Raw genomic sequence first — 118,639 nt, forward strand, 5'->3', positions numbered from 1 at the left:
CAGGTTGCTGACCAAGTGGATGAAAAAAAGGTATCAAGGTGAGGTTTGCCGAAACCCTTGACATGTGTGTGAGACGGAACCAGCAGCTCTGACGTTGCGTAGAATTTTTCTTTACACGAAAAGTGCAAGCAAGAGTCACCTCCGTTATGCCGTTACCATGACGAATGGCTTGTGTTAGAAAAGTGTGATAATTATTGAACCACGTTTTAATTGGCAATTTTGTTAGAGTGGGGTCTTAATGTTACAAAACGAAGCAGGACCATATCAACCGATAGCAAAATGTAATAGCTTTATCACTGTGTTCTCTGGCCATGGCAAAGTAGTTCATAATGGGGGAAACGTGAATATATTTACCACCTCTTATTCTGATGGAGAAGAAAGTCTTATCTAATGCGGTACAGCCCTCGCCCTTTTTGTATTTACACTTTACGGTTTTCGGTAGAAGATCGTGCATTTTGCTGAAAATATATCTTAGGAAAATCATGTTTTCTTGGGCCGATACACATTTTTCTGTATAGAAACAATTGCAAAATTGTAAGGGTTAAATAAAAAAATCAGCTATGATGTCGTTCCACTGTTTAGTGACGTCGCACATAATATTATGGATCGATTTTTTGTTTGTTAACTGCTAACGATTTCAATCATGAAGGACGGATTACAGTGAATAAAACTGTCGGTTTTACTGTTTAAACATGGAATATAAAAAGTACAAACAATTATGCAGTTTTCTGGTGTCTCTTTCAGCATCAAAATTTCGGTTCGCGAAAAATAAGACACCATTGTCGACAGCTAACCCTATCCATTAACTCTATCCATGAAATGTCAACGTCTTTCCCCAATTCCATTCTTAACACTTTCCCTATTAAAGCGGTTTCTGTTGGTTGGTGGGTGATAGCGGTTCGTCGTGATAAGGCCCTCTTGCGACGGCGAGTTATCGCAGCGGTGGTTTATCGCGCATTTTCTACAACATAGGCGTAGCCAGCGGGGGGGGGGGGGTATTTTCCATTCAAATGCCCTTTTTCATCAGCGCTTACCCCCCCCCCCCCCCCCCCCCCACCCCCCAAAAAAATCGTGCCCTTTTTGTGCAAGCGGCCGTTACTGGGGTGCTGTGGTCCAATGGTTACGGTGTTCGACTCGTGTGCCGTGATACATGGGTTCGAATCCTGACCTTCGGAACATGGTGCTCTTGAGCAAGGCACTTTACCATTATTGCTCCGTCCTTTGGATGGGACGTAAAGCCGTAGGTTCCGTGTGTTGGGTATTGCACGTTAAAGAACCCAGTAACACTTATCGCTAAGAGAAGGGGTTTGCCCCGGTGTTTCTGGAAGTGGCTGCAATATGCGCCTCAGCACTTTGTAAACCCTTATCAAGGTGCTACATAATGGGTCTCATATTTCTCATCAACTGCATTTACCTGTCCTTAAAAATAGACATAATTACCAGCGCCTTGAGAGTAGCTAATTGTTAGTAGATACGTGCGCTATATTTATAAGACTCCGGTATTATTATTAATTATTATTGTTGTTACGAGTACGAGTGCCTTTTTGTTGAATTTCGCGCATGTACACCCTGAAAAGCGCCACATATTGTCCGTTATTGTGCATAATCGTCGGTTTTGAACAACGCCCCCATCGACAGATGGTACCAGCCGATTTGCCAATGGTACCGTTCATTCAGAAGTTGTGCAACCAATCATAGACTATAACTCACCTGCGTGGTGGATTCAACGAAGTAAACCTATAGCTTTGATGAAATCCATGCAGCGAATTGGATGATTCTGCGATTGTTTTGGAGCAATCTTATCAGGGCAGATTGAAAACATTGGGTCTTATGCAGATTGAAAACATTGGGTCTTATGTCCCTTTCGGACAGAAGAGCGTTTTTGAACATTAATCATGACATTAACAACCAATGTTGTACGACAGACCATATTAAACAACACCTGAATAAATCCCCATCATGTGATTGGTGGATCGTTGTTCACATGCCATTGAATTATTCGTACCAACGCACGGTGCGCGCGTGGCGCGCAGCGCACAGTGCAATGGAAGTTCTATTGCACGGTGAATAGAACTTCCATTGCACGGTGTCACTGCTGCTGGTGGTGGCGCTGTTTCAAATACATTGAATATGATTGTTCTCAACCTGTTGAACTGTTTGCATTAATAAAACATAATGAACATGTCGAACTTTTGTAACAGTTTTTAACCTTAATAAATTGGCCTTTAAAAGTCAACCAATCAGATGACAAGGATTTATTCAGGTGTTATATAAAACAAATAATAATTGTTTCACGTTCGTCGTTCGTGCAATGGAAAGAATAATTTCATTCGGTGACAGATGAAATATTCAATTTCACGAGGCGAACATTTCATCTGTCACCTCATGAAATTATTCTTATCATTGCACTCACAAACATTCATTATTCGTATATTGTTGTGCGAATCGATCCCCGAAGTGCAGTGCTAATACGCTCCCTCCAAGGAGGTTGAGAGCCAGGGCTGGGGCCGATTTTACGAAAGTCGTTTTTTCTTGCAACTCTTTTAAGGACTTAAAGATATAGTCCATCATTTGTAATTTGTGCATTTTGTTCGTTTGAAGCAATAAAAATGTTCAAAATCTAATGAATGATGCTGAACAACTAAGCTTCAGCTGTATATTCCGAGAAAAACAGCATTCTAGGATCTCAATTTCAAATCAAAAGTCGCTGAATCATGTTTTGAATTGGGCCTGAATTCAGCGTCCGAGATACGTTCTCACTGAACCGGTTGCAGCTATACGCGATGTCGCGCACTGATCCGACGAATTATAGCAAACTACACGCGCGTGTGCTTTGTGCCAATCAAAACGAACTACTAATTTAAATTTTCCTACAGTGAGTGCGTCTTAAGACGCACCGTTGGAAAGGCCTTCTTTCATTGATTACTACAAAATGACAGCTTGCCAGAAAGAATAATTTCACATGGAGTTTAGTCCCCTTACTATCTTTCAACCAAGTATGTTTTCAACAATAATCACGCCAGTTACTCTTCGGATGGCTGCAAATGGTTGACTCTGGCTTTAAGGCGAGTTAGTTATACCCTTCCTATTAGGCGAGTCTTAGCCTTTCGTAAAATCGGCCCCAGAAAAAAAAGTAATGCACTCACCAAGGGCGGATCTAGAATTGTTTTTTTTGGGGGGGGGCAAAAAAATGTTGGTACCCCAAACAAGTGGGTCCCAAAATTTGAAGAAAAAAAATGGGTTCTATAGGTGCTCTGTGGTGCGATCTGAGGCATTTTCTGACCACTTTAACCAAATCCTTTTGAGGAAAAGATGGTGGTGTATGCAGTGCCTGCCTTTATTGCGACGTCACTTAAAAACCATGCAGGTACTTACTAGTTTTAATCGTGCGGTGCGGTTTCAATTTACCGTTGAACGCCCTGCTACTTTTAGCCCGGACCTGCAGTGCGGTTGCCCGGCGTTCTAGCCCCGTCACCATAGCGGGCTGGGCCGTTACCGCGACGGCCCGCCTGGCTTTCGATCACCATTCCCCTGTATTGTTCAGCTGTTTTATAGCTCCATGGTATAACCACGGTCCTGTCGTTTAAACATGTATTCAATGTTACACAGTGCACGGTTGACCATGCACACCATGGCTCGAACTGTAGTGTGATCCGGTACACTCGCTGGCCCCGTCTAGCTGTTGCTTCCCCGTCACTGTAGCGGTCCGCTCCCGCTTCAGTCCGGCCGTCTCTGCGAAGCGATAGCTCGTACCGTGCCCACTCGGTTCAGCTAGAATCTTTGGCTTACTTGGTTCCCCCAGTTAGTGTTGTGAGACTCCGACACCAGTGTTGAAACCAAGGGAAAGCCTGACGTTGGAAGAATCCCCACAAAGTTAAATAAACCAGTAAAGTCACTGTGTGAAAGCTCTGTTTCCCGCCAAATTCGTTATCATAGATAATAATGTTGATTCTAATATAAAGTTAATGAACTAAATAAATCGGGAATGCAACAATAATTTCAGGAATGAATTGCAGGGCAGCTCCGTCGCACATCCTTTAACGTGTCACCACTTGAAACTTAGAGCTGATAGACACATGGATTACAAGATACGAGAACTGTTCGATTGCCTCATTGATGTTCTCCGAAGTCACCGTGTTAAAATTAGAAAAAGTTTTAACTATAGAAGGTTGTGAATCTTTTCTTTCAAAACTGAGGGAGGAATTATTGCAGTCATATTTATTTTATCGTCAATGTAAAATTGTGTCTTATTTCATTTTGTTCCCGGGTATTTTCTTGTTGTTTCTTTAGTGTGTGTATTTAGTGTAAGTGTAGACCTATGTATGTCAACTAGGTTGTTTGTTTTTATGGTTTGCATTTTTCTCTCTGGTGAATGGGATTGCGTTTGTTACTCGGTTTTGTTTTGTTTTGTTTGTAAAAATCTTTTTAGCCCGTTTGTCATTCATTCTCGTGAGTCTGGTTGTTTGTTTTGTTTGTTTGTTGGGGTGTTGGGGTGTTTGTTTGTTTGTTTGTTGGGTTGTAAGAGTATTTATTCATTAGTTCGTTTTTATATTTTTGTATTTGTCTGATTTGTCTAATGTTTCACTCCATGATTTTTTTGCTGAGTCTTGTCTCATCTCCCCGTCTTGTCTCGTCTCGTAATGTCTCGTCATGTCTCGTCTCGTGTGGTTTCGTATGATTTGTACAATTTACTTTTCAATAGTACTTTAATTTGTATGAATGGAATTTTAAATCTGTTTTATTGGCAGGGGTTTGGATAATCGTCTGATGACAATTGTTTTTTTTTTTACTTTTACATATCCGTGGCAGCCTGTCCAACTTTTAGCTTTTATTTTATGTTTTAAGATTTAAAATAAAATAATTGAATCAAATAAATCAAATAAAGTTTCTTCAAGTCTTTATTACGCTGGAGATTTCCCGATCGCAGTACATATGAGAGGCAGCCCAAATAGGCGCGACCTAAGCCGGCCAAATTACGAATTGTATACTAGTTTATCTGTAATAATAAAGAATTTTGGCCCCTGCACTTGAGGGTCTGTATTTTGTAGAAGTGAAGGGTCCATGTCCCTGAACTTGGGATTTCTGAACAAAACATTTGAAAGGAATTTATTTTGATATAGAGTGGAAGGAATCTGTTTGTTTTTGTTTTGTTTTTCAAAATGGCGATGGGGTGATTATCGTTGGAGGGAGGGATAAATCACCCAGAAGTCATAGGTCAACCCCCCCCCCCCCCCCCAAAAAAAAGATTTCCAAAAAGGTAGAGAGGATTAATTAAGCTTTCATTTGATGTATATTTTGATCACCTGTGAGGGTTGAGAGTATGTTCCCCGATTTGTTTAAATTGGGGTATTTATCTTTGGTGCCCATGGGAATAAACGGAGTGTTGTAAATTCAGGGATCGCATCAACAACTGCTGTTGAATCACACAGTCATGTTTGGTAACATACTTCCCCACACATAAACTTTTCATCTTGAAGGCTCATGTCACAGGAATGTCCTGTGATACCTCACCAACAAGTATCTTTTAACGAAATTCAATCACAATATTTATCAACATTATTTGAAAATTTAGTTGTTTTGTTACTTGTTGGTGTCCCTGCCACACTGTACGATGGCTATGGTAGAGGCCGTGCTTTGTGCACAAGTTTACTTTCGTTTTGACGGAGACTTTACTGAATAGAGTCTGGTGATTGTACATGGAAATTCCTTTGAATAAAAGTCGAATCGTTAATTCATATGCACTTGTTATGCAAAGCAGGGGCAGTGGTTCAAGGATATCTATGTCGACTTGCAGAAAGTGTGCAAGAACGCGACTTTAATGCTTTTATGTGTTCACAATACAACGACGCTGTTTAGTTATTTCACTGTGTGACACAGTGAACAATTTTGGAATCATAATGGCGTCAGCGATACTTGCTGGGGAGCTCTTGCGTACGATTTTCTGTACTTTGGTACTGTTGTCTCCAGGACAATTGTGTGTTCGGTAACCCGACGTACCCAGATTTTTAAAGACGAAATTGCCGACCTCAAACTTGTTAGTGCCATATTTGGCAACTATATGTGTGTTATTAGTTTAATTAAACAAATAAACAGGTTAATTAAACAGAGTACCATTGAAGGTACATGAAAGTAAAAATAGCAGCATGGAAGACCGACAGACGAACACAAAATGTTACAAAATAAACATATTTGTCTGGATATTTTTTTTAGGGCGTTACCGGCAAGCTAACACAAACTTGGTGTCAAATAGATCATGGGAGTAACTTTTCTTTGACTTTTCATACAAGTTTACATAAACTTTAACTGTATGACCTGTATATATAAATTAATAAACGATGGGAATAGATTTCTTATCCCTCGAGAGAATGGATCTAACAAGGAGTACAGCAAGGCAAGTTTGTTTGAAATTAATCTCTTTTGTGAGTTTGTGATGATGGTTCTGAGAAGAGCCGGTTTGGACTCAACGTTTCGGACAGCATACTGTGTCCGTGAAATTCCCTTTTTTTATGCCTGCGTTATTTTAATGTTTTCATACAACTACCTACATTGGGTCGCCAAAAATCAGTTTTTGCATAAAAAAGTGGAATTCTCGCTTCAGCTTGAAAATGTAAGGCTTCAAAATTTAAAGACATTTAGGTGAATCAGGAAATCACTGCTGAAGCAGTACAGAATGTGCGCGTCAGCCTATTCGGAAGTTTAACTTGAAAATGCGAAAATATAGCTCATCTTCCCCATTTAAGGGTCATTTATAAAAATCGGTGGTCAAATACACTCTAAAAAAAAATTAGTCAGATTTGACGAGAACCATTTAATTTGACTATAACTATTCAGGGTCAGCTGGGTGCAACTGAAAATTAGTCAATCTGACTAGATTTTTCCAGTCAGTATTTTTGACTTTGGAAAAATAGTTATGCAAATAAATGAAATTGGATTCGAATCCAACAACTTTTTTTTAGTCATAGTATGAAACTTCGTGTTTAACTAAATTCCCTAGTAAATTTTCAATAACAAGGAAAACCAGTCAATATTTTGACTTTGTTGTTCCTGTCCTTTCCGCCTTGAACACCGTCACATTTTGTCAGAAATCTTGTATTTTATACATACCGAAGTGTCTTGCAATGATGCTGAGAGATTAATTTTTAATGTAGTGTCTTGGGTACAAACTGAAGCAATTCATCGTGACATCTGATCGGGAACCAGATCGTCATAGATGTTTGGTAATCGATTAACGTGCATGTAGGCCTACGTTAAGCAAAATGGAAATGGTTTCTGAGGATATGGCATGCACAAGGAACATGTGATGCACATTGAAATTAAAGCCGCCGAATGCTACGAATCCATTATTATTTCTGTTGATCGAGCAGTGTACATTTGACTCTTTCAGGGTAAATTTGTTGTTTTTTTTTTCCACTTATGTTTCCCTTTTCAGAATAAATCTAGCAGAGTCAAGCCCCAGCGTTACGTTGCGCATAGGGCCTAACCCGCCATGACACTAAAACGCTGAGCAAACGCTGAATGCATCACTGAATGGAAAAAAACTTGCAGTGTCACTTTGTCCCATCAGTATATGAAAACACGTATTCAGTTCACCTTGCCCATTATGCGATTCTATTCATGGTTTTCATTGTATGCGTGTACTGTTAATCATATTCAATAATTTTTGCCACCCCCTGGTTAGTCAACTTTGTAAACAGAGTGTCCTTGGCATATTATTGTAACTGCTTTTCAATATTTTCACACAGGCTTAGTTTGGAAATCGTGTATTTGGTATTCAGTCTCAGCTCACTGATTTCTTTTAAAAAGGGAAAAATTTAAGGTCAAAAAGTGGCCTGGTATTATATTAGTTCAACTCTTGCTGCAGCGTCAGTACTATTTTGTAATTACAGGTCAAATTTATTTTGTGGGTCCAAACTTCATATTTTCCTGGTCCCTAATTCAAAAACAGCCAAATAAAGTGGTGAGAGCCCCTTTAACCCAAATTGAAGTATTAACAGCAAATGATTAGGCTAAGTGAAGTTTTACGCTTATTTCATTTGTATAATGCGCCTATCTATTGTTTCCCCCCTCCCCCCCCCTCGGGCTGCCCCACCCAAGACGTGGGGATTGTCACTTTTAAGTGACAAAATCCCCACCCTCAGGCAAAATTAAAGTGACAATCCCCGACCATGCCCCGACATAAATACGTGGGGCGCACTAGTGGTTGCCTTTCCATGTAGTTCGCCAATGTTAACAATGTAATTTGAGTGGCCAAAATCCCCACCCAGGGGCATGAAAAACGTGACCAAATCCCGACATCGGACCTGGGGCAGCGGGGGGGGGGGGAACATTTGATAGGCGCATAATGTGCACTACGATACAAGACAATTTTTTGTTGGTACATGAAGTCGCTTGACCTTTACTTCCGGGTATCCCGGAAGTCAAAGTTTAATGAATTTAAAATACAGACAAAAGCTTCAAAATCAAAACGAGCCTACTTTCTTCCACACGATTCACGGAATGATGATAAAACCTGGTAGAACTTGAACCCTGGTCCGAAAATGTGACAGAAATGGTTACGTCATCATTACGTCATCAGGTGTCAAATAACAAGAGATTGGAGGTCAAAATTTGAATAATTACTTTGAACCATAACTTGTTGAGTGAATGGAGTATCCCTACCGTGCTCTTTGATTGTGATCAGTTAGCAGAGTTGTAACCAAGTCATTTTTTCCAAGTCAAGTCAAGCCTCAAGTCAAAGTTCAGCAAGTCAAGACAAGTCTCGAGTCATTTTTTTTCACAAGTTAAGTCAAGTCCCAAGACAATTGTTTTTCAAGTCAAGTCCAGTCTCGAGTCTTTTTGAAATATTAGATGCACATACTATGTACAGGAACCAGTTTATGTGTACGACGACGGAGCCGGAGTAGAGATGGGAATGGGGTTTATCAAAACGTGCATCATGTAAGCAGATTTAAAAAAGAAAAAAATCACACTTTTCAAACATCCTTTCTCAAACACCTTATTCGTATCTAAAGAGTCTAGAAACACATTTTGATATAATATTTTCAAACTCAGGCCTATTCCATCATGTTAAATGTTTGAAGTATGTCTGACAAAATGCCCTTCCGAACATTTTCGTTTAATGCATGATGTGAATTATTTTTGCTTCATCGCGGATTGGGGTAGCAGCCGTTTTCCAGTCGTTTAAACCCTAGTTGCATTTAGCACGCTTATGGTAAACCACTATTTGTACGTGTAGCCTATAGTCTCTATGGAATGACCGCTCAATAACAACGGATGGTACTCCAGACTACGCACGGCACAAACTTCACCTCGCTTGCGCGAGGCAGGTCGAGTATGATACGTTGTCCCTAACACACGCATAGTGCTAGTCATGTACATGACGTGTGGCAGGATGGGAGGGGGGGGGGGGGGGGTAAAGGGGTATTTACCCCCCAATAATTTGTAAAGAGTGCCTTTTTGTTTTACGAAGTGCCCTTTTTTTCCGAAAAAGTGCCATTTTCCAAAAAGAAGTGGTGCCCTTTTTTTGTGGCAGCTGCCGTTTTGGGTGACTTTTTCAGAATTGCGCACATGTACCGCACTGTAAAGCACGATATATAAAACCTGTCTACATTTCACAACGGATGTGCAAGTGCCCTTTTCAAAAAAATTCCCCCCTCCCCTATAAAAACGACCGTGCTACTCCCCTGGATATAATGAATTATGGCAGTGTTCAGTGAGGAATGCCTTACACATAAATGGCATGATGACGTCATCACCCGAAAGGACGTCCTCTAGCGGCACATCAAATAAAATTGAACTTGCTTAAATCTCAGTAGAATTCACTCGTTAAACTATTTATTGTATCATTTGCTCCTACTTATTCTTTGGACAACCGCAAGTGATTTTGCAACGTTTCAGAATCATGACGTCATCATACCGGAAGCTATTCTCGGGAGAATTTGAAAAGGATCAGTTTTCTATTTGCTTTAAAATTTAAATCCGCCATTTGATCCGTGTCCAATGACTTTGTTCGTACCACAAAATAATGATAAAAACCAGTACAATGTTGACCTTGGGCCTCAAAATGTTTGCACATTTTAACTGCTGACGTCATCAAACTAGAAAAAATGTGGACAGTACGTGTACATAAAATGTACTGAAATTTATCGTACCCTAAAAAAATGATGTTTTTTTAAATTTAATACGAATGGTTTTACGGGAAAGGTTAAATTTTATGATACTTTCTTCTATTCCGACATAACAAAAACATTCACAACTAGGCAGTGTTCAATGAAATTGTTTTCGGCCCGATCACCCAGCGTTTGTAACTCAACAAAGGCTAATCTTCAGTTAATTTTGATTTTATTTGTAATGGATGTTTTTCTACGACAAAAATCCGATATTTATATTTTAAGGACAGCTCCTTATAAATATCAGTGACATTTCAAACAACTCCCCCCTTAACAGTGTTGGGCTATTGTCAGTCGACAAAATCGACGGTGTCCAATAAAGTAGCAGGACACAAGGTGAAGTATCTAAGCCGAAGGTTTATAACAAGCCTATGCAAAAGTCATGATGATTAAACCCTAAACAAAACTTTACTTTGATAACATGGGCTAGAATACCAACGTTATATGCAACAATATTCGAGGATGTCAAACCCACTGCGCAGCACGTCATCGTTATGACGTCACTTATGTTTTCCAGGCTGCGATGCAGACATTCCAGACCGTTCTGCAACCTTTGCAACTGCTTCCGTAAGTCACCGATATATGCCACTACTTACAATAAGCCAATTGAGTTTGTGCAAAGTTGTATTCTACCGATTATCTGCGACTACCTTCCGACATGTCACGCCCGTTGTCTGTTATCATTTACGATCTATATACCAACGTTTTATGCAACGATATTCGAGGATGTCAAACCCACTGCGCAGCACGTCATCGCTATGACGTCACTTAAGTTTTCCAGGTCGCGATGCGGATATTCAAGACTTCAGCAACCTTTGCTACTGCTTCCGTAAGTCGCCGATAATGCCACTGCCTACAGTACACCAATTGAGCTTGTACAAGGTTTGACTCTAGTACCGCTTGTCTGCGACTACATTCCGACATGTCACGCCCGTTGTCTGTAATCATTTACGATCTATCGTAACCGTGCACCAATCAAATACCGGCATCTGGCGGCACTGGGCGCGGCAGAGCACTCGCTTCATTTCCACCGACGCTGGCAGAGCGGACAAGTGGTGCCTTGGATCTTGGACTGGTCAGAATACCGTACAGGTGAGCTATCGTCCAGATTTATATCACTGATTTTAACAAGTTTGTCACACTAAAAAACGAAGGTGGAACCTACGACTTACGGAATACAAATACCGTTCCGGTGCTCTTCCAACTGAGCTATCTTTCTTTAGTGTCCAAGTTCAACGGCGCTAGTCAGAAGCCATACCCCACAAGCCATGTAGCCCTATAGTCACGATGCTGGAAACACTAGCAAACCTGCAAACCTGGGAAATGGCAGACAGTGATCACTAAAAGATGGGATAGGCTTATGGCTTTTTGTTTCAACAAATTCAAATCAGCATGGGCCACAGAGGGAAACTGATTAGGCACCTAACAAACTTGTTACGTTACCGAGATTGAAACGGTGTGTAACATACAATGGCAGGGGTTTGACTCGTCATCCCGACAGCATATTATCAGGATGACGAACTATTTGGTAAGGGTGATGAGTTCAATCCTACCATTTCAAACACTCTTCAACTTTATCAGCCTGCATGATAGCCCTACAAACAGGGTTGGTTCTCATTTATCGGTAGTATTACTGCCCCCATTTCAGCCCTGCTTCTATCGCCACTGTTTACGCTATTGGCCTATACTAAATGGTAAATTCGAAATGACGTTGTTTAAACGTCATTATAACATGTATAATTTTTTACTCTGTTATTCATCTAGGTCATCTGTTATTATTTAGGTCTGGTGCCCTACTCTCTAAATTCCAAAGAGTTAAATTAGGGACTAGACGTTTTAGAGTGAAAATCACTCTCATTTTCGATTGGAATAGTCTGAAAAAGAACCACTTCAGTCGAAGCTCGAGCAGGCGCGGTTCTAGGGGGGGGGGGGCTGGGGGGGGGGGCTTTAGCCCCCCAAACATTTTGTCTAGCCCCCAAAATAAATTCCGTAAAAAAAATTGCATTAGCAAAAAGAAGGATTGTGATGTACATGCGAACGGTCTCCCCCTAAAGAAGAAATAGCCGTGACAAGGGTGCATTAGTTAATAAAGTGTGAATGATTTTAGGATTTTATTGGCGCTCCCCATTGAAAATATGGCAGGGCCTTACAGCCGAAGGCAAGGATTATGATTGATAGATGAAATGAGTTAAACTTGACAAACATGTACAATGCCAGTTCTGTTTCTGTATTTAGTCTCATTGCTGTATGCTATATTTAGATAGCTTCCACGATTTGTGTTTTGACCATAGATATATGACTAGATCGGCAGCGCCACCATTCATTGTGCGATGAATGGGCACCATTTTTATAGTCTCTTGTGGACGCGCGAAAAAATTAACATAAAGTCATAAAGCTTAATGTACCTGACGTGCAGCACGTGGCCTAGCTCAAAGCGCGCGTAGTCTGGTTCCCAGACCTGACATTTATTCCCGACGCTCAAGTCTAACTTGTAGGTCAGGCAGCCTCCGTGGCTAAAAATAAACATGACGACATTGACGGCCCTTTTTAAAAACTCGGCTTCGTTTCCGAATTCGCTTTATCACTTATAGCTTTTAATGTTCCGATCAAATTTTTAAAATAAATCACTTGTTTCGTAATATAATACAGTTTGATATTTCTGTAAGAAAATATTGACTAATGTTGATCTGGAATCTTCGAAGTTAGGCACCCAAATAGCACTGTTAGCAGGCGGAGCCGAATGAAGACCACGCCGAGGTTTGGAAAATGCCCCTCACGGTCTTCAAACTCAAAACAGTACATGACGCAGAAAAAGGTTTGCCCCTCGCATACGATCCGAGTACGAAATCGTCGTTATATTTCAAATTTTTCTAATTGAAAGCAAGGAATATTAATAATCAACTCGTTTTTTAAAAAAATTTATAAGCAATTAGCATTTATTAATACTCGGAAATACTCGGGTGCTATCCGATTGTCGACGAAATAAATTCGGCAAACTACGGAAATATTCGGAAATATTCGGAAAAAGGAGAAATTCCTCCCGTTTTAGTCACGTGACGTTAATTGTAATACAATGTATTACTGGAGGCTACTGGACCTAAGATTCATCAGAAATAGTCAGAATCTTTTGGTCTGGGAACCACACTAAAAGCGCGCGAAGCTCATGGCGAAGCTATAGGAAAGGCGCACTGAGACTGTACGCGCTGCGCACACAATGTTGGCGTGCCGCTTTCCGTTTTGGTTACGATAAATGTCAATTTTGATAGCGTCACCGTTTTGACAAAGTGACGATTATATAACTGACATACAGATCCTAGTCACTTGAATGGTGGAACTCACATCACGTGACATTCGTTATTGCTCCCATTCACGCGGCGGCTCAAAAAGTACTATCCGCCCATGGGGAATGGAAAATACTTTTCAACAGTTAGGATCATGACGCGGTATTTGTGTGCAAATGCATGCTGGTGAGCGCGTTCAGCGTTGCGGGTAGCGCGTATTGTTCCAAAGAGCCAGCGCTACAGCGTTGGGTTCAAACATTTTCGTAAAGGGGTGGTTTGGAAGAGATAAATACATTTTCCTCCAGTTTTGTATTGAAAAAAAAAATTCAAATATAATATCAAATGACAAGGATCTATATGTCAGTTATATAAAACAAATATTGAGTGGCTTTAAATTGTGAAATGGGAGGACTATTATCGCTCGGTAAAATCTTGACTTTTCCAGTTCACTCGGCTTCGCCTCGTGAAATGGAAAAGTCCAGATTTTATCTTGCGATAATATTCCTCCCATTCCACGCTGAGCCACTCAATATTTGTATATGTGCACACAGCTATAGCTGCAAACCAAGTCTCGAGAAAATCACGTTTGAAGTTGGTCGATTTTTCAAATCGCATTTTCGCGTACTTTTCTCCACCAAAATTTAAAAAATATATAACTAATGCGATAGCCCAGTAGTTAAATAGCCAAAACAAAATCTCTGTTTTCATAAAATTATGTTTAGGCTAATTAGGAGACATTAATTACTACAGATATTTGACACTTCGTCAAAACGAAAAATAATCGTTTACTTTGTTTTGTATGAATAGAAAGGAGTAAATGCTTCAGATTTCAAATATGCACTTGTCATTTAAAGGCTGGGTTGGGGCAACCTTGAAATTATAAAGCAAGTAATTCTGCGCAAAAAAACTACTGCATTAATTAGTGTTAATCGCGAAAAAAATTATATTAAAAAAGTTCACACAAAGTATAAATTTTACCATGTTCGTATGAATAAAACATGGCATCTGCTTTTACTTCCAATTTTTAAGCATTTACTCGCATCTGTACGAATAAAAATTAGCAAACGCTTTTGCTGAAAACCATTTGCTAAAATCTAAAAATAATTACTGTTTACCGTTTAGACTTTGCTATACACTATGAGCGTTTAGTTTGTTTCATATGAATAAGAATTAGTAAATGCTTCAGATTTCAAATATTTACTTGTCATATTTCGAACCTTGAAATTATAAAGCAAGTAATTCTGCGCAAAAACACTACATGTATTAATGTTAATCGCGAAAAAGCATTTGCTTTTACTACAAATTCTAAGCATTTACTCGCATCTGTATGAATAAAAAAATTAGGCAAACGCTTTTACTGAAAACCATTTCCTCTTGAGTAATTGGCCTGCACAATGTAAAGGTTTACAGGTTTATAAGTTGGCAAAAATAAATTTTACTCACTCTGTACTGAACATGATAACTGTACGTACGCACCTGCCTTGCAGCATGTATCGCAAACACGTGAGAGTTTACACAAACAAACTTCATTTTCTTTCATAATATGCGAGAATAACATCTAAAGATACTCACTGTGCATTCTTGGGGAATTAGTGTTCTATCCCACAGTAAACATGGCAGTCACGGCGAAGCCATTCTGACGCACAAAATAACTCACAACTATTGACAGGAATATATTGGTGTGCTCAGTCGAAGGACGTCTTCCAAAAAGACCGAGAAAATATACAACTTCCAGGTGCTGCCGAGTCACTCGTCGGAATATATATACGCGAGAACAAATACCTCTATTTAACGTTCATCCAGACAATGAAAATTCAAGTCATAAGCTTGCAATTACACAAGATTTAATATTAATACAATATCAAGATGGACAAGTATAAAATTATATAATAATCCCGCATTAATTGCAATGGATTGACCTAAGAACTAACTTCTCGTGTTGACGAAGACAACTGTTAACCGTCCTCGTGCGGGAAGCACAAAGGTCATCAAAAATGCACTGTTTTACATAGGAATATGTAAATCACCCCGATTTATTGAAAAATGGGTACGTCACTTCTACATAATTATGCATACAGTTAGGAAAGGACAAATGAGGTCGCCCTTGCCCCGGCACGGTTCCTTACACCCAATAAAAAAAGTGATGTTTCCCAAAGTGGAAAAGTGTCCCGCTTGTAAACAGACCCCCCCCCCCCCCCCCCCCACATTCTGGAATTTGTATTCCTGTGGAGACATTTCTTTGTTCTCGTGTAGTAAAGTTTTCGTGTTTGAAATTAAAGTTTCAAAATGCTCTTATTTTAACCAGAATTAATTTCCTGGGCTGAAATTTGGACTACATATCCCTTTTCTAAAACTCTTCCATTTGCGACGGATCAACCTACCTTGGAAATTCCTAGTTTTTGAGTAAAATCCATATATCTTTTTCGTGAAATTCTTGTGGAGACGTATTCATCTATAGAAATGTTCTTGCGGAGACGTATACAATCTTTTGTTTCCTATTGTGTGCATGTCTCCTTAAGGTAGTAAATTCCAACACCCCCCCCCCCCCCACACACACAACATGGCTAAATAGCGCCCTCACTTCAGGAATTGGAAGCCCCAAGTCCGGGCCAGAGCTGAATTGCCATATCTCGTCAATTTCCCAATCATGTATGGCCCTCAGAACTACCTAATACTAAGAAGAGTTTGAGTGTATAACTCATTTATTCATGAGCTGGGCGGACGATTATTTGGTCTATATACTGGTGTGCACCCATTAGTTTCAGAGAAAGTCCCAAATTAGAGTAAACAAGTGAAATCTTTATGCTTATAGTAGTCCCGGCCCCAAATTCCTCATCAATCCAACTAATATCTGTCATCATTGTTTGGTATTTTGAAATAACGCCACCCATCCAAATTTAGACAAAGGATCTAGACCTGTCCTTTCCCCTGAACACCATCTTTTGTACACGGTACAGGTGCTTTTTAATCTAGTCGATCTGGTACCAGTAGCGGGTCGACAGATGGGGGTTGCCACCCTCTCCCCCCCCCCCCCCCCCGCCCCTCATTCAGCCGCTGACTATATTATGACATCGTTGATTTTAAAAGTTTACGGGGCATTCCCCAGGATCCCCTTGTATTAATAAAATTGTATCTAATTACCTGGTTTTGATCATGCAGGGTTCATTGCCGTGTGACAACAGTATAGCTACAATTACACCATGAAGCTGCTACAACTCACTCTTATGCTTGGCTTGATTGGTAGGCTTTCAGCATCTGCTCTTTTTCTCCCCTGTCTTTTTGAAACCGAAACGGGCGTATAAACAATCAAACTGACGTAGTCCTATAGTCCTTTTGATATCTTGGAAAATAGTCAATATCCCCTTCCACAGGAAAACAGATCCCAATCACGGTGGCTTGCCCCCCCCCCCCCCCAGCACTGCCCCCTCCCCCCCCCCCCCCCCTTTTATAGCTTGCACTTATCAACTCAAATCAGGTGAATACAGCCTGTTTCTCCAAAAGTCTGCTGTTTCATTAGAGACACACTCTTGGAAAAATGGTCCGGTTAACATTGTTAACTTATTTCTTATGATGGGACTGCGGTTTGGCCGAAGTCAATTGAGCGTGATCAGCTGACTGATAAGGTTTACGTACAAAACCCCGAGCCAACGAGGTTTTTGTATAGAAAGCTGCCGGACCACATTTTGCGAGAGTGTGTCCGTAATGTCCCTAGCTACCCTCACTGAAAAACTTGTTTTCATAAGGGGGGGGGGGGTAATGAGACAAGAGCACTGTAATAAGGCCACTTTAGGGCTATACAGACAATGGAGGAATAAGAACACAATGAAGCAGCTTAATTTCAATTTATCAATGTTGTTTTAAAGGCTTTAGCAAACATGTAAAGTACCGTTCCTGTCTGTTTTGGGGTACGGCATATACCCCAAAATGGTGTCGTAACGCTTCCGTAGTACGTCACCCCTTACCACATTATTGATTTGTGTTTTATGAGCTTGAGTCAATGAGTCCGTAAAACAATCATAATATAGTTGTCGATTTTGTATTACCATTATTTTTGCATTTGACGTTATGCAGGAAGTATCGTGGGTCTCCAGTGTTACCTCTGTGATGACGGATTAATTGGCACTTCCCCTGGCTGTCTGGATCCGTTCAATACATCCACCACTGATCCAACCGTTACAAAACAGACTTGCCCAGGTGGAGCTTACTCTTGCAGTGTAAGTTTTCAAATACCGTATTTCAGTAGCGTATTGGGGTGGGTGGGTGGAGCAGTAGCGTAATAGGGTTAAACTTCCGAGGCCTGAGGGGGCACTTAAGCCATATAAACAGTACAATCAACTTGTTCAATTCAAGATTTTAAAGGGGGCGGGGGAAGGTAGGGCTTCCCGATGGGTACGAACATCCCCTGGCCGCGGTTTGTGCATGGCCCTTGTGGGCTACTTCCGCACGTACGAAGTAATAGTGAGACATACATGTTTTGTTGTTTTGTTTTGCTTATAAATAGAAAACATACTTAGGTTCAACTGATTTGACCTTCACGGTGAGAGGCTGTCTCCCAACTGCTGGTTGTGCGAGCGCGGGTGGGTGCGCTTCGGCTCAGTATCAAGGCAACGAGGCCACTATCTGTTGCTGCACTGGTGAATTCTGCAACGGAGCTGAGTCGGTGTCGGTCAATCTCCTCACTACTGCGGCTGTAGGCTTGACTGCCCTTGTATTTACTCTGTAAAGTGAGTGAATCCATCAGGATGGCTTTGTGCTTGTTATTAGGGCGCATCCCATAGCATCCGTATATCTAGTCCTGATCTAGTCTTTGATTTTCTTAGCTTTTGTTGCATGCACAGTGCATTCTTCATGTAGAAAGCGCTGGGTGTGTTTTTTTTTTTCAAAATGATTGAGCTTGAGTTGATGTAGTAGAATGGAGCAGTGCGGTATTAACAGTGCAGAAAGAATTAAGAACTAAGATCGCTTATCATTTTGAACGATACATATTTTCTTTCAAACGGTTAGATTTTTTTTAAATCCATCAGTTGAATAGTTCTGTATTCCAAAATGCTCATGTGCACATAACGATTTGGCCTAATTATCAAGTCAAATAAAATAATTGGCCTAAATGGACCCAACTTAAAGATTCGACCTAACAATTTGGTCTCGGGAGTAGTTGTGTAGGCCTACACAAGTCTTATTATGCGGAACTCGATGTTTCTACAATCCACAATGTTTACATGCAATAAAAAAGCACATAGAAATGTTCGCAAATTGTTCGCACATGGATGAAACATTAAACAAAATACCGCAAAACATTGTTAAACCCTTATAGTTCAAAAATTCCAGTGAAATTGATTGGTAATAAGGAGTTTTCTTCAGTTCCTTGAGACGATATGCATGCTTAAGGCGAACATTTTTTTACTATCACGAATAGACATTTTGCATCTGATGCCACATTTGAGGGCTGGACTTTATTTCTCATTGTTTGTCAATGATGTCACTGTGCTGGCCAGATATTTATGTGCGCACGCGCAGTTGGAGTACCAAAAAGGCTTTCATTCAGTTTCAATCTTTTGATAAAGACAACACAAATCATCGCCAGATTATATACTCAGAGATTACGGGGGTTTTGTATTAAATGTTTTTTACGTGATGTATTACTTAGTTCATTAAGTCAAGATGGAGGTTATTCTATGAAGTCTTGAATGCTTGTAAAATAGCGCATACAGAGCGATTTGATATTCACAATGTATTTACAGCAATAATACAACATCCGAGAGCTTTCATGAGTTCTTTTAAAACAGTGGATATTTTTGGAAGAAAATAGTACAATAACCTGATAATAACGATTGATCAAAAGAAAAGACCACAAGACGGTACACTTTGTCCTGCTCGAGATGTAGGTCTGAAATAGTTATTAATTGACATTCACTTTATAGGAAAGCTAAACTCTCATGGTGGCTGCAGGCAGCTGGGGGGGGGGGGGGGCAGACTAAAACATCGAGTTCGTCTCTAAATTGGCCTCAAGATAATATTTTTGATCCCTGACGAACATCCACTCCTACAACTTGAAAAAAAAAACAGTTTAGAATATGTCCATTTGGTTTTGGAATAAAGGCCTCTAAACGATTCGGCATCTAGAGATGTAGCTGAGACTGAAAACAAAGAAGAAAGAAACGTTATATCCGCACGGTTCTGCGCAAACGCAGGGCTGATTCAACCTTATTGTCACGTGACTACTTGGCAGGATCGTCCGGCGTGCGTGTTTATGGTGTAAATCGAGGATACACACGTGCAACATCATCGATGAATTGAGGACACTTTCCTCAGGACAGGAACCAAATCGAGGACGACCTCGATTGGAAAACGTGTGCAAAAACCAATGAGTATAAACAAAGGAAAAGGGAAGAGGAACAGCAGAAAATCTTCGATTTACACCATAAACAAGCCTGGGTGGGTGGGTGTGTGTGTTTTTGTGTGTCATAGTTTCCGCATTGCAAACTTAAAATTGGGAGAGTAAAACTTTTGTTTGTGGGTCAGCATAATTTAGAACGTCGGTGGTATTCATATTACATTCCTATAATAAACACTACCATCTTTTCTGAGGATATCTCACTTAGGGAATATTTCTTCCATGTAAACCACTCACAGTTTCTATGCCTGGATGGGTCAGTAGAAAGTTCCAATGAGTAAATGCTCTCAAGCTGTGTGAGATTCTATACATAATGAATAAAATGATGATCTTTTGAAATAAATAAAAAAAGTTCTCCGTGCTTCTTCCTTTATTGACATGTGATTTGCACTGCTGATGGACACTGGTGCATAAATAAAAGATTATTTGATGTCTCTCACAATTGTGAATTCCAAATGGTGCGCTGGGAAATGTGATTGTCAAGACAAAAAAATGTTCTTGTCTCAGGTTATTAAAAAGCCCAAATTTACTGCATGGACATAACACATCAAACAGTGCAGTTGTAACTTCGTCTTGAGATCGCAAAAATTACTGTTTCATATTGCAAAGGGTCAGGGAATCAGACAATATTATTCACTGGTGGCGGTGGTCTATTGTCTTGTTCCCTGACTTTACGATCCCCTAACGTCTATTTCTATATCAGAGGTCAGGTACCTAGCTATCATGTGATCACAAAATGAGATTTAAAATTGTTGTTGAAACGTTTACTCATGCAGTGTAAAACCTTGCTTTCGTCCGAATGAAACTTGAAGCACAACGCTTTATTACATACACTGAGCATTAGGCCAAAAAAAAAGTCTCCGGTTTCTGGTATGGAGCTTGTCCAGAAAGTGGTGCGGCGACGCGGCTTTTTTTTTTTACCTGACTTTTTTGCTTCAAATGTCGACTGATGACTGCAAATGGTGCCCGACTAAACTTAGTGCAAATATATGGGAGTCCAGAGAGGCCACATAAAGCTTATTCTCGATCATAACCCCATCTAAAAACACGTTAAAATTGTGCAGCAGCAGGATTCCAGTCCAACCAGTGAGTTTGGCGGTTTTGAGACATCATCTTTCATTGAAAAAAAAAAACTTTTTCATTTTGCCGACGCGCATGGCTACGGCGACGCGCGCGCATACCAGAAACCGGAGACTTTTTTTTTTTGGCCTCACGCCTGATACTGGAATTAACCAATGCAAGGTTAATTAGGGTGAACGAACTTTAAATTTCTGGGACTGAGGAACACTACCATTTCATCCAGAAACAGTACCGCGAACATATCCGAGTGTTTATAAAAAATACACCCGGTCTCTGACAAGCGCAATGGGCTCCGTGCGCGAACGAGAGGGCGTTTTTTATAACCACTTTCCACCTCTAATGGGGACCACATTCAGTGGACTACGTCAGATGGGAACTTTGCTGCCGCGCGTGCGCTGAGAAAGCGTCCTCTTTCCCATGCGACATCCACAAAGACATGTCCGGTATACCCAGCACGATATGTGACAGAGCGGTACCCATACCCTAAACCCACATATCTCAAAAGAATTCCTGAGATTCTTTGAGATTTCTGAGGAAATGAAAAAATTAAGAAATTTTAAGGACATCCAAAACCTAAAGGAATTTCAAAGAAATATTATAAGAGAAAAAAAGTGTAGGACATCAGGAAATTCCAAAAAAAAAAACAATTTAAGGAAAGTTTAGAAAATCTCAGTTCTTTTTACAATGAACTTGTAAGGCTCCTAGCAATTCATTTCTAGCGATGTGTCAATCTTGTTGGTGCAGTTTGATGCCCAAATAATTCATTTTATGTTAAAAAGACCGCCCTTTCGCGACGCGTGACGACCTACATCGCACACTAGTCACGTGGCTTAGATCAAATTTTTGACAAGGGCAGGGGGGACACTAGCCCCCTCCCCCCCCCCCAGATTTACCTGAGTGCCCCGCTTGCAGACATTATGATGTGCCCCCCTCGAGCATAAGTGTGCCTCTCGAGGTGAACACAAAAGAAGCCTTAACAAGTTAACACTTCGAGAAATTTTGAAGAACGAGGAATATGACAGAACCAAGCCCCCAAACCCTTACAATGCACCCTGAAAAATTGCCACATAACATAATGCGTATAGTTGCATAATTGCCGGTTTAGAAGAGCGGCCCCTATTTTTGAAGATTCTACCAGCCCTCCCCCCCCCCCCCAACCACCACCACTATTTGATTTTACGGAGGCCAAGTGTCTGGTGAAACACGTGCCGACATTTAAGCCGGATGTGTCCCCCCCCCAAAAAAAAGATAAATTATTAAAATAAAATTAGCAAGTGGCCCTTTTCGGTGATCCCCCCCCCCCCATTTTGAAAACAGTTCCGTCGCCGCTGCAAGATCGTGATCGAAAGCACGAAACTTAACAGATAGATTCTTATAGCGCGCCCTTGAGACGATATTTAGAAGGGGTGACACCAAACATTATTTTGGGAAGGGTGCCTTATTTGCATAAATCGTTTTTACCAACAAAAAAAAAACAACCACGCAAATTCTTTTCAATTGTGTTGTATTTTGCAAAAGTGACCTCGAGCTTCCAACAGAAACTCAGTTTTCTTTTAAATCTGTATTTACGTTTGTGATTTTAGGAATTACGTCCAACTGTGCAAGACCCTTATAGCGCGTCGTTTAACCTACCGAGCATTTTCATTGCGTGACAAAAATGAGGAACGTACCACCAACAATTGTTTTATGGTAGAAAATATGATAGTACTCAAAATTAAAAAACAAAAATCCATCACATTTTGCTCTATACTCACTCATCCGCAATGACTGCATTGGTTCGTCGCGCTGAGCTCCAGTGCCAACGTCGAACTGCTCGGCTCCAAGCATTCTCTACCTGGTGGAAAAGGTAAGAATTGATTTTCAAAAAAGTCCATCTCATTTTGCTAAAACAACATTGTTTCATCTTTCCCTGCCTCCAGTGTTTTGTACATTGAATGTTTAATCGGTCATAAAGTGTTGCATTACGCAGGGATGGGAGAGATGAGCCTTAGGGTAAGCATCTGTTGAAAGAAATTAGGGATGTGCAGTTGATATCCCCTCTTTTTCTGTAATGGAATGGTCTGTTTAACGAGCTGGTCATATTACTGGGATAAAAGGCGTGTCAGAAAATTCTATTTGATCATTTTGGCTGTTTCTTTTCAAGCCCTGTGTCCAATATTGTCACAGTTGTCTCTCACACAACTTTATCGTCAAATTCCAACAAGCATCAAAGCGAGCAAAACAAAACTGTAAGTTATTTATCATTAGTTGTCATTTTTTTATCCTAGGAATATTTTATTATTTGTTTATGCTGTTAATTTTTAAAACAATTAAATTGAATAAAACAAATCGAGATTAACCACGAATAATTCTTATGTATGGAACGGTTTTCATTAAGAAACTGCTACATGCCTAAAAATGTCCATTATTGGTATGTTTCGGGGGGGGGGAACCGATTAAAATGAAGACGTAAAACGTCAAGTATTGCTGTTAATTGAGCAGTTAATTAAAAGCTCCATTCCTGAGCCCATGCAATGATTTTTTTTTTATATTATCCTTGAAATTGCACCTTTGTGTCCCATTCAACCTGATTTTCAAAACGTAAAACGTCAAGTATTGCTGTTAATTGAGCAGTTAATTAAAAGCTCCATTCCTGAGCCCATGCAATGATTTTTTTTTATATATTATCCTTGAAATTGCACCTTTGTGTCCCATTCAACCTGATTTTCAACTTTTGTTTCGCCATTTTAAAGAGTATTTTGGTGCCTTTTCGGTTTTCATGTTCATGTGAATTTCAACATTCATGAGTAAAACTGTGATGTCATTCCGGGCAGAAATCTCATTGATACATCAATTTCAGCACCAAAAAAACCTAAACCGAACAGTGTCTTCCTAAAAATGACATCAATGCAACAGCGCTCTCAGTTGTCCTGAAAAGCATGGAACATTTAAGTGTTTAAAGAAGTGCACTTTTCAATAAAATTAACCAAAAAAGGGGTGTCAAATAGTTTTCAATCCCATTCATTTAAGAGGAGTAGAAAGTTGCACAAAACGTGTTCCTAAGAAAAATTAATCGCATAGACTCGGAACCCGCTAGAAATTGACAATTGAATGAAAATTATATCCAAATTTTCCTGCATTTAAAAGTCTGTTCTCTGACTGTGTATGAAACAGTTTTCATTTAAAAAATGCCACATATAATATTAAATTGTCCATAAGTGGTAAGTTTTAGGGGGGGGGGGAAACAACGGTCAAATGAAGGCGTTAAACGTCAAGTACCGCAGTTGATTGAATAGTTAATTGGAATCTCTGTCGTACCCGCAGAAATCATTGACAATATTGAATAACGATTTCAGCCCATTTTCCCTGCAGTAACAGGATTGTGTGACGGCATTAGTGTCGCTTTGCATTGTATTGTTCCTGTTTGATCCCGCAGTTATTTTCAAAAATGAAGAACCTTCTGTGTTTCCTTGTTGTGTCCGTCCTCGTCAGCGGTTGCGAGAGGGAAGAAGGTATGTATTCGCCAGGCGTCAGCCCATTCGTGAAAAGGTTTTTCGATTAATTTTGATTTTCTTAATCAAGGGATGACTTATCTCTTAATGTTTATAATGCAATGCGTTGCTGTACATGCACATCAAATTGCTCGTTTTTATCTGATCAGGGCTGAGTTTTGGGGAGGTTTATGCTAGCTTTTACATTTAGATTAGTGTTCACGTTTGTTCAAGTTTTTTTTACTGTTCAAGTTTCTTGGAAGTTTGGGTTGATCTTTTTGTATCCAAGCATGAAAATGACGAATTGTTTTGAAGGTTCTGATTTCCAACTTTTTGGAGGTGTTGGACTGAATGGCAATTGGAACTCCACCAAGAATTTCTATCCCAATACCTTCTTAAACTAGAAGGAAACTAGAATTTTAAATACTTTCAAGAGACTATATTGAATTGATAACGAGTCAGTGATAAAATCAATGTCTACAACAGACACAAAACTGGGAGAACTGCTGCGTGAACTGAAGGACTTTCTGGACTCGGAGGTCAAGGAGTTTTACAACGACTTGACAGAAGGTAAGATTACCCCTCAACTTACAACATCTTCTCCATTCCTCCCCATGAACAATGGGCTTCATTCTCTTTAAAAAAAAAAAGGTACAAATATTACAGTTGACTAATTTGTATTATATAACACCCAAGTTAATCCTTGTCATTTGATTGGAGGATTGTAGGTCTCGCGGCATTCATTAATCGAACCATTGCACGGCCTACGTCATGCATAACCGTGCTTGTTTGGTTCCATTCACCGTGCATTTTCGTCTTATCCCTTTTGATCTATAATAGCACGCCGCGCGCACGCTAAGACGCGCATTCCAGTTGGCCCGGCGCTATACGATCTTTGCGCTATTTAGACACTAGCGTTATAGCAGTACAAAACTTGCCTTTGAAGTTGATGCAGTTGCCTTGATGATTTTTGTGCATTGTTTTGAAGAACTTACAATGTTAAGTTTCATTATTGTCAATGATTTGACTTTGAAACCTTTGTTAATACCTTGAACAAGGTGGAAAAAAAGTAGTGGACAATTTGGTGAGTTTTTGTTCTTAAAGTTTTATCCTCCAATCGAAAGACAAAGATCTACTTGGATGTTATATAAAACAAATAATGAATTCGTTGAAAGATTGAATGTTCCATTCTAACATTCAATCTTCAACTCATGAAAATAGTCTCACCATTGCACTCATAGTATAATAGTCAGGTGTCTTAGACCCAGTTGACAAGATCGTGACCGACTGGTCCAGATAGATTCTTATATAGCCCTAGAGAAGATATTTAGAAGGGGTGACACCTGAAATTCTTCTGGGAAGCCGGGTGCCTTATTTGCATAAATCGTTAATACCTAGCGTGTAATATTCATTTGTTTGTGCCCATAATTATTTGGGAATTTGTTTTTTGAAAAGTATATTGTGGTGATTCCTTACTCAGTCATAACATGTACATCATCAGCAACTAAATCGAGGACACATAGTAACGATCCATGTCTACCATTAATGACCTAAAGTTGCGTGCATTTCCCTTAATGTGCCTGTTAGTAACTTTGTGAATTTGAAGCTCATCACTGTACGTGGCACGGCTACTTGAAATCTGAGGGACTAATGCGCGCAACTTTAGGGTATAATGGTACTGGTAGCCGTCAGTTTGGGTCTTTATTATGTCCTTGTATAGTGAACGTTGTTTAAGTAAAGAAAGTATCATCCCCAAAATATACTTTTCAATTTTTATTTTTTTAATTATGTGATATACCCAATGGGAATACATGGCAGGTATTATAACGATTTATGCAAATCAGGCACCCTTCCCCAAAGAATAATAGTATACCAGGTGTCACCCCACAAGAAAATATTTCTGCCAAATTTGGACCGGTCGGTGACGATTCCGACCATATACTAGACTGTTTCCTGCCCCCCCCCCCCCCCCACCCCCCCCCCCCCAAAAAAAATTGAAGCCCAAAGGAGTCCAAAGGACAATGGGGACACGGGGAACCGGACAAACCACATGCCACCTGCAGCTGACTATATACTATCTGTCACCTGACTGTCAGATGTGCGTGTGTCACGTGATCGTACTAACAGCTCACATGATGTAGTTGCTTACGATCACATGTACACAGTACACATGATCACATCATCAGCGCTTCACTGCACTCCGAGGCGGGACTCAATGCGGAACGAATCACTGCAGAAATTCACGTAAAGATGCGTACTTTCGTGGTATGTGTGTCCCTCATTTGTATAGGGATTGCTCTAGGAAGTCGCTCTGTGTCTGGGGCTTCAACTTTTAGAGGTAAGTATCGGGAAAAAGTGGTCAAAGAAAGAACTTGCCAAGTGACTTCCTTATGCTCCATGAATGGGAAAAAAATCCATTCTGGGCCACCACTCAGAGCTACTGCACAAAGTCTATGTGCCATGACAGAACATTTTGAAGTATTATCAGAAAGAATTTGTGCACTCCTTAAACAGTGTTTCTTCATCAGATTTAATACTTTTGGTACTTTTCAGGTCATCATATTAACTAAATTAAGGAATATGAGTGGTGGCCCAGTGTGGAATTTTTTCCCGTGGGGAGTGTCACTTTTGAAGTGACAAAATCCCCAGCCCCCCGGCAATGCCCGGGGAAAATTTAAGTGACAATCCCGACATTCAGATTTAAGTACGCCAATGGTACTAGTAGCAATGTAATTTGAGTGACCAAAATCCCCACCCTGGGTAGCCCCATCAATGTGGCCAATTTACTGGACTGCCTCCGTAAATAAAGGCCACACGTTCATGTACAAAAACATGATGATGTAGAACTTTGTCAAATTTTGATTTTCACGTTAAGGCTTACTTTGTAGTTTATTTTTGCTTTAGAAGCTCACCCTCTTTAAAGGCTATTCAGAAAGTGCTGCCTTTTTTCAGATGTCTATTTTTCGTGAAATTTCCAGATTTGTTTGCACATGTTTGCGTATAAAAATTTCAACATGAAATTTCACGAAAAATAGACATCTGAAGAAGGCAGTACTTTCTGAAAAGCCTTTAAAAGAGGGTGAGTGTATTATGCTTCTAAAGCAAAAATTAACTACAATAAATGTGAAAATAAATATTTGACAAAGTTCTACATATTTTTGGACATGTTGCAAGTGTGGCCTTTATTTACGGAGGTAGTCAAATAAATTGGCCACATTTATGGGTCCCGCCCACCCTGGGGCATGAAAAACATGACCAAATCCCGACATCGGACCTGGGGCAGCGGGGTGGGGGGGGGGGGAGGTTCATTCCAAACCTGCCCTTGTTCTCGGGCTCTTTCCACAAAATTAAGCTAGCCCTGATATTCATCACGTTATCCTAGCGAACTATTTAGATGATTCCAAACACACACATTTTTTTCTTGTAAAGTGACAGTATCATTCATAGTTTTAGCCAACTGTTTATACAAAACATGAAAGTGTCTTTTGCTCTAATCCCACTAACTGGGTCACTAGAACTCCTTTTTTGACATTTGGGATGTTAGCCTGTCATGCCTGTCGTACTAGCGCCAGGCAAACATCTCAAATGTCAAAAAGGAGTTCTAAGGACCTAGTTAGTGGGACTACTTTTGCTCCCAAACTACACGACTACTTTTCACTTGTCTTGTGCATGGTGTGAGGTTTTTACACTTAACACTTTACAGGTTAATCTTCATTCCTCTCTCTGTCCATCCACACCAACAGGCAACAGTTCATGTTTTACCATCGGTCCCAACTTGGCCGGTCCATTTGGGCCGGCCCAAGTCCAACTATAGCTGTCCTTGAATTTGAAATATCATAGCCCAAAACAAATGGCTCAGCTATTGGTCTTCCTCTGTAGTGTCAGCTACAAATGCCCATGCTTGTGTAAAATTTTGAGAAAAGTTGTCTCTTAAAATCATGACTTTTTTTTTTTTGTCCACGTGATATTCACTATGGAAGTTTCGGAAAGATTTCCATATACGAAGTTCACTAATTTTCCTCTGTATTGACTAACAAGCCCCCAGATAGCAATTTCATGTCATCAAAGTCAATTTGAGCAGTGAGAAAATACAAGCATTTTCTTAGAAAACACTTAGAATTTTTCAGTCCAATCTCGTAGGGTTTGTACACAGGGTGTTGAGTGAACTTCGTATAGTATGGAAATCTTTCCGAAGTTTCTTACCTTGTTAAAAATCAGGGAAAATAAACAGACTGCTCTGCAACTTTATTTCTGTTGGGAAGCGTGACATGGTTGGCGTGATCTAGGGATCTGCCCGATCATTCGATCACGTTGTGCTATCAGTCGATCGTGCCGCCATCGGTCAATCACGCCAATGTTGGGCACGCGATCGGCCTGTGCGATTGGTCGATCGGGCTGCGCTATTGGTCGATTGTTCATCTCTGTGCAATCAAGTGATAGCACATCCACTGATTGCACCCAACATACATACCCCGATTGGTTAAATATGAACAAAAGTTGGGCATAGATGTCTAGTCTCTGCCTTATCCGAAAATTTGGGACTGTCAATACTGTGCATGGGCAAGTACAGATCTGGCAGATACGCCACTGCTCAACACATGCCACATTGTATCTCTCACAGGCAACTCTATCAAGGACACGGAGTACTGGAATTATGTCAATGTGCGTGAGAATGCCTACATGTTCTGGTGGCTGTATTTAGCACAGACAAACCCCGCAACTGCCCCGATTGTCATCTGGCTACAGGTACAGTATTGGCTACGTCGAAAACAATTCAGGCAAGATTAATTATTAGAAGTGTAAAGTTTGGAGCACTGTGGTCCAGTGGTTATGGTGTTTGACTCACGTGCCGTGCGTGGGTTCAAACCTTGATGGGAAACATGGTGCTTGTGTTCTTGGGCAAGACACTTTACCACAATTGCCTCTCTCCACCAAAGAGTACAAAAGGGTACCTGTGAAGGTAGAGACCAGAATGTGCTGATCTTGAGCTGCTGCAGAAACTGGTCTCATGGCCTGATGAACAGGGTAATAATTGTGAAGCGCTTTGAGACCTTTGGTATAAAGCCCTATACATGCAAGCACCGAATACATTTCTATGAGTTCCAGTACTTTGCCATGAGTACGAGTACAAGGTACTTTTTGTCAAGAATATGAAAACAAGTATGAGAACACAATTTCAGAAATAAGTACAAGTACTTTCCATGAGTGTGAGTACGCAAACAGCTGAAAAGTTTTATTTTCTGCCTGTACATATACCTCTTTAAGAACTTTTTCATGAGCATGAGTTTTGTACAACTAATTTGCCATGAGTATGAGAACAATTGAATGTTTTTCTTGCAAGCTATTTTTCTTGCGCGTATGAGTACGAGTATAAGTATATTCCATGAGTATAAAGTGCACTTAGGCTAAAAAAAAAAAGTCTCCGGTTTCTGGTATGCGCGCGCGTCGCCGTAGCCATGCGCGTCGGCAAAATGAAAAAGTTTTTTTTTCAATGGAAGATGATGTCTCAAAACCGCCAAACTCACTGGTTTGACTGGAATCATGCTGCTGCACAATTTTAACGTGTTTTTAGATTGGGTTATGGTCGAGAATAAGCTTTATGTAGCCTCTCTGGACTCCCATATTGCACTAAGTTTAATCGGGCACTATTTGCAGTCATCAGCCGACATTGGAAGCAAAAAAAATCAGGTAAAAAAAAAAAAAAGCCGCGTCGCCGCACCACTTTTTGGGCAAGCTCCATACCAGAAACCGGAGACTTTTTTTTTGGCCTTACGACCAAGAGTATGAAAAAATGAACTTGAGTGTGAGTACTACAACACCAGTTAAGTCATGTGTTTGTCACAAAGGTAATAAGATTTCAAGTAGTCGTTCCTCAGTTTTGAAAATGTTGTGTGTTATAACATGCAAAGTAATCTCCCTCCAAAAAGTGTTACAAATGCTGTATTTCAACATGATTTTATTTGTTAACCTTTATTTAGGGTGGTCCAGGTGGGTCCTCAACTGGCTTTGGCAACTTCCTGGAGATTGGTCCACTAGATGTCAACTTAAAGCCAAGGAACGTAACATGGGTAGGTTTAATTCCCCACTGCGGTCACAAACTTTCCTGACAACAGGCAGAGCGTACTGTTTTTTTTATTGAGGTCCCCACAAAACCATGAGTGGGACCCTAGCTGAGCAGGCAGGCCTTACAGGAACAGAGTGTATGTGAGGGTCCGATCTTCCCAGGCAATACATAATATATTCTGTAAATAGACCGGGGCAAAAGCCATGGTCTGTCACATATGAACAGATTTGCTGATTATTTAGGCAAGACAACCACAACTTGACCTCTAGATTTTGCCCAATCAGCAGGCCCTTTCTATGTCAGGTCTTCAGTCCTTCACCTTTGTCGTGTCTAGACATGTATAAAAATAAGCCCGCACTAGACACAGCAACAAAGGCTTCGGTCACGCTATTGTGTTACGAGGTACGTACATGCCCGGCTGTTGTTGTATTACAAAAACTGCATTCAAATTGACCAATCAAACCATTAGTCCTGATATGGGAATGTAAAGACGTCACGATTTAGGACCGATGTAGTAACATCAACTCCGATCGGCTGGCACACGGCTTGCACATATCTGCATGTTTACACATATCAGACGTTATACAGAAGATTTTGCTCCGTGGATAAGAGGTGATAATCAGACTACACATAATAGTAGATATTTGTGAATTTGAAAGCCATAGACAAATAATTCAGCTAGACAGAGCCTCTAATGTATTTTGGATAATCAAGCGGCCCTACCATCATTAACAGTTTTTCTTTTGTTTTTGTTTGAATTGCAGGTACAGACAGCCAACGTTCTGTTCATTGACAATCCTGTTGGGACTGGATATAGCTACACGACATCACCCGATGCATTTGCCACCAATAACTCCCAAATTGCTGACGATTTGGTGACAACTCTGACTGCATTCTACAAAGATCATCCAGAATTTCAGGTAGCTAAAACTCCCAAGCCTTTTAGAATAAGAGTACCAATTTGGTCTTAAGGGATCTAGGTATATAGGCGTGTGGGGTCTAATTCACAATTCATATATACCTAAGACGGTTTGCCCATTCCCATTGGTCGAGAGCCCGTCACGTGGCCGGTTTTAAACGGTTGATAAAGACCAGCGGGCTGGTCTGAAACACTTTTCCAGTGTCACATGAAATTGGGACTCCTTCTGAAATCCAGCGTGTTTTACCGTTTTTATTGGTTGAACTTTCACAATCCTCATGTAGGCATGCGCCACACTACCAGTGAGTCAGTATTTCATAGTCCTAAATTCACACTACACCGGCACAGCTGCATTTATTCTGCACTACATCGTGCAGTACGTGAGTCGCGCGCCAATCTCCATATAAGGAGTTGTTAAAGACTTTTCGCGAGATGGACATTCCATGATATATAACTAGTTCGAAAAAACATGAGGTAAAATTGTTGAATAAAATCGTTGGAAATATACAACTTTTTATTTGTTTCAACTTTTTGACTGAAAAAAGGTATTTATGAATGGGAAAAAAATGTGTGCTTGGCCGATATTAAACACTATGTTTAAGACCAGCTGGAGTCTTGATGCTGATAATTACCCTTGCCTGTAAATGTTCAGATGGTGTAATGGGTACCAACATTATTAGCTGCAGGAAGTAACCTGGCATCCCATCCAGGAGGAGTAGAAATAGTCTCGGTCATTTTATGCCAAAAGAACCAGAGATAAACCCCGATGTGATTGGCCTTGTTGGCTCGTGACAGACTTTTCTTTAATACATGTATATGGAAGGCAGATAAATTGTCTTGAATGTGAAAGCCAGTTGGTTTAATCCAGTCAAATTAGGGCAGCTAATTCTGTAAAGAAAGATTTGCATGGCTGTTAGTCTGTATTTGACTTTGTATGTGTTTCTTTTCAGGGAAATCCTCTCTACATTTTCTCTGAATCCTATGGGGGAAAGATGACAGTAGGCTTTGGCCAGGCTCTGTTGAAGGTGAGAAAAGTATTAGTGCTGTTATTTGGGGGAAAGAAGAAAATATCAAACTATAGTTCTGCTTAGGGCTGTGCCAAATATACCGAATATTTAAATATTCAATCATCCACTGAATATGTAAAAGCATTTTTGCAATTCAAAAGTCTTTTGGTTTTATTGCTTGTCAAATGCAACACTTTTGAAGAAAAACCACATTTCACAAACAATTTTTGAGCTTCCTAAGGAACATTGGTGCAATTTTCTTGTTAAAAATCTGTAAATATCAGCCATTCCACTACACTGAAAAATTTACATATATATGCATGATGTTCGTTATTTATTAATAAGCTCTTTATCAATTTTCGATAAGTGCAGGTGCCACGAAACCCAATCAGCGCCAATTAGGCTGATGCATGTTAAACTTGATCAGTGCATTTTTGAATATTTGTATATTCAATCATTAAGTCCAAGTTAGAAAAATCAATAATTGACAGCACGAGTTCTCGTTTGTTGCATAGCGGGTGATTTGAAATTCCTATGAGCAGTTTTTTATCCTTGTAGATGAAAGTTCAAAGGTAAAAAGCTTCGTTTTATGGTTAAAATTGCTTCAAAAATTTATTGTCACTGTGGAAAACAAAGTTTAATATATACTACTTTCCTGATATGCAACCGTATTCATTGAATTACAACATAAAACAGATGATGACAAAGTTTTTTTTTTTCATTTTTTAGGCGATAAAAGCTGGAAAAATCAACTGCAAGTTCCAAGGTGTGGCACTTGGAGATTCCTGGATTTCTCCTGTAGGTAAGTAACCGATTAAGTTTATCGGTCCTGATTGTCAACTTCTTTTCCTGCCCTCGATGTTATCACAGAGAAAGGCAGAGGAACTCATGATCGAAAGGACGTGTCAAAACAAACATTTTGTTATATTTTCTTTCAGATTCTGTGAATTCCTGGGGACCGTACCTTTATTCGATTGTAAGTACTTCAGCACTAGCTAGACCGATCCTTTAAATCCCGACTGCGGTAGTGGGCGATGACATATGTCCCTCTCTTCAAGTCCAAACTGCATGTTCTAGCTGTGTGCGTTAATAACACACATGACGCATGTCAGACTTATGTGCATGCATGACAGCTATTAACCACTACTCTAAGCAGTGAGCACAATATGAACCGGGCGATATTTTAGTTATTTTAGTTTATTTCTTGAATTCTTTCTGGTAATGAAACCAAGGATTCCTCAAAAGCGCCCAAGGCACTGTAGCTTGAAACCCTGAAGAAACCTGTAGAAAGAAAGCAATGAGAAGAAATTACAGTGTTAGAAGTGGGAGGAAAACCCCAGAAGAAAATTCCAGGGAAGACCCACAGAATCAAGTAGGGACTGAAACCCCAATCCACATGTGGTCCGGACAGGAATCGAACCCTGGCCACAGCGGTGGAAGGCGAGGGAAGTATTAACCGCTGCGCCAACGTGACTCCCCCATGTATAGGATAATATTACAACTGTTGTTGCCATGGACTGATCAATCAGATTTTAGAACATACTGTTACTAGATTTAATTTGATGATAACCACCATCGTAATTATCATCACTTTCTGCAGTCGTTGCTGGACAACAAGGGACTACAAGCCGTGAACACTGCGGCTAAAGCCGTCGAAGACGCAGTCAACCAAGGAAAATTTGCCGAGGCAACAGAAAAGTGGAATACATGCGAAGATGTCGTTGAAGATGTGAGTACAGATTTGTAAGGCCAACAAAAAATATTCGTTCTCTAGTCAGCGTGCACGGCCATTTTGATCATGCGTATCAATTTATTTTTTTTTCCAAATTTTCCTCGGCTTGTTTTTTTCATAACGTTTTGAAGGCAAAGTCATAAAAGTTGCCATGGATGATGGAAAATGTGAAGGAAAGCATTTAGGGTACCTGGGCAAACGAGGAGGGAACCTTCATGTAGGCAAATGCGGGGCACCAGTTACTCCATTATTGGTATAAAACCCCGAAATTATTATTATTATTAAACCAATTCCAGTTTAAGCAACCTTTGGGAAAAACTTATCAAGATATTGGCAGTTACTGTTTTGGACAACCGTTAGAGATTAATCTAGGGTTGAAGCAATATGGAGGACACAGGCAAATGATGGAGGGCACAAGGTATATGAAGACACAAAAAAGCAAAATAGCACCCACCTTGTCTGTACAATCCAAGCTTTAAAAAAAACCACATCGCCGCATCAATTCCAGAACTTTGGTCTGACCAGAAAGTGGCTATTTGCCTTTGGTTTGTTTTTGGCCTAACTGGCTAAAAAAGTACTCCTTGCTGAGGCAGCAAATCAGGCAGCTGGTATTTCAGGTTTGAGTCTGAATATAACTGTTTCCAGTTGCAAATCCAAGCCATCTACTGATGAGCCATTTAGTTGAGACCAACACACAAGAGTTCTGCACTAGCAAGACATCATGGGTCCAAGTCCCAATCGAGAAAGCGTGTGATTTTGTTCTCACGTCCTCTGACAGCATTGCACGGGGTATACAGTGATTATGAAATTAAGTTGATGCATGAGATTTTTCAGACTTTTGTCTGAAATCAGACTTTTTGAATCTGAGAGAAGGACATTATTTTTACTATAGAAAGGTATGCATCTTTCAGACATTTCATCAATTTTCAGACTTTTTTTATAAATTGACCATCTCTTCCCTGTTGACGGAGGCCATAACCAAATATTGAATTAAAATGCAAAATTCCGTCAAACCAAATAGTGATCAACTCACAAGTTGTGTGCCTTTTTAAAATGCTCATTGGTTCATCAACACCACCACCATTGCTTTCTTGGAACTGACTAAAATCGTAGCAGGGAAACATATGGAGAACTTTGCCACCCATATGTGCAGAAAATCAAAGCCCTGCATGCTCTGCGGTCACACACAACGGTGCATTGACCCGGCAACCTGCATAGCTCCACTGCGTAGACCGCACTATACATAAACAGCAGGTCGACCTCAGAACAAAAGCGATGTCTGATTTGACAAGAAAAGTGCCCCTTGTTCTTCTCAACCAATCTAAATAGTTGTTACATGAATGGAAAGCTTATTGTGTTATCTTTCAGAAACCGTGCGAGGTAATTGTATGCGACCGGGTTCACATGTGTGCTGTTCGAAGAAGTAAACCCGCACCCTCAAAAATGGAGGAAATGTGCCGTGACCTCCGTAGGAAACGCGAAATTTTCACTGAGTTGCCCGTTTTTCAATGAAAAAGTGCACATAATTATTCGCCTTTCATCATAAAGAAATTATATTCATGTGAAAGAGGAAAATCTGTATTTTGTGGTGCGATGCGAGGAAGTAAGTTTAACCAACACACTTTCCGCATATAAACGAAAGTTTGCCCAGAGCGCCTAGACATGAGCCAGTCTTCCCACGTAAACAGAGCTCCACTAGTGGCGAGTGAGCAAATGCTCCCTAGTTCTCCATATGGTGGATGGGCATTTTGACTGTAGCAGGAGGGTTGATTAATTACACTATTTGTTTGTTTTTTAACATTTCAGAAAACTGATGGCGTTAACTTTTACAACATTCTGTCAACTTATGGAGAGAGGTTGTATGAACGCCAAGACAACAAGCCACACCTCGCCCCATTAGGTAATACCACACCTCGCCCCATTAGGTAATACCACACCTCGCCCCATTAGGTAATACCACACCTCGCCCCATTAGGTATAATACCACACCTCACCCCATTAGGTAATACCACACCTCATCCCATGAGGTAATACCACACCTCATCCCATTAGGTAATATACCACACCTCTCCCATTAGGTAATACCACACCTCATCCCATTAGGTAATACCGCACCTCGCCCCATTAGGTAATACCACATCTCGCCCCATTAGGTAATACCACACCTCGCCCCATTAGGTATAAGCACAAGAGTTTACTTTGTTTGTTATATGCTGTTTTGCAATAGCCATTTAAAAAAGTAAGGCACAGCTTGTGTGTGGGAACCTGTTGTACCTCAAATGTGTATTCACTGATGATGAACATTTTGTTCAATGACTCGTTGAAGCAGCCCATGTGACAGATTCTCAACCAATAAAACAAAATTGCCAAAGTGTGATATTCACGAACTTTATTTTGATGTTGGATGCCTATGTGTGTTTCAATGCCTCATATAAAGATGTAAACGGAGGTCATGTGGCTATTTTGTTTTTTAGACCTTAACTTGTTTCTCTCCAATTTTTATTTCTTGCAGAAAAGTTGTACAGAAGGCATGTCCTGCCGTTTCAGCAGGGCGACTTGAATGCTTTGATGAATGGGCCGATTAAGAAGAAACTTGGAATTCCTGAGAACGTCACATGGGGCGGTACGACCAATAAATTTACTATTTATACTGCTTAGCAGGATCAGTATTTAGCAACAGAACCAGCGCTAATAATCTTCCCCCTATTAAAAGTGATTTCCCAGTTTTTGGAGCCAACTTTGGTGCCACTTCCGAAACCATTTGGGCCAGATGTGCCGTATGTCCATAACCATAATAACCTTAGATTTATACGGAAGCAATTGGGATTAAGCGTCTTGCTTAAGGACACAGACAGCAAGTAGTGTTTGGCTTGATAACCCTGTTATTATTATTAATCATAATGATACCAAGGATTCCTCAAAAGCGCCCCAGGCACTGTAGCTCGCAAGCCTTAAGAAACCTGTGGAGAGAAGACAGTGAGAAGAAGTTACAGTTTTAAGGTGACCATGAAGTAAAAAAGATGGACAGCATTATAACTGTAACTGTCGTCCATTGTCCATCAGATCACAATTGAACCCCCTATGAGCTCCGTGCGCTACCAAAAGAGGGTGCCCTTTTACCTAACAACGACGTCTCATGGGCGGGACATTTCGCTGGTTGACGCGCACCGTTCCTTGTGTGTGACGCACGTACACCAGGGGATTTGTTCTATTTAAACGCAGTGGCCACGCTTCGCGGCAAATGAATTGCAGTCAGGCAAGATGGCGTCGGTCAGTCACTCCCAACTGTATTTGCCGGTGAGGGGGTACTTGTGAACGGAGTGGATAGGTTGGGCCTTGATTCAGAAGGGATGCAGGACTCTACAGCCTAACAAATTGTGCTTTTTAATACATGAAACATTTGCCTTTGTGTTTTGATCTGCAGAGTTCTGGACATATTTTCAAAAATAACCACAAAAGGAAAAGAGTTCTGAACAAGTTTATATTCTTACCATGTTTCTTTGCACTTACTTCACTGTACTATAGGCATGTAAAAGGGTTACTGAATATCCAGATTAACATTTTCTGAAAGTTTCTTTTTCATTTCGTCTTTTGTTTGTCATGTACAGGCCAATCTGGTGAAGTCTTTCAAAAACTGAGTGTTGATTTTATGAAGCCAGTTTACAGCGTTGGTAAGTTAAGTCTGTATTCTTATGGCAGTCCTAATTTTACACCACAATGGTTCACAATCATAAATTTCATGCTCCATGTACATGTAGGTCCGTTATCTTATGTTCAAATTGTTTCCTTTATTTCAGTTGATAGCCTGCTGGATTCAGATCTTAATGTGACTGTGTACAGTGGTCAGCTTGATCTGATAGTCGACACAGTAGGTAAGACTCGCAAGTTATCAGTCTTTGTGCTTGAACTTTCAAAGCTAGGCATCAAACAGGGGCCGGTGAGATTTGTCAGGATTTTTCCTGATCTCAGGATTTTTTCCCCTGATTTCAGGATTTTTTGTCAGGACTTTTGCTGATTTCAGGATTTTTTGTCAGGACTTTTGCTGATTTCAGGATTTTTTTGTCAGGATTTTCCCTGATTTCAGGATTTTTTTGTCAGGATTTTCCTGATTTTAGGATTTTTTTTCCAGGACTTGTCCTGATTTCAGGATTTTTAACTTGGAATCCCTTTCGAAATCTGGAATTCCTTAGGTTTTACCAATACTTGGATATTTTACCTCTATAAACGTTTACATGGAACATATACCACAGACACTACGTTGCTCTTGGGTCCTCAGTGACCCCCAAACCATCTGCCGATTTTTGTTGTGGATTTTTCATTTCCCCACGATCTCAGCCCTGATCAAATCCCATGTGCATGTATTGGTGGCTGGTGCTGCCTTCCTCAATCAAATAGCCGGGAGCTACTTGATTGAGGTTGTGTTTTGTCCAATGGAACCTGTAAAGCATCGTGAGGTTTTAGACATAAGACAACCTAAACACTTGTACTCTACTTTTTTCCAGGCACGGAAGTGTGGGTGCAGAAACTGAAGTGGAATGGTCTGCCTGCATTCAATGACAAGACCTGGGCGCCCATCCAAGTCTATGCTGACAAGCCAGCAGCCTTTGTCAAGTCCTATCGCAATTTTGCTTTCTACTGGATCATGAAGGCTGGGCACATGGTAGGGATATATTTAATGTTGGGTTTTCCCCTTCCCCGATATAATTTCAGAACTCTGTATCCTTAGTGCTTACCCATAGGGACTCGCACCCATGAGCTCCTGCTTCATAGTGCAGTGGTCCTGGGTTCGAGTTCCTGCTGAGTTTTCTCACATACCCAATGTTCAGTGTTTATGGTAAAGGACAAAACTCAATATTAAAGGGAATGTACAACATTTGCTTTTGCTGCAATTTTCAGAAATAAACAGATTTGGAGGGATAGTATGTTATAGAAAATATTGTTAAACTGACTTGTTTCACGTTTTGGGCTTGTAGATAATGGAAAAACCAAGAAAACCAATCATGCTCTTGTAGTCTGGTTCCCTGACCCCACTTAAGATAAGAGAAGCAATTTATAGACATCAGGGAATTGTAAGGTCAGAGAATCAGTCTAGCTAGCTTGTGCCCCTTCATAGGTGTGAAATCAATTGCAAAGAAAATGCGGAATAACTAAATATGAATAATAAGTAGCAGTTTTTGAAATAAGCCACTTTTCTCCAACGCTGGTCAAGCATTATTTTCAGACTTATTATTCATATTTAGTTACATGTGCACATGTAGTTCATATACTTTTTGGTCTTAATTAGACCATTAATTTTCTATGGCTTTAGGTTTGAATTGAGTTGCATGACCCAATCTATTTGATATTCCCGGGAACTGCAAGTAATGTTTAAGTCATTTTATATCTTGCATCAAAACTGACCAACTCTGACACCTTGACAGCTACTTCTCATTATGAATGTATCTCATGGTTTTTTTTTTTTCATCTCTGTTTGATCCAGGTTCCTTCTGATGCTCCTGGGACAGCATACAAGATGATGCAGATGGTCACCAATTTGATCTAATCATACTACAGTACTCCAAGTAACTGTTGGCTATGGACCCCATTCCATAGAGCTATTAAAGGGAATGTACAACATTTGCTTTTGCTGCAATTTTCTGAAATAAATGGATTTGGAGGATTAGTATGTTATAGAAAATATTGCTTAAATGACTTGTTTCACATTTTGGGCTTGTAGATGCATGAAAAAAACAAGAAAACCAATCATGTTCTTGTAGTCTGGTTCCCTGACCAAAGATGAAACGGAGCAACTTTTAGACTTTGGGGTATTGGAAGGTCAGAGAATCAGTCAGGCTTGTGTCCCTTTACAGGTGTGTAATCAATTGCAAAGAAAACGCGGAATATGACTAATAATGAAAACTTAGGAGCATTTTTTTTTAAAAGCCAGTAATCTCCAATGCTGGTCATATCCGTCCAGCGTAGGAATAATACCATTTTTTTTTTTAAATGACAGCACACCAGGAGCCACGATTTTACAGGATGCTTTAGACTGTCATTCCCTAACAATCTAGTAAGGTATTTCGTGATAATTTGATCATTTCGTTTTGTCATGTTTGTGATGTTTGCAAATGTTGTATCGTCCCTTTAATTAGAAAATCTTTGCAAAGCAAACATAATTATGTGCCAAGCACAAATATCTGAGAATCAAGTGATATCTGAAGCCGGCCTCCAGAGCAGCAGCTATACATGTATATCTATTGTCAGCCTGTGTCCACGTGATTGTATTTTATATAAAAAAAAAAAATCAAGACATTAGCTCCAGACAAGTGATTCAGAAATTGTGTTAAGCTACATTTACTCAAAAGTACTGGTTCATAAATAAGGATCAACTGCAATATAGTAGGTTTTTGGTACTCACTACTAGTGTGTGTCCTTATAAATTTTGCATTATTAAAATGCTGTGTTGGGAATGAAATGTACTTATAATACCGAAGTGATTTGTAAAGTGGGGAAAAGTCGTGTGAGAAGATGATATTTTTTCACAACTTTTGAACATAACTCCATAATTTTTTTGGCTAACAGCCGTGAATTGTAATATAATATGATCAATATGTGTGCTATTATTAAAAGCACAGCGAAGTAAATTACGAAATTAAAAAACAAATCCATGGTGGCTTCAATATTTCGTTTACAGTTTGCAATGTGCAACTTCAACAGTAATGTATGGTATAAACCAATTGTTGATAACATATATGTTATATTTACTCCTTGCTTATACTATTGTTCATAAAGATAAATCATCAAATTAATGGCAGCTTTTGTACTTCGCAATATCAACTATTTTATTAGCTTTACCACCCTTAGTTCAGACTTGTGCCATTGATGCAATTTTCAGAGGTTTCATAAAAGTCAAAATTGATTGAGTTTTGAGTGATTGACTTTTGAGGACAGGTGATGACTACTGCAATTCTGGCAGGTTTTCCACAAGATTCTCCGCTGTTTTAACAATTTGTACAAGTGTATGCATGTTCTCTCAAATATTTTCTCCTAACTTAGCTTGTTCCTTTTTCGAAGGAAAGTAGTTTCTGAATGTACACTAGCGTAGATGGCTGTCCTCAGTCATGAAATCTTGTGAAACAAGAATTTCCGAATTTCTTTGACTTTAAAATTGCAATGTGTGTGGCAGGTCCGGATTGTTCAGTCTAAAGTAAAAGTACCGTAGCAAAAATATGTGATATTGGTGACGGTGCCTTGAGGACTGACCCTTGCATCTTACGTCACATAGGGGAAGGTCATTGTGCCTCTGTGATATACGCATGCGTAGCCACTACATTTAAATAACAAAACCTCTCAGTGAGGCGCACCGTACAAGGGCTTGCCCACCATATAATTCAAAATTGCTGAAAGCTTTACATCGTTGGACAATCACTAAGTTCGTAAATGTTACCAATCAATGCAACTGACTACTGGCTTAAATTAATAATAAATTAAACACTTTATAAATGAATTTAATTCTAGTACCAAATTATTAATTTTTTTTAAAGAGACGTTGATTAAATTATTAAAGAAAAATTGCAAATGTATTTTATATGGATGTGTTTTACAGCATATTAAAATTTCCATTCTGAAGAAATTTTGTGTGACATTCGTTCTCTTAGCTGCTTACCGTAATATTTCCTGTGAATGAATTGCACACGAAACCATGTTTATGTTGCAATATCGATATCTCGTTGAGCGGTATGCAAATTTTGGGCCGGGGGATCCAGGGGGGCGTGGGGCGCACGCCCCCTTTTTTCCTTCAGACAAACAGAAAGAGAGACTCAAAAAGAGGGAGAGACAAAATTAATAGGGCAGGTCACGTCAGACTGCGCCTGCTAGGATTAGTTGCACATAAGACATTTATTATTGGGTGACGAGACAAAAAATGCAGCGGCGAGCGAGAGGAGGGGAGGTCTATGCTATTGCACGCTATAACCAGATTCTAACAACATCAGTGTTACTGTTGGACAACGGAGGCATCGTAGTCATGAAGTCTCACTCTGTTACGAAAATCACTGATTTCTTCGCATTCAAGCGCCAATCGATGGGGGACGAGGGGACACGTCCCCCCCCCCACATTTTTTTTTCGGGGGTTGGAGATGTCATATTGTTTGTCCCCCCCCCCCCCCCCCCACTTTTTTCGTCCCCGAATAAATTGTAGCCTATATTTGATTCCATAGCTCAGAACTGATTCAAGGACTCCAAACACGAAGATGATGTTTAAATGATGATCTTTTGCTAAAAAAAAAACTGGTAAAGTTGTCAGAAATTGCCTTATATCGCACCACAGAGCATCTAGAATCCAACATTTTTCGGGGCCACGAACTCCACGCCGTAATTAGGGCTTCGCGGTGGCATAAGTTCTGATCAAAGTATGTCCCTTCCCCCTCCCCCTACTTTTGAGAAGCGATTGACGCCCTTGTTTACGCCCCCCCCCCTTGGAAAATCCCGGATCCGCCCATATTGGGGAACTTGGGGAATATTTTCAATTTTTGATGTGGAATTTGCGTATGGTTGATGTAAAATTCAAGATTATAATGGATTGTGCCCTACACTGGAGTATACTCGGTGTTGTGTGATTGTGAGAAGTCACTCGGGTCGGACTCGAACCTACGATCGCCCTCCTAGCTGCTTTAGTGAAGAGGTGTTTTTCACTCAGAATGTACAAAGTCATGTAGGCCCCTATGTTTCCTAATGTCTGTGTTGTCAATATTTGGAATTTAAACAATGAATAAACATATCTATTTGAGGCAACAGTGACGTGGGTTCGAGCCCGCCGGCGGACACTTGTGCCCTTAAGCAAGGTACTTTACCATTCTTGCTTCGTCCTTCGGATGGGACGTAAAGCCGTAGGTCCCGTGTGTTGTGTAATTCACGTTAAAGAACCCAGTAACACTTGTCGCTAAGAGAAGGGGTTCGCCCCGGTGTCCTGGCAGTGGCCGCAGCACCTTATAAACCCTTATAAGGTGCTACATAATGGGTCTCATAATTTCTCATGTACTTCATTCATCTAATAATATAGACATTAGTTCAGTCGGAAAAGGGGGGTATCGTGCACCCTCGGAAATCAATTTCTAATCAACGTGTCTAGGTCAGAAAAAATGCGTAGAAAACGATTTGCTATGTTAAAAAATTCAAAAAATGTCCCACGTATTGTTTTTATGCAAATTAGTGCCGCCATTACCGAAAAATCTATTTTTAATTATATCTCAGCCAATATTGCTGATAACTGAACGAACTAGGTGTCTAAACCCATGTTTTCAAGGTCAGAGATCACAATAAAACTATTCTGGAAGTGACCACATGTGTCTGTGGCATAGGAATATGCAAATTAGTGCCGCAAATACCGGAAAGTCATGTTTTTGGCATATCTCGGCCAATATAGCACATAACTACACCAGTAAGGTGTCTAAACCCATGTTTTGAGGGTCAAGTATAATTAGAAGACCATTCACGAAGTAACAATGTGTGTCTTTGGCATGAAAATATGTAAATTATAAAGTGTCGGTTTATCCGATATTTGATTTTTAGCCAATATATCGGCCAATATTTCACATAACTACACAAATAAGGTGTCTAAACCCATGTTTTGAGGGTCAGGTATCATTAGAAGACCATTCACGAAGTAACTATGCGTGTCCTTGGCAGGTAAATATGTAAATTCAAAAGTGTCGATTTATCGTAAATTTGATTTTTAGCCAATATCTCGGCCAATATTGCAGCTAATGTTGACAGAAGGGTTTTTGATAAGCAATAATGATCAAAGTTTATTTTAAGCCATTATATTTAAAATAAACTGTACTATTGGCTGAAATTGAATATAATATTGGCTAAAAATCAATTTTTTGATAAACCGGCAAATTAGAATTTACATATTTTCATGCCAAAGACACACATAGTTACTTCGTAAATGGTCTTCTAATGATACCTGACCCTCAAAACATGGGTTTAGACACCTTATTGGTGTAGTTATGTGCAATATTGGCCGAGATATTGGCTAAAAATCAAATATCTGATAAACCGACACTTAATATTTTACATATTTTCATGCCAAAGACACACATAGTTACTTCGTGAATGGTCTTCTAATGATACTTGACCATCAAAACATGGGTTTAGACACCTTACTGGTGTAGTTATGTTCTATATTGGCCGAGATATGCCAAAAACATGATGTTCCGGTATTAGCGGCACTAATTTGCATATTCCTATGCCACAGACACATGTGGTGACTTCCAAAATAGTTTTATTGTGATCTCTGACCTTGAAAACATGGGTTTAGACACCTAGTTCGTTCAGTTATCTGCAATATTGGCTGAGATATAATTAAAAATAGATTTTTCGGTAATGGCGGCACTAATTTGCATAAAAACAATACGTGGGACATTTTTTGAATTTTTTAACATAGCAAATCGTTTTCTACGCATTTTTTCTGACCTAGACACGTTGATTAGAAATTGATTTCCGAGGGTGCACGATACCCCCCTTTTCCGACTAAACTACATAACTTCCAGTGCTTTGAGTGCCTATACTCCGTTGCGATAATGCCTGAATAGGTTTCTGCAACGTAACCATACAGATACAGATACAGAAGCAGGACACTCATGCGGTCGGTCGGTCAGATTTTGTTGATGAACTTGGACGTGTTTGGCTCAATGGATCGTTTAATTGAATTGATTTCACAATTTAAGGTCCGCTCTTTTTCTTCTTCATTTTTATCCATTTGTTTGTTTCATTAAATATCCACATAAAGGTTTTGGCAGATCTTCTAAAGTTCAATTGACTGTGTGTGCAGGCTTCCATATTTGTGTACGCTCATAGCGTTTTTATAATCCCTTTCTATACACAGAAATATATAATAGGGCCTGAGGTTTATAAGATTTCCATGGACTCGTAGCTATAGCTGCATGAACGGCTTTTCATTGAAGCTTTGAAGGACTGTATGTCCCCGGGGTCCCTAACAGTGTACGCTGTACGGATCAATGGTTATCACTATTTACTTAACACCATGTAACCTATACAGTTTGTACCCTTCAACTGTGTCTGATAAAATGGCGGGTATTTTTCTAGTAAGTGGTTGTCGAAAGACCGCCACATGCATTACATATACACGGTAACTGTCCAACTTGTGAGCTGATGATACCATTCTACCTCCGTGATGATACCGCGTGACTCCATGCGTTGCCGGTCGAACATGTACGCCCAATTATTCTGCGTCCTACAATGTTGCAATGCTACAATGACTTTGCTGTCGGCGGAGTTGACCGGTACCAAGATAGACAGCAGAGAATCGGGCCCGGTGAATGTCCAGTTGTCAGAATGGCTCTGGAGGGGAAGCGAGAGTCGGGCTCTAGCCCAAAAGGCGCTGCATTCCGGGTTCATAAAGGGAATCAAGTCAGGTCTGCTGGATCCCAGACATTTTGGTAATTATGAGCTACACGTATGACTGAATGCATTCGTAAATGTATGGAAAATGTTGACGAGTAACTTTTGAAAACAGAGGGATAATTGAGGAGCTAGTTCTTGTATTGGTGAGGTTGGTTGGTCGGTCGGTCGGCTGGCCGGCCGGCCGAATTGCTAGTTTACTGGCTGCGTGGTTGGCTGCCAGGCTGGTTGGATTCTTTGTTGGCTTGATGAGTGGTCGGCCATAGTTTGCTGATTGGTTGGCTGGTTGACTGACTACTGCTAGGTGGCCTGCATGGCTCGCCAGCAGTAGTTACAGTTTATTAAGCTGGCTGAGTGACTGACTAGTTGCTTTAGTTGGCTGGCTATTGCTCGCTATGGCTAGCTGGTTGGGTTATACTTATAGTGGTCACCTGTTTGGCTGGCTGCAGGGTTGCTGGTTGGCTGTCTGGCGGTTTATTAAGCTGTTTGGGTGGCTGGTTTGCTGGCTGGTTATCCGCCTGGTTTGACGGTTGGCTGCAGACTGGTTCCCAGCTAACACATCACGTTGCCACAACGTTGTGCAAAGTTGTGAAAATGTTGTGATTTGGTAACGTGTCACTATGACATTCAAGCAACGTTGACACAACGTTTGACTGTATAATTGTTGGTTGTAAAAATGTTGTATATTGGTAATTTGTACAACGTTGTACGAAAGTCATCATATGACATTGTATTGACGTTGTATGGTGGTCGTTTCACAATCGTTGTAATAAAGTAATAAATATGACGTTGTGGTTACGTTAAATGTAGGTGTTTTCATGACGTTGTTTTTAAGTTGTCAATGTTACGTTGTCAGAACGTTGTAATTTAGAATGTTTACAACGTTGCTGTGAGGTTATAATCATGACGTTGAGTTAACGTTCCATCTACGTTATTTTATAACGTTTTTTCAGTTGTGAAAATCACATTGTCACGACGTTGTAGTTTAGTATTTCAAAACGTTGCTGTGATGTAAAAATCATGACGTTGTTGTAACATTGTACGTGGGTACGTTCACAACGTTGTTGGTATGTTGTTATTCTCACGTTGTCATGACGTTGTAGATAACAATGTACACCACGTTGCTGTGTTCATGACGTTATGATGATGTTGCATAAAAGTCTCATCATTTTTGTTAAGTTGTAAATATCATGTTGTCGTGACATTGCAGTTTGGTATTTTCACAGCGTGGCTGTTATGTTGAGAGCTCACGTTGCTGTAACGTTTTATAAAGGTGTTTTGACACTGAATTTAAGTTGCAATTATGCTGTGCGTTACGATCCATGCTGTTGTGGTATTGACAAAAACATGGTGATTACGATTTACTGAATGTGAAGTGAATATAATATGTTTTAATCAATGATGTTTTATTTGATAATAATTAACATTTGGGTGCCGCCTTGCATTAATAATGTAACTCATGAAATTTCGAACATCATCATGTTTGTTTTGTCGTAGTAGGAATATAATGTTTCCAGATATTTTTCTAATGGTCTAAGATGGATGAGATCGTGGTCAAAGCGCGACTGTTTCCTGCTCATATTCATTGTTGAATACTCAATGTATACTTGTACTTTATTGCACACACCAACGTAACTAGAAATATGATTCCCGTTCTCAAAGAAAATATTACCATGGCGCATGCGCATCAGCAGAAATTCCACGTCCAGACCGCGTGATAGCTCATTTGAATTGCTCTGCTCAGTCGAGTCAGCAATCGAGCAGCAGCAGCTCACTATAACGGTCGCCGACTCGCCGTCCAGTTGATGTGAAGTAGCCATGGTCGCCAAGCAAGTTATTTTTACTACAGCATTTCTTAGAAGGTAGGAATGAAATTGTCTGTATCTTGACTTCATTCTTGTGTCGAACACAATTGGCGGGTTGACTACCTGACTTGCAGACATGCCTGCTTAAATGGCTGGTTGGCTGGATTGGTGGTTGGCTGCTTGGCTGGCTGACAGGCTGGTCGGCGCTTGGCTATCGTGAGCTGACTGGCTGGCGGCTGGCTGGCTGGCTAGCTGACTGCCCGACTGACTCCCTCCCCGACATGCAGGCTTTTAGTAGGCTGGTTGGATGGATGGCTGGCTGGCTGGCTTGCTGGCTGGCTGGCCGGCTGATTGCTGGCTCGGACTGATCTTTGCAATGGCAAGGCTATAGCTAGCTGTCTGACTAGATGCATGTATTTGGCGGGCTGGCTGACTACTTGGTACTTGGTTGGTGGTCCTCCAAAATATTCCATCTAGGGAATTTAAACTTGAGGTGTGGTGTGGCGAGAGTGGTCGAGATTAAATTTTGTCACAAAGAGCATTCCTAAAGGAGTCTGGATTTGTGAGAGCAACTGTTGGCGTTTTTTTCTTTTTGTCTATTATTAAAAGCTTGCGTCTTTCTCCTATATTTACATTTTCATTTCATCGACTTGATTTTGCAGGTAGCTTTTTCGTTCAGGATGCTGTTTTCTGTTTCCACGTTGTACAGCATCTCAAGATTGCACTGCAGAAATATCCCAGTGATTCTACACTTACTGCCGTCTTGCAAGAACAAATAAGAACTAACGAAAAGTAAGTTACCGATTTCCTTTTACAACAAGTCAAGGCGTGTTAATCATTGCGCATTGCGAAATTACGCCTTCATAAAATGACTCAATAGAAATGTGCATCTGATTTGTTGAGCGCTCAACTTTTGTTACAAACTTTTGACGAGACGAGGTGTTAATCTTCGCTTGACTCTGCAATCATTTTAGGTATACTCGTGATCTGTTCCAGCAATGGCACATTGCCAATCCGAACGGGATTTTGTTGGGGAAAGCTGCGGAAGAGTACGTCAAGTTTGAACGGGAAGTTGCCGAGGATATGAGCCCCCTGTATCTGCTGATTGCCATGCTGCCTTGTGAAAAACTGTGGAGCTGGTTAGCTATGGAACTTCAATATGAAATTGTAAGTTTTATTCACCAACAAAGGAACAATGTCATGAATCTGATTTCGATATCAGCGAAGAGTCGTCGCTGTACTATAACGAGTCGAATTGAATTCGTTCAAAGCGTTTGATTAAGTCAGCGTTCCAGATTTCATTCAAATTTAACTCGCAAACGGCTTATTCCTCCCACACGGTTTTCTTCACGTCTCTTGCAGAGCGCCACCAACGTCTACCGCTTCTGGGTCGATGATCACGTCAGCATCGACCCCGTGCTCGCCACTTTCATCGACGAAAACGCTGGGCGGTACAACGTAGACCTGGACACGGCCATGTTCATCTACCAGAAAGCTTTGTATTGGGAGGGGGAATTCTTCGAGTCGGCAAGTGCAGGCTCGAATTAGATTTTTCATCCTCTTTTAATATAGGTTTTCCCGGCTATTTTAAACAATTTTTCATTCAAATTAACCAACTCTATATCATTCAATTTCATCCACGAAAAATTTCACACAACAAAACCAATTAGTAATTTACCATTCAATTTTAAAGTTTGGTCACCCTCTTTAGTCACCGAGTCGAGAATTTTCGTCACTACCGATCAAATTCGTCTAAGCTGTTGCCGAAGGGAAGCATTCGGAGATCGAATTCGTCTCAGTAGACGAATTTGATTTCCGAATAACAATGTTTGGCGTAGACGAGACGAAATCGAATACTCCGAAATTTGCTTGAACTCGGAATTTGAAATTGTCCGACAAAAGACGAAATTGAACATTGAAAGTGAACTAAATCAATGTTGATGGACGAATTTGAATATTAGAACCGGGAATTCGAATGATGAACGTTTTAAAATAGCCGAGAAAATCTATACTTAGTAGTGCAAAAAGGTCAAGGAACTGGATTGTATATACATGGAATGTCTAGAAGTAGTACTTTTAAAACTGCTTAGAGCCTTTCGTGCGAATGTGATAGACATTCTTAGTTCAAGACGGTTTTGTCCCTTCTACACACACTAGACCTTACAGGGGATAATATAGGTTTCCCCAGCTATTTTAAAACATGTTGCATTCAATTCACCAACTCTGACATTCAATTTCATCCGAGAAAAAAATTCACACGCTTTTACCAAAGCCAATTTAGTCATTGACCATTCAACTTCAAAGTTTGGTCACCCTCTTTAGTCATCGTGTCGAGAATATTCGTCATTACAGATCAAATTCGTCCAGGCTGTTGTGGGATGGCAGCATTCAGAGTTCAAATTCGTCTTTTAGTCAATCAAAATTAGTCAGGTGTGTTCTAGAGAATTTTCCTTGTTTCCCCAAGGACGATTTGGCATATTCGCTGGCAGGATTTTTCGGACCAAAGCAGAGTACTGATCTCAAGGAAGAGTTACCAAAAAAAGTAAAGATTACCAAGATAAACAATACAACATTATTTAAAATAAACAAAAGAAAAGAAAAGTCTGACAATGAAAAAAAGGAAACTACAAAAGCCACGAATCGATAACCCATAAATCCCCGTGTAATATGCCTAAAATATATTTTAAGAAGATAAAGAAGTAAAGACTTATTCTTATTAGAGGCATGCATGCATTTGAAGATATCGCTATGAAGTCTGACGAAATGGAAAAAAAATCATTTCTAAATTGTGTGGCATTAGACGAATTTGATTTCTCAATAACACGATTCGGCATAGACGAGACGAAATCGAATACTCCTGGTCGAAAACTTGTGCTCATTGTTTGGAATTTGTTCGGACTAAATTTGAAATTGTTTGACAAAAGACGAAATTTAACATTGGATGTGCACTTAAACGATGTTGCCGGACGAATTTGAATATAAGAATCGGTGAATTCGAACGAAAATGTTTTAAAATAGCTGGAATAACCTATAAACAAATATCCCGAATTGAGCCAAGACTGTAGGTCCTCGTAAAATTCTTCTATCTCATAATTAATTAATAAAAGTTGTTTCGTTAAGCAATGTCTGTCTTGTTGGAAATAACAATATTTCTTCACACCATTTCTGTTTTCTTCTAATCTCTTTATCTTATCGCATACTATTTCAAACGAAATTAATTCCACAGTATTCTCCGTCATTTTATCTTCAATTATTCTTTGTCATTTTTTCTACTTAAACATATGTCTAATATTAAATGCACATGGCCCATTTTAATAAAATTTCTCATGCCCAAATATTGTTGGGGTCAAAGTATTTTAATTACTGCTGAAATGGTCGCTTCGGAATTTTTTATTATGACCTCCGTGTTTTCGCTTTTTAATTTTTTTTTCTTCCAAGTAAGCTAGCATTTATTTTTAAAAAAGCACTAAAGCAAAATTGTTTTAAATTTATGCAACAAGGACTTCGTCAATTATTCAGTCCCTTTTGCATAAGTTGAACGCAGTTATACATGAGTGCCTTTTTAAGCCACAAGCTTCGTAGTAAAACAATAATCCAGTAACTTTTTAATGAATAACATTAATTTTGTAAAGACCTAGAAAATATAATTATTCGCGTCTTTGTGTGGTCAAGGTCTAAATGCTGGTCGGGTTGCACGTTTTTCACCGACAAAATGGGCATAATGGGGCTTTGATATACACGCAATGCACTCTAAAAACAACTTTAGTCAAAATATTGACTGCATTTTTCCTAGTTATCGAGAATGTACGAGGGATTTAATTAAACATGCAAAGTTTCATATTATGACTACACAAAGTAGTTGGATTTGACTCCCGAATTTTAGTTATTTGCGTTACTATTTTTCCTATATATTCACTACTGACTGGAAAAATCTAGTCCAAGCAGCTGCAGGTGGCTGACAAAATAAAGGATCTTTATCACACACACGTCAACTATACCAGTTAATTGGGTCGAATCACAAGTTAGGTGACTTGCGATGAACAATACAAACAAATACCTTAATTATTTTATTAACTTGGTACTAATTTGACTTGATAACCACACAGTGATATAGTACATAACAAAAACAGGTATGTACGGTTTTTTTCTGACCATCTCAGCATACCTTTTGGTCTAATCTAAATACTCTAATTAATTTCTAATCTAAATACTCTAATTAATTAATAACTTGAGACACCTTCGAATTCTTTTGCATCAAATTTAGAAGTAGATGTGCTTAAGTTGGTATTTCGTTGGTGGAGAACTTGAAACTCGAGTTTGGGGTGCATGTCCTGCAAAGAACCTGTTTTGCCTGCAATCCGAATGCAGTCCGTTTCTTCCTCTACCTGTCCTGTTTCTTGCAAAGCACACAATACTTGCGAAGGCCTCCCTGAACTGCAAATTGGTGAACGCGTAAATGAAAGGGTTGACAGCACTATTGATGAAACCAAGCCAGTTGATGTAGCTTCTGAGTTCCTTACAAGCTTCCCCGCACCATGGGTTGATGACTATGATGATAAAGACCGGCAACCAGCAAACCATGAAAGCCCCGACCACGAGCCCAACTGTCTTCGCTGCTCGGTACTCCCGGTGTAGTTCGGTTTGGGCTTGTTGTGCACGACCGCCTCGGTGTATTCTCATGGCTTCCTGGTGAGGCTCCCCATCGCCATTTCCCACCTGAAGCCTGCCTTTCTGGACCCTCCTACTGTGTTGCCAAGCTACGCAGAACATCTTCGCGTAGAGCACGATTATTATCGTTGCCGGGACGAAAAACGAAATGCCGGATGACGCAACATTGTAAAGCACTGGGGAGGGCAGCAGGCAGTGGTTGCCGAGTTCGGGCGACACTGGAATGATGGTGTTCCAGTACAGCATCCAGGGGAAGGACACACAGAGTGACAAACCCCAGGCCACGAGCATGAGCACACAGGCGAGCCTCCTGGTCATTTTCACCGGGTATGTCATGGGATGGACTATGGCCACGTAGCGGTCGGCCGAAACGACGCACAGGTGTAAAATGGAAGCGGTGCAGGCCATGACGTCGAACGCGAAGAAAAAGAAGCACGCCCACTGTCCTAGATACCAATTCCCCCGATTGACAAATTCCAGGGAGATGTAGAACGGAATGACCACAATTCCGACCAGCAGGTCAGCACATGCCAAGGAAACCAGAAAACTGTTGGCGATGCTTCGCAGTTTCTTGTTTTTCACGTAAGCGGTGATTACCAAAAGGTTACCGACGACAGTGACAAGAGCGAGCCCCGATGCGCACACCGAGGCGACGACTATCACAGTCGCCGGTAGGTCGTCATCATCGCTCGTCGTGTCCAAGACGGCCAATGAATTATTATTACCGGTAATTGCCATAGCGATGACTGACAATGTCCAGGTGACAGTATGATATCCGCTTGTAAAGTGTGGGAGTGTCACGGTACAAATGATGCAGGAAAATATGTTTAGGCGCCAACAAATCCGAAGCTTCAGGCACATTACACGAATTTGGATCCCACGCCAAGCACGATCGGCAAATAGGATGTTCTAATATTTGCAACCTATTATACCGCCGTGTATATGCCCGCCCTCTCTCCACAAGTCTCCAGTCGACAGTTATTATAATGTTGGCGACCGTTTCATGTCATCTCAAAACAACATCGCGATATCATAACGTTCAATGAAAGACTTTATCAGCTTTGCCTGCATTTCTTCGCAGTCATGGGTGGATGAGCACCATTGATTTTAAACTACAGGTTTCAAACACCTTGCCAAGGCGTTTGGCTGATTTTAATGGTCTGGTGCACCATGGGTGGGGTACAGGTTTAGTCTGGTCTGGTTCCCAAACCAAAATATTCTGATCGAGAGACCAGCTAACTAGTGGGAGCCGTCTCGCCGCCATGCATGTGCATCATATCATCACTGTATCCATTTTGTCTCCAGTAATTCAGACGTCCTTGAAGATTGTAGGCCAGTGAGCATGTAAACATTTAGATGTTTGGAGGAAATCGGACCGGAGAATCGGTTTACATTTTGCAGCGGGTTACAGTTTTTCCAAAATAGAGATGGGGTTTAAAAACACTTTTAGGGAAGACCTAAAAGTCATCACATCCAAAAACAAATAACAGAAAGAGAAGCAAGCCCAACACAAGTCCATCACAAGTTATTTTTGCTTGTTAATGGCAGGCGCGGTTCTGGAGCCTATATTTTTGGGGGGGGGGGGGGGCTATCAGGGGTGGATCCAGAATTGTTTGCAGGGAGGCGTGTAGACTTGGTGCCAAGTCGGTTATTGTTAAAGTACGTACGGTACTGCAGGGCGGTGGGTACGAGCGAAGTACGGTACCGGTTACTGGCTTCTCGGGACAGTTGGCCTCCGAAACTGAATAGGGGTGTGTGTGTGTGATGGGGTGGGGGGGGGGTCGTACCACATTTTCAATGGGGAGCGCTGAAATATTACGGCCATCGTGGACACTATTACCTATAAAAAGAGTACATATGCCCCTATCTAATATTTTTTTGTGGGGGGGGGGGGGGAGACAATTCGCATGTGACGTCAACTTTGAAAATTGGCTAAAGCCCCCCCCCCCCCTAGAACCGCGCCTTGTTAATGGACTTGTGAATTTACTTGAGATTTGCTGATGGATTTACTTATTGCAAGTCGTGTGTTTTAACATGCCGAACAGTTTATCTGTGGAAGTGTATGATATCAATCGGACGCTTGACTTTATGCAAATTTTCCAACCCATACCGTTTTGATATTTCCCCCGCTACCCGCCGACGCCCGACCTCGGGACCTGAAAAATCCGTAATCCAAGTTATTAAAAAACGGCCTAAGCACATCTTCATGATAATGTGTCCACAATATGCAAAAAGTTCCACTTTGGAATTTGACGAACCCTCTCAGTCTGAGGTCAGGGAACGGGCCAGCTATAGGTCTGGACTGGCACAATCACTATAGCAACGTGGTTTCAGCCTTGATGCCTCAATTCAATTCAATTCAATTCAATTCAATTCAATTCAATTCAATTCAAACTATTTTATTTTTCATTAAAAGGGCAATTATAGGTTGGACAGCTCACTACAAAAAACTATAAGTAATTACAAGTGGAATAAAATGTAAAACATTTTAAACAATTACAAACTGTAAACAGTGCAAACAGCCGTCTGCTTTCAAGTTACAGAAAGGTTTTCAACTGGAATATACGTCTCATCGTCAAGGGTCGACACGCCATTCCATTCATCCTAGCGTAAATTGACATGCAATTAGCAGCCCTTGGGAAATATCACCGGTAAAGGCCCATCATTTCCTCCCAGCCTGAAGTAACGTCAAAACCTTCCATTTAAGTATCGGACTAATGGATAAAGTGCGGTGAATGAATTAATTCAATTATGTTGGGTCGCTTCCCTGATGCGGAGATCACGAACGAACGCAGTTTTGTGCCAGCACCCTGAGCGGCGCACGGTGACATTCTTCAAAAGCTCTGGTTTCACATTCGTGCAATGGAAAGGATAATTGCAAATTATTCTTACCATTGCACTCACAAACATTCGTTATTTGTATACTACAATGAACTTTTCGTCGGCATAAAATCAAAAGGCACCAAGAACGCCCTTAAAATGACAATATGAAGATTACAAATAAAGTTAAATGGACCACAAAGATATATTTCAAGGATTGGATCTACGACAAAAAATACATGACACCTTAAACTTAATTGAAACTTAGACAAAAATTACTTTAAGCTAAAAAAACCCACGTTTTGTCACTACCGCATTAGTTTTGTTACAAGTTCTGTATGGAATCGCATAACTTGCTTTTCGTGTTAATAAATCACTCATTTTAACATACTGATATTGGTGAAAGGTTAAGCTGTTCCAATATATATTTTGTTAGACTCTGTGGATTAAAGTTCCCATTTATTAGTCAGGAATAGCTCTGGCGACTTGTTACTTGTCTCGTTATAGCTGAATAACTTTAGGTTATAGCCTGCAGAGAGTAAATTAATGTATACACACACGTTGCCACAAACAATCGTCTTCTGGTTATGCACGCGCCTCACACACGGTCTCTTAGCAACGGAACGAAGCGTGCCCCAAGAGAGATGTACTCCAGATCGTAACTTAATGAATCTCACTTATTTTAATCATCGTCAATGGAAATACGATCTCGTGAGTGCGAGGCTTGACGCATTCGCCTGTAATACAAACAGGGAAAGTTGCGTAAATGATAATGAAGTCTTGATGATCCCCTCAAAAGCAACGATAATTTTTTTCGTGGACCAAAAGGGGGGAAACTGAGAAGAAAATAATGAAACAGAAATACCTATAAATAAATAACCAAGACTGTCGGAGCGGACACTGCGCATATTTGGGGGAAGATATCTGATCTCAGCGAGCCCTAGGCCTATACCTTTGTGAAAATTTCCTATTCCCATTCCAATTTCCAGCTGTGTTGTACAATAATATTGATTTCAAGCTAACATGAAATGTTTATGAAATGTGGGCACAATTTTTCCCAAGGTGGGCATAGTTAATATTATAACACCTCACCCACAGATTTTTTTGTCTTGATTGGCCGAATATTATAACCAAGCAGAATCTGTGGGTGAAGTGTTATAAAACAAAGATTTAATGCTTTATTTCGTGGTGAAGTAAAACTAGCCTCCCTCGGTGATCGATGGGAGCATTCTATTTCCCTCGGCTTCGCCTCGGGAAAATAGAATGTCCATGGATCACCTCGGGAGGCTAGTTTTACTACACCACTCGAAGAATTCAATATTTGTATATACCCCCCCCCCCCCCCCTATTTGCGGTAAGGTAAATACGCATTTTTGCACCGTCGTGTACTACATTGTATTACATTGTGTTTACTCATTGAAGAATCGATTCAATTCAACAATGGTTTATTAAAAGCATGTCTCGCAGTACAAGGGCGGATGGGAGGGGGGCAATGCCATGGCTCCCACAAAAAAAAAACGAACTTAATATTTTTTTCTTTTGGTTTAAGTGACGTACGTCGGAATAAAGGCAGGCACTGCATACACCACCATCTTTTCCTCAAAAAAAAATTGTTAAAAGTGGTCAGAAGTTGCCTCAGATCGCACCACAGATTATATAGAATCCCAAAAATGTTCGCGGCCCTTCAGCGGGCCCTGAACCCCATGAACACGCCGTAATTTTTTGGGGCCCTCTTTTTGGGGGACCAAAATTGTTTTTTGGCCCCCCCCCCCCCAAAAAAAAAAAATGTGTTCTGGATCCGCCCTTGCGCAGTTAAAAAACTAAATTGTACATGTGAACGTGCGATCTTTAAAAAATGTATACTATTTAAAACTCAATATGATTAAGTATAAAACCCTAAACATTTACATGTACATAAAAAGACATACTTAAAGTCCAGGGTTCGACCTTAACTTTTTTTCACTAGCCAGCCCGGCTACTGAAACAGACTCTTAACTAGCCCGCGGGCATTTTCACTAGCCTGCATGTTTTTTTTTCTTTGAAGACTGAAACATGACAATGTTGTGGACAAAGTATTAAAAGTCAGTTTAAAATGTGGACAAGTTGTGGGAGTGCACAGTTAGCGAACCTTTCTGTGCGACACTTCTACTGATCGTACTTCTATGTATATCTTAAAGTTAAAAGAGTTGTTTTCTTTAAGGTGGTAACCAATATTTGCACACATTGTGGGATTGACAGGACAAAATTGAATCCCACTAAAACTGTGCAAAGATTCAATTCAAAGAAAAACTAAAACCATACAGTGCTCGGTCGGTTTCGGGCCCGATACAGTGATTACCCCCCCCCCCCCCCAGTAGGCAATTAGAGCCTCAGTCGGCAAATGAACGGCATATAGGCGTGGCTAAAGAAGGAGTGTAGGGACTCCCAATAATTAAGGCCCCCCCCCCAAAAAAAAAGTCTCCGGTTTCTGGTATGGAGCTTGCCTCAAAAGTGGTGCGGCAACGCGGCTTTTTTTTTCTTACTTTTTCTTCTTCAAATTTCGCCTGATGACTGCAAATGGTGCCCGACTAAATCGAGTGCAAAATGTATGGGAGCCCAGAGAGGCTACATAAAGCTTATACTCGATCGTAACCCCATCTAAAAACACGTTAAAATTGTGCAGCAGCAGGATTCCAGTCAAACCAGTGAGTTTGGCAGTTTTGAGACATCATCTTACATTGAAAAAAAACTTTTAATTTTGCCGACGCGCATGGCTACGGCGACGCACCAGAAACCGGAGATTTTTTTTTGGCCTAATGGATGTTATACTACCCAAACCTAAATTCACACTACACCTGCAAAATACCATGTCTATGAAAATACCGTGAAAAGTTAGCAACGGGCCGCTTGAGCTGAGGGTTACTCGGGCCGTTTGTTTTTGATGTTGACAGTTATAGATATTTTGTCCAATTATTTTAATTTTGTGAAAAGCGAAAAATGCAAAATAGACGTGTTGGAATTTCAGGAGGCCCCCTATATTCCCGGTTGATTTAGCACTCGACTCGAGTAATATCCATGGACAAATTCAAATTTCATAATTATAATCCAGTTTCAAATCCGCACTGTTGGTGTGGATGATCAGTAGCGTAATTCTTGCCGGGGACTGGGGGAGGGGTGACGGGGGGGGGGGGGATGGGATGACTTACATCAAAACATTACCCGGCCGACTCACGGGCGTCACCAGGATTTTTCCGGGGGGGGGGGGGGCAAAGCAAATTTTCCCAAACAAATCCCTAACTTTTTCATTATATTCTCAATTTATCAGGGTTTTTTTTCGAGCCGTGAGCAGGGAGCATTTGCCCTACCCCCCCCCCCCCCCCCATCCAATTAACAGCAATATGGCTTCGCATCTCTTTCTCTTTTTCCCCCTTTTTTTTCGTTTTCCGGGGGGGGGGGCCTCTCTCGACGCCCATGCGGCGGCCGTGGAAACTTGAAAAGCGGGGGACGGGGGTGGTGGGGGGTGTTCGCTGGAAACTACGTGACACTAGGGGGTGCTGGTCATGATACATAATATATGTCACGGCCCCAAAACGGGCGCATTAAAGTTTTTGTACTTTTTTCTCCCTTTTTCAGCAAATACATCTTGGTTGTTTGAAAGTTTGAAAAATAGCTAAGAATCCGCCTTTTTTCTCACCACGAAAAAGTGGGGGGGGGGGAATCCAACAGACCATCTCCCCGGTCACAAAGTGGGGGATGTACCCCCCCCCCCCCATTTACGCCTCTGAACATTATTATTATTTTTTTTTAAATCATGCGTTCTGTCATTCTATTTTGTCAGTGGCCAGCACTGAAGAAACGTTTGGTTTTATTCTAATTATAGAAATATTTACAACATACGTATTTCTTACTTGCTTTACATTATTAAGCAATTTGTGAGGTTCTTTTTTATGTAAAAAAAAAAGAAGAAGGAAATCTACGATTTTGGAAGGCTCTGTTTATTGTGCTTTTTAAATGAATATGAAAATCATATAGGAAATTAACATTAAACGTTATTATTTGCGAATGGTTTCGCTTTAATTTCATGCTCAGTTGAATAAAATGCATTTGAATTTAAATGACCAACGCGCATTTGAATTTAAATGACCAATGCGCTGTTCAATAAATGAGACGAATTTTCCGCCATTGGGCTACGCCCATAGAAAAAAGAGTTGTTTTCTTTAAGGTGGTAACCAATATTTGCACACATTGTGGGATTGACAGGACAAAATTGAATCCCACTAAAACTGTGCAAAGATCCAATTCAAAGAAAAACTAAAACCATACAGTGCTCGGTCGGTTTCGCGCCCGATACAGTGATTACCCCCCCCCCCCCCCCCCCAGTAGGCAATTAGAGCCTCAGTCGGCAAATGAACGGCATATAGGCGTGGCTAAAGAAGGAGTGGAGGGACTCCCAATAATTAAGGCCCCCCCCCCCAAAAAAAAGTCTCCGGTTTCTGGTATGGAGCTTGCCTCAAAAGTGGTGCGGCAACGCGGCTTTTTTTTTTTCTTACTTTTTCTTCTTCAAATTTCGCCTGATGACTGCAAATGGTGCCCGACTAAATCGAGTGCAAAATGTATGGGAGCCCAGAGAGGCTACATAAAGCTTATACTCGATCGTAACCCCATCTAAAAACACGTTAAAATTGTGCAGCAGCAGGATTCCAGTCAAACCAGTGAGTTTGGCAGTTTTGAGACATCATCTTACATTGAAAAAAAACTTTTAATTTTGCCGACGCGCATGGCTACGGCGACGCACCAGAAACCGGAGATTTTTTTTTGGCCTAATGGATGTTATACTACCCAAACCTAAATTCACACTACACCTGCAAAATACCATGTCTATGAAAATACCGTGAAAAGTTAGCAACGGGCCGCTTGAGCTGAGGGTTACTCGGGCCGTTTGTTTTTGATGTTGACAGTTATAGATATTTTGTCCAATTATTTTAATTTTGTGAAAAGCGAAAAATGCAAAATAGACGTGTTGGAATTTCAGGAGGCCCCCTATATTCCCGGTTGATTTAGCACTCGACTCGAGTAATATCCATGGACAAATTCAAATTTCATAATTATAATCCAGTTTCAAATCCGCACTGTTGGTGTGGATGATCAGTAGCGTAATTCTTGCCGGGGACTGGGGGAGGGTGACGGGGGGGGGGGGGGGGGGGATGGGATGACTTACATCAAAACGTTACCCGGCCGACTCACGGGCGTCACCAGGATTTTTCCGGGGGGGGGGGCAAAGCAAATTTTCCCAAACAAATCCCTAACTTTTTCATTATATTCTCAATTTATCAGGTTTTTTTTTTCGAGCCGTGAGCAGGGAGCATTTGCCCTACCCCCCCCCCCCATCCAATTAACAGCAATATGGCTTCGCATCTCTTTCTCTTTTTCCCCCTTTTTTTTCGTTTTCCGGGGGGGGGGGCCTCTCGACGCCCATGCGGCGGCCGTGGAAACTTGAAAAGCGGGGGACGGGGGTGGTGGGGGGTGTTCGCTGGAAACTACGTGACACTTGGGGGTGCTGGTCATGATACATAATATATGTCACGGCCCCAAAACGGGCGCATTAAAGTTTTTGTACTTTTTTCTCCCTTTTTCAGCAAATACATCTTGGTTGTTTGAAAGTTTGAAAAATAGCTAAGAATCCGCCTTTTTTCTCACCACGAAAAAGTGGGGGGGGGGGGGGGGGGGGGGAATCCAACAGACCATCTCCCCGGTCACAAAGTGGGGGATGTACCCCCCCCCCCCCATTTACGCCTCTGAACATTATTATTTTTTTTTTTTAAATCATGCGTTCTGTCATTCTATTTTGTCAGTGGCCAGCACTGAAGAAACGTTTGGTTTTATTCTAATTATAGAAATATTTACAACATACGTATTTCTTACTTGCTTTACATTATTAAACAATTTGTGAGGTTCTTTTTTATGTAAAAAAAAAAGAAGGAAATCTACGATTTTGGAAGGCTCTGTTTATTGTGCTTTTTAAATGAATATGAAAATCATATAGGAAATTAACATTAAACGTTATTATTTGCGAATGGTTTCGCTTTAATTTCATGCTCAGTTGAATAAAATGCATTTGAATTTAAATGACCAACGCGCATTTGAATTTAAATGACCAATGCGCTGTTCAATAAATGAGACGAATTTTCCGCCATTGGGCTACGCCCATAGAAAATCGCCGCATGGCTTCGTGAACATAGAGGGCGGTATTATCAATGGCTACAAAATATTTCGATACGAGGCAAGAGCACGACGAACTTCACCCAAATACAAAGTTTTAGCCCCTTTGCCGTCATAAAATCCTCGAATGATGAGAGAGGAAGATGTCAGGTACTCCGTCCTCAATACTGTCTTACCAGACTCTGGTACATGCCGTGGCTGGAGCAGCTGTGAGTACATTTTGCTAGTCCAAGTTGTTTTGAAAGTTTCGATACATCACGTACATGACGTAGTAAACACGGTCATGTCGGTAGAAAAGTCCTCATCACAATGTACACGTGTGTAGGCTACGCGTGTTCACTACGCAACTGGTGACTCACTGATTCACTTGCACTCTACCTAACCATGACCTAACCGCCCTCACCACATGTATTTTCATGAATTAGCCAAAACTCGTATTGAAACTAATGAGGGTGGGCCATCATTGTATAGGGCCTACTGGTTTCACATGCCAAGTAACTTGGATCCAACTTATCGCCTTTTTAACATTCGGACATGGTCTGGCGATAGTAGGGCCAAGCTAATCCTAAGTTATATGCCGAGCAACACATTGACCCAAAACCCAACATTGCCCAACAAAAACATCAGATTTCACCCTCAAAACAGCCTCCAAATTACTAGATACCCTACCTGAGGTACAACTTAGACATAAATTAAGATGGTTGTACTGAAGTTTACTTACGATCCGGATGAAAAGTGAAATTTCCCATTCAATTCTGAGAGCTCCCCTCGCGATCGTGAACACGTTAAATTTCTGACTTATGCAAATCGATCTTGTCGCTCAGGCCAGACATGCAAGTTGCAATGGGACGGCTGTTTCTTGTTTCGCCCATAATGTATGGCTGCGTGCTATTTGAGTCCACCGCGCAAGTTTAAACTTGCGTGCACGCAAGTTTAAACTTGCGCGCGCATTAATTTCCTTGCTACAAATTGCGCGCGCAAGTTAACTTGCGCACTGCATAGATTTTCCCGGCCACGCATAGAAAGCCGCTAAACTATATTTTTTCCCGGGTATACTCATGCAGTTAATATGTAACATTATTTTTAAAGCAGATTTTTTTTTCTCCGATTTAATAGTATCGCTGAGCTTCGGGAGACAATGCCTTTTTGAAACATTTCATTAAAGGGAATATACATCATTTGCTTTTGCTGTAATTTTCAGAAATGGATGGAATTGGTGGGTTGGAAATATAAAGCAAATATAGTTACACTGACTTTTTGGAGGTTTTGGGTTCGTAAATGCTTAAAAAACCAAGAAAAACGATCATTTTCCTGTAGTCTGGTTCCCTGACTCCATATAAGAAGAAACAGAGCAGTTTACATATATTGGGGAATTGTAAGGTCAGGAAACCAGTCTAGCTGGCTCGTACCCGTTCATAGGTTTGTAATCGATTGCAAACAAGTGCAATGGTCAATTGGGGCCAGTATTTGAAAAAAAGCCAGTTGTTTCCAACGCTGATCGGCCGATCAGCGTTGGAAATTGATACAAAAATACAACTTTTCTTGAAAATGACAGTATACCAGGTGCCATAATTTTACAGGATGCTTTAGACTGTCATTTACCAACATCCTATTAAGGTATTTCGCAAAAACTTGGTAGTTTTATTTTTCGATGTTTGCAAATGTTGTATATTCCCTTTAAGGAGAGATAAGGAGTGGTAATGCGAACAATTTAAATGCACTTTGCATGTGTATTATTGTTTATGGCTCATTAGGATTTTTGTTTAATAAACAACATATTTATTCATTAAGTCGAATTAATTAATTAAATAAATTCATTAATTAAATCATTTGCAAATTCATTACGTTTTTAAATAATTAGTGTTTTATATGCATAGCGTTTTTAAGTTGTAAACATTAATATGAATTATTGAGCCTGCAATAACATAATTGTTAAAGTAATAAATTTAATTAATTTAATTAGTAATGCGTTCACTAATTTTGTTTTTAAATTATGCATTTTTGAAGTGTACACAGCGCTCGAAATGTTATGCAAGTATTTCTAAAAACAATATAAATTATTGCACCGCCCAATTTATTAATATTGTTAAATTACTTAGTATTTTTTTAAGAGTAAGTACTTTTTTAATTGTAAAATACATTTGATGTAATTTAAAGCATTTTAAAAAATAATGTAAATGATTACTATAACGTCAAAACTTGAACAATTGAAGGGATCATAATCATTCTTTTTATGTTAACAGTGGGTTACACCTAGGAAATTATGATTTATTTACATTCAAGAATATAAATACGGTAAAATGCTAATTAGGTTTACAAAGCAAAAACTTGAAGCTGGTCTCCATTGTTGAACAACTTCAGTACACTTTCCAAGCAATCGCCGCTAGTGTGCTTAAGTTAATTGCTTGCCCGGTCCCCTCCCCAGCCCCGCCCCCGGGTACCCTTAAACAACTTCTCTGATATTGATAAGGCCAAAAAATAGTCTCCGGTTTCTGGTATGCGGGCGCGTCGCCGTAGCCATGCACGTCGGCAAAATGAAAAAAAAAAATTTTTTAATGAAAAACATGTTTTTAGATGGGGTAATGATCGAGAATAAGCTTTAGGCCTATGCGGCCTCTCTGGACTCCCATTATATTTGCACGAAGTTTAGTCGGGCACCATTTGCAGTCATCAGCCGACATTTGAAGCAAAAAAAAAAAAAAAAAAAAAGCTGCGTCCCGCACCACTGTTTGGGCAAGCTCCATACCAGAAACCGGAGACTTATTTTTTTTTGGCCTAAGCACTGCACTGCTAAATCTCAATGTTTCTTTTCATACATGTAGACGCTAATTGAATTTTCCTTTTTATCTATTTCTTTGTTCATTCATTTATTCCATTGTTTCTCCATGTAGGCCTACTCGTGTTTTGAAAAAAAATTCTTCATCAATGAAAATCCCGCCCGCAAAAGAAGGTTGCGATCGCCTTTGCCCAAGTTTAAACTTGCGCACGCAAATTAAAATGGCGCGGTGTAATTTGCGTGCTTCGGAAGTCCCTCGCGCAGGTTTAAACTTGCGCGCGCAAGTTTAAACTTGCGTGGGGGACTCAAATTGCGCTCGACACTAATACTATCGGTTGAGAGATTGTATAGGTCACCCTCTCATTATGATCATAAAAATAGCATATTATCGCACTTACGCATGCGCAATATTACCAATGAGTCCATTTTTAATGGAGTTGGATATTCACGCTACACTGGCATTCCTCACTAAACACTTTCATAATTTTTTGTCTGTAGTAAAAAGCTTCCACTTTTGAGTTATATCCAGGTTTTTTTACACTTCCGGTAACAGCGGTTTTGTGTCCGGGGACGAGAAATGTTTCTCACGGCATAGTCTACAACCTCACGAAAAAAATGAACACGATACTCTATTTAGTTCAAAAGATATAGCGCAAACTATTTGTCAAATTTTGCACTTAAATCACTTGTAATTTGATGCCTGATGACGTCATGATGATGTAACAAAATGTATAACATCTCCGTAACATGGTACAACTATAAGTTCACACTAGGTTTTATGATCATACCGTAAACCGTTCGGAAGAAATTTTACTTTGTTTTCATTTCAGGCTAAATGTATTTTCATTTTGAAATCACCTAACTTTGACCTTCCGGTTGACCCGGAAGTAAAGGTCAAGCGAGTTCACTTACACTACAAAAAATGTTCATCAAGTTTATATGGTCTATCTGATTCCAGAATACAAACATCATTGTTATAGGTAAAAGTAATTGGTCACTTTTTCAGCTAAAATCGCTTGTAATTTGATGCCCGATGATGTCATCATGTCGTCAGAGTAACATGCACCACTTGGGATGAGGGTCGATATATATTGAAAGTTACAAGTTCATATCTTCAACCGTTTAGGAGAAAACCCACGGAGAAGTATTGTCGGGAAAAAAAAAAAGAACCAAACAAAGAAGATTTATGAGAACAATTCTAGACAGTAATCTGTAACGCTGACTTAATCCAATGCTTTGCACATTTTAACTTTGGATTCTCCTGACCAAAGAGACTGTGATTCGGGGCAAGCCTTATGCTAGCAACCCCCAGCTCCGGCATGGTCTGGTGTCTTAGTGCCATTCTCACCCATTGTGAACAATGTATTGGTACTGAGCATCACTTACGTAACTATGCAAGAGCTTGCCCTGAATCATGTGATTAGCAACAGTGTCTTTGGTCTGGAGAATTCAAAGTTAAAATGTGCCAAGCATTCTGAGCAAGTCAGTGTACCAGATGTTTTTCAAATTAAAAACCCAAAGGGTACAGATCACTCGCAAATTATGGCTAATCATTGCGACACTTCCATCTGTTTTCAATTCCAGGGAAGTATAGCAGCAATGTCGCTCTTCTATCCTCTGGAAACGGCAAGAACGAGGCTACAGAGTGAGTAATTCTTTCATCTTGAACTGGGCCCTTGTGAATGTGTACATGTTGGTCAACAGTGCACGCTAGTATTTCACAAATAATATTTGTATCCAAATTTGATTCACTTTAGTTTTGAGTTTATGTAGCAGTTACCCTTTGATCATGTTGATAAGAGCAGGGGGCTTCCGGAGAGGGAATTTGACGTTTCAAAAGTTTCAAATAATGGTTGATAACAAGACAATGACCTCCATAGTTTTCATTCTCCACAAAGTCATGTGTCATGTTTTACATTATGTACATATAGGTTCAAAGAATCAAAGCATGCAGGACTTTGTGACAGTGAATACAGACTTTTTATTGTTTCACTTCCAGGCAAGAACATCAAAGTCCAACCGTTGTGCCAGATTTTTTGAGAGATCATTTATATGTCTTTGTTTTGGATGATTAATCGTAACAGACTGGTCATTTTTTTTGGCGTTACGTAGTGCTTGAAATATTGCATGGCCTGTATGTTGCATTTTCACACATAACAATTTGGGTACATAACATTATATAATGAAATCTGATAGCACTTGGAATGCCTAATATCAGGTGTTTAGTCTTTGATAAAGATTTTGAAAGGACAATGCACATGCAATGTTCTTTGACAGCTGAAATGTATTAGCCTAAGCTTAACTACAGGATTCTAATTGTGCAGGAGGAAAATAATATAGCCTTATAAAATCAACTATACATGTATCTCTGGTTTGCATTGATGGATTTTCTTGATATTTTCACCAATTATAAACAAGACCATAGGCATAAAATAATATAACATTTGATTAGAAAGTATGACCACCTTTTGAGCAAATCAGCGACTTCTTCATGCACACTGTTTATTGGGATATGCTGTATGTGCACCACAAACACCCCAGTTAAGGTAAATTGGGGTGCTGAAATAATTTGCCACTCACACTTAAATTTGTCACTACAAAACGATGCTGAGGTCACCAACATATTCACCCATCCATTTTTATGACACCGTCTTCCAAAATTCTCCAATATTTTGCCATAAAAATTGAAAGATTAACAGTTATTGCTCAAACACGATGTCTCTATTTTCCTATTCTTTGTAGTCGATGATAAGCGAGAGGCTAGATACACTCCACATGTTATTGCAGAAATTGTCAGGGAAGAAGGAGTGTAAGTATAAATCAGGAGGAAAGAGATTTCTGTTTTCTATGTCTGCATAATAATTTGTGAAAATACAGAGATGGATCTGTAGATGTGTATCTGAAGTATGATGATACTTAAGCGGGTCCAGGGGGAGGGGCAAATGGAGACCACCCCCCCCCCCCCAAAAAAAACCAACAACAACCACCACACACACAATAACATTGTTAACTCTGACAGTCATGTCACTGTTGTCCCACAAACTTGGGTGTACTGTTGTCCCACAAACTTGGGTGGGACTCGAACCCACAACCTCCTACAACCAACTAGGGCACAACCTACTAGAGCAGATGTTTTACCACCAAACCAGTACAACACGGTCAAACTGCAACATGGAAATCTAGAATTTTGTGTCGAGCACAATTACTCATTGGTAACCAGACCAGCTATTTTTGTTTCTTGTAGGGTTTCCCTTTACCGAGGCTGGTTCCCCGTCATCAGCAGCCTGTGCTGCTCCAACTTTGTCTACTTCTACGCCTTCAACGGTCTCAAGGCAGCCTGCTCAGATCACATGAAGGGCACGGTGGCCATCAAGGAACTGTTGATTGGTATCGTAGCTGGTGAGTGGGAACTGTGAGGTTTTAATATTAGTGTGGTGCTTGTATAGTGCTTTATTTCGTGTACGTATATGTTTCAAAGCAGTTACTGCCCCTGTTCATTAGGCCATGAGACCAGCTCAAGATCAGGGCAGTATATGGTCTGTACCCTCACAGGTACCCATTTATACTCCTGGGTGGACAGAGGTCATTGTAGTCAAGTGTCTTGCCCAAGAACACAAACACCATGATCCTATCAGGGTTTGAACCCATGGACCATTGCGCGTGAGTTGGACATTGTAACCGTTGGACCGCTGTATAAACAATTTAGCCAGTTGGGGTGTCCAGCTGTCTTTATTACACCCTGTAGGCACATTTTGTACACCCATTTTATTATGCAGTTTTATATAAATGGATAAAACTTCAATAACTTTTACAACATCCTTTTTTCCCCCCCGATTTAAGACCATTGGACACCCAATTTGCAAATGCGGACCAAAGAACTGTTAAATCCCCTGGATTAAGGCAAGTCTCACATCACTGCTAATCCTGATATGACTAAGATTGAGACCCATAGTCTCTTTTCTGAGAAAACCAACACGTTTAATTGGGACTTCCTGGCATTTGATGTCTCTGTTTTATCATTGGGTCTCGTAGCTGTGTGTACTCATGGAGGGAGCTTGTGCCATTTGTTGGAGAAAGGATTTTTGTCCGATGCAATTCACTCTCTTCTGAAGTACTTTGTACCCCTGAATGTATTCATAACATACCTAAGGATATGAAAATGTCACTATAGATGCCTCTCAAATGACGTCAGTGCCTGCAGATTGTCACGTGCATAGATCTGCATTTTGGGAGTCAGCTGTGCTGTATTTCGAAGAAATTTTGTTAAGAACATTTTTTAAGCACATTGCGCGCACACGTACCTGATGGCGTTGAAAACGCAGTTGTAATTTTCCTACGAAGATGGCTGTCTATGAGAGGGGTCTATACAAGTTTGAGGCCAACATCATGCTTTAATAATAATAATTGTGCTTATATAGCGCTTTCCATCGTATTATCGATCTCAAAGCGCTTTACAATTTTTACCCCGTTCATCAGGCCATGGGACCACGCAGCAGCCGATATCAGCACTCAATCGGTCTTCGACCCTCACGGGTACCGTTTTATACTCCTGGGTGGAGAGAGGCAATTGTAGTTAAGTGTCTTGCCCAAGGGCACAAACACCATGTTCCTGGTCGGGTTCGAACCCACGCACCTTTGTACACGAATCAAACACCGTAACCACTGGACCATGGCATTCAATCATAACCAGGCAAACACATTGATGCCATGATCTCAGCTTTTAGGTTAAGTTTGCGTAACTTCACCTTAAACACCTTGCTGAAATATGTTGTCATTTTTGTTGTGAGTGAATGATGAAATCAACAAGTATAAAAGATCGTCTTGAGCTGAACTCTCTTTTCCATTCATAATACTGATCTTGCGACTGTCCTGTTACCTCATCCAGGCGTCTTCAACGTTCTAGTGACCACACCCATGTGGGTTGTGAACATGAGAATGAAACTTCAAGGTGCTAACTTCCAGACGGAGCAGAAACAGAAGAGCAAACATCCGCACTACAGTGGCATCTTCCGTAAGTCCTTAAAGCCTTACATTTGTTTGCATGATTTAGGCTTGTTCAAATGAGGAGGCATTAGAAGTTTGAATAAACACTCGTATCTCATTCAGATTTAGTCAGCATTTCTTTGTCCTTTTTTGACCTACTTTATAAGAGGAGAATGCAAAATTAACGGGCCTTAAGCTGAGGTTTCCTGCTATGATTTTCAAGGTTTTACAGGGTTTTATTTAGCCTTGGTCAAGGCATTCGATGCGTATCCGTCATTCGATGATCAGCCGCTAAAAAAACAGTAGCCTTGCGCTAGCACTATGCACTCACATATACTGTACGAAGTGCGAACAGCGACCTCGCGCGGCTAGGCTACAATATGCAACCTAGTTGGTGCTGAACAAACGCCTTGGAACAGCCGTGTCCCTTGGCTAATGTTTTTCTTTATTTTTGTCACTGGATTTCTAGCGACGACCCCGTATGCGAATAAAGATGAGATTATTATTCAGTACTTGGTCGTGGGGGCTCATATTTTGAGAGTTAGATAGTGTGGCTACATTCTTCAACAAGTTTGGAGTCCTCAGACCAAATATAACTCATTAAAATCCAGCGACAAAATGACGAAAATTGCATTACCGATCAGGTGTAGCTCAGAATTAGTATAATAATTATGTATCCAGAGGATCAAGTAAAACTTTACTATAAATCACCACTCAGTTTGGGTCGTGAATATGTAAAAGATGTGTAATTTGGGGTTTTTTTTCCGTAGATGCCTTCAGGACTATCATCTCAGAGGAAGGCTTGGGTGCATTGTGGAGCGGTACCTCGTCTTCTCTTCTCCTTGTCCTCAATCCTGCCATTCATTTCATGTTCTATGAGGCTTTCAAGAGGTACCTGACTAAATACACTGGAGACAAGGTCAGTGTTGGATGAGTTTTGGATCTTTTGATAATGAGCTCATAGTCCAGCTAAGCACACAATTTTCTGCTTATGAAATCAGTTTATGAAGGGCAAAAGTAAATGTTAAATTTACATTTCCCTGCTGGAAAAATGATCCTCGTTACTGATGTGGGTACGAACTTCAAATATTCAAGAAAGGATTCAGAAAATTCAAGGGGAACAGACCTCGAATACATGTATGACATGTTGTCCACTAACCCAAATACCTCCCCCAAATCTACCCTTTCTTCCCCATAAAATCCACTACTATACCCCCTCTATCTCCTTCCCCACAATCATCCATCTACCCCCCTCCCCTCCCCCAGAACATCAGTTAAAAACCTGGAGAAAAGTGTATCTCTGTGGAAAACTGTTCCCGGCCGTTCTGCACACGTACATGTGGCCTGACAAATTTTGCATAATTGTAACTCTCGTTGCTCAGCAATCAACAAATTTAATACAGCAATTAGTCATATGTCTCACAACACGTTTCACTTTATTTTATCGTTTTCTCCTCAGGAGCATTCATCTGTGCTGTACTTTATGATGGGAGCTGTTGCCAAGATTATAGCCACACTACTCACCTACCCACTTCAGTTAGTCCAGACAAAGCAAAGGGTATGTATGATAATAAGATAAGATGTGGTAGTGGTGTCAGTAACCGCAGTACTAATAGTATACAGGTATTGATAAACAAGACGTACAAAATCGGTTACTCACGTTACATTTTCGTAATGTGAGTAACCGATTTTTTGCGTCTTGTTTATCATACATAACACATTTTTCTGGATGTCATCTTTGGTGCTTAGGTCTAGGTCTACTCTATCTACCATGGGGATAACAGTTATTAAACCTTTTCAGTAAGGTAATTACAGCCAAAGGAAACTCAAAAGTACATCAAAAATGTAACGTGAGTAACCGTTGAATTGCCCATATATCAGCAGCACTAGCAGAAGTGACGGTGAACATTACTTTTTTGTTTAAAAAACTACAGAGAGTTTGAAAATCTGATTGTAAACTTTTATTTTGATATTTTGATATTTTTCAGTATGGAAAAGAGGAATCCGAATCTCACAAGAAGCTAAAGTCCATGTGGTCGGTGCTTTGTTTTATTGTTAGGTAGGTTAAGCCCATTAGCACTTGTAGTCAATTGCTCTAGCTGTGTTGTGCAAAGCAAAGGGGATAAAATTATTCAAAAGTCTTTGCAGGCATGAGATTTTTTTTGGATTTTAGTCTGAATTCAGACTTCTTGAATCTGAGAGAAAGACATTATCAGTGTAGTAAGAAATGCATCTTTCAGACCTTTCATCCAGTTTTCAGACTTTTTTTTTTTAAATCGACAATCTCATCCCTGTCTTTGAGAACAATCGATGTGATGTACCCCGGAAACATGAATGATGTACTCCTCGGAGTCTGTCACATGACCAGTTCTCTACCAATAGGTCTCGTTCAAATGACGTCATTTCCTACAGACCATCCACGTGCATGGGCATTTTGAGCGTGAACTTGCATAACGCGCATCGGCTGCATCGTATTTCGAACATATTTCGAGCAACAAGCGCGCGTGTTTGGAACATTTTCAACACTGCGCAATGCGTGCGTAAAATACAAAGTTGCAGTGCTCCTATAGAGATGGCCGTCATTGAATGAGCCCTATAAAATTTCACAATCTTTTACCATGATACATGTAATTGATGAAAGAATGTAGCATATACATGTACATTGTATTTGGCATAGAGGGGTTTTATTTAATATTACCAAACGCGTCAGTATGGTTTGATATTGTATGTTTACATGGGATTTGGGCAATACAATATTACAAAATGAAGTATCATTATTTCATTGTTTGCAGGAACCAAGGGCTTCAGGGTCTCTTCAAAGGCTTGGAGGCCAAGCTACTCCAAACCGTCCTGACTGCTGCTATGATGTTCACCATTTACGAGAAGATTGCATCCGTCATCTTCCAATTAATGAAAGCAGAGAAACAACACATTAAGGGCAGATAGTTGTCACTGATACGTCAACTTATTGCATTGAGTGATGAAGCTTAGTATTACCATTGTAAAGCATTCCATATACGCTTTGAAATCCATTTTGTGCCATAGTTGAGAAAAAGCTTAAATGTATTATTGACACAAAGCGGATTGAAAAAGTACATTTGGAAAGGCAGGTTACGTCTTTCATCCCATCCTTTTATTTTTGTTATAATTTTGGCAATAACATGTCAACAATAATTGGAGCATTTTTAATTTGTACAAATCAGTATTTCTTATGTTTTGTTTCTCCAATCATGTCACAGATTCAGAGTCAACTGTTTTCAAATTTTGGATAATCTTGCCTTTGACCACTTGCCCCCCCCCCCCCCCCCCCCCGACAGAATAAAAATGCACTGGTATATGTGACCTGTCACCAGAAATGAGCATAGGGTCAGATTTTTTATGAATTGAAACATTTTTATATCTGGATTCTGTAGAACAAGAGCTTCTAATAGTTTAACATTTGGGGGTACCGTGTTCAGTAGCGGAAACCCAAACCACCAACTAAATTAAAAGTTGTAAGGCCAAAAAAAAAAAATTAGTCGGTCTCTGGTCAGACCGAAGTTCTGGAATTGATGCAGCGACACTGTTTTTTTTTATTTTGGTGGCTTTTTTTTTTCAAGCTTGAATTGTACAGACAAGGTGGGTACTACTTTGCTCTTTAGTGTCCTCATTATACATTGGTGTCCTCCATAATTTGCCTTGGTGCCCTTTATCATTTGCCTTGGTGCCCTTTATCATTTGCCTTGGTGCCCTTTATCATTTGCCTTGGTGCAATTTCCCCATTCCTTGGTGCTCCTTGGTACAAAAATTTGAGGAGATGTTGCAATAGAGGGCGCTGTTGTAGCTTCCGTGTTAATTTGAAGAGAAAAAAAGTTGACGCGCATGATTAAAATCGACGCGCGCGCTGACCAGAGATCGAGTATTTTTTTCTTTTGGCCTAAAAGTAATTTTTTGATAAAATGGTATTGAAATATCCTACTGGAGTCAACTATTAACATGGGGTGAAATTAACTTTTTTTTTACTTTAGATGTTTGAGGGAAAACAAAATTAGTAAAAGTAGAACAGAACTTACGGATGGAGGTTCACCTGAAAGGCGACAAATCAACCACTCTTTCAATTTTGGCTTTGCCCTACTGTACTGCAAAATTGTAAATTCCAGCTTATAATGCTCATTTTGTGGGACAGGTCACATATTCACAGTCTCGGAAGAAACTTAGAAAAATCTATGGATAGAGGATGCCCATTGATTAAAACAATTTCTTGTCCAGTGACTTAATTTCATCCAAAGAGTGCAAGTGATTCAGTTTTAATATTGTGTTATGAGTTTTTTGTAATGTGGAATTGTTCAGGTATCCATGAATTGTAAACTCACTTGTTATAGAGGATTTTTATTTATTCAGAGGTGATGTAATTGTTTTAAAAAAATATGCGGAGAAAATCCTTTGTTGAAATAATCAATTTTATATTTTTTTTGTAGAGGTTTATAGAATAAACGTACATGTATAATGGAATTAAATTGGAATAAAAATTATGAGCAAGGAATTGATCACATGAACAGTTTATTGAATTCACAACTCAATTGCTAAAGAACACACCTGACAGAAAGAAACATTAAATTAGAAAGATTCCTTTGTATAAACTTGTACCCATTTGAGAACATCAGGATTTTATTTCAACCACATAATATGCTAAATCAAAGGTAAACATATTTTTAACAATAATCAGCATTGATAGAACTTTGAATATAAATAATCTGTATCTACAAATATAGTACATGGCAGTCACATGCTGCCTGTTCTAAACTTTTTAACACCAAATTTTTTTCCCAAATTTCTACTAGGCAAGTTTAAAATAAAGTGTGGTATATTTATATGCAATTGATCTCAAATATACCTAAAAACTACAAATATTTATAAAAATAATTAATCTTTAATCAATTCATGCAAATATCCTCTAGCACGAAAATAAATTTCATTTTAATAAACATTGGAATTTTGAAAAGTACGCATGCGCTCAAAGTTTATGAGACCGAATGAAAGTACTTATAAAACCGTCAATTTCTACCCAGAGAAAGGAGTAATCTCTTCGCTTTTCAAGAATTTAAGCAGTCGGGAAAACAAAATATAACCAACAAGGATGTCACAGCAAACATAAAAATTAAATATCATTGTTGACACAAAATTTCTCATCCATTGTTGACACTTTTTCACTTACAGCTTCTGTCAAGTAGATTAGTACTTTTGTAACCTAGTTCACCTTTCCATTCAGTCTGTATCAAATGTTTAAAACTCCATCACAATTTGGAAGAATAAGCCTTTTCGGAGTTCCAACTGCGCGCATTCGTAACCTGTGAAAACGCACATTGTTTGTCTTAAATGCCCTTTGACAGTACCCACAATGCACAAACAGCCTTTTTGTAAAGTCAGTGGCGCGATGTTGTCAAAGGTCATTTGAGACAAACACTGCGCGTTGTCACAGGTTACGAATGCGCAGTTGGAACTCCGAAAAGGCTTATTGAATAAGTGTGTGGCCAAAGGCTGCTATTTTGAAGACAATACATGATATTTCTGACACGAATGTCTGCAAAACGGTGCCAAACTTCAAACACAAATTAGTCTTTTCCTTGGACATAACCTCTTTGCACATAGGAATTTTTTAACACATACAGAATCATTTTGGTGTTGGGCAATTCGTCCCCTATGCAATTATAATGGTAACACAAACCTGATTGAATGTTAATTCACAAGGATTTGCTCTTCCCACTACAGTACTGATACCACCATATCCCAGCTCTATCTATGAGTTAGTCTGGGGGCTAGACGTTGTTATGGTTTGATTCGAGAATGACCCGGCGCCGCAAGAGGGCATAATCACGACCAACCAATATCTTCCACAAACCATCAGGAACATTTAGGGAAATATGTAAAATCTCTTGCCGAACAAGGTGGAAAATAGTGTGCATGTGCTACTTTTGCAGGCAATTACGGTCCATATTCAGTCCCAGGCACAGTACACACCACGAAAGAGCTGACCGGTGAAGTTGCACAAAAGTCTTGCTGCATCTTTTTTTTACAATTTTTTTAGCAATTTAAGAGTTTGGTTCAGAACTACAATGATATGTTTTGAATGTGCGCTGCATGTATTAGGCCAAACAGGTGCGTACGCAGTACACAACCGATACGAATTTCCCCAGACGTTGTTCCAGACGGTTCATGGGTGATATTGGTTGGTCGTGATAACACCCTCTCGCTGTGGCAAGTTATCGGGGCGGCAGGTTATCGCTGCAGCAGGTCATCGCGGCGGCGGGTTATTGCGTATCAAACCATAAAAATCTAGCCCCTAGACTATCTACGAGTCTGTGAGAGCAACTTGGCCAGCTCACTCAGACAGGACTTGAACCCTTCACATCCTGCTTCTTAGAAGGTTGAACCAGCTGATTCACTGAGCTTGCTTTGGTCCACTATCTGATCCGGAGTCAAAAAAACTCCAGTAGCACTTCTTTTCACTGGTCAAGCCGTAACATCGTCCCTGATGTTGTGTCGAGCCTAAAAACAAGTGACAAACGATCATTCTCTTTATAGGAAGATGTTTTGCAGATACACCACGTGAAGTGACTTTGTCTCAGCATTTGTTGACAGCACAAGTTTTTCCTGAGTGCCCTTTCTTACTTACTATCGCAATTCCTGGTACATGTATGCAATTAACCAGAACAATTCCAGAAAATAGGACAAATTTCCTCATTTTGTCTGGGATTCCATGGATTTGATAGCCAGATACACCACAGTGACCTGAATAGTCAGGCACCAACAAGCATTAGATACTGCCACTAGATTTTTCTGTAAAGTGGCAAAAAGAATAATCATAATAACTTGCTTAGGCCACAAAAAAAAAGTCTCTGGTTTCTGGTATGGAGCTTGCCCAAAAAGTGGTGCGGCGACGTGGCTTTCTTTTTTTTTTTACCTGATTTTTTTGCTTCAAATGTCGGCTGATGACTGCAAATGGTGCCCGACTAAACTTAGTGCAAATATATGGGAGTCCAGAGAGGCCACATAAAGCTTATTCTCGACCATAACCCAATCTAAAAACACGTTAAAATTGTGCAGCAGCAGGATTCCAGTCAAACCACTGAGTTTGGCGGTTTTGAGACATCATCTTTCATTGAAAAAAAACCTTTTTCATTTTGCCGACGCGCATGGCTACGGCGACGCGCGCGCATACCAGAAACCGGAGACTTTTTTTGGGGGGCCTTACGTTCCAGTTTATTGCATTAGCCTTGCATACCTTGTGACTAGTTCTGCACCTATGATGTCATGGATATGATACTGGATTCCTAACTTCTGCACCGCCCTCAGCTTCCGGTCTTCCAGCTCCTGAAAAAAAAAAAAATTCCAGTTACACATCACTGATGAGACCATTAGAATACCACTTATGAGGAACATCTACATCAATACATGGGCTACTAGCCAATTAACTCTTTCAGTGCCAAACTCGTACATGTACGAGGTATATTTGTTAGTACAAAAGCGCCAACCTCGTACATGTACGAGGTAATGTTCGTAAATGTTCGTACTTAAAATTGCCAAACCTCGTACATGTACGAGGTAGAGTAAATATGTTATCAAAAGGGGGCGCTCTCGCTCTTTCTAATGGTACCATTTTTAATGCATGTACGACCTGTATTTATTTTTTCATTCGAGTTCTTGCGAGAGGGCGCAGCACTAAATCTCGTATTTTCTGCAAAAAGTGCAGAATTCCCCTGTGTTCAGGCCAGTGTTTCAGGGTGTATCACTGTGTTTGTGACTACTTTTGACTTTCCAATATATCAAGGATATACCAGAGAGCAACAACAACAAATTTAGTGAGTAAAACTTATTTACTTTTTTTTTTACAGAATTTCGAACAATTAACAAGAACGCTCGAAGTTGGGCGCTTTAGGGTTAAACTTTTCAAATTTCGCGGGCACTGAAAGAGTTAACCATCTTCAATCCTAAAACACTTCATCATCATTATTATTCATTCATTCAGTTTTTGTGATGAAATCAAGGATTCCTCAAAAAGTGCCACAGGCACTGTAGCTCACAAGCCTGACACCTGTCAAGAGAAGACAGCGAAGAAATTAAAGTTTTGGACATGGGAGGAAAACCCCAGAAGAATATTATGGGTAAACCCACAGAATCGGCTGGGGACTGCAAACCCAATCCACATGTGGACCAGGGCAGGAATCGAACCTGGGCCGTAGAGGTGGAAGGCGAGGAAAGACACCACTACGCCAACCTGACTCCCCGATGCCAACCTGACTCCCCGAACAACAATGGTGTGATGCTTTTGATTGTATGATGAAAATCTATGAATGACTACTGTACAATCATTTAATACAGGGTGAGTGTAAAAAAAACAAAATATTTGTTTTATTCAAGTCCTGCATGTAACACTTAAAAAATCTACGACATGAAAGCCCAATTCATAAGCTTTCTGTTAGTACATGAATCATTCAAATCACTCATGTACTTTTCAAGTTACGGAATTCTAAACACAACCACCGTTTTTAAAAATATTTGTTTTATTCAAGTCCTGCATGTAACACTTAAAAAATCTACGACATGAAAGCCCAATTCATAAGCTTTCTGTTAGTACATGAATCATTCAAATCACTCATGTACTTTTCAAGTTACGGAATTCTAAACACAACCACCGTTTTTAACCGGAATTCTAAACACAACCACCGTTTTTAAAGCTCTGTCCACGGATCACAAAATAGGTGTGCATTCTTTCATCAAAACGAAAACAATTCACACACATCCCTATGTGATTTGTTTTCGTTTTGCTGAAAGAACACTGAACTTTTTTGTGATCCGTGGACAGAACCTTACAACGGTGGTTGTGTTTTAAAATTCTGTAACTTGAAAAGTACATGAGTGATTTGAATTATTCTTGTACTACAAGAAAGCCTATGAATTGGGCTTTCATATCTTAGATTTTGAAAGTGCTACATGTAGAACTTCACTAAAACAATGGTCCCGACATTTGGGTTTCGTTTCTTTTTTACTCACACTGTAGATTGTTTGCACCGCTGCCATGTTTGAGGTGTGGGGTTTTATTCAACAGGGATACGAATGAACAGACCTTTTGTGCAATTAATGAATTAACATAACAAAGCACACCTCAAAGATGGCAGCTGAATGCAACCAGTCTATACTCATACTTCATAAGTCACCATGCACAACGAGAAGGAAGTGAGTGAGTGCTCGCAGATATGCCTGAATACTTGTACTCACCTGTTGCAGAATCTTCTGATATTTACTTTTCCTTATCGAGCGTAAAATGGAATCTCTTCCTGCAAGGAGTAAAAGAAACAAACAAAATTTAACAAATTTCCCAAGCCCTTGTACAGAAATACTTTTCTTCGTACTAGCCCCTTCGCTGTGCTAGTCATCTGGACATCTCGCAAGTCCTCATGATGCTTTTCTATCACCTAGAATAATTGTTTACTGTACAGGGAGGTGCAAAAAGAAGGAAACCCACTTTTGACAGGAATTTTAACCTACTTAATTTATTTGAACTGTTTTTTTTTTTTTATAATGTTAGTAGTGAAGCATAGCTCTTCAACCATACATGGTGAAAAAATCTTTAAAAAAAATCCCAAGAATAGTGTTATTATGCAAATTTGAATACAAGTCACTGTCAAAAGTGGGTTTCCTTCTTTTCACACCACCCTGTTTGTTCCATGATGAGCATTGCAGGTTGCTACTTGTGTTTTTATGTTGGAATGGTCCCACATTGTTCAGTTCCGCAGTTCCACTGAGAACACAAAACCCTTCAAGTGAAACGGCCAAAGCCCAACAATACAATGGTTCAGCTGGAATACAAACACGACAAAGCAAACTATTCAACTGGGCAGTCCCCCACTGTTGACCCTGGTACACTAACCACAGATACCTTTGCTCACGAAAAGAAAATGTCAGCCTTTGCATTCAACAGGTACAGGAACGGTGCAACAGACCCCAAATGTTACTGACTTATAAGATGCAGGTTTACCTTTGTTGAAACACTTCATGAAAATGCCGGCGCCAGGGATAGCGATCCACCAGCTGCCCACATCCCTGACGTTAAGCACACCGCCATGGAGTAACTGCCTGTTAATGACAAGGAATCAATGGAGAATAGATCAGGGCCCAATTTCACGGTGCTGCTTAACAGCTAGCAGAAAAGTTGTGCTTTAGCATAGCAGAAAAGTTTGTTGAACCTTAAGGACTATTTCACGGCTTGGATGTGCTAATGGTCGCGCGTGCATGGAGACTTCTATTGTTATGTCACAAAGTTAAGCAAATTTTTCCACTGAAGTAAGCGTGCCTTTGGCTGTACTTATGCTTACGGTCTCCATGAAATAGACGGAGGCTCTGTTAGCAGAAAATCGTGTGCTTAGCAGCGCTGTGAAATTGGGCCCAGGTCAACTGGAGCGAATATTAATATAGTGCATCACCAAAATGCTTGCTTCGAGAATCAACTTTTACAACTTAATGGGTGACTTCTTGTGTTAAAATATCCTTAGTGTTTTAAACAACCATCTTTTATTGTTTACTCAGTACACGCACATAAGTGCATTTGAAAGTCTCTTAAAAAGGATCATGGCCTAGCGGGGAGTGTCATGGCGTAGCGGTTAAAAGCATTACACCGGACCCATGCTCTGGTGTTTCAGAGGCAGCAGAAAGTTGGTTCGAGCCCGAGTCTGGACATTTGTGCCCTTAAGCAAGGCACTTAACCATTATTGCTTCATCCTTCAGATAGGGCGTAAAGCCATAGGTCCCGTGTGTTGTGTAATACAATGCACGTAAAAGAACCCAGTAACACTTATCGCTAAGACTTTCACCAAGGTAATTTCATTTAAGTTTTTCTCTTACGTGATCTCCTCATCCTTAAACCCCAGGTCCGTCATGGTCTTCTTGTCCAAGCTGACGTCAGACGTCTTCTCCAGGACCGTGTCCAGGAATCTCTCCTTGGCAGGGCCGTCTGCCATGGTCCGTCTGACGTGCTCCCGGTAGTCATCGGTGAAGACGATGGCGAACGTGTCAGACTCCTTGCCCAGACGAAACAGCTTGATTTCTTTCTTTTCTCTTAAGTCATTCTGCCAACAACAAAAAAGCATTTCGACACTTGTTATTGAATAAGAGATTAACAGTGTATAAGACAAATAATGTACTTTCTCCTACATGTATTTTTATTTGGTAACAAATTCCCTTTCTCCATCCTCCCCAATAAAAGTAGCTCCTATAAAGAGACAAGACACACGGAAGTCCAGCCAATGTCTTCCAAAATTAATACTCAGCATGGCAATTAATACTCTCAAGTGAGAAAAGTGCTATTCTGAAACACACAAATACGGAAAAGCCAATACAAGCAAAACAACCATTACTACCCCTCTCGGGTCCTTGAATTGCAAGATGCCATTTACCGACCAGTTGTCTTGCCTATTAACCCTAACTCCGTAGGCCTGTTTGCTAGGATGTAGCCTAAATCCTGTAAAATCCTCCAGTTGGCCTCATGGAAAAATATTTAGCCTCAATCCTGCAAATTCTTCCATTATTTTTTTAATATGGTCCGTGGAGGGATGACCACTGCCTGAATCCTGCAAAATCCTGCGGCAGTGACTGTCAATATGTTGAGGCTTGGCCAGTGACATCCTGGAGCAGTTCGGAGGATTTCAAGCATAATTTAGGCCTATATGTATGCATGGCTGAGCAAAAGTAACATAGGGTCCAGCCCAAGACCTTAACAAGCATCCTACGAAATCAGTAACGCACTTTTGCCGTGAAACCTCAAATTTCCCAATTCCTCCACTTTGGCAAAAAGGATTTTAAGGATTCAGGGCGGTTAGGGTTAGGGTTAAAAGACAAACAGCACCCACCACCACTTCAACCCAAATGACTTGACCAAAGCCAGCAATCTGTAAAATTGCAATCAAATCACCATGAGGTGTAGTATCTAACGCTGACAGCTGAATTCAACTTTTAACTCTGAAATGTCACCACCTACATTGTACATGTGCAGCTATTTTTAACTGGTGAACATGGTGAAGCTGACACATGTTTACGCAAGTAGATTGACCATCCATTAACTTTTTTGCTGTCTCTGTTACATTTTATGCACTGGCCAAACGTTCTTGATGCACTCCTCAATTAAAGGGAAAATACAACATTTGCAAACATCGAAAAATAAAATGACCAAGTTTTTACGAAATACCTTACAGGATGTTGGTAAATGACAGTCTAAAGCATCCTGTAAAATTATGGCACCTGGTGTGAAGTCATTATCAAGAAAATTTTATTTTTGTTTACATTTCCAACGGTGGTCGGCCGACCATTGTAGAAAAAACCTAACTATTTTTTACTACTGCTCCAAATTTACCATTTTTTCAGTCCAATTTTGTTTGCTAATTGGTTTTATGTTCATGAATGGGTGCAGGTCAGCTAGACTGGTTCCCTTAGCGTACAATTTCCGGGATCTGTAAATTGATCCATTTCATCTTCAGGGGAGTCAGGGAACCAGACTACTTGAAAATTTTTGTTTTTCTTGGTTTTTCCAGCATTTTCGAAAACAAAACTTCAAATATGTTAGTGTAACAATAATTTGATCTATTATACTAACCCCTCAAATAGTTCATTTCTGAAAATTAAGGCATAAGCCAATGATGTACATTCCCTTTAATGTATTCTTCCTTCAAGAGTTATTCTGCTTAATCATTGTTAGTAAGCGTACAACCTACCTAACAATGAAAAAAAATTAGTGTGAAATCATTTTTTGGAACTTCAATGACAAACTACGAAGTTCATAGGTAATACGGACAGGAAAAATGTCACACTTTGGAACCTCAATTCACAGAATGACCCATATCCATTTTCTTGAAGCTTTTTTTGTGCGACTTGTGTTATTATTATTTTTAATTCTAGTATCTTACAATTTGCTTGTCTGCAGCAGTTTTGCACTTGACAATGCTGTAGACCTGCTGCTTGAAGACGATTGGTGGAATCCGGTCCTCAAAGACCTGGACGTTGACCAGGGAACGCAGGTACAGCAGAGCTGCCTTGGTCTCACTGGCAACCTCTGAGGCTGAAGAACACAAATTTACAGAGACTTATGTAGTTTTTATTGTTTGTTTTGTGGAATATTATTCAAGAAAATGCAAATTTTATAGACAAATTTGTCTGCCATCATCAGGGTATGAACAGCAGATGATCTTCAAGCACAATTAAAAGAATAAAACGTTTGGTAACTTGTGGTGCATCCTTTTCATTTGATAATCGATGGGGGAGTGTGGCCAAGTGGTTAGGGTTCACGACTTAAGATCCGAGAGTCAGGGGTTCGAATCCAGCTGCTGCCATATTTTGTGCCCTTAGGAAAGCCACTTTATTCCCCTCCCCCTTAACACTTGCCTCTCTCCACCCAGGAGTATAAACAGGTACTGGCCTTGCTGGGGCATAACCTGTGATGGACTGGCATCCAATCCAGGGAAGATGGAAATATTCTAAATTGTTAAATATCTAGCAAACCAAACACTGGCCTGATGTGCCATATTGACTATACTTTAAATACTTTACTTTCATGATCTGAAACCAAACACTCCCCCACCCACATTCCTCAAAATTTAGAAGTTTTTTTTTCTCAAGATTTTAAAGATTAACCATAACTCCCTAGCATGATTTACTAGGAACCATACCCATCCTGGCAAATTCCAACACCATATGGGAAACTGCACACACATATTTCTGACTTTGATTCTGGAGGTGTGCCCAACCCAATGTAAAAGACAGTGTCAGTTAAGGGGTACTGTACCCATCCTGACAGATTCCAACAAAACATGCCGTTGGGGTTTGATGGGTTGAATTCTGTTAGGGTTAAAGGAAGAAACAGCTCATCTACTCTTCCTTTACATGGAGCTTTACACACCTTGGAAGTAGGTCTACATGTCCAAGAAATGTGCAGTTTTGGAGGAGTCTGTGCGTTTCCCATAACACAATGGTTGGGCTCAGGTGAATAAGAAATGTTTTTGGAGGGTTTGGCAGAGCAGGGGCTAAAATGGCAGGCACACTTTCTCGATCGTGGCCATACTTACGAGAGATGCTTGACTCTTCCCAGTTGTGTGCAGTACCTGTGACTCGGACCTTTTTCCTGTTGCTAAACACGTCAGGCACCCGAGATCTCTTCATTGCTTTCACCTGGGGGAAAAAAAGATAATCAGAGACCATTAATATTTTTTTTTAATTCATAGGACAAAAGACAAATGCCTAACATCACCTGTTCTTTTAAAACCAGAATTATTTTCATCTGAAAAAAAGATTTTCACATTTCTCAAAAGTTGAACTGCCAAGCAATGTCAAGCATGGCGAGTGCACATAAAACTTAACAAAATAGAAGATAAACCATTTAAAGGCCTAAAAAATCTAACTTTCGAATACTTATACCGTGTCTGTGTGTGTTTGTAAACGACAATTTGCAACTTGTTCATGTTGATCACGATCGGTGGATATATCAAGTACTAGGCCTACTTCCAAAACTGTAAGGTTTTTGTTTACAAACCTTACACTAAGTCACTATTGGCTTCGTGTGCCAACAAAAGATGGCTCGTTTTTACCTCCTTTGAGAGCTCCGGGACGCGAATTTTTTTCTGTTGGTGGGTTGCTCAAATATCACGCGTAATTCAGTTTTCCTTCGAATCATTGCAAAACAATTATCAGACCAAATAAAAGACATGTTTAGCGTCCCCACCCGCTTCGTTTTTGGAGGCCGCCTCCTTTTTTTTTTTTAAACCGAAAACATGACAAATTTTAAACAGTGAGATCATGTTGGCCTCTTTGTCTGTTGCATCTAGCCAATATAAAGCTGGTATGTCATTTCCTGAGTCCAAGTGGAGGCCATTTATAAAAAAAAAAAGCTGGCAGCCATCTTGAAAAATAGCCCAGTCGGGCGACCATGTTGGAGGCCTCCTCCCTTTTTTTTCAAAAAGGCAGGACGCTAAACACGTTTTTTTATTTGGCCATAAAATAAAATTACATGTATCTCAACGACAAATTCAGAGAAGAAAAGTTAGTCTATGAAAATGAGCAGCGACGACGTGGAATGGAACCAGGGATCCTTGTATCCATAGCTCATCATGCTTTTCCACTAGTCTACTTTGGTAGCTCGACGACGTCCGTACTTTAAAATACTTTAAAGATAACTGGTTGACTAAATAACAACAATCATCTTGATATCATTGTTCTTTCATGAATAAACATGTTATTGGCCCAATTGAAACTATTGAATTATTCATGACTTTGGAGCATCCCGCCTACGGAAAAGAAATACGCAGACAGGACACACAGCATGCGCGTATTGTACTGTACTACTACTGGTTTACGCATGAAATATTCACGACTTCCTGAAATGTCATGAATGTGCAACAGTTACAGCCACCGTGTCTTCGCGTGAGCATCAGGCATCATCGGCGCGTGCGCGCAAATACGTTCGAAATTAACTTGTGATGGTCTAATCCCTGCCTCCAATATAACTTTGGATACAATCGAAATACGCAGTGGATGGATTGGGAACCAGTCTAGGTCACTTGTGCACGTAGCCCATACCATACCATGCACTGCACTGAAAGACCATTGCTGCATCATAATGCTGTGCATGTGCCTGTGCCTGTGCCTGTGGCAGAAAATTGTCATTTTTTTTTCAAACTTCCAAACTCTCCTGTCACAAAATGTTTGGCACCAGTATTTCGCAGCCATTATTTTGACATGGTTAGGTACCACCAGGGTGGGTTCATATCTCTGAAAAGTCAAACAAAAACGTGACATTTACCAGAATTTCGCTCGCCAAGGTCGGTAAAGATTCACAACCACAGCAGTTTACTCCGCGGTCTGTCGTTGTAGCGCCCTCAGTTGACAGCATGCGCAGTTTATTTCTTCCACGTTTCAGTAGCATAAAATGGTACGACAGTAGAGCGCGTAATGAATATGCATGACTATGACGTCACTAGAAGCTCATGAGTAATATATCACGCACGGTACTGATAGATATACATGTAGATGCACACTGTATGTGCTGCATCCCACTTACCGATGATATTACATTTAACAAGTCCTCTTTCTACTGTCGCGCCGCCACCCTCTAGTGTCGTCCCGCTTACCGATGATATCACATTTAACAAGTCCTCTTTCTACTGTCGCGCTGCCACCCTCTAGTGTCGTCCCACTTACCGATGATATCACATTTAACAAGTCCTCTTTCTACTGTCGCGCCGCCACCCTCTCGTGTCGCCCCACTTGATGATAATCGGTAAGTGGGGCAACAGTAGAGGGTTGCGGCGCGACAGTAGAAAGAGGACTTGTTAAATGTGATATCATCGGTATTAATGGATGCAGTGTGCATCTACATGTACATCAGTACCGTGCGTGATATATTACTCATGAGCTTCTAGTGACGTCATAGTCATGCATATTCATTACGCGCTCTACTGTCGTACCATTTTATGCTACCCATCATGTGTTGCGCTAGCTGAGACCACAACGCGGTGTCGTCTGCACACGAAAGTTCGTTAAATTTCTTCGAATTTAGGGACTGTTTTAGGTACATTTTGCCAGAATGAAGAGATCTGCTGAATCACAGGAAGGCCACGGTGATGAGAGGCATTTCAAGCGCGTCAGTCGCCAGCTGGACTCCAAAATATTACCACCACACAGTCGAAGGGACGGCGGATCGTACACAGGTCCTGTGCCGAGAACGTTTGCAGTGAGGCCCACGACAAACTTTACCGGCCAGTTTCCCTTCTTCAGCCGGCCTCGCGAACTCGGTCACTTCTCCCTCGAAATTGATAGGAGTTTTGTCAATGACGACAGGCATCTTAAGCACTATTACCCGCCAAGTAAAGAATCGGATCTTGATCTAGATTTGAGACAAGGATTTGAAACTTTTGTGAAGAGAGACGACAATGTGAAAGAGAGATTGAATAACGTCATGAAGTGGATCATCCACAATAAGCAACATTTCCTGAAACCAGAGAGAACTGTTGGCGTGCACTACGATACTGAGACAGATGACATGATAGAAAGGTTTAAAAAGTGTTCACAAAGTTACAAATAGTCCCACTGACTGGGGCGCTAGAACTCCTTTTTGACATTTGGGATGTTGGTCTGTAATTGCTAGTACGACGGACCTAATCTCAAATGTCAGAAAAGGAGTTCTACTAACTTCTAGCACCCCAGTTAGTGGGTCTAGTTTTTAAACCCTTTTACTTAGTTTTAGGCATTAGTGTTATTGTTTTCATCCCACTCCCAGCATTATGTTTTTCATATTTACCTTCTTGCATATAGAATAAAAATTTCCATTCTGCGAAGTATTATGACCTATAATTAACTATATTTTGTTAATAATGCTTCGGAGCTTTATAAAACTAAAGTAGCTATGAAGCATAATGTACTGTAGACCTAGCTTAAGTAACTTCAGCTCTGCTCATCAGGAATTTGACATTCCAGCAGAAAATAGATCTCATATGTCGAATTCCCGATGAGCATATTACTTATTAGCGCAGGAGTTCCTCAGGCTACTAGACCAAAGATACTAGCAAGCCTTAGGGGTGATGCTCTAGCGTCATAGCTGTGGACCCAGTAATCTGAGTAACTGGGGTGCTAAAACTCACTTTTTGAAATACTGGTTTGGATGGTTGTACCCGCCAATCCAAACCAGAATTCGTAGTTCTAGCGCCCCAGTAAGTTACTGGGTCTTATTGCACTTAATTTTGTTTTCACACCAACTGAAGGGCTAAAACGGATTTTCATTCTCACAGCTTAGGCATCGACTTCATAGCATGGCGTGGCCACTTCACCAAGTTCCTGTGCACACCCAACGAGAATCGTGAGGGCTGGGAGATGGCTGTGACGCTCTTCAGAGGGACCATCTACATCAGCGAGGTAGAGACGGAACAGGATAGACAGCACAGGCTGGAAATGAACCACTGGGAGAAGCAGTGCATGTACGGAGGCTACAAGTTTGAGCAATATGTTACCAGTGGTGAGATATCAACAAAAAGAGTGGGAAAAAATGTTGCAACCTGACGCCACTTCAGCAGTTGTGTACAAAGTCTGTGGAGAGTCAAGAATTTTTTTTAAAGTATTTCCTAACAAAATTGGAAATGTTTCTCGGTCCCATATTCATGTCATATCATCATTTTTGCAATGACTGACCTTCATTGAGATTAGCTTGAGTAACTCCAGCTTAATAAGCTCATCAGGAATTACATGTGAATTGCTTGTTAAGCTGGAGTTACTCAAGCTACATTGAGATAACATATTTAGAAAAAAGTGGCGTTTAATTTTGGTTGCAACATTTTTGCCAAAGACTGCCTTGTAGAGCTTTATTAGCTGGAACTCAGGTTCTTTGTCAGGAACCTTCTTGGAACCTTCAACATCCTCTTCTGTGCAGGAAAATAATGGCACTTAGACCTCTTGTTTTTGCTTTTTGCCCTAACTTTACTACATCTATGCAACAGTGCAACTGGTGTAAAAGTCTGTGGGACCTTGCTGCATTGAGCGAAAGCCAATGCAGAAACTACCATTTTTGGGATAAATGAAATCATTGAACAATACCACAGTTCTATCCTGGTAAGTCCGAGTAACTTGGATCCTACGTATTGCCTTTTTTAACATTTGGACATGAAGACCATCTCCAAATGTTATAAAAGCCTAAAAGTAGGGTCCAAGTTACTCGAACTATATCCTGTTACAGTTGGTGACACGAACTCTGAGGCACTTTGGTCTTGAGATTTTTGCCTGCATCTTGTTACGCTGGGCTGGTATCTCATTTTGACAAGTGTTGCGTGGTGTGTTTATCAGGGTCTCTAGCCAAAATAACCTTATGGCAAGGGTTTGCCTTCTCTCAATCCTATTAAACCAATTGGTGTATTTTGAGGGATCTTGGAGGGTTTTTGGAACTTTGAAAATCCACAGTTACAAGAGTTTGCTAATTTTCTGGCATCCTGCTATGTATAATTTATAATATCTGGTTTCTTCTCTTGCCCCTGGGCAAGGCACTTTGTCACTCATTGCTTCTCCCCACCCAGGAGTAGATAGGTACCTGTGAGGGCAGAGATGGTTATTGTGATTGAATTAGCTTCCTTGCGCCCAACAGGCTGCATCGAGCTGTATACTCCCCAGGGAGCTGAGATGGTATTTGGAATGTTTGATGGGCGCAATGAGCGGGGGTATTAATGATGTAGTGCCTTGAGCACAAGTCCTGGCGGATATGTTCGCTTATTTATACCCACTATCGTTACTATTCTCTGGTTTCTTAAGATGGCAAGAAAGCACCGGACCCGAGTCAACCAGTCAACAACATTGAGGCCTTCTGCACTGTGGTGCGTTCAGACCTCGGTCCCTTCAAGCTGCTGTACAGCGGAGAGGTAGACTGTCTCCAGCCAGGGTCCACACTGAAACCGCCGGAGAACTACCTGGAGCTGAAGACTAGTCGCAAGTGGTACACGCATAAGAATGAGAGCAGCTTCTACAGGTACTTAACTCAGGTGGATCATAGTTATCATGAGCATTGTTTTCCTCCCAGATTCTTTTAAAAAAAATGCCAGGAGATTTTGAAGCATTTTGAGGGTTGAGGATAATACAGCCCTGCCACTGCATGTGGCTTTTAACGCCCTAGCACAGTTTTAAGAACAAAGAATATGCGAGTCGATTTCTGCACAGCATTAAAAACACTGGAGTTTAGTACAGCATTTCTGCTAAATTATGCCAAGATTTTTAATGATTAAGCTGTGCCATAGGAAATACATTCTAGAAGATGAAGTCTTGGTCCAAAACTAGATTTGGCTTTCGTTCCCTTAATGAGCTAGCCTCTGAAGAGATGAATCAAGTTTTGGATCTGAGACCCAAGAAATACAATGTACCTCTCCCATTCTGTGCCAAGTAGTCCTTTCAGTCAAAATCAATTGAGTGACTGTTTTCAACAGTTCAGAATTCCCAGCCTGCGTAAAGCAGGATTGACTGGCTGGGACTGTTGATACAGCTTTGCTTTGACCATGGGTAATTGATAAGCCAGCTGTACCTACAACTTCCCTGCTTTGTCTGTTCGTGGTCTGTTGACTGAGTTGGACTGGCCACAGTGCTTGCTTGATATATGATCTGACTGCTGGTGACTAGCCTGTGTTAAAAGTATAGCAGGGGAAGTGGACGGAGATGTTGACTGTCTGCGACTGTTTAAATAGCAGGAGGGTCAACTGGAATATAGTGCATGTGAGGTATGCGTGGAATTTCTCGGGTCTGGTTGCCAAAGTTCCAACACTGGATATGAATCACCTTGTTGATAGCGCCCTCTACAATTGAGGCAGCTTGACCCTTGACCCGTAGGAGAGAATCTCAGTGAAGAATGGGGGGATAGTAAAAGAACAAGTAAGTAAAGTCTGTCACGAGCCAATGTGGCCCATCAGGCGGGCGCTTATCTCTGGTTTCAGAAGCATGAAACGACCGAGAATATTTCTATTCCCCTGGACGGGATGCTAGTCCATCACAGGCTACTCCCCTGCTAATGCTGGTGCCCATTCATACTCCTGGGTGGAGAGAGGCAAGTGCGGGTGAAGTGGCTTGCTCAAGAATACAACATATGGCCAGCAGATGGATTCGAACCTCCGACTCTCTAATTATGAGTCACAAACCCTAACCACCGAGCCACGATCCCCCAATTTGGGTTATTGTCAACTTATCACCAATCTACATTTTCTAAATTGAGCTTGAATTTCTCTCACATCCTTTTTTTCTCCCCAGATACAAGTTGTTGAAGTGGTGGGCCCAGTCATTCCTAGTCGGCATTCCAGAGGTCATCTGTGGTTTCCGGGATGATGACGGAGTCGTTCAAGAGATCAAACATTTCAAGACAATGGAGATGCCCAAACATTCCATGGTTAGGCCCCCAAAAAAGTCTCCGGTTTCTGGTATGGAGCTTGCCCAAAAAGTGGTGCAGCGACGCGGCTTTTTTTTTTTTTTTACCTTTTTTTTTTCTTCGAATGTCAGCTGATGACTGCAAATGGTGCCCGACTAAACTTAGTGCAAATATATGGGAGTCCAGAGAGGCCACATAAGCTTATTCTCGATCGTAACCCCATCTAAAAACACGTTAAAATTGTGCAGCAGCAAGATTCCAGTCAAACCAGTAAGTTTGGCAGTTTTGAGACTTCTTCTTTCATTGAAAAACAAACTTTTTCATTTTGCCGACGCACATGGCTACGGCGACGCGCGCGAATACCAGAAACCGGAGACTTTTTGGGGGGGCTTAAAGTAATGGTTTGTCTATCAGGTAAAACTTAGGACTGGATGACTTGTGATGACTTGTGATGACTTGTGATGACTTGCAAATGACTTGTGATGACTTGTGATGACTTGTGATGACTAGCAAATGACTTGTGATGACTTGCAAATGACTTGTGATGACTTGTGATGACTTGTGATGACTAGCAAATGACTTGTGATGACTTGTGATGACTAGCAAACTTGTGATGACTTGTGATAACTTGTGATGACTTGTGATGACTTGTGATAACTTGTGATGACTTGTGATGACTTGCAATGACTTGTGATGACTTGCAGTGACTTACAATGACTTGCAGTGACTTGTGATGAATTGCGACAACTTGTGATGACTTGCGATGACTTGTGATGACTTGCAATGACTTGTGATCCATCAAGGCACCTCCATCACAACACAGCTGATGTGAAAAGGCCTGTCAGAAAACCTTTCACAAACACATCCCTAATAATAGGAAACAGTTCCTGTCATTCTCTGTACAATTGGAGTCATTCCAGTTTTGACAATCTTCCTCTGTGCAGCTTTTAACCGATTATTTCTACAATTGTTTTCAATAACAGGGAAGCTGGGATGGCTCGGTCTGCTTTAACTTCTTGCTGAAGCTCCTTGCTTTTATCAAGTCAGTAGCTGTCATTGATGATCCAAGGTAAGTCATTTGACCACTTCAACAGAACCAGGTACATGAACTCCATTAAATGATCCTGAAGCTAGTTTATTTCCAAGGGTTCCATTTGAGGTGTACAGCTCTGTCTGCACACACAGGCCAAAAAAGTAGCACTTATATGCAGCTGTTCAAATAGTCAATTCCTCGAAAGTCATGACTATATGTGACAAGTTCAAATGAATTGTGACAAAGGCATTTCTAGGAATTAAGGCAAATCCAATAAAGGTAGGGTAGATCATTTGTGCATTTTTTTTTCGTTTAAAGCGACAAAATCTAGAGATTGGTGCTCAGCAACTAACCTGTTGAAGTTTTAGCTCTGTAAATGCTGTATATTCCCGAGAAAACAATATTCTAGGATTTTTTTGTTCTTTTACCATGGACGGCATAACTTTGCACAGAGTAGGACATTTGTGACCTGCTCCACAAAAAAAGGTGTTTCCTAAAAAAAATGGGGAAATTGAGTGATATACATGGTTGGAAAGCCCACAACATAAATTTTCCTTTGAATATAATAGAGCTCCATATCCCTTCCCATTCTGAAGGTATGATGTATCTGCATATTATATGTAATTACTTCCTTGGAGTTCAAATTACACAACTGATAAAACAGGATTTGAAATAACTGGCTCTGTTGTAGCTTTGGACACGATGCACTCACGATCGTAGTTTTTCCCCCACTTTTTTCAATGAAACCAACATTTCTGTGAATGAAATCAACATTTCTGTGAATAAACCCTGAAATTTTAGATTCATGACGAAAAAATGGAAGTCATATTGTGACAAAATTTTCACCCTCTCAATGTTAAGCATGCCATTGCACAATACTGCACAGCATGACTTAATACCCTTTTTGTGTGGAGCTGGTCACACTTACATGACAGACATCTCGTAGGTTCAGTGCTTTTTTGCTACAGTTTCTTTATGATGTGTTCTTTCCATTCTCTCTTTGTTGTAGCATGGTGTACCTCTTTGAGCGGAAACCAGGCGAGAGCGTCATCTCCTACACAGAGCACAGGGCAGACGGGCAGCAGTTTATACCAGAATGGTACATCAGTGCCTTCAAGAATGACAGCAGTGCATCATCTGCGGAAGCCAAGGCTATATAGCCCAAATTCTAGCATCAGTGGAGTTTTTATGTTAACTGAAATGCCTTACCAAATCCATGCGCCCATTAAGACTAATGGCATATGAAGTAACCTGTCACCACGAAATGAGCTTAAAGTTGGAAATGGCCTTTTTGCAGTACAGTTGGACGAAGCTTAAATATGAAGGGTCGGTCGCTTTTTTTTGTTTTCAGGTGAACCTGGATCTTAAGTCCTGTGACTACCTTTCTCCAATAGACCACTATCGTGTTGCGGCCATCTTGACTTTTTTCCCATTCAAATCAACGTAACTAAGCGAGGCTGTAAGGAAAAAATAGTCTGGTTCATTATCAGTCAGTAATGTTATTGGATACAGGGAACATGACTGAAATGGTGGTAGCATGATAAAGGTCTACATGTATATATTTTTGTTCTGTCATCTTTAAAGCCTATTTCATCCTGTTTTTTAATAAAAAAAAGGTTGACTGTGCCTTCACACTGTAACACAACTGCAAGATATTTGCATGTCATTTTCTCAAGAATCAGTTTTAACACTTCAAGTTAGTTGGTGGTCCATGTTTCCCTTACTGAACTCAGTACCCCAAAACGTTGTATACCATTCCAAAGCTCTTGTTCTGCAGAATCCAGATGTTCTTAAAGTCTGACTTTAAGCTCGTTTTGTGATGAGGTCACATATTTTGAATGAGACAAACTTTTACATAAACAGATTTAAAAAAAACTTTTTAAATGTGAATTTTAACGCAGCTAAGGTGCTTGTGTTTTTGAGCAGTATTCACTATGCAAAGCCCCTTGTTACCCAGCATGTATCAAAGACCTGCCATCACAAATTGGGTCAATGTTGAATCGCAAAATGGGTAAGAATGCCCACTTTTTGAATTATGGTTTGTAAAATGTGAAATTATTGTAGATGGAAGGGAACATTCAAGACTGACAATCTATCAGGTTTGGAATGGGAAATACTTGCTATTCAGTGTTCATGCTCAGAAGTATTGTAAATAGGATTTTTTACATACATGTTATTTGAGGAAATATTGTACATCTTATTATTTTTAACCAAAAAAGGTGGTAGAGGTACTTTAGTACACAATTTTTCTGGAATTTTGATTTCTCGTTTATAAATTTAAAAAAGAATTCATACTTCGAATTGCATTTTATTCTGTCTTTTGATTTAATGCTTGTCGTTTGGAGAGATTTTGGAGGTCACACGACTAGCATGAGAGAAGAAAGCGTTCAAAATTCTTCAAAACCAAAAGTCTGTTGGTGCATTGTAAAGCCATGCCGTTTTGGAGACTCGGTCAAGTGTATGTATAGCTGACAATACAATACATGTACAAGTGAAATGTGTAAAATTGTAATGCATTTTTATTTCTACTTTTTAAATAACCAGCTTCCATCTCTTTCAAGTTTTTATATATTTAGATTTTGCTTGTTCTTGATCCTGGTTGGCTGAAACGTGGTCACGTGTGATTCACTTATATAGGCTTATGTGTATGAAATTTGCGTCGGCGTGAACTAGACACGCGGCGAGACATTGTGCGCGCGTAATTTCCAGAGTATAGTGCCTGATCAGGCACTATACTCAAAATATTTTGATTGGTAACAGCACTCTCTGAAACAACTCAAACCCAAAAATTTAATTTAGGGAAACTAAAAGCATTCCTTTAATTGTTGAATTGCCGACAGCTGAATTGCTTATGAGTTAATTGTTGAATTAAAACAGTTTCATAATAAAACCCTGAAAGGTTTCTTTTCTCATTTTAGAATAATTTAGATTTTGGACAGAGGTTAGTTATAAAACACACATGGACTGGCATAATTCGGTCACTAGTGCACGTCCATGCCCCCCTTGGGCCTGTGAGTGACCAGAAGAGGGTCCTATTTTCTGACTCTTTCCTGGTCACTCACGGTCCCTCGGGGCCATAGACGTGCACTAGTGACCTCATTGCCAGTCTATATGTGTATTATGCACTTTGACATTAGCATGGGAAGAGACATAATTTTAAAATATTTCCCAAAGAAACTGATAGAATCGGTTCACCATTTTCCCACATTCTACACCATTTCCTTACTCTTTAAGCCGTTTTAGCAACAACCAAAAAAAGGATCCTTAAATCTTGATGACTCCACAGACAATTTGTTCTAGAATCCTGCTTGACGCTCAGTGGGGTTTTTTTTACTGATAATTCCAACCCAATGCCTAGGGGCACTTGATATACATGTACATAAAAATAGTCACTTAGAAAATAATACCTAAAGTACGAAGGTGTCAAACATCAACCAGGCAACCAAGCAAACAAGCATTGTATTAAAATGAGGAATTAAGGGGAATTGCCCAGTACACAAATCCAAGAAATGTCCAGTCATACTTTTCAACAAGGTCACATTGTCAGTGTCCTAAATATGTGTAGTCTCTTTCAAAAAAATTGGTGTGCTTTTGCTCTGCTCTTACTTAGAGGAAAATTTGTTGGGTGTTGTTTAATGTTTAAGATGGTAACCCTATCAAAAATGAGTTAATGACAATTTTACATGTACATGTATAACAGCCATAATGCAAGAAATCATTGGGTGCATTGGTTTAGCTCACCCGGGTCGACATGGGGTATGGCAGACGGGTTGGCCACGACAGCTGGGCTAATCAAACGTTCAACCGCGGGCCATCGCGATTTTCACGTGATTCCCTTAGCCGTGGTCTAGCCATTGACGTAATGCCCGTTTTGGATTGGGTCTTAGTTTGAGATAAACTGTTTTTTAGTCAATTGCAAAACTCATTATAGCCTCAAAATTCGCAATAAACTCAATAAATGATTACCTTTAGACTTCAAATAAATTTAACTTTTAAGTCCACTTGAGATTTCAGCTGTCCCGCTGCCATATTTGTCCGTTTCTAGGGAATGAACAAAGCATGCGTGACATACTTCCACCTGCGATTCTGCTCCATGAGCAGGGTCTGTGGCGGCTGACCCGGGTGAGCCCCAAGAATGACGTCAGAGCTAATCGAACGGCACGGGACTGACCCGTGTCGACCCGGGTGAGCTTAACGAACGCACCCATAAAGAAAACAAATATTCTTTCCAAATCACAACATATTAAAGGACTGTCTGAAGTCTCTCTCCCAGTTTCGTTCATTCTTCTTCAACTTTTGTCTAGCCTTTTTATCCAGGGTGGTAGTCCTCATTTTCTTCTCCTTGGGTTGAGCAGGTCTCTTCACAGCCTTGACGTCATATGGTTTGAAGTGCGTGATCCTTGCTTTGGCTGCCTCGTCTTTCTTATCAGCTGCCCCCAATCCCTTGCGATCTCGCTTCAGAACGGTCTTGACGGGGAACTTGAGTCCAGCCCCGTCCGGACCCAGTCCTTGCTCCTTGTCCCATCCATCTTGCATCATCATCTGGAATCCCACGTTGCTCTCGGGGATGTAGTACAGGGTAGACGGCGGCTTGTGCTGGCAGTTAAACAGATGCACGGTGCAGGACCGGTGCTCACGTCTGCTGGATTCCCGAAACTCAACTTTGCAAACCTCACACCAGAAGCTTTTTTCCTGCTTCTTTCTTGACGCCCGCTCCTCTTGCTGATGCTCAGGGGTCAGATGATGACCCTGTAGCATCCTGACGATGTCAACATGACCGGCCATCTTGGCAAGGTCTAATGCAGTTCGGCCGCTCTTGTCCCGATGGCGTTCCCATGATGCCCATTTCCTAAGGAGGAACTGTACAGCATCTGAATGGCCGTTGTAGCTGGCACACATTAAGGCTGTCCAGTTGAAACCATCCACCACATCCATGCCGACAAGGCCTTCCTCAAGAAGTGATGACAAACCTTTCACGTCACCCTCCTGTGCATAGCGCAGGAAATTATTGACATTTCTCATGTGAACCCGTTCAGATTGTCTATGACTACCTGCGGGCCTTGAAGATTTACTCGCACTTGTTTTCCTCCTTTCCCGAAACGATTGAAGGTCACTTTTTTCGGAATTGGACTGTCCAGAAGACGAAGGGCATGATGTATCAGCTGAGCATTTCATAGATATGACACTCTCGTAAAAATCCCTAGCCTCTCTTCCAGCGACAACAGTGCTCCCCTCTCCTGCAAACTCTTGAGGGCTTTGTTCTTCGAAAGACCTGCCATCTTTTAACGTGGATTTCAAGAATCGTATCCCCTGGAATGGAAGTCTCAACCTTTGGTGATTAACAGTCATACTTGGTGTTGAAGAATCCATGATTGGAAGAGATTACATGAACCTGTTTGAAGAAATGGAGTAAATTACATCATTCAATTTGTAATTTTCTACAACTTCAAAAAATTAACAGCAAGTTAGGAATTTCATAATTTTTTTATAACTTTACAGGACATAAAAAGAAGGTGCATATCTAGCATGTCCAGTGTCAAGACAGCACAAACCTGCCTTGTCACTAGAGGACCTATTTCAAATCAATGTAAACATTGCAAACTACAATATCATGACAAGATTTTTACCCAAAATCTCTCCAATTATGAAAATATCAAGACATATACACAGTGGTCAAATGAAGGATTATATTAATCTGAGAATCAATCAAGGTAATATATTATTTTTTTTTGGTTATATGTTTGTGAAGTGAAATCAGGGGTCTATGTATATTCCTTCCACTTCGCAGTGGTCCTGCCATTCAACATGTTCAATGCGTGCACTGCCATCACTGCGTCTGCAGACACTTAAATATAAAAACACTGCCCACTGCAGACACTTAAATATAAAAACACTGCCCACTACAGTGGCTAGCGGTAGTATAATGCTTAGGAATAGGAGTAACACATTTTTATATTTATATTTGTTTTTGATGTGGCTTTTGTAGAGAAAGTCATAAGAAAGTTGGATTTCATCGGATTCTGCAAAGCAAAGAAAAATCGATTAGCGGGGATTTTTTGTCCCTGAAATGTGTACATGTACAATGTACATACATTGTAATAGTAATAGAGTAAAGTGTTCACGAGTATTTTGCATACAATTACAAATCCAAAATCAGAGTGCAGATTATGACTGATTACTTCTGAAATCAGAAGGCTTCTCTAAGTTCTCTTCTCTCTCATCAGGAGAGAAGCCTTCTGATTTCAGAAGTAATGACTGATATGCTTAAAACTCACATTTTCTCAAAGTCTGTCTGATTTCAAGATAGGCCTAGACGACAGATATTTAGAACAGTATGTTTATGAATGAGCCAAAAAATCAAACATTTAATCACAAGACCCCTCTCATAAATCATAGACAGTCATTTTCGAAGGAAAATTACAACTGTTTATTCAATGCTATCAAGTGAATGTGTGCAAAATGTACTACTAGTACTGCCCCTAGTAAAAGTGCATGATGCTTGAAATTTCCTCGAAATACAACACAGCCAATGCACATCACGAAATTGTGACTCCCAAAATGCGGCTGAACATGATCTGTAGGAAGTGCCATCATTTGAGAGATTTACATGTCATGCATGTAGGCCTACATGTAATGCAATAAGAAAATATCATAAAATGAACAGCGCCCTCAGACATAATTTAATGTCCATCATATTCATTCCGCGTCTTTTTTTGTTAAAACGTTTGTGTTGAGTGTTTAAAACAGCTACAAAAGTACCTTTGAATTATCCCACAATATACTTTCGGCATAAGGTGAAATCACCCAAGCGACACAAGCAATTTACCTCATTCGTGGATGAAAAAAAACGATTTAAACACTACTTTTGAAAATTCAGTTCGCTGTCATCGGCGGTTCCGGCAACCTCGTCCCCAGGGTGTCGAGCAGTACGCGCCCACCACTACCTGCTCTCTCACCCTGGTATTGGATCATTTGCATGTGCAAGATTTTTGCACACGTATGCAAATGAGGAACAGTCTGGTGCCTGGATATGCTTTACACATTAGAGTTTGTTTTTGTATGCGGTGTCTGGGGTAAAAACAGAGTCAATTCGTAGCAGCGCGAGCACGGCGTGAGTTACGAAAATACGATTTTTGAAATCAAACTGTTACGATCTTATCCAGACAACATGCAGTATCATATTTCATATTAATATGAGCAAATTAGAAAGGAAATTAGTATTTTCGAGAAGGCGTGGACGAATGATCGCGAAAACACGTACTGCACGTTGTGAATAATAGCACCAAGTACACGATAAAAATCCATTACTAGCCAATTGCGGTATCCAATCAGGATACAGGAAGAAAGTTTCCTATCCAGGGTTTACTATTGGAAACCGTGTTGGAAATAAAGTCAGCACTGGGGACGAGGTTGCGGTTCCGGCTGCTATGGGCGCCGCCATCTTGAATTTAAAATCTCGTCTACCTTTTGTTTTTGTTTTTGTATCAATCATAAAATATTCATTTACGTATTCCGATTGTTGCATTATTTTAAAGGCCTTGCAAAAAAAATAGTCATTATAAATGACAATACTTTCAATGAAATAAAAATGTAATAAAAGTGAAGTTGAAAGTTTGCGAGATAAAGTGCTAACGAGTTTTTGAAGTCTAGCCGCTGCCTATTTCAATGCACTATTTTGTGCATTCTGTGTCACGGACGCTATGGACCCGCCTCCAGACTAAGCTTCATGTTGCTACGAGTGACAAAATGGCGGAGACGAAAGCCGACTCAATGTACGAAAGTAACAGATTAACTCTGCTAGAAGTCATAGAAGAACGAAACAGGGCGCTAAACAGGGTGAGGGAAAGCAATATTATATCATACACTTACATAATAATCACATAATGTCCATTTATGATTTAGGCCGCTGATAAAACGATTTCTTTTTAAAATATGCATCGACCACAAAATCGTGACGCTGCCCTCACTTCCTCAGCACAGCAGTCGAGTCTGGCGGGGGGGGGGGGGGGGGGGGGATAAGAAATTTAAGAGGGCGCTGTTCATTTTTCTTGAAGTTGAACTTAAGTTTGTCATTATAAAAATGTCATTTATTTCACCCACCTAATTTAACTTTGCGCAATTGCGCTGCAACATTGTCTTTCTGAAAAGGGCAGATAATCATAAAGTTTTTTTCATTTCATTTTTTGTGAAGAATATTGCCTGTACTAGTGTAGGCCTATATCGTGAGACCCTCTAGGCTCTAAAAGGACTAGGGCTAGGTTTTGACACACTCGCAATAATCGCATTCAATTTGCTTTGGACAACCCGCGCGGGTTGCAAGCATTATCTGCGTCAATTATGGTGACTCGAGGATATATATTGTGACTTACGGACCCCTCTTCCCTTTTTTGGGGGGAGGGGGTCTTGAAGGTTGTTTTTGTCATACTAATTTTAATTGCTTCAATCAGAAACGGTATTTTTTATTTTTATGACCCTATTTTTGGCAATTTTGAACAGTGCGCCCTATAGTATGAATGATCTGTGTTGCCATGTGTTGGTACTTGGTAGAGAAATGCAATTTTTATTTGCATTTTTCAGTTGAAGCCACGCGAATCGACTCGATTTAGCGTTGCGATGATGGCCATGTATCACTTAAGTTCTAGAATTAGAAGGCTTCTCTCCGTCTGACGGAGAGAATTAAGCCTTCTAAAAAGTAGCCATGTATATATTCACGTTGGTTTTCTTTCCTAAAATTATTCGAAACCCTGCCCTCCATCCACGATATTCCTACTTGAGTGAGTCCAATAACCTAAAAGTGGATTTTATACTAAGAACAGGGCCTGTAACTACACAATCACCACATTCAAACATTATTGTCAGACCACAAATAAATTTCTAATTTCTAAACTGAAGTATAGGCTAATTTCTCCATAACTAAATTTTGGTGGATTGTTTACTATAGGCCTAATTATGTCAGTATGTCTCATTTAAAAGATATTAATTTTCTTATTACTAGAAAAATACCTAAGTCCTAGCAATTAAAAATAAATTCTATATTCACGAGTGACATCCAAAACAGGCACTGGGACTTGGGGATACTTTAAAGGTTTTAAATTAAAGGCTTTTTCAGCGTTTTACTTTTGAGGCATATTTCTCTGATGGGCATGGGTGAAAGGTTTGCACTGCCACTAGTTTTGGAAATAGATGGCACTGCCACCATTATATAAAAAAAAAATAGCAAAATGTCTTTTTCTTGCACAGTTTTGAATTTCCAGTATACTCACCAGTTAAGTTCTCCAGAGCTTTCTGTGAGGTTCAACTCTGGCATAGGCCTACATGTACTATTATACTAGGTTTTATTGACTATTTTGCCGTTATTCTCATAGGGGGTCCGCTCGTAAGTCTGACACTTCATAGGTCCAAGGCCTCATAAGTCCGAAATTTCGGACTTATGAGGCGTCAGACTTCTGAGGCGTCAGATTTATGAGGCATCACATTTATTTATTCCGCCTCACACATGTAGGTCCGACACCTCACAAGTCTGAAGCCTCATCGATCCGATGCCTCAAAAGTCCGAAGCAGTGTTTGTCCATTGTCGGACTTATGAGGCATTGGACCTATGAGGCGGATTTATGCCTCAGAAGTCCAACACCTCATAAGTCCGAAATTTCGGACTTATGAGGCGTCGGACCTATGAGGCGTTGGACTTATGATACGGCCCCTATCATAGCCTTTTATCCTAAGGCATACATATTCCATATCCAGTGTGTTTAACTGACTGCAAAATTTGTTGCATATTTTGTAATATTCAGCTATGATAATCTAGATTTACAACTGTGTTTGTTGGGGTGTTTGTTTGTTTGTTTGCTTTTCAAAGGGTTTGATACACGTCAGAAGTGAAGAAGTCTGTTTTATACTACAACTAATGACAGATTAGGCTGCTTGGCTAAAAAAACTCTGGTTTCCGGTTTCCCTACCTACATGTATCCTTTCCTGACAGCCCCTACCCTTATTTTGTTATTGGAAGAATGTGGGAAAAACACCCAAAACCATAGGCTTTTACTATTTACTACACTCAGATGCCTCCATATGATCATAAAACACAATCGCCAAAAAAGAAAATTCCCTGTAACCTACCCTATTTTCAAATGCCATGTATAAATCAGAAGATTTTTTGGCCTTAGCAAGCCATAAAACGGTGTGAATGAAAAAATGCATGAAAAACTACATGAATGGCACTGCCTGAAAAAGTGCTAACTTTATAGAAAAAGAACCAAAAAAAGACCTTGAAAAGTGAATTTCAGAATCCTCAATGTTCCATTCTTGTTTCAAAGGTAATTTTGAGTTTATACTTTGTGTCTGACAACTGACAAACAACTTATTTTTACCCAGACAAAATGTCAAAACCTTGTTGCCTACCTCGCTTGACAATTGAGCTTCTCATCAATCCAATGACTGTCAGTGTCAGACACTTGACTTCTCTTGGGCACCCTCTCAAATCAGATATGTTTGTAAAAAGAAGAAAATTGAGAAGTTTTAGAAGCCTTAGGCCTATCGGGTTAAACACCAAATCACAGAGAGCTGCCACTGTACATGTTTTTGAAGTAAGGTTTCCTACTTTCCTTGAAGATATTATCTACATGTACAATGTAGGTGTAAAGGCAACGAAACAAAAGCTGCAAAATATTGTCAGAATCTTCTTGCCCAGTCTCAGAGGTAATTTGGAATTCATTCTATGTGTGATAAAGGCTTATTATTTCCCCCGGGTAGATATTTGTAGAAACAGTACGCCTACATGTCATGTAAATGTACTTCACTTGATCAATGCTTCACAATCTCATTTTCCTTCAGTCTATTTTTTTGTATCGGGCAGGATTATAACTTGGACCTATCGGTACATCTTAATAAAAGAGTTATTTTGAATTCACAGTTTCTGGCATTGTGGGAATACAGTGTGCTTAAAGGGAATATACATCATTTGCTTTTGCTGTAATTTTCAGAAATGGATGGAATTGGGGGGTTGGAAATATATAGCAAATATAGTTACACTGACTTTTTTGAGGTTTTGGGTTCGAAAATGCTATAAAAACCAAGAAAAACAATCATTTTCCTGTAGTCTGGTTCCCTGACTCCATTTAAGAAGAAACAGAGCAGTTTACATAGGGAATTGAAAGGTCAGGGAACCAGTCTAGCTGGCTTGTACCCGTTCATAGGTGTGTAATCGATTGCAAACAAGCGCGATGGTCAACTGGGGCCAGTATTTGAAAAAAAAGCCAGTTTTTTCAAACGCTGATCGGCCGATCAGCGTTGGAAATTGATACAAAAATAAAAACCACTTTTCTTGAAAATGACAGTATACCAGGTGCCATGATTTTACAGGATGATTTAGACTGTCATTCACTAACAGTCCAGCAAGGTATTTCAAAATGATTTGGTAGTTTTGTTTTTTGATGTTTGCAAATGTTGTATTTTCCCTTTAAACAAGCAGGGGCCAGGGGGAAAATGTGACCAAATAGATCTAGCAGTTCTAAATCCTCTGATTTTAAAATATAAAAGTTCACATTCAAGGGTTAATCTACTGAATATAAAGCATTTGATTATGTTCTATTGCTTGGTAATAAAAATGGGTTTTATAAAGGCAGATCGTTTATCTTCAGCACATTGTAAATCCTTATAAAGGTGCTACATAATGAGTCTCATAGTTCTCATTAACTTGAGGGACTCCATGGAAAGCAGTGCCTTGCACTGATCAGAGTTTACTGTCATTAAAGATGCATAAAAAAATAAAATAAATAAATACATTCTATGCACAAACTGCAAACAAACCTTCAAGAAAAAAATGTGAAGAACATAAGAGGGGTATACATTTTAAATGTGTAACCCTTTTATCAAATTGTGAAGATGTTCCTTTAAATTAATCCATCTGATGACAGTGATACAATTATTTAATACAGATTAAGTTAGTTTTGAGATCATTTTTTTTTTCCGTCAAGATGTCTTTTTGCTTGGTTTTTGTTCCTGGAAATGTTGAAATTTTGAGGGTTTTTTTTCTTCTTGCTTACAAGCTTAAAGAAAACCAACTCACCGATGTTGTTTCTGATTTGGTCCACTTGAAACCTGAGTTCCTCAGAACTTGTTTTGCAAAGTTACATATCTTCAGTTAGCGCTCTTGATGTAGGCTAGCCATCAAATTCAAGCAATTTCAACAGTTCTACCAAAGTCAGCTCAGTCTCATTTTTCTTTCACCTCGCGAAAGATTTTGCCAGGGGGCTGAAATTCCACAAAGAAGAATTGAAGTGCTTACCTTCATAATTGAACTTCGTACCTGCGTTCATCTGACATGTCTGAAATGAAAAATTGGGGGCTGGGCAAATAGTCTGGAGCAGAAATCAAATCCCAACATAGGCCTGTAGATTGGTTTAGCACTCCCTAAAGCAACCAATATACAGAGGCCCGCTTGTTCTTGTAAGCCCTCTCATTAGCCAGATCAAATTTACCTGAGCAGAACGCTGTTTGGGGTTGTATTTGTTAATGTGACACTTGTGTTTATGTACAGGGCCGTGACTCCCATGTTGTCTTTCTTGTATTTGGTTTGGCCTCCGCAGCTGGTCAACTTACTGTTTGTCAGATCCATGGCAGCAGTTGCCATGGAAAGAAAACTTGGATCATTAACATGCTTCATTTTTTATTCTTTTTGAAACATGGATTGATCATGTAATTTAAAAACTAATAAGTTCAAGATTACTTCTTTGAATTATTTTTTTTATGGGGGGGGGGATTTTTTGTTATTTTTTGCTACCTTGCATTTCGACAAAAAAAAGGGATCAATGTCAGCGTTAAGTCCAGTGTACACACACTGTATGTGCATTTGCAATTGAAATCCCTGAGTGTTTTATGCTAATGATGCTCTGCTTGGTATTGAGCCCGCTCCATGTAATTGATGAGCTCTCCATTCCTGTGAAGTGCACCACCTGTCTGGAACAGGTGAAGAGGAAATTCTCCCGCTTCAGCAGAGCAGAACTCTCACACATATTTTGTCGGTTGTTGGTTGTCTACCATATATATACTGCCAGGACTAAAATCGTATGGAGATTATATTCCTCCATGTTTTTACTGTAAGATGAGCTTTGTTTACAAGCAGATTGCATCTCCACTAAGCGAGCGTGTCTTTAGTTTCGGGTTTTCCCCAGACCTGCCTGTGAATGCATCAGTTGTATCAGATGCTTTCATCTTGTTATTTGATTGTGTGAAACAGATCTGTATCTACCATCCAATGTTGTATGCGGCCTGGGATGCAATCCATTGCTGATTATCTGCCAGTCAGAGAAGACGACCTCACAATTTTTTTTGCTTTCTGGAATTTGATGTCAATGTTCTGCCTTAGTTTTAAGTGCTGATTTGACTTCTGGCCACATCGTTATCTCTCAGAGTATCACCCGCCAGATTTTTTATGAGACTCGGATCATTCATGTATTACTACACTGTCTTCCCTGCATCTTGTGATGATGATTGCAACAATGATGTTGCACCCACTCTAACCATTTGGCTTGAATTCATGGATACGCAATTTCAATCGTTCACAAAACAAAACTTGTTTTGTAGATATTAGCGCTGAAAATCATGAAAACGAAGTTAGGCACAGATGCACAATAGATCATCACCACAGTAACTCTATCAACAGAGAGTTAACGGTTCCACACAAGCGCATACAGCCCTGAGTCCCGCAGATAACAACAAACACTTTGGAGTGGCCTCCGAAGCTGAGAAACTTGGACCATTAAACTTTACCAACGACAGTAGCCCTCCGAGTTGAAGAGCTCCTGTTGCTCGCCAGCGATTGTCATTCAAATGATCAGAGGAGAGAGACTGTTTCATTCATTCTGTTGAAAGGACACACCTGACTTCTGTTTGGTTTGATGGGATTTGATAATAGGACTTGAACAATACAGCCTACTGATCCACACAAATAGCCATTCAATTTTTTGTTTAACCTGTGCCGCCAGGTTCAGTAATCACTCCCATTTACAATTCCCGGATCAAACTTTGATCAGTTGTTGATCCAGAAACTGCATCAAGGGAAGCACATCTGGATTTTTCTGGAAAGGAAAATTTGAAATGTCGTCTCCAAAAGGAAGAAAATCCAGAGTGATGACTGGAACAATGGTAAAGAAACGAGGCGGCGCCAAACATTGGAGCAATGATGATGATGATGATGGTGATAGTCTCTTTGCTGAGCACCGGATGACCATGCTGGATGCTGTTATAAACAGGGCACAGAGATTTGATGCTAACAGGGTACAATGCTGAATAATAATTGTTCACTTCGCCCACTCCTTGTTGCATGGGCGATATTTTTCTTTTCAAATCATTTGTTGGTGTGGATGTTCAAGATTTTACGCTTGATTTCTTTCATATTTTGAATATTGCCCGTTTCTTGGGTTGTTTGTAAGTTTTTATCAATTCATGACTGTTTGTGTTTAGGGATCGTCAGATTTTTTTTTTAGGGATTTCTCTTATAAAAGCTTAGCACTGTGCTCTTCCATGAATAACATAAATATTCTTTTGCAGTGTCATTGAGTTTATAGTTTGTTTTGTGTAATGTTTTTTTGTTCTCTATTACTTTTCTCAATCATGTGGTTAATTCAATCACAACTTGATTAAGCGTGCAACGTGACCTCTATACATGTATAAAATTGCTGTGAAGCTTTAACTTTGCAGTTTTATTCCGTAATTAAAGTACAGAAGGTTGCTTAGTTATTGTAAGTTCACATTATTTAATTAAAATTAATTTAAAATTCATATTCAGTAATGCATAGAAGTATCGATCCATTTTTTTGAGTAAAAATGTGCTTTTGGGGAATTTGTAATGACATTGAAATAACCAATTAATTCATTTAAAACTAGATGTCACAAACGCAAAGCTGAACAAATGTTTACTCTATAAACGATTTTGACACAACTTTACCCATTTTCTGTAATAAGCTTGTACTTCTTGATTTCTCTTTTGAAAAATCAATTCTCAAATTTTAACTCATCATCTTTGTTTTTATATTTTCTCCAGAAAGCTCTTCTGCACAGACTTGTCTACATCGCTAGGCTGAGCGACCAACTCGATGACAAGAGAGATCTTGGAGGTAAAGCTTCTAGCATTATTGTGAAGCACCTGTTACAAAATCAATCAATAAAGTTTTCAAAATCAATTTAAGGAGGGCAGTCTGATGCAAAACAAAAATGTGTGGGACCAATTAGGTAGGCCTATATGGCCAATCACAAGTCTCGATCAATTCTATGAGAGTGGCTGGGAAATAAGTTGTAATCGAGCCAAACCAAATTAAACTCACAAGTCAGGGATGAATAATGACAAAGGAATGCCAATTGTCACAGTTTGTTTTGTAGAGCTTGTCAGCTGACTTGATTTTTGATAATTTGTGATGGGGTTGTGATTGACTTGTGATGGGGTTGTGATTGACTTGTGATGGGGTTGTGATTGACCTGTGATGGGCATGTGATGGGGTTGTGATTGACTTGTGATGGGCTTGTTGTGATTGACTTGTGATGGTGATGGGCTTGTGATTGACTTGTGATGGGCTTGTGATAGGCTTGTGATGGGGTTGTGATTGACTTGTGATGGGCTTGTGATTGACTTGGGATGGGGTTGCAGTGTGATGGGCTTGTGATAGGCTAAGTGATGGGCTTGTGAGTGACTTGTGATTGGCTTGTGATTGGTTTGGGATGGGGTTGCAGTGTGATGGGCTTGTGGTAGGCTTGTGATGGGGTTGTGATTGGCTTGTGATTGGCTTGCAATGACTTGATTACCTCTCTAAGGAATCATCCACTACAAGCAAACTTGGCAAAAGGTTCAAAGTTGGACAGAAGGACTAGACTACAGCAGTACTTTGAATCAGGAATTGAAGATTTCTCTGCTTTTTCTTCTTCTTTTCTAGCTCATTATGAGAAGAAGTTCAAGCAATGGCAGTCCCATTTCCAGGGGGAGGGAGCTACAGGAATGCTGCTGGTCTACCCTAACCATTATGTGCACCTTGTTGAGGTAGGCGTTCTTTCGAGAAACATCATCCATCAATGTTTAAGAAATGCAGCAGATGTCTTACCACTCAACCACTGAGCTTGCTGAATCAGCTGGACGCGATTTGATTGTAATGTAGCAGTTGGTACGGCAATCGAAATAGTATAAACTCAGTATGAAATTTGTTTTCCCCCAATTAACAGTCCTCAAGTGAGATGCTGATGGCGTTGATCCGTGACCTTGGCACCATGGAGGTCACCGGAGACCAGGCTTTAATCTCGCAGAGTAAGGTCCTCGTCATCTCCAGCAACGTCCCCACCAGGCTCTTCAGCCAGTGGAGCTTCCGGGTCCTGAACCTGCCGGCCTCACGACTGGAGGAGTATGAAACCTCGGAACCCATACAGAGTCTGGTAAGCAGGGCAAAGACCAGGGCCCAATTTCACGGCACTGCTAAGCACATGATTTTCTGCCAACAGAGCCTCCATCTATTTCATGGAGACCGTAAGCATAAGCACAGCAAAATGCACAATTACTTCAGAGGAAAAATTTGCCTGACTCTGTGACTTAACAATAAAAATCTCCATGCACGCGTGACCATTAGAACATCCTCGGCATGAAATAGAGCTTAAAGATTAGCAATATTTTTCTGCTATGCTAAGCACAACTTTTCTGCTGACTGTTAAGCAGCGCCGTGAAATTGGCCCCAGGATTTTAAAATGGCAGACATCATTTTCCTGCTTTCATACTTTCCATGTTTCTGACCTGAAGGGAGTGTATTAAATTTTTAAATGCTAAGATTTTGAGAGTGCTGTCTCAGATTACACATAGTGTTTATGGACAGCTTCCATTTTTGTTCTCTTTACTTTTTGTAAATTGAAAATAATTATAATACATTGTAGTTACTGAACAACACAGGGGACAGGGCCCCTTGGGGGACCCCCACCCCATCACCCCCATCCCCCAAAAAAAGGAAAAATTGTCTATACGTTTTGCATAACTCCACTGTGAATGCCCCTAGATATGATATTTATGACATAAAAGTTAGATCGGATGGATGCAACTTTAAAGTCTATAAACAAACGGAACAGAACATTCCTGGAAAAACAGGTTTTAATACCTCTTCACTTTCTGAAAAGGTTCCAAAGTGAAGGTCCTCACTATTTTTAGTTTATTTTTTCAACTGTAGTCTGAAAGTGTTCTTTTTGAAGAATGTTTTTGTTCACTGTTTTGATAGGCCCCAGAATGTCTGGCGTTGATGCTCAAGCTCGGTGCTTATTTGGCAAAACAACCCAAGGTAAGATAATTCAAACTCTTTTTAAAATCTTGTTTCTGTTTTCCTGTGCTCCAACTTTACTACACTTAATCCTGATCAAATCATCATTAGTTTTGAGTTATGGCTCGATTAGCGTGAACCAGATAATTGACAATTGAATACATCTTCAGGCAGTAAGGTTGACGGTGGAGATCGGGAAGAAGCTATAATAATAATGGAACCAAGGAATCTTCTAAAGTACCCATGGTACTGTAGCTTGTGAGCGTGAAAAAAACCTGTAGAGAAAAGATAATGATGAAATGTTCAGTTCTGGATGTTTGAGGAAACCCCAGATAAACGTTCTTGGAGACAGTGGCGCACCCAAGGGGGGGGGGGGGGGGCTGGGAGGGCTTGAGTTTTACGGTCCCACAATTTGACCATGGTGATATGTATGTGGCCTATTTTTTTAGTAGTATAATGGGGGTGTAAATGGCACCGCCAACGTAAAAATAGTCCGTCCCGAAAAATTAAAAAAAAAAAAAACCCATTTTTTTTTTCTGCGACCAAAACTTTTGGGCAACATTATTTATTTTAAATGCAAATTTCTAAAAAAAAAAAAAAAAAAAAAAATTTTTAGCCCCCCGCCAACCTGGCTCTTTTTTTATTTAATTCCAGAAGTGAATGAGGCCGTTTCCAAAACGGACTTCCAGAGCTACGGCTACGTCTATTGTCAGTGCGTCTCCGCGTATTTTCAATGGGCGCAAACCTAGACCTAGCTCTAGACAGTTGATTCGGATGCAGCCTTAGTTTTAACTGCCACATTCAGTCGAGAGATGTTTTGCCCTCCACATTTTATGTCCCTCGGGATAGCGCAAGCTATTTGCCAGGAAGTGGCCTGTGACCGTTGATATTTCCAACAGTCACACAAGCAATTCCCTCCTCCTCCTCCTTGTTTGTTTGAAGACATTTTGCCTCGTTGATTAAAAAACGGGGCGGGCAGGTGGCACGTGTTTGGGATTAGGAAGTTAGAGCCCAGCTCTGTCATCCTAAATCTGTTAAGTCTCATTGATCTAGCTTGGATTAGTGGTGCAGGATTTGGTTAATCTCAACACAAGCCTTTTCCCGTAATCATGTTTATTGCCCAACACAGTGTGTTCTTAGACTCCATTGTTGCTACTGCGTTTGATTTTGAGAGAAAAAATTTGCCGCACATGTTGGACTAGTAGGCAATATATTACAAAACGATTTTGTAAGTTTATCTGAGCGTGAGAGTAAGTCGTTACGAGCGCGAGTAGAACATGGAATAATATTATTCCATGTTTCACTCCTTTTCCCGTAATCATGTTTATTGCCCAACACAGCGTGTTCAACTCCATTGTTGCTACTGCGTTTAACTTTGAGAAAAAAAAATTGCCGCACATGTTGGACTAGTAGGCAATATATTACAAAACGATTTTGTAAGTTTATCTGAGCATGAGAGCAAGTCGTTACGAGCGCGAGTAGAACATGGAATAATATTATTCCATGTTCCACTCCTTTTCCCGTAATCATGTTTATTGCCCAACACAGCGTGTTCAACTCCATTGTTGCTACTGCGTTTAACTTTGAGAAAAAAAAATTGCCGCACATGTTGGACTAGTAGGCAATATATTACAAAACGATTTTGTAAGTTTATCTGAGCGTGAGAGCAAGTCGTTACGAGCGCGAGTAGAACATGGAATAATATTATTCCATGTTCCACTCCTTTTCCCGTAATCATGTTTATTGCCCAACACAGCGTGTTCAACTCCATTGTTGCTACTGCGTTTAACTTTGAGAAAAAAAAATTGCCGCACATGTTGGACTAGTAGGCAATATATTACAAAACGATTTTGTAAGTTTATCTGAGCATGAGAGCAAGTCGTTACGAGCGCGAGTAGAACATGGAATAATATTATTCCATGTTCCACTCGTGCTCGTAACGGCTCGTGCTCGCCCTCGGATAACTTACAAAATCATATATTAAAGGGACATTACTTCCTGGAACAAGCCCAATAGGGCTACAAAACACTTTTTAAAATGAAATTATTATTTAATTGGCAAGAGCATTAAAAAGTAAGATATGAACGTCCCCCGCAACAATCCTTTAAATACTGGGAAGTTTTGTGTTATTCTTGCGAGAACCATGCGAGAGCGAATTTCAGGGGGGGGCACATTTTTCCCCTAGAAAAATCAGGCTGTTGAGTGCTAGTTGTGAATCTAGCTACACGGTATCGCATTATGTGAACATATGAGAAATCACATTTTGTGTATTGGTGCTGTGTGTATTCGATATTCACACACAGAACTATATGATACATTGAAAAGATACGACTTGACAAACGTTTGTGTAAGTCAAAAAATGTCTGTCACATCCCATGTAAACAACCGGGGCTTTTAACCTTTTCTCGGGAATGGTTAGACATTAGGTTATAGTTTCCTTTCAACCAGACATTTAAAATAGTATAAGTTAATAATCCAAACCATGAAATTTTGGGGGATTTCAGGCCGTATTGCCCCTTTAAAGCCAAGTGGCATATGAAACACAGACTGACTCCATTTTGCAAAATTTAATATACTGAAAAAAAAATAAAATATGTATTTCATTGAAAAATAAATTATACATGTACGCCTGCCTTCTTTAATACTCCAAAGGACATCCACGTACTACACACAGCAAGGTCTACAAGATTTAAAGTCAATATGGATAAACCTTGGCTTTTGTTTTGACATTTCAAATGAATGAATCAAATCCCAGTTGTACGTCGTGCACATGCTGAAAGCACGTGTACTATAATGTGGCCCGGCTAATCCAGCTTACGTGGACCTCTTCTATGAATAGTCATTCTTGGGTTGGGTTGGGAATTATCGGGGGGGGGGGGGGATTATACGAGGGAAAACGACTACTGAAGTTAACTGATGCATATGGACTCAAAAGAAATTAAGAAAAACAAAATGGAATCTTTAGCCTTTACCATTCATAAATTGTAGGGGAGGATGATTGAAAAACTGAAACTGATTTGAACATGTTGCAAGGCATTATTCAATTTAAATCACAAAACTTGTAGATCACTCTCCGCAAATAGAATAATTTTCAAATCACTGATTTTTGTTTGTCCATTTCTAGGTTACGCTCAAGAATGTCATGGACTCACTTCACGAGAAAGTTCCAGATCTGCTCATACCACAAGGTTTGTTGTTTTGTTCTTGAGTTTTTTATTTTTTTATTTATTTTTTTTTCAACTTTTTCATTTTGATTTTAATGGAATTAAGTATTCCATTAAAATCAAAATGAAAAAGTTGAAAAATAAAAAAATAACAATACCAATTCAATGTTAACCTTCCCTCACATTTTATCCTTTTCAGTTTTCAGGAAAGTGAGCCTGCCCTTCCTGAACATATTATTGTCTTTCACAAGTTTCAAATGAGCAATTGGTAATATATATAACACTCACTGTTTTATGCTACACAGATCTGATTGGGTTTCTGCTGCAGAGCACTGATCTCTGCTCCCCAAAGGAGTTTTTGAATAGATATGACAAGCCACTAGATATAGTTCTGGATAGTGGTAAGTTTTCATCCCCCCTGGACCAGTCTCCCTTCCCCCATCACTCCTTCCCCTTTCCCACCCCATTCCCCCTTTCCCCTCCTTCCAGGTGTTGTAATCCAGTCACCACAAGTCAAGCACAAGCCAATCACAAGTCAATCACAAGTCAATCACTAGCCAGTCTCAAGTCCATCACAAGTAAGTCCATCACAAGCCAATCACAAGTCAAGCACTATAGCCAATATCACAAGTCCATCACAAATCAATCACAAGTCAATCACAAATCAATCACAAGTCAATCACAAATCAATCACTGGCCAATCACAAGTCAATCACTGGCCAAGCACAAATCCATCACATGTCCATCACAAGTCAATCACCAGTCTATCACAAGTCAAACACTAGCCAATCACATATCAATAACGAGTCCATCACAGCAAGTCAATTACTAGCCAATCACGAGACCATCACAAGTCAATCACTAGCCAATCACAAGTCAATCACTGGCCAAGCACAAATCCATCACAAGTCCATCACATGTCCACCACAAGCCCATTACTGGTCAATCACTGGTCAATCACAAGTCAATCACAAGTCAATCACTGGCCAATCACAAATCAATAACAAGTCCATCACAGCAAGTAAATTACTAGCCAATCACGAGACCATCACAAATCAATTGCAAATCAGTCACTAGCCAATCACAAGTCAATCACTGGCCAAGCACAAATCCATCACCATTCAATCACAAGTCAAAACAATAACAAGTCGATCATTAAAAAGAATCACAATTGGAAACACAAGTCAATCACCATATCACAAGTCTATCACAAGTCTATCACAAGTCCATCACAAGTCTATCACAAGTCTATCACAAGTCTATCACAAGTCCATCACAAGTTCATCACAAGTCCATCACAAGTCCATCACAAGTCCATCACAAGTCCATCACAAGTCCATCACAAGTCCATCACAAGTCCATCACAAGTCCATCACAAGTCTATCACAAGTCCATCACAAGTCCATCACAAGTCCATCACAAATCTATCACAAGTCTATCACAAGTCTATCACAAGTCTATCACAAGTCTATCACAAGTCCATCACAAGTCTATCACAAGTCTATCACAAGTCTATCACAAGTCTATCACAAGTCTATCACAAGTCTATTGCGTATTATTTAAAGTCAAATGGCAGGCTACTCAAATGAATTGTGATAAAGGCATTCCTTTGTTAATACGTGTCTGTTGTTATTGTTTATTGATGCTATACGATCAAGGGCTCAATATTCAATTTCACTTTCTCTCATTCATTCACTGCAGAACTGGTTTGGCCCCTACCCACCAAAAACTTCCCACTGAATTGATGTGGAACACTCATCGCATTCAGCAACTGAGGATTTCATCGAGAAATTATTGTTATTACTCTTGTAAATAATATGTACTGATGAGGCCGATGTATATACATTGTACATGTACATGTTCATAGTTGGAAAAGGGAATAAAAATCTTGTGCTTGGGATATGTTAAACACTCTGTTTAAGACCGGTTGGAGTCTGGATGCTGATAATTACCCAATCTGCAATAAATACCTTTTCGGGGAAAAAAAAATCAAATTTTTCGTTTCAAAAGTCAAAACAAGTCAAAAATTATAAAAGTTAAATGATTTTGATCAACAAAATCTACCGCAATGATATGCTCCGTGTGTTAAACAACTCCTTATATGGAGATAGATGCGTGCATCGTGCCTGCTACGTGATGTGGTGCACAACACAGATGCACCGGTAAGTGTGAATTTAGGACTACCACTGACTCAGTGGTAGTATTGCGCATGCCTACAGGACTTTAAACGTTTAACCGTTTAACTGGATCTCATGGGAGTCAACATTTCATGTGACACTGGAAAATAATGTTTAAGACCAGCCAGCCATGTCTTTATCAACGGTTTAAAACCAGCCACGTGACAGGCTCTTGACCAATGGGAATGGGTAAACTGCCTTTATGAATGCCAATTAATAGTCTTTTCTACCAATTAAATTGCTATAATTGTTAATCAAAACACCACCAAAATGTTAAGTTGTTTACGAATTGTTACTCCTTGTTTTTTGTCTTGTTAAACCTATCCTCTAATAACTCTGGGGTAAAGTTGATACTATTTATTGATTTAGTGGACTTTTTAGTTCAGAAAGCATATGCCGTTTGGAGTGTTGTAAATATGTATCACTGATTACTTGACACGTATCATGTCTTCTGGGAAGTGGTCTGGCAATAAATTGTGAAACTTTCAACTTCCCAGTCTGCTTTTATTTGCAATTTCAGACCTTTAAAAATGTGGCTGTGTGTTGTTTATAGTCCTCCTCCCCACAAGGTATGCAACAATTGTATACATATTAAAAGTAAGTAATCAGCAAGGAAGCAGTCACCTCTGTTTTCAGATCGGGAAAAGTCAAATTGAATGTCAAGTGTCGAAAATCGTAGACAGTTTTCAACCACCCCTGATTTTTATTTGGGTATTTTTTCCTGTGGGTTATGGCATGCAGATCTTTGGAATAAATTTGCAGCAATGAAAACCTTTCAATTGCAAGGCTTCAATAGGGATTCGGCTTATATTTGATCAACGATTTGAAGAATGGATCTCTGTTTATGTTGGATTTCAATTTGCATTTGAGCACGCGATGAAGCACGTGTATTGCGATGATCGAAGCACGTGTATTTGGCATTAAACTTGCAAATCTGCTACCTGTTGCTGAAGTTTATGTTCCACGTGGAATTATGTTGTTTTCGATCTTGTCTATCCAAGATGGCAAAACAAACAAGTGTTTTGAGGACTGAGGATTGGATAGTTTTTAAGGAACAGTCAAAGGGAATTGTCCTTGGTACCATCAAGATTTTGTTTGAAATGTTAGGTATTCCGCACCAAATTTGATTTTTGTTTGTTTGCAGTCTTATTTAAACAGGCATCCACAGTTAAAAAAACTGCTTTCCTTGAGGGCCCTGATTAAAAAAATACTATAAAACAATTAATTAAAGTAATATTCAAAACAAATACAGTTTTTAAAATTTAAACATAAATTAATGTTAACTGTTTAAGCAAAAATGTAAAGCAATAAAAGATAACAGCATGTTAAATTAATAACTTATATGCAGTAAAAAATAAAACAAAATCCAACAAAATATTACGGCAAACATGAACATAATTTGCATGTACAATTATATCAAAATAATAGAGCAGCAAATAAATGAAATAACATACCGGCAACATAAGGCCAAAAAAAATAATAAGTCGGTCTCTGGTCAGCGCGCGCGTCGATTTTAATCATGCGCGTCGATCTTTTTTTTTCCAAAATGTTCCGCGGTAGCTCCAACAGCGCCCTCTATTTCCGCACCTCCTTGGTTTTTTTTTACCAAAGAGCACCAAGGAATGGGAAATTGCACTAAGGCAAATGATCGAAAGCACCAAGGCAAATTATGGAGGACACCAATGTACATGAGGACACCAAAAAAGCAAAATAGTACCCCCCTTGTCTGTACAATCCAAGCTTGAAGAAAAGAAAAAAAAAGCTGCGTTTCCAGAACTTTGGTCTGACCAGAGACCGAATATTTTTATTTTTTTTTGACCTAAGCAAGAGATATGCAAACACATAACAGTGTGGAGTAAATCATAATAACAGCGACGGCCATAATTTTTAGTGGGAAGGGCGCAGTACTAGACATCGACGGACCCTACTGGTGGAATTTCCCAACTGTAGTTATGGTCATTGCTTTAGCTGGGGGGCATGTACACATGCACCCGCGTCTTCATTCTCAGCACTCGCCTTTTCTGGGCAAAGCTCCTAGCCAGCAAATTGTTCATGCAAATCGCATTCCCTCACTATTGATACTTAATTTCCATAATGCTGCTGCGACCACGCGATGCGGCACGTGCAGAAAATTCAAATCGGTAAATTTACTCGACATTTGCGTGGGAAAGTTTGACTTGACTTGATTGCGATACGATTCAACTTAATCACTGAGCTGCTTCGAAACACGACCGGCGACTTTTTTTAATACAGTAAAAACAAATTGTTTGGCGTGGGTGAACGTTCGTATCAATCGGAGCGATAGTTTGTACCCATAACTAAAACTTTTAGGAAGTGCAAGAAACCACAAAGCCATGATTCTGAACCTCTGTAAATTTAAAGTTTTAAATTAAATCATAATGTCATGTAGAACGTAGACTTGGTTTCAAGCTTCGATTCAAGTTGTATTTCTAATAACTATTTTTTTTCAAAAGTTTAGAAAAGAAGTTTGTACCACTTGAAAGCAGTTTGTCTTAAATTATATAAAAGTTGTTTTGTTTCAGTCTTTTCACAGCCTAGACTTTATATTCTTCGAGAAATGTGAATCGGTATAAACGACCGCCATTTTAATCCTCAGTTTCCTTAAATCACAAACAAATCAGCGAGCCCCCCATCTCTTCGAGGCTTGAGCCCCTTCTGCCCCCCCCCCCCGGCCAAAACATAATGTTTTTCTTAATATTGTTCAAAACCCATTGAATTTCCTTTCCGGTATAAAATAGGCCCGCGATGATTGCCCCACTGCAAACTGAACGCCACTGGTGCACATTTCTTAGTAGGCCCTATACATCCTTTTAATTTGAGTAAGACATCGGTTCCCATCGCAGGCGCGTAGCCACGGTTTTGTTTGCCAGTTGCAAAATATAATTTTTGTCCCGTTTATCCCATCTTTATCGCCCCGATAATGCTTCTATATCAGCGTCCCAATTTCGGGTTGAGAATCTCCATCCCGATGCAATCTGCCAATCACTCTGCATCCTTCTGCTGGTCTGATTTGATTTGATTGTGAAAAAAAGTAAAACTGCTGCAAACTGCTTACTGACTGGATGGACCTGAAATATATAAATCTTAAAATTAATGTGGCCTGACGTTGCGAACTTAGCAAGTTCTTCTTCAGAGGCTAAAACAGAGGCTGATTTGATTTGATTTGATTTGATTTGATTTGATTTACTCGCAATTTCCACACAATAATGATACAGATTTAATATAAGTTAAGATTTAACAAAACGCAACAAAATTTATCTAAAATCATATAAAAAAATGAAAGATAAAACACAGAAAAACCCCATACAGTGGAAAATGCAGGGATAACGCAAAAAAGTTATTTCCATTGCTGTCCCAAGATTAATACACCACTTTTCCTGCGGTAAAATTCCCAATTTGTTTATCTTCGTTTTGAATAGAAAAATCTCAGTTATTAAGTTGTCCTCGAGTTTTGCCTTACACGGTGATTTTGCTCTTACTAAAGGCCGATTCGTACACTTCACGCGAATGATTGTGCTCCGGCAAAGCGAACTGGTTATGGTTAGGGTAATGGCGAATGAACGTACGTCACAAAGAAACTTCAGTACTGTTGTTGACGTCTTGAAATCCACGTGGCTTTGCCTTCATGTTTTCTTGCATTTGAATAAAGCATGTGCTACGCACGGGCAGCGAATTAAAAACAAAAGACATTGGAATAATTTATAAGGTACTCGGTGATATTCTGAACTGACATGTTCAATGATAGTTTGCTGAAACGAATGTCAATGCAGGAGAGTATATGATTGAACCATTCTTGAAGATGCTGTGTTGTTTGAAACATTAACAGCCAGTTCCAAAGAATTTCCTTGTTAACATTGTGTTAACATATTAACATTATTAACATTGTGTCGTACTCAGTATGTGTACTCACAGAGTATTGTACTGAGTACGACATAATGTTTTGTGTTGTTCGGACGACAGTCTATCATTATCTTTAAATTAGTACTGTCTAGCTGCTGAGGAATGACCTACTAGATCTGGGTCTAAACTACTGAGATAGTCTAAACTATATCTCTTCAACACTTTATAATTACTGTAGCTTGTAGGCCTATAGTGAAAAAAAAAATATCCACTTTATTAATCAATGCAAAGACGGTCATGGGTAACCAGGCACAAAAAAATTGTCTGTCCCCCTCCTGCATATATCAATTATCAGTATGAGAAGTTTCAACTCAATAGCCTAGAGAGTTGAACTTCTTGGCTCACGGCGAAATGCGTTTTCGGTGATGCTCCCCCCCCCCCCCCCCACCTCGATCCCGTTTGAAAACTGTTCCGCCGCCGCTGCTGGTTTGTTCATCCATTAAGCAAGGAGCGCATTCAGCTGTTGACGATCTTGCACATATTTAGTGCCTATTAGTGCACATTATTAGTGCCTATCTGTCCACAGTAATGCTTTTATCATCAGATAACGAGCTTGCATGATGACATCGTCATGTTGACATCACCACGGTGATGTTTACCATTCAAGTGCGTTGCCACCCTGGTACGGCTATGCAACAATGGACTCTTCTGTTACTAACAAAAATGTTTTATAATAAATTCCGCTACTGCTAGAAATCTAAACGTTCAAACAAAGTATGGATTTTTACTCATGGTCCAGTTAATTAAAACAAGACTTTAAGACTATTGTAATTTGATATGAAGTCGACCAATGTCGAATTAGAGGTATAGGTCTTTCGGGCATCCCTTTTCTTCACCAGGATAAAGGGGACTGGCCCGTAGCCCGAAAAAGCTAGGTTGGTTTATCATGATAAACAAGGAGTATTAGCACAGTAAAATACAGCCTCAGCTCCAGTTATAATCATTACAGTCGGATTCAACTTCTAAAATGCGCGTGACCTAATGTACATGGCTTTACGATAGAGGATAAATTCACGACTGCGTGTACAATTTCTCTACATTACAACTTGTCGGTTAAAATACCATCAAATAAATTAAACCATTCGGTTTGCAACAAAACATCAGTGATCGTCGACTTGACTGGCGATGTTTTCAAGGCACTTACATGCACTCTCCAATCTAAGTATCTCGAGGGAAAGATTAGCATCAAGAAAATCGAGGAAATTCGGTCCACAGCTCGGGACACGCGGCCGTCCTCGTGGTTAAAACTATAATCTCTATAGGGAAATATCGTTATATGAGCCGACATATGCCGGTACACGTGAGGAACCAAAAGATCGCATAAACTTGCATTTCAATGAGGTGATATTAACTCAAGATACAGTAAACCAGAAACCCCTTGGAAAAAATGGAAGAGGTGATCA

General features: G+C 40.1%; 9 protein-coding genes across 13 annotated transcripts; 6 read left to right on the forward strand and 3 right to left on the reverse strand.

The window, feature by feature from the left end:
• Window positions 1-11,193: 11,193 nt before the first annotated feature.
• LOC119738431 lies at window positions 11,194-19,408 on the forward strand. Its single transcript, XM_038213327.1, has 4 exons — window positions 11,194-11,261; window positions 16,610-16,690; window positions 17,522-17,664; window positions 17,952-19,408. The coding sequence occupies exons 2-4, from the start codon at window positions 16,651-16,653 to the stop codon at window positions 18,171-18,173; spliced, it is 405 nt and encodes a 134-aa protein (XP_038069255.1). The 5' UTR covers window positions 11,194-11,261; window positions 16,610-16,650; the 3' UTR covers window positions 18,174-19,408.
• A 7,152-nt stretch (window positions 19,409-26,560) lies between these two features.
• LOC119738020 (retinoid-inducible serine carboxypeptidase-like) lies at window positions 26,561-39,745 on the forward strand. The gene is made up of 14 exons (XM_038212735.1): window positions 26,561-26,732; window positions 29,016-29,140; window positions 30,373-30,462; window positions 31,223-31,378; window positions 32,328-32,402; window positions 33,114-33,186; window positions 33,323-33,360; window positions 33,985-34,113; window positions 35,923-36,016; window positions 36,629-36,739; window positions 37,725-37,787; window positions 37,914-37,988; window positions 38,619-38,776; window positions 39,596-39,745. The coding sequence occupies exons 1-14, from the start codon at window positions 26,645-26,647 to the stop codon at window positions 39,656-39,658; spliced, it is 1,338 nt and encodes a 445-aa protein (XP_038068663.1). The 5' UTR covers window positions 26,561-26,644; the 3' UTR covers window positions 39,659-39,745.
• A 5,337-nt stretch (window positions 39,746-45,082) lies between these two features.
• On the forward strand, window positions 45,083-49,136 carry LOC119737947. The gene is made up of 4 exons (XM_038212625.1): window positions 45,083-45,557; window positions 47,987-48,116; window positions 48,299-48,491; window positions 48,687-49,136. The coding sequence occupies exons 1-4, from the start codon at window positions 45,293-45,295 to the stop codon at window positions 48,870-48,872; spliced, it is 774 nt and encodes a 257-aa protein (XP_038068553.1). The 5' UTR covers window positions 45,083-45,292; the 3' UTR covers window positions 48,873-49,136.
• A 2,436-nt stretch (window positions 49,137-51,572) lies between these two features.
• LOC119737948 (tyramine receptor Ser-2-like) lies at window positions 51,573-52,884 on the reverse strand. The gene has a single exon (XM_038212626.1). It carries the CDS (start codon window positions 52,851-52,853, stop codon window positions 51,585-51,587), a length of 1,269 nt encoding a protein of 422 aa, XP_038068554.1. The 5' UTR covers window positions 52,854-52,884; the 3' UTR covers window positions 51,573-51,584.
• Window positions 52,885-61,027: 8,143 nt separating this feature from the next.
• On the forward strand, window positions 61,028-72,078 carry LOC119737949 (peroxisomal membrane protein PMP34-like). The gene is made up of 9 exons (XM_038212627.1): window positions 61,028-61,219; window positions 65,371-65,431; window positions 66,529-66,595; window positions 67,031-67,185; window positions 68,672-68,797; window positions 69,540-69,688; window positions 70,229-70,327; window positions 70,758-70,828; window positions 71,562-72,078. Exons 1-9 carry the CDS (start codon window positions 61,154-61,156, stop codon window positions 71,713-71,715), a joined length of 948 nt encoding a protein of 315 aa, XP_038068555.1. The 5' UTR covers window positions 61,028-61,153; the 3' UTR covers window positions 71,716-72,078.
• A 2,141-nt stretch (window positions 72,079-74,219) lies between these two features.
• Window positions 74,220-84,778, reverse strand: LOC119738551 (serine/threonine-protein kinase 19-like). The gene is made up of 8 exons (XM_038213458.1): window positions 84,587-84,778; window positions 82,857-82,959; window positions 81,702-81,853; window positions 79,648-79,871; window positions 78,785-78,882; window positions 78,025-78,083; window positions 76,031-76,119; window positions 74,220-75,294 (listed from the first exon to the last, which is right to left on the reverse strand). The coding sequence occupies exons 1-8, from the start codon at window positions 84,707-84,709 to the stop codon at window positions 75,252-75,254; spliced, it is 891 nt and encodes a 296-aa protein (XP_038069386.1). The 5' UTR covers window positions 84,710-84,778; the 3' UTR covers window positions 74,220-75,251.
• A 406-nt stretch (window positions 84,779-85,184) lies between these two features.
• LOC119737120 (decapping and exoribonuclease protein-like) lies at window positions 85,185-93,596 on the forward strand. Its single transcript, XM_038211219.1, has 6 exons — window positions 85,185-85,836; window positions 86,571-86,794; window positions 88,075-88,288; window positions 89,551-89,686; window positions 90,649-90,734; window positions 91,708-93,596. The coding sequence occupies exons 1-6, from the start codon at window positions 85,370-85,372 to the stop codon at window positions 91,856-91,858; spliced, it is 1,278 nt and encodes a 425-aa protein (XP_038067147.1). The 5' UTR covers window positions 85,185-85,369; the 3' UTR covers window positions 91,859-93,596.
• On the reverse strand, window positions 93,521-98,678 carry LOC119737121 (G patch domain and ankyrin repeat-containing protein 1-like). Of its 4 annotated transcripts, none has more exons than XM_038211222.1 (2): window positions 98,568-98,678; window positions 93,521-96,090 (listed from the first exon to the last, which is right to left on the reverse strand). In XM_038211222.1, exon 2 carries the CDS (start codon window positions 96,066-96,068, stop codon window positions 94,932-94,934), a length of 1,137 nt encoding a protein of 378 aa, XP_038067150.1. In that variant the 5' UTR covers window positions 96,069-96,090; window positions 98,568-98,678; the 3' UTR covers window positions 93,521-94,931. The 4 variants fall into 4 exon arrangements, with proteins under 4 accessions (XP_038067150.1, XP_038067148.1, XP_038067149.1 ...); XM_038211220.1 differs by lacking the exon at window positions 98,568-98,678 and adding an exon at window positions 97,525-97,599; XM_038211221.1 differs by lacking the exon at window positions 98,568-98,678 and adding an exon at window positions 97,458-97,593.
• On the forward strand, window positions 98,387-114,267 carry LOC119737122 (testis-expressed protein 47-like). Of its 2 annotated transcripts, none has more exons than XM_038211225.1 (8): window positions 98,387-98,534; window positions 105,739-105,811; window positions 106,622-106,725; window positions 106,905-107,111; window positions 107,936-107,995; window positions 111,099-111,162; window positions 111,444-111,539; window positions 112,840-114,267. In XM_038211225.1, the coding sequence occupies exons 1-8, from the start codon at window positions 98,445-98,447 to the stop codon at window positions 112,881-112,883; spliced, it is 738 nt and encodes a 245-aa protein (XP_038067153.1). In that variant the 5' UTR covers window positions 98,387-98,444; the 3' UTR covers window positions 112,884-114,267. The 2 variants fall into 2 exon arrangements, with proteins under 2 accessions (XP_038067153.1, XP_038067152.1); XM_038211224.1 differs by lacking the exon at window positions 98,387-98,534 and adding an exon at window positions 104,679-104,972.
• The last annotated feature ends 4,372 nt before the right edge of the window (window positions 114,268-118,639 follow it).

The sequence above is a fragment of the Patiria miniata genome, unplaced genomic scaffold (genome assembly GCF_015706575.1).
Source record: "Patiria miniata isolate m_02_andy unplaced genomic scaffold, ASM1570657v1 HiC_scaffold_3, whole genome shotgun sequence".
NCBI classification, from domain to species: domain Eukaryota; kingdom Metazoa; phylum Echinodermata; class Asteroidea; order Valvatida; family Asterinidae; genus Patiria; species Patiria miniata.

Excerpts from the sequence above, each read along its gene's own strand:
- LOC119737121 (XM_038211222.1), bottom strand. The coding sequence starts at position 96,068 with ATGGATTCTTCAACACCAAGTATGACTGTTAATCACCAAAGGTTGAGA.
- LOC119738431 (XM_038213327.1), top strand. The coding sequence starts at position 16,651 with ATGAAGCTGCTACAACTCACTCTTATGCTTGGCTTGATTG. Across the intron at positions 16,691-17,521 it reads TCTTATGCTTGGCTTGATTG|GAAGTATCGTGGGTCTCCAG; the intron begins GTAGGCTTTCAG and ends GACGTTATGCAG. Across the intron at positions 17,665-17,951 it reads GTGGAGCTTACTCTTGCAGT|AAAACATACTTAGGTTCAAC; the intron begins GTAAGTTTTCAA and ends GCTTATAAATAG.
- LOC119737949 (XM_038212627.1), top strand. The coding sequence starts at position 61,154 with ATGTCAGGTACTCCGTCCTCAATACTGTCTTACCAGACTCTGGTACAT. Across the intron at positions 65,432-66,528 it reads GGCAAGAACGAGGCTACAGA|TCGATGATAAGCGAGAGGCT; the intron begins GTGAGTAATTCT and ends TATTCTTTGTAG. Across the intron at positions 66,596-67,030 it reads ATTGTCAGGGAAGAAGGAGT|GGTTTCCCTTTACCGAGGCT; the intron begins GTAAGTATAAAT and ends TGTTTCTTGTAG.
- LOC119738551 (XM_038213458.1), bottom strand. The coding sequence starts at position 84,709 with ATGCTACTGAAACGTGGAAGAAATAAACTGCGCATGCTGTCAACTGAG. Across the intron at positions 82,960-84,586 it reads CCTTGGCGAGCGAAATTCTG|GTGAAAGCAATGAAGAGATC; the intron begins GTAAATGTCACG and ends TTTTTCCCCCAG. Across the intron at positions 78,084-78,784 it reads CATGAAGTGTTTCAACAAAG|GAAGAGATTCCATTTTACGC; the intron begins GTAAACCTGCAT and ends TACTCCTTGCAG.
- LOC119737120 (XM_038211219.1), top strand. The coding sequence starts at position 85,370 with ATGAAGAGATCTGCTGAATCACAGGAAGGCCACGGTGATGAGAGGCAT. Across the intron at positions 88,289-89,550 it reads AATGAGAGCAGCTTCTACAG|ATACAAGTTGTTGAAGTGGT; the intron begins GTACTTAACTCA and ends TTTTCTCCCCAG. Across the intron at positions 89,687-90,648 it reads AGATGCCCAAACATTCCATG|GGAAGCTGGGATGGCTCGGT; the intron begins GTTAGGCCCCCA and ends TTTCAATAACAG.
- LOC119737947 (XM_038212625.1), top strand. The coding sequence starts at position 45,293 with ATGATACCGCGTGACTCCATGCGTTGCCGGTCGAACATGTACGCCCAA. Across the intron at positions 45,558-47,986 it reads GCTGGATCCCAGACATTTTG|GTAGCTTTTTCGTTCAGGAT; the intron begins GTAATTATGAGC and ends TTGATTTTGCAG. Across the intron at positions 48,492-48,686 it reads TGGAACTTCAATATGAAATT|AGCGCCACCAACGTCTACCG; the intron begins GTAAGTTTTATT and ends CGTCTCTTGCAG.
- LOC119737948 (XM_038212626.1), bottom strand. The coding sequence starts at position 52,853 with ATGTGCCTGAAGCTTCGGATTTGTTGGCGCCTAAACATATTTTCCTGC.
- LOC119738020 (XM_038212735.1), top strand. The coding sequence starts at position 26,645 with ATGCGTACTTTCGTGGTATGTGTGTCCCTCATTTGTATAGGGATTGCT. Across the intron at positions 26,733-29,015 it reads TGGGGCTTCAACTTTTAGAG|GCAACTCTATCAAGGACACG; the intron begins GTAAGTATCGGG and ends TATCTCTCACAG. Across the intron at positions 37,788-37,913 it reads GAAGCCAGTTTACAGCGTTG|TTGATAGCCTGCTGGATTCA; the intron begins GTAAGTTAAGTC and ends CCTTTATTTCAG.
- LOC119737122 (XM_038211224.1), top strand. The coding sequence starts at position 104,793 with ATGTCGTCTCCAAAAGGAAGAAAATCCAGAGTGATGACTGGAACAATG. Across the intron at positions 107,112-107,935 it reads CGGAACCCATACAGAGTCTG|GCCCCAGAATGTCTGGCGTT; the intron begins GTAAGCAGGGCA and ends CTGTTTTGATAG. Across the intron at positions 111,540-112,839 it reads AGATATAGTTCTGGATAGTG|AACTGGTTTGGCCCCTACCC; the intron begins GTAAGTTTTCAT and ends CATTCACTGCAG.